Below are 144,179 nucleotides of genomic sequence, written 5' to 3'. Positions count from 1 at the left end.
TAGATTCTGTTTAGGAAAGTCTTGTTAAAACATGTTTAGTATGAGTTTTGTGGACTTATATCAGTGACTTAAAATTTTAGCTTTTTAAAAAAACACGCATAAACCTTTTTCTCTCAAAAATACAAACATGTACATACATGTAGCTCATATAATATTTTAGCCCAGTTTGTGCTGAACACAGTGGTATGAGACACTTGCCATTATTATGTTTTAAAGCAACTGAAAAAAGACCAAATGTAAGAGCATGTCAGAACCTCTGACAGTGTCCCAAAATGGTCGGACCCCAGAGGGTTAACAAAATAGTTTTTTCATATAAACATAAACATCTAGAGCAGTGTTTCTCTACTCCATTTCTGGTGGACCACTGCTCTGCACATTTTGAATGTTTCTCTCATCTGACATAATCAGTTTAGTTCATAGAGATCTCTACTATTGTGCTAATTATTTGAAGCAGGTGTGTTGAGAACCACTGATCTAGAGAACTTTTACTTCACACACATTTGTCAGAAAGATGAACCTGAAAGTAGATTTTATATGCAAATAACAATTACGTCAGACCAATACTTATATATCATATACATATGCTATAGACATTGTTCATTGTTCTCATGTTATAGCACCACCTAGTGGACAATCTCTGCCATTTTTTGCAGTTGCTATGAATATAAATGGCATCGACTTTACCATATATGGTGGCAGACAAGGCACAGTACGTTGCTAATTGTTTAGCCCTCTTTTTGGGCATCCTAAGTTGTTGTAGCCCTGATACAACCAGCATGTGTATATGGCCTAAAACACACACACACACACACACACACACACACACACACACACATTTATAAAAGCAAGCAGAAATCGCAATGTTGGACAATAAGACTTAATACTCACATACAACAATATACAAAGGAATAACATTGAGAACCACTGATCTAGGGGACAGTTAACGTAACACCCGTTGTTCTAGATGCAAATATTTCCGGAATGATGAGCCAAAAATCCTCACAGACACTTGAGAACATAAGACAAACAGGCCCATCAGTTTAGTTGTAATCACACACCATTACACTGGACTCGTACATGGTTAATGCTGGCTGGCTGTTGGTCTCATGTTTTCTAAGATATGTAATTATCCTAATAGACCCTTATAAGAATCTGAAAGCAGATGTTAAGTGCAAAATAACAAGTAGGTCAGACAAATATTTATGTGTCGTATACATATGCTATAGTCATCGTTCTTTGTTCTTAGGTTATAGCGCCACCTAGTGGACAACCTCTGTTGATATCTGATTCTTATCATAAATGATAGCCATTTAAGTATTTGTTGCACCGCCTGTTCGTACTTTTAACCGTGGTGTTGCGACGAAAAGTGCAAAGTTCAACTTTTTTTTGATAATTATTGATATTCAGTGTCTAAGGAATATTCCAGCACTGGATTGGTTCAGATTGGTCAAAAAACCTAGGACTAGTTCGCAAAAGTAGGTTTAAAAGAAAATGATGAATATCTAACAAACGATTCGACTGAGACAAATGCTTCTTGAGGGAAAGTTGTTCATTATAAGTACCTCTATTAAATGATATGAAGATCTTGTTGATATCTGAAACACTGCATAATACACAATCACTTAAACACTGAAAAAACGCGATAGCGCCTCCCGGAGGCCGAATTTTTTCTTACTCTGCACAGACCTTCATGGCCAAGAGACAAACAGGCCCAACGCGTTTCGTTTTGATCGGCCTCTGTTAACCCTGTCTAATAGCTGCTTTTTCTTGATTGGCCGATGGCGGCCATGTTCTTTTAGCTACGCGAAATTCCTTTTAGATATAGATAGTACCCTAGACCAGGAGCACCGGTGCCAAATCTTAAGCTGATCGGTTCCATATTTCTCTGGTTACAGCCCTTCAAAGTTGAGGTGGTGTTATAGCGCCAACTAGTGGTCAAGCGATGCAATTTTTTTCACGTGACCCCAGAATAGTCCGCTGTATATGTGTACCAAATTTGGTTTCGATACCTCTTTCCAGTCCCAAGTTATAGTCATTTAAGTCCAAGAAGCTCCGCCCATTGGGGGCGTTTGGGCGTGGCTTGACGACGACGAGTATAAAGTTAAACTTTTTTTGATAACTTTTTATATTCACACTCCAAGGAATATTACAGCACTAGAACGGTTCCGATCGGACAAAAAACCTAGGACTAGTTCATTTTTATTTTTTTCGACAAAGTCGAAAATAGCGGAAAATTTTTAATGACGGAAATGAAATCGGAGATATACATTTTGTCCGTCTTGACGCAAGGAATCCAGGGATATAAGACACTTGACATTAGGACAAGAATTGTGGAAGTTATGAGCATCAACGCGTTTGCCATCGCTATAGCGCCCCCCATAGGCCGATTGGGGTGACACTCTGTCAACTTCGCGCACGAATGAGACCTACCATTTGGCTAAGTCTCAAGTCTCTAGGCCTTACGGTTTGGTCTGCACGTTCCGTTTTACGGCAGAAGAAAAATAATAAATAGAATAATAAATATAGCTGCAAGCAGCGATTACCGGGGTTCAAGCAATTTGGGAACTTAAGACCTGTAAGGGCATACATGTGTATATTTGCTGCATTGTACAAAATAAATAAGGAAAAATAAGCTACCTGACACACGTGTTCAAAGTTATCAGCAAAAGAGGTGTTATCATTCAGTGAAATGTCTCCCTCTCTTCTCACGGAACATTGACAAATAAAACACTGAAGGAAATGTTTTTGGTGCTTGCAGTGGCAAAACTCAGCTCACAAAATATTAAAATAGGGTTAATGAGTCAAAAGAGCCGAACCCCACGTTTCTACGATGTTCTGATTCAGAGATACAGCTCTTGCTAAATGGTTGCTAGGGTATTCTCATTGGTTGCTAGGGAGTGAATTGCAATCCACCAAGGATTATACTCAAAGCCATGAAAGGCATAATCCATGATGACTCATGATTTTAGATGTAAGGTTGCAGTATTTTTATGTGAAAATAAAAAACCACTAGGTGGCGCTATGACAAACTCGTGCATGCAACCATAAATCATGACAGTTTTACATTTAGCTAGTATCATGGCTATATACTTTAGTTTAGTGAAAAAACAGTTGTATGACCATTGGGCTAGCTCAATGTCAAAGGTTTTGTTCAATTATGAGGCCAACTAGTGGTGCGTTCATACAATTTTTTTTGTATTGCCTCAGACTTTGCTCAGACATCAGTGTATCAAATCTGGTGTAAAAATGTAATTTCGTTGCAGAGTTATAACCATTTCTGTGTAAAAAACACAAAATTTGGAGGTAGTTTTTCGTTTTTTGCAATTTTCGGTCATTTCTGATGGAAATTTTAACATAACGCCAATAGAACTTTTTGTTCAGAAGGTAAGGTTAGTTTCTTCCTATGGTCGTTTCGAGTCGATCGGAATAACCCTTGCGGAGTTATTTGCGCATGTTTTTTAAGCGCTATTTTGCTGCACAGGGCTAACCAAAAGACAAAACCTGGCATGTTTGGTATCGTTGGACTCGGCAACAATTCAGGACTCCAAGGAAAAAAGTTGCATGAAAATACGTCAAACTCAGCCTAAGTTATAAGCATTTAAATGATTCGTCTGACCACTAGGTGGCGCTGTAACGAGACGAGGCACGCAACCTCAGGCCATGACTCTCATCACAAGTACCAAGTATCGTGTTGATACTTCATTTCTGTCCCCAGTTATAGCCAATAAAGTCCAAGTGGCTGAGCACACTTCAGACGTTTGGGCGTGGCATGCCGACCGTGAGTCGAAAGTTCGACTTTTTTTCAATAATTATTGATATTCAAACTCCAAGGAACATTTTAGAACTGGAACGATTCCGATCGAGCGAAAAACCTAGGACTAGTTCGTTTTTATTTTTTTCGACAAAATCGAAAATAGCGGAAAATTTTTAATGACGGAAATGAAATCGGAGATATACATTTTGTTCGCCTTGACGCAAGGAATCCAGGGATATAAGATACTTGACATTTGGACAAGAATTCTGGAAGTTATGAGCATCAACGCGTTTGCCATCGCTGTAGCGCCCCCCATAGGCCGATTGGGGTGACACTCTGTCAACTTCGCGCACGAATGAGACCTACCATTTGGCCAAGTCTCAAGTCTCTAGGCATTACGGTTTGGTCTGCACGATCCGTTTTACGGCAGAAGAAAAATAATAAATAGAATAATAATAATAATTAAAGCTGCAAGCAGCATTTACCGGGTTTCGACCATTAAAGCACGTCAAATACGTTAGACATCGTCGACCAGGCTGATCCAGCATCCACAAAAACAAAAGAGGTGGTCAGAAATGGTTCATACAGACTATGTATGCTTAAACACACGTGCACCTATAGGACAAACATGTCACGTCCTTAATGTGAAGTCATTCGCAGCTACCAGACACACGTGTTCTAAGTTGTCATCAAAAAAGGTGTTATCATTCAGTGAAAGTGGTGCTTGCAGTGGCAAAACTTGGGTCACAAAATGTTAAAATAGTGTTAATGAGTCAAAAGAGCCGAACCCCATGTCTCTACGATGTTCTGATACAGAGATACAGTTCTTGTAAATGGTTGCTAGGGTATTCTCATCGGTTGCTAGGGAGTGAATTGCAATCCACCAATGATTATACTCAAAGCCATGAAAGACATAATCCATGATGACTCATGATTTTAGATGTAATTTTGCAGTATTTTTAAGTGAAAAAAACAAATAACCACTAGGTGGCGCTATGACAGACTCGTGCATGCAACCTCAGGTCATGATTGTGTTACTTGTAGCTAGAATCACGGCTATTCACTTTAGTTTAGTACAGTTGTCACCAGTCAACAGTTGTATGACCATTGGGCTTACTCAATGTTAAAGGTTTTGTTCAATTATGAGGCCAACTAGGGGTGCAGGCATACCATTTTTTTTGTATTGTCTCAGACTCTGCTCAGACATCAGCGTATCAAATTTGGTGAAAAAATGTCATTTCGTTGCAGAGTTATAAGCATTTATATCTAAAAAACACAAAAAATGAATGTAATTTTTCGTTTTTTGCAATTTTCGGCCATTTCTGATGGAAATTTTAACATAACACCAATAGAACTTTTTGTTCAGAAGGTAAAGTAAATTTCTTCCTATGGTTGTTTCGAGTCGATCAGAATAACCCTCGCGGAGTTATTCGCGCATGTTTTTTAAGCGCTATTTTGCTGCGCAGGGCTAAGCGAAAGGCGAAACCTGGCATGTTTGGTATCGTTGGACTCGGCAACAATTCAAAACTCTTAGTAAAAAAGTCCCATGAAAATACGTCAAACTCAGCCTAAGTTATAAGCATTTAAATGATTCGTCTGACCACTAGGTGGCGCGGTGACGAAACGAGGCACGCAACCTCAGGCCATGACTCTCATCACAAATACCAAGTGTCGTGTTGATACTTCATTTCTGTCCCCAGTTATAGCAAAAAAAGTCCAATTAGCTGCGCACACCTCAGACGTTTGGGTGTGGCATGTCGACCGTGAGTCGAAAGTTCAACTTTTTTTTAATAATTATTGATATTCGAACTCCAAGGAACATTTTAGAACTGGAATGATTCCGATCGAGCGAAAAACCTAGGACTAGTTCGTTTTTATTTTTTTCGACAAAATCGGAAATAGCGGAAAATTTTTAATGACGGAAATGAAATCGGAGATATACATTTTTTAAGTTTGGAGCCAGGGATTACAATGATACCAAACACTTGAGTGTCTGATGTCCGGTTTAGGAGTTATGAGGCCCAACGCGTCGGGCATTGCTATAGCGCCACCTATGGGCCGATTTGGCTGATTCACTGTATCTGAGTAGCCTGCTAATATACAACCAGTTGACCAAGTGGCAAGTTTCTACGACTTACGGTTTGGGCTGGGCGACGCGTTTTAAGGCGGAAAAATAATAATAATTAAAGCTGCAAGCAGCATTTACCGGGTTTCGAGCATTAAAGCACGTCAAAGACGTCAGACATCGCCGACCAGGCTGATCCAGCATCCACAAAAACAAAAGAGGTGGTAAGAAACGGTTCACACAGACTATGTATGCTTAAACACACGTGCGCCTATAAGACAAACATGTCACGTCCTTAATGTGAAGTCATTCGCAGCTACCAGACACACGTGTTCAAAGTTGTCAGCAAAAAAGGTGTTATCATTCAGTGAAATGTCTCCCTCTCTTCTCACGGAACATTGACAAACAGAACACTGAAGGTAATGTTTGTGATGCTTGCAGTGGCAAAACTTGGGTCACAAAATGTTAAAATAGTGTTAATGAGTCAAAAGAGCCGAACCCCATGTCTCTATAATGTTCTGATACAGAGATACAGCTCTTGTTAAATGGTTGCTAGGGTATTCTCATTGGTTGCTAGGGAGTGAATTGCAATCCACCAATGATTATACTCAAAGCCATGAAAGACATAATCCATGATGACTCATGATTTTAGATGTATGGTTGCAGAATTTTTTAATGAAAAAACAAATAACCACTAGGTGGCGCTATGACAGACTCGTGCATGCAACCTCAGGTCATGACTGTGTTACATCTAGCTAGTATCATGGCTATTCACTTTAGTTTAGTACAGTTGTCAACAGTCAACAGTTGTATGACCATTGGGCTTACTCAATGTCAAAAGTTTTGTTCAATTATGAGGCCAACTAGTGGTGCAGGCATACAATTTTTTTTGTATTGCCTCAGACTCTGCTCAGACATCAGCGTATCAAATTTGGTGAAAAAATGTCATTTCGTTGCAGAGTTATAAGCATTTATATTTAAAAAACACAAAAAATGAATGTAATTTTTCGTTTTTTGCAATTTTCGGCCATTTCTGATGGAAATTTTAACATAACACAAATAGAACTTTTTGTTCAGAAGGTAAAGTTAATTTCTTCCTATGGTTGTTTCGAGTCGATCAGAATAACCCTCGCGGAGTTATTCGCGCATGTTTTTTAAGCGCTATTTTGCTGCGCAGGGCTAACCGTAAGGCGAAACCTGGCATGTTTGGTATCGTTGGACTCGGCAACAATTCAAAACTCTTAGTAAAAAAGTCCCATGAAAATACGTCAAACTTAGCCTAAGTTATAAGCATTTAAATGATTCGTCTGACCACTAGGTGGCGCTGTGACGCAACGAGGCATGCAACCTCAGGCCATGACTCTCATCACAAATACCAAGTGTCGTGTTGATACTTCATTTCTGTCCCCAGTTATAGCCAATAAAGTCCAAGTGGCTGCGCACACTTCATACGTTTGTGTGTGGCATGTCGACCGTGAGTCGAAAGTTCAACTTTTTTTTAATAATTATTGATATTCGAACTCCAAGGAACATTTAAGCACTGGAACGATTCCGATCGAGCGAAAAACCTAGGACTAGTTCGTTTTTATTTTTTTAGACAAAATCGGAAATAGCGGGAAATTTTTAATGACGCAAATGAAATCGGAGATATACATTTTTTAAGTTTGAAGCCAGGGATTACAATGATACCAAACACTTGAGTGTCCGATGTCCGGTTTAGGAGTTATGAGGCCCAACGCGTCGGGCATTGCTATAGCGCCACCTATGGGCCGATTTGGCTGATTCACTGTATCTGAGTAGCCTGCTAATATACAACCAGTTGACCAAGTGGCAAGTTTCTACGACTTACGCTTTGGGCTGGGCGACGCGTTTTAAGGCGGAATAATAATAATAATAATAAAACAGACAAATACAATAGGTTTTCAGCACTTCGTGCTCGAAACCCTAATAATAAAACAGACAAATACAATAGGTTTTCAGCACTTCGTGCTCGAAACCCTAAAAATCCATACAAATACAATAGGGTTTCAGCCCTTCGGGCTTGAACCCCTAATTAAAGCTGCAAGCAGCATTTACCGGGTTTCGAGCATTAAAGCACGTCAAATACGTCAGACATCGTCGACCAGGCTGATCCAGCATCCACAAAAACAAAAGAGGTGGTCAGAAACGGTTCATACAAACTATGTATGCTTAAACACACGTGCACCTATAGGACAAACATGTCACGTCCTTAATGTGAAGTCATTCGCAGCTACCAGACACACGTGTTCTAAGTTGTCAGCAAAAAAGGTGTTATCATTCAGTGAAAGTGGTGCTTGCAGTGGCAAAACTTGGGTCACAAAATGTTAAAATAGTGTTAATGAGTCAAAAGAGCCGAACCCCATGTCTCTACGATGTTCTGATACAGAGATACAGCTCTTGTAAATGGTTGCTAGGGTATTCTCATCGGTTGCTAGGGAGTGAATTGCAATCCACCAATGATTATACTCAAAGCCATGAAAGACATAATCCATGATGACTCATGATTTTAGATGTAATTTTGCAGTATTTTTAAGTGAAAAAAACAAATAACCACTAGGTGGCGCTATGACAGACTCGTGCATGCAACCTCAGGTCGTGATTGTGTTACTTGTAGCTAGAATCACGGCTATTCACTTTAGTTTAGTACAGTTGTCACCAGTCAACAGTTGTATGACCATTGGGCTTCCTCAATGTTAAAGGTTTTGTTCAATTATGAGGCCAACTAGTGGTGCAGGCATACCATTTTTTTTGTATTGTCTCAGACTCTGCTCAGACATCAGCGTATCAACTTTGGTGAAAAAATGTCATTTCGTTGCAGAGTTATAAGCATTCATATCTAAAAAACACAAAAAATGAATGTAATTTTTCGTTTTTTGCAATTTTCGGCTATTTCTGATGGAAATTTTAACATATCACCAATAGAACTTTTTGTTCAGAAGGTAAAGTTAATTTCTTCCTATGGTTGTTTCGTGTCGATCAGAATAACCCTCGCGGAGTTATTCGCGCATGTTTTTTAAGTGCTATTTTGCTGTGCAGGGCTAACCGTAATGCGAAACCTGGCATGTTTGGTATCGTTGGACTCGGCAACAATTCAAAACTCTTAGTAAAAAAGTCCCAAGAAAATACGTCAAACTCAGCCTAAGTTATAAGCATTTAAATGATTCGTCTGACCACTAGGTGGCGCGGTGACGAAACGAGGCACGCAACCTCAGGCCATGACTCTCATCACAAATACCAAGTGTCGTGTTGATACTTCATTTCTGTCCCCAGTTATAGCAAAAAAAGTCCAATTAGCTGCGCACACCTCAGACGTTTGGGCGTGGCATGTCGACCGTGAGTCGAAAGTTCAACTTTTTTTTAATAATTATTGATATTCGAACTCCAAGGAACATTTTAGAACTGGAATGATTCCGATCAAGCGAAAAACCTAGGACTAGTTCGTTTTTATTTTTTTCGACAAAATCGGAAATAGCGGAAAATTTTTAATGACGGAAATGAAATCGGAGATATACATTTTTTAAGTTTGGAGCCAGGGATTACAATGATACCAAACACTTGAGAGTCTGATGTCCGGTTTAGGAGTTATGAGGCCCAACGCGTCGGGCATTGCTATAGCGCCACCTATGGGCCGATTTGGCTGATTCACTGTATCTGAGTAGCCTGCTAATATACAACCAGTTGACCAAATGGCAAGTTTCTACGACTTACGGTTTGGGCTGGGCGACGCGTTTTAAGGCGGAAAAATAATAATAATAATAAAACAGACAAATACAATAGGTTTTCAGCACTTCGTGCTCGAAACCCTAATAATAAAAATCCATACAAATACAATAGGGTTTCAGCCCTACGGGCTTGAACCCCTAATAATAATAAAAATCCATACAAATACATTAGGGTTTCAGCCCTACGGGCTTGAACCCCTAAATATAGCTGCAAGCAGCGATTAGCGGGGTTCAAGCTATTTGGGATCACAAGACGTTTAAGGACATGGCCATATAGATATTCTGCATTGTATATTGTACACACACACATTTACCTGAGAAAGGAGAAACAAGACAGTTAAAGAACAAGACTTAATATTGACATGGTTACACACTCATTTGGTATGTAGTTTTTTTAAATAAAAAAAGTCTTACTGCAAATGTCGTGTAAGTGCCTCCAAAATTATGTTCACGTTTCACAGCTATCATAAAGTGACATGAGTGTTAAAACTTATAATATTAAAATTACATTTAGTGAAAGACTACCACTTCAATTGTTCTGAGTTATCACAGTAAAATCATGAAGTTAAAGGTGCAGTGTGTAAATTTTAGCGGCATCTAGTGGTGAGGTCACGAAATGCAACCAATGGCTTATTACACTGCTCACCCCTTGCTTTTGAAACACATAGAGAAGCTACGGAGCCGCCATCAGACAAACATTTCATCTTCGGAGACAACTTAGTAAAAAAATAGTCCGTTAAGGGCTTCTGTAGAAAAATGGCGGAACAAAATGGTGACTTCCATGTAAGGGGACCCTAGGTGTATGTAGATAAAAAGGTCTCGTTCTATGGTAATAAACACATACCGGTTCATTATGAAAGGTCTTTATACACCCCTGAAATATATAGTTTTGTATATCATTTTGCATTTCTGTCAAGAGATCCTTCTAAAATTTGAACAGATTTAAATGTGTACAGAGTTCTATTAATAGTAGACTTAGTTAAAGAGTAATCATCTTCTGTGTTTTCTGTGAGTGCAAATGTCAGCCAGTGATTGATCCTCTTCTGCCATCTAATGGACATAACGGAAAATTGCACCTAAAAACCACAATAAGGAATTTGAGTATAGTCATGTTCATGTCCTTTAATCGAGTACCATGAAGGCTTTCTGTTTTAATTAGGTAAATAAAGTGAGGTATGCAAGTAATTAATCCGTATATATTTTTATGGACAAAAGGAGCATATACACAAACATGCTCTGCACATTTTGTATGTTTCTCTCATCTGAAACAGTCATTTTAGTTCATAAAGATCTATTCTGTAGGTCTTACCAAATGGTTGCTTGTTAAAATCTTTTAGACTATTTTTTTTTAACAAAAGTATATGTTCTTATAGAACATATATATTCTTTGAAATACATATTATGTGCAAACATATAAGTATTTCAGATGACAGCCTCTGTCATATTATAGTAGGCCTAAAAATAGTACTAAAGCTCTACATTTTTTTTAATATTTAACAACTGGCTATTCCCATACATAACTGATCAAAATGTGTTGTTTATATCAAATTGAGTTAATAACAAATTATGTCATTAAGCAAATGTCAGTCAGATTTGCTATTAAGCACTTATTTGTGTTCACACATGTGCTGTGCTAAAGTAAGTTTTCAGTAAATCATTTACATTTAAAACAACGAATTGTATCAGAATACTAAAGCTACTGATAACCAAATATATATTCTCTTTATGTTTGATTATTAGTTATTATTTCTAATGTTGGCCTATAATTGCTGTAAATATGTGGATCCTTAAAGAACAATCTTTTTCATACCGTCAGGATTTTAAGAATTCTAAGACAACATTTGAAGCTTTATAACTTTATTGGGTTGTTTCCCACAGGTTTAAATTGATGCATGACTAGCCATTAGTTATGTAAAAACATTTAGGTACTTTTTACAAACAAACCTTATAAAAACATTACTGGTGTACATCTTAAGACAAAACTATGGCCCTGATATATTTAAAGGTAGGCCAGTGTAAGCTATTTTCAAGTAAGACAACTAAAACTGAAGCCTAAATTTTAGTCTGGAGCTACACTTAAACCAATGGTCATTAACATTAATCTCTAAGACTAGTATTCAAAGTTAGTAATACATTTTTACCTTTTTGATTGAAAATCACTGTTTTAATTATCATGTGAAAAAATATTTAAATTATTTAAATTATATTTAAATCCAAATAGTAAGACTGATTAGCCCTAACTAACTACTAGTTATTCAGACTAGTCCTTAAAGTCTTAGTTATATTTTTTATATTATATAGTTTTTTAAATAACATTACTAAAATATTATGTATCATTTTTTATTACGAGTTGAATTTGAATCCTGAGCAGTTTTAACCTTACGGACATGTTACTATAACAACAACTCTAGGATGACCTTCGAAGAACCAAATAATTCAACATGAAGCTAAATTGTCAACAATGAAATCCAGCTAACCGAGTAATCTACGTATGAACAACGGACCCAGCAGTGAAAGCTTTTAACAACTATAGTGTATACAGCTCTTGCTTTAGAAGTCCCACAATCAGTTATAAAAGAGGTGGATATTATTTTGTTTAATTTCATATGGAAGAACAGACTGCACTACATTAAAAAGTCAATTCTATGCAATCTAGTTGAGGAAGGAGTTTAAAATGTACTAGATTTTAATACTGCTAACTGTGTTTTTTTTTAAATAAGTGGATAAAAAGTTACTGAAGTTGCAAAGGTAGTATATGGAACATCATACCAGAAATGATTTTTCAGAAATTGGGTGGTTTGGAATTTTTATACAATACAATTTTGATATAAACTTTTCTCCACATAGATCTGTTATTTGGAATAACAAGAATATTATATACAAAAACAAATCCTTATTTTATAGAAATTGGTATGATAATAAAATAATATTAGTGAGGCAGTTATTTAAAGATGATGGTCACCTCTTTAATTATTGTGAATTCCTCAATCACTATAAGATTCCAGTAACTGCTAAGAAATTTGCAGTTGTATTTGATGTCATACCTAGTGGACTTATTCAACTATTTCAAGGTTATACATCTTATGATTGTAACTCCTTACATAATACTCAGTTATGTATCAATGGAGTAAATATTCTAGAAAAAAAGTATAACTTTTTTATAAGAACACTATGTAGAAATTAATATTTGCCTAGATGTAAACCATACTGGAACTCCTTATATAGTCAACGTGTATGGAAAGAGGTTTGTAGTTTATCACATAAATACTGTCTCATGAATAAGGTTAAAGAAATAACTTATAAATTGATTCATTTAATTTATCCAGTGAAACAAGTAGTCTTCAGATTCTAAAGAGATATAGAATTTACTTGTATTTTTTGCAATTTGGAAGTAGAATCCATAAAATATTTATTTTATCCATGTATAATTACTTAATCTTTTTGGATTGATGTGGAATACTTGATATTTAAACTCACAAAATATAAATTCAGTTATCTGGTAAGGATATATTTTTTTATTATAAAAGTAACTGTGTGGAGAAAGACTTGTTAATCAACTTAATGATTATATATGGAAAATTTCACATCCATAAACAAAAATGGGCAAATAATAAACCCAATAGCATTTTATTTAGAACGGAATTAAGAAATTATTTTGAAACTATTAAAAGTCTAAAAAATAAAAAAGCAAAGCAAATATATAACATTTTTTAAACCTTTTCTTTTATTGAATTATTGTAGAATATCCCCATGTTGTTGTTAATTTATTTATTATTTGTTTTATTTTATTTGATCCATTGTTATGTTGAATGTTAAATAAGCACATTGTAAACCTTTTGTATGTATGCAATGTTTTTGATCTTGAAATGAATAATAAAAAAAGCTTTTAACAACTACCCAATTATTAATCCTCTACTGCCATCTAGTGGATAAAATGTCAAAGTTTGGATTTTAATGTTGGTCTAACTCTAATCTGCAGTTCAACCTTTAAACAAGTTTTAATTTAAACTATTTGATTTTAATATTATGGTAGTGAGTTTGTAAAATTTATATATATATAAAAATTATTCATATTTTAATTTGATAACAGAAGTGGAGATAATTAGATTTTATTTCAAGTTAATAGACACATTTGTCATTTAATACTATTGTTGTTTTTTAAAAACAGTTTTAATACATTTTGATGATTTGATTATAAAATAAAATAAATATAAGATAGGTTATAAAAGTAAGATAGATGATAAAACATGTAAAGTCAGTCTAGAGTAAGATTTCTACTTCTTAGTTTTCATATTTCTTTTCAGAAAGAAACCACCCTGCTGAAAAAAAAAACAATAAAACCATTACAGAAAATTTTAATTGTTTCCATTAAAATACCAATAGGAACCATTAGCTTTTACCATTAAAACCACTACACTATAGTGTATTTTGGGCCATATTCTATTAGAAACAATACATAGAACCAACAAAACCAATACATAGAACCAATAAAACCAATACATACCATTAGAGACCAACAAAGACAAAACAAGGTTTTTTAGCAGGGCAAAGGTCAATTCCTACACAAGCATTATGTCACATCACCTTAATTACATAAAATTGTTTGCTTGTTTAAATCTTTTACACTATTTTTTAACAAAAGTAATTGTTCTTATAGAACATATATATTCTTTGACATAGATATTGTGTGCAAACGTACAAGTATTTCAGATGACAGACTCTGTCATATTATAGTAGGCCTAAAATTAGTATTAAAGTACATATTTTTATATTTAACCACTGGATATGCACATACATAACTGATCCAGATGTGTTGTTTATATCAAATGGAGTTAATAACAAATATGGTGTCATTAAGCAAATGTCAGTCAGATTTGCTATCAAGCATTAATTTGTGTTCACACATGTGCTGTGCTAGAGTAAGTTTTCAGTAAATCATTTACATTTAAAACAACCACTTGTATCATAACATTACAATTTCATTGCAATAATTATATAAACAATTATTAAAAACTTTATAAGACACATCATGACATGTTTATGTCATGGAAAATAGATTAGAATACTAAAGCTACTGATAACCAAATATATATTCTCTTTATGTATGATTATTAGTTATTATTTCTAATGTTGGCCTGTTCTTTAAGGATCCACATATTTACAGCAATCTTTTTCATACCTTTAGGATTTGAAGAATTCTAAGACAACATTTGAAGCTTTATAACTTTATTGGGTTGTTTTCCACAGGTTTAAATTGTAAGACTGATTAGCCCTAACTAACTACTAGTTCTTCAGACTAGTCCTTAAAACACAGTCTTAACTGAATGGCTACTTTATGTTTATTCAACCAGCCCTAGTCTTGGAAAGACATATATTGTCTGATCTTAATAAAACTATTAATATTTTGTCATAAGCTTCACATTACTAGTTAATTAGTTAGATATACTTAGTCTGGTCCATTTTGAAAATGTCACATTTCAAAATGCTTGAATTTATTAACTCAAGTCTTTGAGGTAAATGACTGCAAATCATTGAATCTTATAATAAATTTCATGCAGATGCAAACCCATGGACAAAAGGAACATAACAGCAGCTACAAATGAAATAACGAATACAGGTTACAAATGGTGCCCACATCACTATGTGACATCACATCAAATCTAGGAATACAACGGCAAAAGTTTATTTTATGTTTCATATTGATATTTGCCCAGATAGTACAGCAAATTCACAAAATTGTTTTTCATACAAACATAAACATCTAGAGCAGTACTTTCAACTCAGCGAAACGCAGTGGTTTCTCGAGACCCAATGCTCGGCACATTTTGTATGATTATCTCATCTGACACAATCAGTTCAGTTCATACAAATCTCTACTAATGATTAAAGTAGATTTGTTTAAAATAGAAGACTTTTGTTTATGTGCAGAGCAGTGGGCCTCCAGGAATAATTTTGAGAATCACTGATCTAGGGGACAGTTAACGTAACACCCGTTGTTCTAGATACAAATATTTCCGGAATAATGAGCCAAAAATCCTCACAGACCCTTGAGAACATAAGACAAACAGGCCCCTCAGTTTAGTTGTAATCGCACACCATTACGCTGGACTCGTACATGGTTAATGCTAGCTGACTGTTGGTCGGCATGTTTTCTAAGATATGTAATTATCATAATAGACCCTTATAAGAATCTGAAATCAGATGTTATGTGCTTAAAAAACAAGTAGGTCAGACAAATATTTATATGTCGTATACATATGCCATAGTCATTGTTTTTGTTCTTAGGTTATAGCGCCACCTAGTGGACAATCTCTGCAATTTTTTGCATGTGACTTCGGCCTAGGTCTATACATAGGTGTACCAAGTTTCGTGTTGATATCTCATTCCTATCATAAATGATAGCCATTAAAGTATTTGTGGCCCCGCCTCTTTGTACTTTTGACCGTGGTGTTGCGACCACAAGTGCAAAGTTCAACTTTTTTTTGATAATTATTGGTATTCAGTGTCTAAGGAATGTTCTAGCACTTGATTGGTTCAGATTGCTCAAAAAACCTAGGACTAGTTCGCAAAAGTAGGTTTCAAAGAAAATGATGAATATCTAATAAACGATTCGACTGAGACAAGTGCTTCTTGAGGGAAAGTTATTCAATGTAAGTACCTCTATTAAATGATATAAAGATCTTGTTGATATCTGAAACACTGCATAATACACAATCACTTAAACACCGCAAAAACGTTATAGCGCCTCCCGGAGGCCGAATTTTTTCTTACTCTGCACAGACCTTCATGGCCAAGAGACAAACAGGCCCACCGCGTTTTGTTTCGATCGGGCTTCGTTAACCCTGTCTAATAGCTGCTTTTTCTTGATTGGCCGATGGCGGCCATGTACGCGAAATTCATTTTAGACACTGATAGTACCCTCGACCAGGAGGACCGATGCCAAATGTCAAATTGATCGGTCCCATATTTCTGAAGTTACAGACCTTTAAAGTTGAGGTGGTGTTATAGCGCCAACTAGTGGTCAAGCGGCGCAATTTTTTACACGTGACCCCAGAATAGTCCCCTGTATATGTGTACCAAATTTGGTGTCAATACCTCTTTCCAATCCCAAGTTATAGCCATTTAAGTCCAAGAGGCTCCGCCCATTGGGGGCGTTTGGGCGTGGCTTTACGACGGTGAGTCGAAAGTTCAAAATTTTTTTGATAACTTTTGATATTCACACTCCAAGGAATATTAAAGCACTGGAACGGTTCCGATCGGATAAAAAACCTAGGACTAGTTCGTTTTTATTTTTTTCGACAAAATTGAAAATAGCGGAAAATTTGTTCATGACGGAAATGAAATCGGAGATATACATTTTGTTCGTCTTGCCGCAAGGAATCCAGGGATATAAGACACTTGACATTTGGACAAGAATTCTGGAAGTTATGAGCATCAACGCGTTTGCCATCGCTGTAGCGCCCCCCATAGGCCGATTGGGGTGACACTCTGTCAACTTCGCGTACGAATGAGACCTACCATTTGGCCAAGTCTCAAGTCTCTAGGCCTTACGGTTTGGTCTGCACGATCTGTTTTACGGCAGAAGAAAAATAATAAATAGAATTAAAGCTGCAAGCAGCATTTTCCGGGTTTCGAGCATTAAAGCACGTCAAAGACGTCAGACATTGTCGACCAGGCTGATCCAGCATCCACAAAAACAAAAGAGGTGGTCAGAAACGGTTCATACAGACTATGTATGCTTAAACACGCGTGCACCTATAGGACAAACATGTCACGTCCTTAATGTGAAGTCATTCGCAGCTACCAGACACACGTGTTCTAAGTTGTCAGCAAAAAAAGGTGTTATCATTCAGTGAAATGTCTCCCTCTCTTCTCACGGAACATTGACAAACAGAACACTGAAGGAAATGTTTGTGGTGCTTGCAGTGGTAAAACTTGGGTCACAAAATGTTAAAATAGTGTTAATGAGTCAAAAGAGCCGAACCCCATGTCTCTACGATGTTCTGATACAGAGATACAGCTCTTGTTAAATGGTTGCTAGGGTATTCTCATTGGTTGCTAGTGACTGAATTGCAATCCACCAATGATTATACTCAAAGCCATGAAAGACATTATCCATGATGACTCATGATTTTAGATGTAAGGTTGCAGTATTTTTAAGTGAAAAAAACAAATAACCACTAGGTGGCGCTATGACAGACTCATGCATGCAACCTCAGGTCATGACTGTGTTACTTGTAGCTAGAATCACGGCTATTCACTTTAGTTTAGTAAAGAAACAGTTGTATGACCATTGGGCTTACTCAATGTCAAAGGTTTTGTTCAATTGTGAGGCCAACTAGTGGTGCAGGCATACCTTTTTTTGTATTGCCTCAGACTCTGCTCAGACATCAGCGTATCAAATTTGATGAAAAAATGTCATTTCGTTGCAGAGTTATAAGCATTTATATCTAAAAAACACAAAAAATGAATGTAATTTTTTGTTTTTTGCAATTTTCGGCCATTTCTGATGGAAATTTTAACATAACACCAATAGAACTTTTTGTTCAGAAGTTCAAGTTAATTTCTTCCTATGGTTATTTCGAGTCGATCGGAATAACCCTCGCGGAGTTATTCGCGCATGTTTTTTAAGCGCTATTTTGCTGTGCAGGGCTAACCGTAAGGCGAAACCTGGCATGTTTGGTATCGTTGGACTCGGCAACAATTCAAAACTCTTAGTAAAAAAGTCCCATGAAAATACGTCAAACTCAGCCTAAGTTATAAGCATTTACTTGATTTGTCTGGCCACTAGGTGGCGCTGTGACGAAACGAGGCACGCAACCTCAAGCCATGACTGTCATCACAAATACCAAGTGTCGTGTTGATACTTCATTTCTGTCCCCAGTTATAGCCAAAAAAAGTCCAGTTGGCTGCACACACTACAGACGTTTGGGCTTGGCATATCGACCGTGAGTCGAAAGTTCAATTTTTTTTTAATAATTATTGATATTCGAACTCCAAGGAACATTTTAGCACTGGAACGATTCTGATCGAGCGAAAAACCTAGGACTAGTTCGTTTTTATTTTTTTCGACAAAATCGAAAATACAGAAAAATTTTTATGACGGAAAAAAAACGGAGATATACATTTTTTAAGTTTGGAACCAGGGATTACAATGATATCAAACACTTGACTGTCTGATGTCCAGTTAAGGAGTTATGAGCACCAACGCGTCAGGCATTGCTATAGCGCCACCTATGGGCCGATTTGGCTGATTCACTGTATCTGAGTAGCCTGCTAATATACAACCAGTTGACCAAGTGGCAAGTTTCTACGACTTACGGTTTGGGCTGGGCAACGCGTTTTACCGTGGAAAAATAATAATAATAAAACAGACAAATACAATAGGTTTTCAGCACTTCGTGCTCGAAACCCTAAATATAGCTGCAAGCAGCGATTAGCGGGGTTCAAGCGATCTGGGACCTTAAAGGGGTCATAGCGTGAAAATCTGACTTTTTCCATGTGTAAGTGCTATAATTGGATCCCCAGTGCTTATATCAACCTAGAAAACATGAAAAAGATAAAAAATAAAATAATCGAGAGCACAATTGAGTATCATTCAACAAACTACCATCATTGTGATCAGTGTTTGAATTTCATCTACTCATTTGCATTTTAAAGGACACACCCAAACCGCACACTGTTGCTCAGGCCTACAAAGTGTCAATTTTAATATGCTATAATAAATTAGCTGTGGAGTATTTTCAGCTAACACTTCACATACACACTCTGGGGACACCAACGATTCATTTTACATCTAAAAAAAACTCATAATATGACCCTTTAAGACCTTTAAGGGCATGCCTGTTTAGATTTGCTGCATTGTTATCAAATATACTTAGAATATGAAATACTAACATGTTACCAATTAGGTAAATTAGGTTAAAGAGAAAATGATGTGGTGCATGCCGTTGCAAGATTTGCCACACAAAATGTTTCAAAAATTGTTAACATGAGACAAAACAGCCCACCACAATTTCTCTATGATGTTCTAATATAGAGATATAAGTCTCACAGGGCTAACCTATAACACAGCAATGATTTAGAATAAGCTAACACACCTACATGCATTTACACACAGAAGCAGAAATATCAGAGTTAGGAAATAAGACTTTGAAATAAATGAACAATCTCCATATGCTTGATGTCCTTCAAGAGTTCATCAACCTATTTAAATGTTTCGCCTTTGTCAGAATGTCGCTTGACTGTAAAAACAGATACACTCAGAATGATTGATAAAATGTTTATTTAACATAATAATAAATGACTTCATAAAGTTAAATCATGTATCCATTGATAAAACGTGAACACAATTTCATTGGGTATACATTTTTGAATAATAAATAATAATTTTACAATTAATTTTACATAAAATTAGTAGTGAATATTGTAAAGGAAAAAAGATAGACACATTTTTAATTCAAATCCTAATAAGCATGCTCTTAAGTATGTTAATGAGGGTCTGTGTTTCACACAGAGAGTATATAAGAGAATACTGATTTTTGGATTTGGAAACAATAAAGCAATGTTACACATTTTAATAGAAACATTTTTAGGCTGTCATGTTAAATTGTCAAATAGTGGTATAGCTCTGCAATCATTGGCATGTGATTTTAGGGTGGGCCAATAAATAACTTATCCAGATATGTTTTCAATATCAAATTGTGTCAATAACAAGTGTCATGTCATTTAGAAGATTTGCAGCATATTTGCTGGTGAGCATTTGACTGTGTTCACTTTCATAAAGTGCAACTATTTAGTTGGGTTCTAGCAGGTCATGTATGTGAATAATAACCAATTGCATTATTACATGAAGTTTTGGGTGCAATATTTTAAAAAGAACGTATAAAAATGTAACTATATTATACATCATGTCAGGACACGTTTATGTCATGGAAGGTAGAATAGAATACTAATGCTACTGATGTAAATACAGCCAGACATATATCCTCTTGATAGCAGCAATTCATTTCTGATGATGCTCAGAGTTTTGGGTAAAATGGAAAACTTTAATCCATATCTTAATGATTTCCTATAAACATGCGTGCTGCAATTCAGTCGTACAAATGACACCTACACCACTGTGTGACATCACATGAAATCTTTGCATACAACAGCAGGTATTCAAATTCATTACATTTTGTATTTGATATATCTTTACACACAAAGGACAGAAAAAATGTACTATACTGATTTTATTGTTGTTGACTGAAAACCCTAGGAGTAATTTTGAAAAGTTGTTTTTGTAATTCAAACTTAAACAACTAAAGGAATAAGACTTACAATTGGTGATCACAATTTGGCATTTATATTGTCTCAAAGACTACAGGAAATTGTACTGCATTGTCTTTACTGTTGTTGAGTGAAAAACCAAGTATTAGTTAACAAAATAGTTTTTTCATATAAACATAAACATCTAGAGCAGTGTTTCTCTACTCCATTTCTGGTGGACCACTGCTCTGCACATTTTGAATGTTTCTCTCATCTGACATAATCAGTTTAGTTCATAGAGATCTCTACTATTGTGCTAATTATTTGAAGCAGGTGTGTTGAGAACCACTGATCTAGAGAACTTTTACTTCACACACATTTTTTCAGAAAGATGAACCTGAAAGTAGATTTTATATGCAAATAACAATTACGTCAGACCAATACTTATATATCATATACATATGCTATAGACATTGTTTATTGTTCTCATGTTATAGCACCACCTAGTGGACAATCTCTCCCATTTTTGCAGTTGCTATTAATATAAATGGCATCGACTTTACCATATATGGTGGCAGACAAGGCACAGTATGTTGCTAATTGTTTAGCCCTCTTTTGGGGCATCCTAAGTTGTTGTAGCCCTGATACAACCAGCATGTGTATATGGCCTAAAACACACACACACACACACACACACACACACACACACACACACACACACACACACACATTTATAAAAGCAAGCAGAAATCGCAATGTTGGACAATAAGACTTAATACTCACATACAACAATATACAAAGGAATAACATTGAGAACCACTGATCTAGGGGACAGTTAACGTAACACCCGTTGTTCTAGATGCAAATATTTCCGGAATGATGAGCCAAAAATCCTCACAGACACTTGAGAACATAAGACAAACAGGCCCATCAGTTTAGTTGTAATCACACACCATTACACTGGACTCGTACATGGTTAATGCTGGCTGGCTGTTGGTCTCATGTTTTCTAAGATATGTAATTATCCTAATAGACCCTTATAAGAATCTGAAAGCAGATGTTAAATGCAAAATAACAAGTAGGTCAGACAAATATTTATGTGTCGTATACATATGCTATAGTCATCGTTCTTTGTTCTTAGGTTATAGCGCCACCTAGTGGACAATCTCTGCAATTTTTTTGCATGTGACCTCGGCCTTGGTCTATACATATGTGTACCAAGTTTCGTGTTGATATCTGATTCTTATCATAAATGATAGCCATTTAAGTATTTGTTGCACCGCCTGTTCGTACTTTTAACCGTGGTGTTGCGACGAAAAGTGCAAAGTTCAACTTTTTTTTTGATAATTATTGATATTCAGTGTCTAAGGAATATTCCAGCACTGGATTGGTTCAGATTGGTCAAAAAACCTAGGACTAGTTCGCAAAAGTAGGTTTAAAAGAAAATGATGAATATCTAACAAACGATTCGACTGAGACAAATGCTTCTTGAGGAAAAGTTGTTCATTATAAGTACCTCTATTAAATGATATGAAGATCTTGTTGATATCTGAAACACTGCATAATACACAATCACTTAAACACTGAAAAAACGCGATAGCGCCTCCCGGAGGCCGAATTTTTTCTTACTCTGCACAGACCTTCATGGCCAAGAGACAAACAGGCCCAACGCGTTTCGTTTTGATCGGCCTCTGTTAACCCTGTCTAATAGCTGCTTTTTCTTGATTGGCCGATGGCGGCCATGTTCTTTTAGCTACGCGAAATTCCTTTTAGAAATAGATAGTACCCTAGACCAGAAGCACCGGTGCCAAATCTTAAGTTGATCGGTTCCATATTTCTCTGGTTACAGCCCTTCAAAGTTGAAGTGGTGTTATAGCGCCAACTAGTGGTCAAGCGATGCAATTTTTTCACGTGACCCCAGAATAGTCCGCTGTATATGTGTACCAAATTTGGTTTCGATACCTCTTTCCAGTCCCAAGTTATAGTCATTTAAGTCCAAGAAGCTCCGCCCATTGGGGGCGTTTGGGCGTGGCTTGACGACGACGAGTATAAAGTTCAACTTTTTTTTTGATAACTTTTTATATTCACACTCCAAGGAATATTACAGCACTGGAACGGTTCCGATCGGACAAAAAACCTAGGACTAGTTCATTTTTATTTTTTTCGACAAAATCGAAAATAGCGGAAAATTTTTAATGACGGAAATGAAATCGGAGATATACATTTTGTTCGTCTTGACGCAAGGAATCCAAGGATATAAGACACTTGACATTAGGACAAGAATTGTGGAAGTTATGAGCATCAACGCGTTTGCCATCGCTATAGCGCCCCCCATAGGCCGATTGGGGTGACACTCTGTCAACTTCGCGCACGAATGAGACCTACCATTTGGCCAAGTCTCAAGTCTCTAGGCCTTACGGTTTGGTCTGCACGTTCCGTTTTACGGCAGAAGAAAAATAATAAATAGAATAATAATAAAAATCCATACAAATACAATAGGGTTTCAGCCCTACGGGCTTGAACCCCTAATAAAAATCCATACAAATACAATAGGGTTTCAGCCCTACGGGCTTGAACCCCTAAATATAGCTGCAAGCAGCGATTAGCGGGGTTCAAGCGATCTGGGACCTTAAAGGGGTCATAGCGTGAAAATCTGACTTTTTCCATGTGTAAGTGCTATAATTGGATCCCCAGTGCTTATATCAACCTAGAAAACATGAAAAAGATAAAAAATAAAATAATCGAGAGCACAATTGAGTTTCAATTACACAAAACCACCATCATTGTGATCAGTGTTTGCATTTCATCCGCTCATTTGCATTTTAAATGAAACACCCAAAAACGGCACACTTTTGCTCAGGCCTACAAAGTGTCAATTTTAACATGCTATAATAAATTAGCTGTGGAGTATTTTCAGCTAACACTTCACATACACACTCTGGGGACACCAACGATTCATTTTACATCTTAAAAAAACTCATAATATGACCCTTTAAGACCTTTAAGGGCATGCCTGTTTAGATTTGCTGCATTGTTATCAAATATACTTAGAATATGAAATACTAACATGTTACCAATTAGGTAAATTAGGTAAAAGAGAAAATGATGTGGTGCATGCCGTTGCAAGATTTGCCACACAAAATGTTTCAAAAATTGTTAACATGAGACAAAACAGCCCACCACAATTTCTCTATGATGTTCTAATATAGAGATATAAGTCTCACAGGGCTAACCTATAACACAGCAATGATTTAGAATAAGCTAACACACATACATGCATTTACACACAGAAGCAGAAATGGCAGAGTTAGGAAATAAGACTTTGAAATAAATGAACAATCTCCATATGCTTGATGTCCTTCAAGAGTTCATCAACCTATTTAAATGTTTCGCCTTTGTCAGAATGTCGCTTGACTGTAAAAACAGATACCGTCAGAATGATTGATAAAATGTTTATTTAAAGCTCACGTAACACACGCTGTTTCTGCATTTTTGATATCAATCTGGAGTACCTATAGAGTAGTATGACATCCTTTATATCTCTGAAGAGTCTTTAGTTTAATCAGATTTATAAAAGAAAGATTAGCTTTACCGAATCTTTCCGATAACGTAAGAAAAAATGAAGAAGGAGGAGTTATAACACGGGAGGAGCGAGTACGAGTCATACAACACTATACAACACTGTTTTAACTTATGATTCACTACATGTTCGTGTCATTTATATAATATACACACGCCTATTTCCAACATAAGACAGAAGTCTTGCTTACCACGTGTAGCTCGTCATGACCCGGTTCTGAAAATCCACCGCATCAAACACACACGCAAAACTCCGCTGCTAATCCGGATAATAAACTATATCCATTGTTTCCATAAGGCTGGATGTCTTCTCCTTACATCCAAAAACACACTTCTTGTTGTGCCATTGTTGACTTTTGAAATTAAACAAAGCTGAGTGGCGTGATAAGCTGTTAGCAAGCTCTAGCGTCTCCCGCTGACTGACGGCTGGGCGGGGTTTTCCGGGGGAAGTTTTCCGGCGGAAGCCCATATAAAGAAGTGATACGTATCGAAAACCCCTGAAACGTCAGTTAGAACCATAATCGAAAAAAATTTGCCGAAACTTGTACGAACCATGGCGAAGTGCATTCGGCACAGAAATACTCTGAAACACGCCCAACTGCATTTTTGACACTTTGCCTACGTTTAGCATGAGGAAACAACTCTATAACTGTGTTAATAAGTCAGAATGCTTGAAATACCATTAAACCCCCCCTTTATTTAACATAATAATAAATGACTTCATAAAGTTAAATCATGTATCCATTGATGAAACGTGAACACAATTTCATTGGGTATACATTTTTTAATAATAAATAATAATTTTACAATTAATTTAACATAAAATTAGTAGTGAATATTGTAAAGGAAAAAAGATAGACACATTTTTAATTCAAATCCTAATAAGCATGCTCTTAAGTATGTTAATGAGGGTCTGTGTTTCACACAGAGAGTATATAAGAGAATACTGATTTTTGGATTTGGAAACAATAAAGCAATGTTACATATTTTAATAGAAACATTTTTAGGCTGTCATGTTAAATTGTCAAATAGTGGTATAGCTCTGCAATCATTGGCATGTGATTTTAGGGTGGGCCAATACATAACTTATCCAGATATGTTTTCAATATCAAATTGTGTCAATAACAAATGTCATGTCATTTAGAAGATTTGCAGCATATTTGCTGGTGAGCATTTGACTGTGTTCACTTTCATAAAGTGCAACTATTTAGTTGGGTTCTAGCAGGTCATGTATGTGAATAATAACCAATTGCATAATTACATGAAGTTTTGGGTGCAATATTTTAAAAAGAACGTATAAAAATGTAACTATATTATACATCATGTCAGGACACGTTTATGTCATGGAAGGTAGAATAGAATACTAATGCTACTGATGTAAATACAGCCAGACATATATCCTCTTGATAGCAGCAATTCATTTCTGATGATGCTCAGAGTTTTGGGTAAAATGGAAAACTTTAATCCATATCTTTATGATTTCCTATAAACATGCGTGCTGCAATTCAGTCGTACAAATGACACCTACACCACTGTGTGACATCACATGAAATCTTTGCATACAACAGCAGGTATTCAAATTCATTACATTTTGTATTTGATATATCTTTACACACAAAGGACAGAAAAAATGTACTATACTGATTTTATTGTTGTTGACTGAAAACCCTAGGAGTAATTTTGAAAAGTTGTTTTTGTAATTCAAACTTAAACAACTAAAGGAATAAGACTTACAATTGGTGATCACAATTTGGCATTTATATTGTCTCACAGACTACAGGAAATTGTACTGCATTGTCTTTACTGTTGTTGAGTGAAAAACCAAGTATTAGTTAACAAAATAGTTTTTTCATATAAACATAAACATCTAGAGCAGTGTTTCTCTACTCCATTTCTGGTGGACCACTGCTCTGCACATTTTGAATGTTTCTCTCATCTGACATAATCAGTTTAGTTCATAGAGATCTCTACTATTGTGCTAATTATTTGAAGCAGGTGTGTTGAGAACCACTGATCTAGAGAACTTTTGCTTCACACACATTTTTTCAGAAAGATGAACCTGAAAGTAGATTTTATATGCAAATAACAATTACGTCAGACCAATACTTATATATCATATACATATGCTATAGACATTGTTCATTGTTCTCATGTTATAGCACCACCTATTGGACAATCTCTGCCATTTTTTGCAGTTGCTATGAATATAAATGGCATCGACTTTACCATATATGGTGGCAGACAAGGCACAGTATGTTGCTAATTGTTTAGCCCTCTTTTGGGGCATCCTAAGTTGTTGTAGCCCTGATACAACCAGCATGTGTATATGGCCTAAAACACACACACACACACACACACACACACACACACACACACACACACACACACACACACACACACACACACACACACACACATTTATAAAAGCAAGCAGAAATCGCAATGTTGGACAATAAGACTTAATACTCACATACAACAATATACAAAGGAATAACATTGAGAACCACTGATCTAGGGGACTGACTTTTTCCATGTGTAAGTGCTATAATTGGATCCCCAGTGCTTATATCAACCTAGAAAACATGAAAAAGATAAAAAATAAAATAATCGAGAGCACAATTGAGTTTCAATTACACAAAACCACCATCATTGTGATCAGTGTTTGCATTTCATCCGCTCATTTGCATTTTAAATGAAACACCCAAAAACGGCACACTTTTGCTCAGGCCTACAAAGTGTCAATTTTAACATGCTATAATAAATTAGCTGTGGAGTATTTTCAGCTAACACTTCACATACACACTCTGGGGACACCAACGATTCATTTTACATCTTAAAAAAACTCATAATATGACCCTTTAAGACCTTTAAGGGCATGCCTGTTTAGATTTGCTGCATTGTTATCAAATATACTTAGAATATGAAATACTAACATGTTACCAATTAGGTAAATTAGGTAAAAGAGAAAATGATGTGGTGCATGCCGTTGCAAGATTTGCCACACAAAATGTTTCAAAAATTGTTAACATGAGACAAAACAGCCCACCACAATTTCTCTATGATGTTCTAATATAGAGATATAAGTCTCACAGGGCTAACCTATAACACAGCAATGATTTAGAATAAGCTAACACACATACATGCATTTACACACAGAAGCAGAAATGGCAGAGTTAGGAAATAAGACTTTGAAATAAATGAACAATCTCCATATGCTTGATGTCCTTCAAGAGTTCATCAACCTATTTAAATGTTTCGCCTTTGTCAGAATGTCGCTTGACTGTAAAAACAGATACCGTCAGAATGATTGATAAAATGTTTATTTAACATAATAATAAATGACTTCATAAAGTTAAATCATGTATCCATTGATGAAACGTGAACACAATTTCATTGGGTATACATTTTTTAATAATAAATAATAATTTTACAATTAATTTAACATAAAATTAGTAGTGAATATTGTAAAGGAAAAAAGATAGACACATTTTTAATTCAAATCCTAATAAGCATGCTCTTAAGTATGTTAATGAGGGTCTGTGTTTCACACAGAGAGTATATAAGAGAATACTGATTTTTGGATTTGGAAACAATAAAGCAATGTTACATATTTTAATAGAAACATTTTTAGGCTGTCATGTTAAATTGTCAAATAGTGGTATAGCTCTGCAATCATTGGCATGTGATTTTAGGGTGGGCCAATACATAACTTATCCAGATATGTTTTCAATATCAAATTGTGTCAATAACAAATGTCATGTCATTTAGAAGATTTGCAGCATATTTGCTGGTGAGCATTTGACTGTGTTCACTTTCATAAAGTGCAACTATTTAGTTGGGTTCTAGCAGGTCATGTATGTGAATAATAACCAATTGCATAATTACATGAAGTTTTGGGTGCAATATTTTAAAAAGAACGTATAAAAATGTAACTATATTATACATCATGTCAGGACACGTTTATGTCATGGAAGGTAGAATAGAATACTAATGCTACTGATGTAAATACAGCCAGACATATATCCTCTTGATAGCAGCAATTCATTTCTGATGATGCTCAGAGTTTTGGGTAAAATGGAAAACTTTAATCCATATCTTTATGATTTCCTATAAACATGCGTGCTGCAATTCAGTCGTACAAATGACACCTACACCACTGTGTGACATCACATGAAATCTTTGCATACAACAGCAGGTATTCAAATTCATTACATTTTGTATTTGATATATCTTTACACACAAAGGACAGAAAAAATGTACTATACTGATTTTATTGTTGTTGACTGAAAACCCTAGGAGTAATTTTGAAAAGTTGTTTTTGTAATTCAAACTTAAACAACTAAAGGAATAAGACTTACAATTGGTGATCACAATTTGGCATTTATATTGTCTCACAGACTACAGGAAATTGTACTGCATTGTCTTTACTGTTGTTGAGTGAAAAACCAAGTATTAGTTAACAAAATAGTTTTTTCATATAAACATAAACATCTAGAGCAGTGTTTCTCTACTCCATTTCTGGTGGACCACTGCTCTGCACATTTTGAATGTTTCTCTCATCTGACATAATCAGTTTAGTTCCTAGAGATCTCTACTATTGTGCTAATTATTTGAAGCAGGTGTGTTGAGAACCACTGATCTAGAGAACTTTTGCTTCACACACATTTTTTCAGAAAGATGAACCTGAAAGTAGATTTTATATGCAAATAACAATTACGTCAGACCAATACTTATATATCATATACATATGCTATAGACATTGTTCATTGTTCTCATGTTATAGCACCACCTATTGGACAATCTCTGCCATTTTTTGCAGTTGCTATGAATATAAATGGCATCGACTTTACCATATATGGTGGCAGACAAGGCACAGTATGTTGCTAATTGTTTAGCCCTCTTTTGGGGCATCCTAAGTTGTTGTAGCCCTGATACAACCAGCATGTGTATATGGCCTAAAACACACACACACACACACACACACACACACACACACACACACACACACACACACACACATTTATAAAAGCAAGCAGAAATCGCAATGTTGGACAATAAGACTTAATACTCACATACAACAATATACAAAGGAATAACATTGAGAACCACTGATCTAGGGGACAGTTAACGTAACACCCGTTGTTCTAGATGCAAATATTTCCGGAATGATGAGCCAAAAATCCTCACAGACACTTGAGAACATAAGACAAACAGGCCCATCAGTTTAGTTGTAATCACACACCATTACACTGGACTCGTACATGGTTAATGCTGGCTGGCTGTTGGTCTCATGTTTTCTAAGATATGTAATTATCCTAATAGACCCTTATAAGAATCTGAAAGCAGATGATAAGTGCAAAATAACAAGTAGGTCAGACAAATATTTATGTGTCGTATACATATGCTATAGTCATCGTTCTTTGTTCTTAGGTTATAGCGCCACCTAGTGGACAATCTCTGCAATTTTTTGCATGTGACCTCGGCCTAGGTCTATACATATGTGTACCAAGTTTCGTGTTGATATCTGATTCTTATCATAAATGATAGCCATTTAAGTATTTGTTGCACCGCCTGTTCGTACTTTTAACCGTGGTGTTGCGACGAAAAGTGCAAAGTTCAACTTTTTTTTGATAATTATTGATATTCAGTGTCTAAGGAATATTCCAGCACTGGATTGGTTCAGATTGGTCAAAAAACCTAGGACTAGTTCGCAAAAGTAGGTTTAAAAGAAAATGATGAATATCTAACAAACGATTCGACTGAGACAAATGCTTCTTGAGGGAAAGTTGTTCATTATAAGTACCTCTATTAAATGATATGAAGATCTTGTTGATATCTGAAACACTGCATAATACACAATCACTTAAACACTGAAAAAACGCGATAGCGCCTCCCGGAGGCCAAATTTTTTCTTACTCTGCACAGACCTTCATGGCCAAGAGACAAACAGGCCCAACGCGTTTCGTTTTGATCGGCCTCTGTTAACCCTGTCTAATAGCTGCTTTTTCTTGATTGGCCGATGGCGGCCATGGTCTTCTAGCTACGCGAAATTCCTTTTAGACATAGATAGTACCCTAGACCAGGAGCACCGGTGCCAAATCTTAAGTTGATCGGTTCCATATTTCTCTGGTTACAGCCCTTCAAAATTGAGGTGGTGTTATAGCGCCAACTAGTGGTCAAGCGATGCAATTTTTTTCACGTGACCCCAGAATAGTCCGCTGTATATGTGTACCAAATTTGGTTTCGATACCTCTTTCCAGTCCCAAGTTATAGTCATTTAAATCCAAGAAGCTCCGCCCATTGGGGGCGTTTGGGCGTGGCTTGACGACGACGAGTATAAAGTTCAACTTTTTTTTGATAACTTTTTATATTCACACTCCAAGGAATATTACAGCACTGGAACGGTTCCAATCGGACAAAAAACCTAGGACTAGTTCATTTTTATTTTTTTCGACAAAATCGAAAATAGCGGAAAATTTTTAATGACGGAAATGAAATCGGAGATATACATTTTGTTCGTCTTGACGCAAGGAATCCAGGGATATAAGACACTTGACATTAGGACAAGAATTGTGGAAGTTATGAGCATCAACGCGTTTGCCATCGCTATAGCGCCCCCCATAGGCCGATTGGGGTGACACTCTGTCAACTTCGCGCACGAATGAGACCTACCATTTGGCCAAGTCTCAAGTCTCTAGGCCTTACGGTTTGGTCTGCACGTTCCGTTTTACGGCAGAAGAAAAATAATAAATAGAATTAAAGCTGCAAGCAGCATTTGCCGGGTTTCGAGCATTTAGGCACATCAAAGATGTCAGACGTCGTCGACCAGGCTGATCCAGCATCCACAAAAACGAAAGAGATGGTCAGAAACAGTTCATACAGACTGTGTATGCTTAAACACACGTGCACCTATAGGACAAACATGTCACGTGCTTAATGTGAAGTCATTCGCTTGGGTTCAAGCGATTTGGTATCTTATGAGCTTTAAGGGCATGCCTGAGTAGATTTGCTGCATTGTACAAAATAAATGATGAAAAGTAAGCTACCAGACACACTTGTTCATAGTTGTCGTCATAGCCGAACCCCATGTCTCTAAGATGTTCTGATACTGAGATACAGCTCTTGCTAAATGGTTGCTAGGGTATTCTCATTGGTTGCTAGGGAGTGAACTGCAATCCACCAATGATTATACTCAAAGCCATGAAAGGCACAATCTATGATGACTCATGATTTTAGATGTAAGGTTGCAGTATTTTTAAGTGAAAATAACAAATAACCACTAGGTGGCGCTATGTCAAACTCGTGCATGCAACCTCGGGTCATGACTGTGTTACATGTAGCTAGTATCACGGCTATTCACTTTAGTTTAGTGAAGAAACAATTGTATGACCATTAGGCTTACTCAATGTCAAAGGTTTTGTTCAATTATGAGGCCAACTACTGGTGTAGGCAAACAATTTTTTTGTATTGCCTCATACTCTGCTCAGACATCAGCATATCAAATCTGGTAGAAAAATGTCATTTCATAGCGGAGTTATAACCATTTATGTGTAGAAACACAAAAAATGAATGTAATTTTTTGTTTTTTGCAATTTTCGGCCATTTCTGATGGAAATTTTAACATAACGCCAATAGAGTTTTTTGTTCAGAAGGTAAAGTTAATTTCTTCCTATGGTGTTTTCGAGTCGATCGGAATAACCCTCGCGGAGTTATTCACGCATGTTTTGTAAGCACAGTTTTTGCAGTGCAGAACTAACTGTAAGGCAAAACCTGGTATGTTTGGTATCGTAGGACTTGGAAACAATTCAGGATGATAAAAAAAACAACTCCCATGAAAATCTCTTGACCACAGATAAAATTATAGGCGTGAAAGTTGTAACCATTGCATAATCACAGTATTTAGTGCCATTTTCCCCGTTATAGCGCCATCTAGTGTCCGATCGGCGAGCTTTTTATATCACAGCCTTAGACCGATGGCCTACAAATATGATTCAAGCCCCGTGATGATATCTCAAACGACTCTCGAGTTATGGCCGTTTTAATGTTTTAAGCTCCGCCCAGTTTGGTTTTTGGCCACTCCTTGCGTGATTGAATGTAAATTTCAATTTTTTTTGATAATTATTTATAGTCACACTCCACAGAATCAATCAGCCTTGGTTAGGTTCAGATCGGGCGAAAAACCACGGACTAGTTCGCAAAAGTAGGTTTGAACGTTATCGCCAATAACTCACAAACCGTTTGATTGACAGCAACGCTTCCAGAGGCAAAGTTTTTCGTCATGAGCCGATCTATCATATGATGTCATGTTTGTTTGTGTACGTCAAACGTCACGTGAAACAGGCACCGAAATACGGTATTACGCCCCCTAGTGGCCAAATGACACCAAAATTCTTACAGGCCTTCAGGAGCAGTACACGAAGAAGCACAGTGCGTTTCGTTCCGATAGACCTTTGTTAACCCTGTCAAATCAGTCCTCAACCTTCATTGGCCGACGACGGCCATGTTTTTGAAGATACGCCAATGTCCTTCTAGACCATCATGGTACATTGCACAAAGACATACAATACAAAATATTAAGTGTATCGGGCTAACGGTTGTGTAGTAATAGCCATTCCCGATCTCAAGCCTGTTACAGCGCCACCTAGTGGTCAAAATCCGCATCTTTTTTACTGTGATCCCGGAGTGAGCTGGTACATATGTGTACCAAACCTCGTTAAGATATCTCAAACCGTTCACGAGTTATAGCCATTTCAGTGACGATAGGCTACTTCCTGTATTAAGTCTTGGCGCCCCCTAGTGACCCTGAAGCGGAATTTCAAATTCTGTTCGATAATTATTTACCTACTCACTCCACAGATTTCTCCTGCATTGGAACGATTCCGATCGGGCGAAAAACCTAGGACTAGTTCATTTTGGCTTGAAATGCATATTATGCAAATGAGCGAAAAAATTTGCATACCGGAAATGAAATCTGAGATATACATTTTTTAAGTTTTGAGCCAGGGATTACAATGATACCAAACACTTGAGAGTCTGATGTCCGGTTTAGGAGTTATGATGCCCAACGCGTCGGGCATTGCTATAGCGCCACCTATGGGCCGATTTGGCTGATTCACTGTATCTGAGTAGCCTGCTAATATACAACTAGTTGACCAAGTGGCAAGTTTCTACGACTTACGGTTTGGGCTGGGCGATGCGTTTTAAGGCGGAAAAATAATAATAATAAAACAGACAAATACAATAGGTTTTCAGCACTTCGTGCTCGAAACCCTAATAATAATAAAAATCCATACAAATACAATAGGGTTTCAGCCCTACGGGCTTGAACCCCTAAATATAGCTGCAAGCAGCGATTAGCGGGGTTCAAGCTATTTGGGATCACAAGACGTTTAAGGACATGGCCATATAGATATTCTGCATTGTATATTGTACACACACGTTTACCTGAGAAAGGAGAAACAAGACTGTTAAAGAACAAGACTTAATATTGACATGGTTACACACTCATTTTGTATGGCTTTACTGTTGTTGAGTGTAAGAACTGAAACAATTTAATAAAACAACCAGATACGTTATCAGAATGGTGGATGGTGTTATTAAATCCTGTCAATAACAAATATCATTTCATTTAGCAGATTCATGTTCATGTCCTTTAATCGAGTACCATGAAGGCTTTCTGTTTTAATTAGGTAAATAAAGTGAGGTATGCAAGTTATTAAACCGTATATATTTTTATGGACAAAAGGAACATATACACAAACATGCTCTGCACATTTTGTATGTTTCTCTCATCTGAAACAGTCATTTTAGTTCATAGAGATCTATTCTGTAGGTCTTACTAAATGTTTGCTTGTTTAAATCTTTTAGACATTTTTTTAACAAAAGTAATTGTTCTTATAGAACATATATATTCTTTGACATAGATATTATGTGCAAACATACAAGTATTTCAGATAACAGCCTCTGTCATATTATAGTAGGCCTAAAAGTAGTACTAAAGCTCTACATTTTTTTATATTTAACCACTGGCTATGTCCATACATAACTGATACAGATGTGTTGTTTATATCAAATGGAGTTAATAACAAATGATGTCATTAAGCAAATGTCAGTCAGATTTACTTTTAAGCACTTATTAGTGTTCACACATGTGCTGTGCTAGAGTAAGTTTTCAGCAAATCATTTACATTTAAAATAACCAATTGTATCATAACATTACAATTTCATTGCAATAATTCTATAAACAATTATTAAAAACTTTATAAGATACATCATGACATGTTTATGTTCTGGAAAGTAGATTAGAATACTAAAGCTTCTGATAACCATCATGAATTTGAATCCCGAGCAGTTTTAACCTTACGGACATGTTACTATAACAACAACTCTAGGATGACCTTCGAAGAAACAAATAATTCAACATGAAGCTAAATCGTCAACAATGAAATCCAGCTAACTGAGTAATCCACGTATGAACGACAGACCCAGCAGTGAAGCACTACATTAAAAAGTCAATTCTATGCAATCCAGTTGAGAAAGGAGGATACTTTTTTTTACTAGATTTTAATACTGCTAACTGTGTTTTTAAAAATAAGTGGATAAAAAGTTACTGAAGCTGCAAAGGTAGTCTATGGAACATCATACCAGAAATGATTTTTAAGAAATTGGGTGGTTTGGAATTTTTGTTTGCGATACAATTTTGATATAAACAAGTTTCCCATAAAACTGTCAGGTTTCCATAAACAGGTTTGTTTTCTTGGATGCTCATATAAAAACATAACTTTTCTCCACATAGATCTGTTATTTGGAATAACAAGAATATTCTGTACAAGAAACAGATCCTTATTTTATAGAAATTGGTATGATAATAATATAATATTAGTGAGGCAGTTATTTAAAGATGATGGTCACCTTTTTTAATTATTGTGAATTCCTCAATCACTATAAGATTCCAGTAACTGCTAAGGAATTTGCAGTTGTATTTGATGCCATACCTAGTGGACTTATTCAACTCTTTCAATGTTATACATCTTATGATTGTAACTCCTTACATAATACTCAGTTATGTATTAATAGAGTAAATATTCTAGAAAAAAAATTAATAACTTTTTTATAAGAACAGAAATGAATGTAGAAGTGAATATTTGCCTAGATGTAAACCATACTAATCTGCAGTTCAACCTTTAAACAAGTTTTAATTTAAATTATTTGATTGTAATATTATAGTAATGAGTTTCTAAAATTAATATATATATATAAATTGTTCATATTTTAATTTGAAAACAGAAGTGGAGATAATTAGATTTTAATTAGTTTTAATACATTTTGATGATTTGATTATAAAATAAAATAGATATAGTACAGTAAATTCACAAAATAGTTTTTCATATAAACATAAACATCTAGAGAAGTACTTTCAACTCACTGAAACGCAGTGGTTTCTCGAGACCCAATGCTCGGCACATTTTGTATGATTCTCTCATCTGACACAATCAGTTCAGTTCATACAAATCTCTACTGATGATTAAAGTAGATTTGTTTAAAATAGAAGACTTTTGTATATGTGCAGAGCAGTGGGCCTCCAGGAATAATTTTGAGAACCACTGATCTAGGGGACAGTTAACGTAACACCCGTTGTTCTAGCAGCAAATATTTCCGGAATGATGAGCCAAAAATCCTCACAGACACTTGAGAACATAAGACAAACAGGCCCATCAGTTTAGTTGTAATCGCACACCATTACACTGGACTGGTACATGGTTAATGCTGGCGGCTGTTGGTCTCATGTTTTCTAAGATATGTAATTATCCTAATAGACCCTTATAAGAATCTGAAAGCAGATGTTAAGTGCAAAATAACAAGTAGGTCAGACAAATATTTATGTGTCGTATACATATGCTATACCCATCGTTCTTTGTTCTTAGGTTATAGCGCCACCTAGTGGACATCTCTGCAATTTTTAGCATGTGACCTCGGCCTAGGTCTATACATATGTGTACCAAATTTCGTGTTGATATCTGATTCCTATCATAAATGATAGCCATTTAAGTATTTGTTGCACCGCCTGTTCGTACTTTTAACCGTGGTGTTGCGACGAAAAGTGCAAAGTTCAACTTTTTTTTGATAATTATTGATATTCAGTGTCTAAGGAATATTCCAGCACTGGATTGGTTCAGATTGGTCAAAAAACCTAGGACTAGTTCGCAAAAGTAGGTTTAAAAGAAAATGATGAATATCTAACAAACGATTCGACTGAGACAAATGCTTCTTGAGGGAAAGTTGTTCATTATAAGTACCTCTATTAAATGATATGAAGATTTTGTTGATATCTGAAACACTGCATAATACACAATCACTTAAACACTGAAAAAACGCGATAGCGCCTCCCGGAGGCCGAATTTTTTCTTACTCTGCACAGACCTTCATGGCCAAGAGACAAACAGGCCCAACGCGTTTCGTTTCGATCGGCCTCCGTTAACCCTGTCTATTAGCTGCTTTTTCTTGATTGGCCGATGGCGGCCATGTTCTTTTAGCTACGCAAAATTCCTTTTAGACATACATAGTACCCTAGACCAGGAGCATCGGTGCCAAATCTCAAGTTGATCGGTCGCATATTTCTATAGTTACAGACCTTCAAAGTTGAGGTGGTGTTATAGCGCCAACTAGTGGTCAAGCGGCGCAATTTTTTGCACGTGACCCCAGAATAGTCCCTTGTATATGTGTACCAAATTTGGTGTCGATACCTCTTTCCAATCCCAAGTTATAGCCATTTAAGTCCAAGAGGCTCCGCCCATTGGGGGCGTTTGGGCGTGGCTTTACGACGGTGAGTCGAAAGTTCAAATTTTTTTTGATAACTTTTGATATTCACACTCCAAGGAATATAACAGCACTGGAACGGTTCCGATCGGACAAAAAACCTAGGACTAGTTCGTTTTTATTTTTTTCAACAAAATCGAAAATAGCGAAAAAAATTCATGACGGAAATGAAATCGGAGATATACGTTTTGTTCGTCTTGACGCAAGGATTCCAGTGATATAAGACACTTGACATTTGGACAAGATTTGTGGAAGTTATGAGCATCAACGCGTTTGTTATCGCTATAGCGCCACCTATAGGCCAATCGGGTTGATACTCTATCAACCTCTCCCCAAATTGGGTCCTACATTTTGGCCAAGTCTCAAGTGTCTAGGCCTTACGGTTTGGTCTGCACGATCCGTTTTACGGCAGAAGAAAAATAATAACTAGAATAATAATAATTAAAGCTGCAAGCAGCATTTGCCGGGTTTCGAGCATTTAGGCACATCAAAGATGTCAGACGTCGTCGACCAGGCTGATCCAGCATCCACAAAAACGAAAGAGATGGTCAGAAACAGTTCATACAGACTATGTATGCTTAAACACACGTGCACCTATAGGACAAACATGTCACGTGCTTAATGTGAAGTCATTCGCTTGGGTTCAAGCGATTTGGTATCTTATGACCTTTAAGGGCATGCCTGAGTAGATTTGCTGCATTGTACAAAATAAATGATGAAAAGTAAGCTACCAGACACACTTGTTCATAGTTGTCGTCATAGCCGAACCCCATGTCTCTAAGATGTTCTGATACTGAGATACAGCTCTTGCTAAATGGTTGCTAGGGTATTCTCATTGGTTGCTAGGGAGTGAACTGCAATCCACCAATGATTATACTCAAAGCCATGAAAGGCACAATCTATGATGACTCATGATTTTAGATGTAAGGTTGCAGTATTTTTAAGTGAAAATAACAAATAACCACTAGGTGGCGCTATGTCAAACTCGTGCATGCAACCTCGGGTCATGACTGTGTTACATGTAGCTAGTATCACGGCTATTCACTTTAGTTTAGTGAAGAAACAATTGTATGACCATTAGGCTTACTCAATGTCAAAGGTTTTGTTCAATTATGAGGCCAACTACTGGTGTAGGCAAACAATTTTTTTGTATTGCCTCATACTCTGCTCAGACATCAGCATATCAAATCTGGTAGAAAAATGTCATTTCATAGCGGAGTTATAACCATTTATGTGTAGAAACACAAAAAATGAATGTAATTTTTCGTTTTTTGCAATTTTCGGCCATTTCTGATGGAAATTTTAACATAACGCCAATAAAGTTTTTTGTTCAGAAGGTAAAGTTAATTTCTTCCTATGGTGTTTTCGAGTCGATCGGAATAACCCTCGCGGAGTTATTCACGCATGTTTTGTAAGCACAGTTTTTGCAGTGCAGAACTAACCGTAAGGCAAAACCTGGTATGTTTGGTATCGTAGGACTTGGAAACAAATCAGGATGATAAAAAAAACAACTCCCATGAAAATCTCTTGACCACAGATAAAATTATAGGCGTGAAAGTTGTAACCATTGCATAATCACAGTATTTAGTGCCATTTTCCCCGTTATAGCGCCATCTAGTGTCCGATCGGCGAGCTTTTTATATCACGGCCTTAGACCGATGGCCTACAAATATGATTCAAGCCCCGTGATGATATCTCAAACGACTCTCGAGTTATGGCCGTTTTAATGTTTTAAGCTCCGCCCAGTTTGGTTTTTGGCCACTCCTTGCGTGATTGAATGTAAATTTCAATTTTTTTTTGATAATTATTTATAGTCACACTCCACAGAATCAATCAGCCTTGGTTAGGTTCAGATCGGGCGAAAAACCACGGACTAGTTCGCAAAAGTAGGTTTGAACGTTATCGCCAATAACTCACAAACCGTTTGATTGACAGCAACACTTCCAGAGGCAAAGTTTTTCGTCATGAGCCGATCTATCATATGATGTCATGTTTGTTTGTGTACGTCAAACGTCACGTGAAACAGGCACCGAAATACGGTATTACGCCCCCTAGTGGCCAAATGACACCAAAATTCTTACAGGCCTTCAGGAGCAGTACACGAAGAAGCACAGTGCGTTTCGTTCCGATAGACCTTTGTTAACCCTGTCAAATCAGTCCTCAACCATCATTGGCCGACGACGGCCATGTTTTTGAAGATACGCCAATGTCCTTCTAGACCATCATGGTACATTGCACAAAGACATAGAATACAAAATATTAAGTGTATCGGGCTAACGGTTGTGTAGTAATAGCCATTCCCGATCTCAAGCCTGTTACAGCGCCACCTAGTGGTCAAAATCCGCATCTTTTTTACTGTGATCCCGGAGTGAGCTGGTACATATGTGTACCAAACCTCGTTAAGATATCTCAAACCGTTCACGAGTTATAGCCATTTCAGTGACGATAGGCTACTTCCTGTATTAAGTCTTGGCGCCCCCTAGTGACCCTAAAGCGGAATTTCAAATTCTGTTCGATAATTATTTACCTACTCACTCCACAGATTTCTCCTGCATTGGAACGATTCCGATCGGGCGAAAAACCTAGGACTAGTTCATTTTGGCTTGAAATGCATATTATGCAAATTAGCGAAAAAATTTGCATACCGGAAATGAAATCTGAGATATACATTTTTTAAGTTTGGAGCCAGGAATTAGAATGATATAAAACACTTGAGCGTATGATGTCCGGTTTAGGAGTTATGAGCCCCAACGCGTCGGGCATTGGTATAGCGCCACCTATGGGCCGATTTGGCTGGTTCAATGTATCTGAGTAGCCTGCCCAGATACAACCAGTTGACCAAGTGGCAAGTTTCTACGACTTACGGTTTGGGCTGGGCAACGCGTTTTAAGGCGGAAAAATAATAAATAATAATAATAATAAAACAGACAAATACAATAGGTTTTCAGCACTTCGTGCTCGAAACCCTAAAAATCCATACAAATACAATAGGGTTTCAGCCCTACGGGCTTGAACCCCTAAATATAGCTGCAAGCAGCGATTACCGGGGTTCAAGCTATTTGGGATCACAAGATGTTTAAGGACATAGCCATATAGATATTCTGCATTGTACTAAGTACATGATTAAAAACAAGCTACCTACACACACACACACACACACGTTTACACAAGAAAGGAGAAACAACACAGTTAAATAATAAGGTCTAATGTTGACATGCTTCTTACACACTCATTTGGTATGTCGTTTTGTTTTTATAAAAAACAAAAAATATGATTCTTACTGCAAGTGTCGTGTAAGTGCCTCCAAAATTATGTTCACGTTTCACAGCTATCATGAAGTGACATGAGTGTTAAAACTGATAACTCAGAACAATTGAAGTGGTAGTCTTTTACTAAATGTAATTTTAAAATTATAACAGTAAAATCATAAATGTATGAGTTCTATTAATAGTAGACTTAGTTAAAGAGTAATCATCTTATGTGTTTTCTGTGAGTGCAAATGTCAGTCAGTGATTGATCCTCCTCTGCCATCTAGTGGACATAACGGAAAATTGCACCTAAGAACCACAATAAGGATTTGAATATATTTCCTGATCTCAATAATACTTTGTATGCTTTATGATGAGCATACAAATTCTCTACATTATACAGTGTAGATAAAATTGTATTGGACTGGCTTTACTGTTGTTGAGTGTAAGAACTGAAACAATTTAATTAAACAAGCCAGATACGTTATCTGAATGGTAAATCGTGTCAATAACAAATATCATTTCATTTAGCAGATTCATGTTTATGTCTTTTAACCCTTGTGTGGTGTTCGGGTCTGTGGGACCCGTTTTTAATGTTTACTAAAATAAAAATTATGCAATTAATTATGTTTCAACCTCAGATTCATTGGCCTTGGCTCATTTTCTATAAAGAACATAAAACTAAACAAATTTATAATAACTGTACACTGTACACCCCCCCTACACATTTATATTACATATGTGGTGTTCGGGTCCACTGGACCCGGAGGTAATAAGAGAGTGAAAATTGAATGTGCTATATAACTTCACTTTGTTTTTCTCTTATCTGGGACTCCTGTGAGTGCATGAGTGTGTTTGTATATATTTCTGTACATATGTGATGGATGCATGTCTGAGTTTTGTCCTTCTGCATTTGCTGTAACAGCGCAAAGATACAACATGTTATATATATCATGCATGAACACTTCCCCCCACTGTCCCAAACACTTTACCTTTTGTCCAACAGGAACCATTCTACATTTTACCATCATATTCCTTACAAAAAAATAACCATGATTGTATTATAGTAAAAGTGTAGTAATCATGGTAAACTGGTGTATTGATAACTATTTGTAAAACCATGAGTTACCACAAAACCTTTGGTGTGTGTGTGTGTGTGTGTGTGTGTGTGTGTGTGTGTGTTTGTGTGTGTATGAGTGTGTGAGAGAGAGTGAAAACATTCATATTTAAGCATTTTCATCATTTTAGGTTGTAGCCAAAAGCAACACATTGTACTGCAGTGTGTGTGTGGACATAACATGGACAGGAAGACACAGTATACGTCTATAAAATGGAAGAAATGCATATGCAACACAGCTACACAGTAAAAATCTGCTTCTTATGTGTTGTGTAGGCTGACATGACAGGTTATGTGTTCAGTGTGGATAATGTGTTATTATACCACATCTTTTCAGATGGGGCTTGTGCTGTGTAAACGGACACAAATGTGTACAATTTCAAACTAAACTATTCAAAGAATTAAACATCAAAGTGATGAAAAACTTATTTGAGATGAAAAAGTGATGAAAATACTTATTTTAGATAAACATCTGTGGGAGAATAGAATTTTTTTCTCTTATTTCATATTATCACAAAATCGAATAGCACTTTAATCTATATATAGTCCTCTACCAGTGGTAATTGACAAATATTAACCATAAATTCTGTCTATATTACTTGCAATGAGGCTAAAGTAATCATCTGTAAACAGTTATACATTAATTTGTATGACTGCATTGGTTTAAGATACAAATAATACAGTGGGTCCACTAGACCAGTGGTTCCCAACCTTTTTAGCCCTAAGTACCCCCACAGCCCTATCAGTAAGGCTCAAGTACCCCTTCATCGATCGAAACTAAACCAAAGTTGTGTTTTAAAGACAAATAATTAGTAATTTTAATTAATTGATTAATTTTAAATATTAAAGTAAAAAGCACTGACTTATGAAGCATGTTTATTTCAACAAACCACTATCATTGCGATCAGTGTTTGCATTTTATCAGCTCATTTGCATTTTAAAAGACACACCCAAAAACAGCACATTTTGCTCAGGCCTACAAAATGGCAATTTTGACATGCTATAATTAATTATCTGTAGGGTGTTTTGAGATAAAACTTCACATATGGACTCTAGGAACGCCAAAGACTTATTTTACAAATTAAAAAAAAATCATCATATGACCCCTTTAACGGCCAGATTTACTAACAGCTTGCGCAAACCATCATTTTGGCGTTAAAAAACGACTGAACTTACTAAAGACAGGCAATAGATATTTAGCTCTGAAAAGGTGTTATTTTTGCGACCTTATTGCATATGCATTTGTGGAAGTTTTCCTACATTAACATTAATGCGAGGAGAGTATTACATTTTGCCAGAGGAACATACTTTAAAATAAATGTATAGTTTGCCAAGCCATGCTATGTTTAATTTGCTGGAGAAAAGAGGAGGAGAAGTCACGAGGAGAAGTAAAATCAGGTATTTCAAAACTTATTTTACCCTTCACCTTTCATCCTCCGGTTTATAGTGTACTTTTACTTAGCTGGAATTTCACACTCCGCAGTCCGCATGTTCATTGCGATGTTATGCCGAGGTCTCTTATTTGCGACCCTGTACTAATTTGCGCTGCTCTTAGTAGATTGTAGTGGTCATTAGAGAAATGTGCTTATGTCATTATTGTACCTGTGTATTTTATTTGCGCCTTTGTAGTAAATCACACGCAAGTTTTCAACTCCGGCGCTTATTTGGAATTGAGCTCTCACATCCTTTTTAATAAATGCCCTAAATTTACTAAAATCTCAATTTAAGTTACTATAATTAAAGTGTGCAAATAAGTTAAATTATTCTGTTCAAATATAAAGAGAAACAAAATGTCTTAAGGCATTCTTTATAAATAGCCTACAAAAGACATCATACGGGACAAAATGTGTTAGCCAAAAACAATGCAAACGTTTTTTTTTTTTTTTTTGCATAATTTGACAATGCAACGGCAGCAGGAATGAATATTATAACATTATTTAAACATTAATTATAGTTAATAAACTTTGTGTCTTTAGAAACTATTCAGGTTCATTAAAAATAGTCAGATCGTTCTTGAGTTGGACATCGCTATTGCGTTTTGGATCATGCTGCGCATTACTCTTGACGGCTAATTATATTAATGATAAGATTAAAATTACAAAGTTGTCCTTTTTACAATGCTTTCCTCACAAAAATCAATCGTAGGTCAACGACTGGACAAACAAAATACATTTTTATTAAAAGTAAATGAGATCAAAATGTAAATCTTTTCGCGTACCCCCTGGAAACTCTTCACGTACCCCCTGGGGTACGCGTACCCCCGGTTGGGAATCACTGCACTAGACCCACAAACATTGTCTAAGTAACAGAAATATGAACACCACACAAGGGTTAATCGAGTACCATGAAGGCTTTCTGTTTTAATTAGGTAAATAAAGTGAGGTATGCAAGTTATTAAACCTTATATATATTTTTTATGGACAATAGGAACCTGACAGCAGCTACAAATGAAATAACATTATAATTAGCTTACATAACCATTTAAACATATAAACACAAACATGCTCTGCACATTTTATTCATGTATTTGATACATATTTTGTTAAACAGGGTCCAGAAAAGTGTACTGCACTGGCTTGACAGTTGTTGAGTGTAAGAACTAGGACAATTTAATAAAACATAACTAAATAAAGATTTAAAATGTAAATATCTAAAGACTAGTTTTACTTGACACATGTGGTTCTGGAGAAGATGTTGCTTAAAGAGCGGGACTCAAAATCTAAAAATTTGCATCAAGTCAGATTTATTTCAGTTAAGTGAGAATTATACTTGCAATAAACTAAGAATAATACTCAACATTATAATTGTTACTATTATAAAATAAGAAAGTGTGTATGATTTCAGCAAATTGTATGTGACTTCCGAAGGATGCAAACTACAGTTTGAAAAACGTACATCTGTTTCATTTATACTTTGAGACAGATCTGCTGAAAAAGACAATAAAACCATAACAGAAATTCTATTGGTTTCCATTAGAATACCAATAGGAACCATTCGCTTTTACTATTAAAACCACTACAAAATTATTTTCTGTAGTGTGTTTTTGGACATATTCCATTAGGATTTAATGGCTCCACCAATAGAACTCAACAAATACTAGCAGAGACCAACAGAGACACAAAGAGACCATTATTGTTTCTAATACAACAAATACAATTCCCATTAAAACCATTATATCCAATAGACTTTCTGTCATGGTTTCTATTTTTTTAACACTAAAGTAAATTCAGTTTCAAATGTATGAGACTTAGAATCATCACAATGGTAATTTTGGCTTTTCATGAAACTCCTAAGTGAAGTGTCTGCTTTAAAACGAGAACAAGCTGTATTCGTTAAACTATTGGTTTGGCTTTGATTGTTTTGTTTTTAAATAGCATAGGTGATGTAACACGATAATGAATAATGAAGAGGATTTTTCTCAGTAGCCATTAAAACTTTTAACGTGCATGAATTTAAAAACAAGTATGAGTATAGTAATTATGAGAAAGTAAAACTAAAGAAATGTCACTGTATAGCAGTAACCCATTGTGGTGTTGTTGCTCTGTTTGTTGCTGTGCTGTACAACGTAATACTAAACTTTGCTGGTGGAGTTAAAAGGAATTTTAAGATTAGTAATTGCTAAATTGGATGTGTTCGACTTTGTGGCAATGTAAGAATTGACAGGCAAATGATGTCAAGTAAGTACATAGGGAGGGATTTGATATATTAGACTGACGTGTAATTTTTTTATTTGTTCTTGCGGTACTTTGATGTCATCTGTCTGTCAGTTATTTTAGCCCCGCATAAGTCGAACAAGCCTATTGCTAATTAAATGTTGATAAATTGAGCAGTTATAGTAAGCAAAGTCTGAGCCATATGCAAGAGAAAGATTTAAATTATTTCAAACATTAAGAGAAATGGAAATGGAAGTCTTTTTATTGAACCATTATTAGATAATGTCCCAAAGTAATTTAAAATATAAAGTAGTTTTTTATAAGATATCATTTATTTGACAAGGTTTATGTCACTATTACTATAAACTTATTCACACTCCAATCCAGTAGGTGGCGGGAATGCACCATTTAGGTTTGCTTTGCAAACCACTATTAAAATTTATTTCTGCATTTAATTAATTACTTATTTATTCCTGAATTTATTTATTTCTACATGTATTTATTTATTTATATATGCATTTAAGTATTGATTCATGTATTTATTTATATACACTTAAGTCATTTGTTGCCTCCAAACATTTCCATATCAATTATGTACATTCATAAATAACCTCCTCACTCTTTCCCTTACTACTAGATAATATGAGATGAATTTCAAATTATAATAAATATGTCTGCAAATACATTGTCATTATTGAGCCAGAAATCTTAACATATATTACTAAAGTGACAATGAAGCAAGGTTACAGTAAATAGGTATAAGATGTTACTCCTGCCTGCAATATCTAATAGTCATGTGCATTCAACCTGACCCACAGAATAACACAGGTAAAGCTCAGGCATGATTTAACACTGACCCACAGAATGACACAGGTGAAGCACAGGCATGATTTAAAACTGAGCCACAGAATAACATAGGTGAAACACAGGCATGATTTAACCTGACCCACAGAGTGACACAGGTGAAGCACAGACTTCATTTGGTGACACCCATTGAAACACAGACATGGCAGAGTGGTCAGAGATTTCCTATTATCAGTTTGAACCAGGTACATATTGAAATATAATTATAAATATATATTTCATAGTATAATTTTTATTTCTTAAACATGCACTTCATCCATCGTCTTCACCATATATGATGGCTACCTATAATGGTTAACAAGGCACAGTATTTTGTTACACAGGACAGGAATAACATTGAGAGCCACTGATCTAGGGAAAGGTTTATAGGACACTTGTTGTTCTAGATGCAAATATTTCCCGAATGATGAGCTAAAAATCCTCACAGACACTTGGGAACATGAGACAAACAGGCCCATCAGTTTAGTTGTAATCGCACACTATTATGCTTGACTCGTACATGGTTAATACTAGTTAGCTGTTGGTTGGCATGTTTTCTAAGATATGTAATTATTCTAAAAGACCATTATAAGCATCTAAAAGTAGATATTATATGCAAAATAACAATTAGGTCAGACTTATACTTATATACCATATACATATGCTATAGGCATCATTCGTTGTTCTCATGTTATAGCGCCACCTAGTGGACAATCTCTGCAATTTTTTGCATGTGACCTAGGCCTGGGTCTATACATATGTGTACCAAGTTTTGTGTTGATATCTCATTCCTATCATAAATGATAGCCATTTAAGTATTTGTGGCCCCGCCTCTTCGTACTTTTGACCGTGGTGTTGCGACGACGAGTGCAAAGTTCAACTTTTTTTTGATAATTATTGATATTCAGTGTCTAAGGAATATTCTAGCACTGGATTGGTTCAGATCGATCAAAAAACCTAGGAATAGTTCGCAAAAGTATGTTTAATAGAAAATGCTGAATATCTAACAAACGATTCGACTTAGACAAGTGCTTCTTGAGGCAATGTTGTTCATTGTAAGTACCTCTATTAAATGATATGAGGATCTTGTTGATATCTGAAACACTGCATAATACACAATCACTTAAACACTGAAAAAACGTGATAGCGCCCCCCGGAGGCCGAATTTTTGTCATACTCTGCACAGACCTTCATGGCCAAGAGACAAACAGGCCCACCGCGTTTCGTTTCGAACGGCCTTCGTTAACCCTGTCTAATAGCTGCTTTTCCTTGATTGGTTGATGGCGGCCATGTTTTTTGACCTACGCGAAATTTCTTTTAGACATTGATAGAACCCTAGACCAAGAGCAACCATGCCAAATTTCAAGTTGATCGGTCCGATATTTTTGTAGTTACAGCCCTTCAAAGTTGAGGTGGTGTTATAGCGCCAACTAGTGGTCAAGCGGCGCAATTTTTTGCACGTGTCCCCAGAATAGTCCCCTGTATATGTGTACCAAATTTGGTTTTGATACCTCTTTTCATTCCCAAGTTATAGCCATGTAAGTCCAAGAGGCTCCGCCAATTGGGGTCGTTTGGGCGTGGCTTGACGACGGCGAGTCTAAAGTTCAACTTTTTTTTGATAACTTTTTATATTCACACTCCAAGGAATATTACAGCACTGGAACGGTTCCGATCGAACGAAAAACCTAGGACTAGTTCGTTTTTATTTTTTTCGACAAAATCGAAAATAGCGAAAAAATTTTAATGACGGAAATGAAATCGGAGATAGACACTTGATATTTGGACCAGAATTGTGGGAGTTATGAGCATCAACGCATTTGACATCACTGTAGCGCCCCCCATAGGCCGATTGGGATGACACTCTGTCAACTTCGCGCACGAATGAGACCTACCATTTGGCCAAGTCTCAAGTCTCTAGGCCTTACGGTTTGGTCTGCACGATCCGTTTTACGGCAGAAGAAAAATAATAAAAATAGTTAATAATAATAATAAAAATCCATACAAATACAATAGGGTTTCAGCCCTACGGGCTTGAACCCCTAATAATAGGAAAACTAACAAATACAATAGGGGTCTTCGCCCCTTCGGGGCTTGACCCCTAAATATAGCTGCAAGCAGCGATACCGGGGTCAAGCCAAACAAGGCAAAAAATGATTCATACGTGATGACTGTCATGATTTAAGATCTAAGTTTGCATTAGTTTTATGAAAAAAAGCAATTTTTTCGTATCTTGAGACCACTAGGTGGCACTGTGCCGAAAGAATAGATGGTGCCTCAGGTCATGACTGTGATGACACATACCAAATTTAGTGTAAATACAATAAAGCAATACGGAGATATAGCCTTAAATGACTTGACCACTAGGGGGCACTGACCAAAAAATAAATTGTGACTCAGGTCTTGATTGTGATGACACCCACCAAATTTGGTGTAAATACAATAAAGAGATGCAGAGATATAGCCTTAAATGACTTGACCACTAGGGGGCACTGACCAAAAAATAAATTGTGACTCAGGTCTTGATTGTGATGACACCCACCAAATTTGGTGTAAATACGATAAAGAGATGAAGAGATATAGCTTCAAATCTCTTGACCACTAGGGGGCATCGGAAAGTTTACAAGTCCTCCCAGAACATGTTGCTGATGAACCATACCAAGTTTCATAACAATACGCAATTGCGTTTCTGAAATACTTGAACTTAAAGAAAAATTCTAAATGGCCGACACACAAAATGGCCGACCAAAAACCATTTGGTATCGTTTGACTCGGCATGCCTCACGAACTCTAACAAGACCAGTCTCATAATTTTACATTCAAGTTTGCAGTAGTTATAAGCAAAAATAGACATTTTTTATATCTCGTGACCAGTAGGGGGCAGTGTGACGAAATGGTGCATGCACCCTCAGGTCATCACTGTTATGACATATACCAAGTCTCATATTAATACACAAAAGTTTTGCGAAGATACAGGCTCAAACACATTTTGGCGTGCTCGCCCTCGCATTCTTTGATGCGTGATACGACAACGGATAGGTCTACCTTCATGATTTTAGACTCAAGTTTGAAGTAGTTATAAGCGAAAATAGGCATTTTTCGAATCTCGTGACCACTAGGTGGCGCTGTGACGAAACGTTGCAGGCACCCTCAGGTCATGACTGTAATGACATATACCAAGTTTCGTGTCTATACAATAAAGTTTTGTGAAGATACAGCCTCACGTCCGTTTTGGCGTGCTCGCCGCCATATATGTTGTCAATTTATATGAGAACGCATTGGTCTATCAAAAAGCTTTTGATAACTTTTTGTCTGGGGTGTCTCTAGATGCTACATACCAAAGGACATGCAAATCGGACAAATGGTCTAGGAGGAGTTCGAAAAAGTAGGTTGTACGGAAAATTCAAAATGGCGGAAAGATGTGCATGACACAAATGACATCAATGTGTGCATTTGAATCAACATGAGCCAAGGATTCAGAGGAAACAAGAATTTAGTTTCTAGGACTCACGGGTCAGAAGTTGTGAGCATGAACATAAGTGGATTTTTGGACTGTTGGTGGCGCTAGAGGGTTTGAGTCAGACACACCAATGTTGCTATAGTAACTTCTGAGACTGTCCTCTACATGTGTGCCAAATTTCATAACTTTCCTATGTACGGTTCTATGGGCTGCCATTGACTTTCGGCGGAAGAACGAGGAAGAAAAATAATAATAAATATAGCTGCAAGCAGCGATACCGGGGTCAAGCCAAACATGGCAAAAATAATTCATACGTGATGACTGTCATGATTTAAGATCTAAGTTTGCATTAGTTTTAGGAAAAAATAGCAATTTTTTGTATCTTGTGACCACTAGAAGGCACTGTGCCGAAACAAGAGATGGTGCCTCAGGTAATGACTGTGATGACACATACCAAATTTAGTGTAAATACGATAAAGCGATACGGAGATATAGCCTAAAATGACTTGACCACTAGGGGGCACTGACCAAAACAATAGATGGTGACTCAGGTCATGATTGTGATGACACCCACCAAATTTGGTGTAAATGCGATAAAGAGATGCAGAGATATAGCTTCAAATCTCTTGACCACTAGGGGGCGCCGAAAAGTTTACAAGCCCTCTCAGAACATGTTGCTGATGAACCATACCAAGTTTCATAACAATACGCAATTGCGTTTTTGAAATACTTGAACTTAAAGAAAATATTCAAAATGGCCGAAACACAAAATGGCCGACTGAAAACCATTTGGTATCGTTTGACTCGGCATGCCTCACATAATCTAACAAGACTAATCTCATAATTTTACATTCAATTTTGAAGTAGTTATAAGCAAAAATAGACATTTTTTATATCTCATGACCAGTAGGGGGCAGTGTGACGAAACGGTGCATGCACCCTAAGGGCATCACTGTTATGACATATACCAAGTCTCATATCAATACGCAAAAGTTTTGCGAAGATACAGTCTCAAACACATTTTGGCGTGCTCGCCCTCGCATTCTTTGATGCGTTATACGACAACGGATAGGTCTACCGAAAAGCTTTTGATAACTTTTTGTCTGGAGTGTCTCTAGATGATGCATACCAAAAATCAAGCCAATCACACGAGCGCTCTAGGAGGAGTTCGAAAAAGTAGGTGTTCAATATAATTCAAAATGGCCGACAGGAAGTAGGTTTGACTCAGACATATTTGGTACAGTCGGACTCGGCACGTGCCAAGGAATCAAAGGATTGAAGTCTCATTTCAGTGTGGCAAATGAATCAAATGCTATAAAGATTTTAAACAATTTATTTACATATCCTGACCACTAGGTGGCGCTGTCCTAAAGATTTATAGGTGCGCTCAGAACATGTCACAGATGAACCATGTCAAATTTCATAGCGATACGCCATTCTGTTTGTGAAATACTGAACTTAATGAGAAAATTCAAAATGGCCGACACCCAAAATGGCCGACCGAAAACTGTTTGGTATCGTTTGACTCGGCATGCCTCAAGGAATCTAACAAGACTACCTTCATGATTTTAGACTCAAGTTTGAAGTAGTTATAAGCAAAAATAGGCATTTTTCGAATCTCGTGACCACTAGGTGGCGCTGTGACGAAACGTTGCAGGCACCCTCAGGTCATGACTGTAATGACATATACCAAGTTTCGTGTCGATACACCAAAGTGTTGCGAAGATACGGCCTCACGTCCGTTTTGGCGTGCTAGCCACCGTATATGTTGTCAATTTATACGAGAACGCATTGGTCTATCAAAAAGCTTTTGATAACTTTTTGTCTGGGGTGTCTCTAGATGCTACATACCAAAGGGCATGCAAATCGGACAAACGGCCTAGGAGGAGTTCGAAAAAGTAGGTTTTACGGAAAATTCAAAATGGCGGAAAGATGTGCATGACACAAATGACATCAATGTGTGCAATTGAATCATCATGAGCAAAGGATTCAGAGGAAACAAGAATTTAGTTTCTAGGACTCACGGGTCAAAAGTTATGAGCATGAACATAAGTGGATTTTTGGACTGTTGGTGGCGCTAGAGGGTTTGAGTCAGACACACCAATGTTGCTATAGTAACTTCTGAGACTGTCCTGTACATGTGTGCCAAATTTCATAACTTTCCTATGTACGGTTCTATGGGCTGCCATTGACTTTTGGGTGGAAGAACGAGGAACAAGAATAATAATAAGAAAACTAACAATAACAATAGGTGTCTACGCCACTTCGTGGCTTGACCCCTAAATATAGCTGCAAGCAGCGATACCGGGGTCAAGCCAAACATGGCAAAAAATTATTCATACGTGATGACTGTCATGATTTAAGATCTAAGTTTGCATTAGTTTTATGAAAAAAATAGCAATTTTTTGTATCTTGAGACCACTAGGTGGCGCGGTGCAGAAACAATAGATGGTGCCACAGGTCATGACTGTGATGACACATACCAAATTTAGTGTAAATACGATAAAGCAAAACAGAGATATAGCCTTAAATGACTTGACCACTAGGGGGCACTAACCAAACAATAAATTGTGACTCAGGTCTTGATTGTGATGACACCCACCAAATTTGGTGTAAATACAATAAAGAGATGAAGAGATATAGCCTTAAATGACTTGACCACTAGGGGGCACTAACCAAACAATAAATTGTGACTCAGGTCTTGATTGTGATGACACCCACCAAATTTGATGTAAATACAATAAAGAGATGCAGAGATATAGCCTTAAATGACTTGACCACTAGGGGGCACTGACCAAAAAATAAATTGTGACTCAGGTCTTGATTGTGATGACACCCACCAAATTTGGTGTAAATATGATAAAGAGATGCAGAGATATAGCTTCAAATCTCTTGACCACTAGGGGGCACCGAAAAGTTTACAAGTCCTCCCAGAACATGTAGGTAATGAACCATACCAAGTTTCATAACAATACACAGTTGCGTTTCTGAAATACTTGAACTTAAAGAAAAATTCAAAATGGCCGACACACAAAATGGCCGACCAAAAACCATTTGGTATCGTTTGACTCGCCATGCCTCACGAAATCTAACAAGACCAGTCTCATAATTTTACATTCAAGTTTGCAGTAGTTATAAGCAAAAATAGACATTTTTTATATCTCGTGACCAGTAGGGGGCAGTGTGACGAAATGGTGCATGCACCCTCAGGTCATCACTGTTATGACATATACCAAGTCTCATATCAATACGCAAAAGTTTTGCGAAGATACAGGCTCAAACACATTTTGGCGTGCTCGCCCTCGCATTCTTTGATGCGTTATACGACAACGGATAGGTCTACCGAAAATCTTTTGATAACTTTTTGTCTAGAGTGTCTCTAGATGATGCATACCAAAAATCAAGCCAATCACACGAGCGCTCTAGGAGGAGTTCGAAAAAGTAGGTGTTCAATATAATTCAAAATGGCCGACAGGAAGTAGGTTTGACTCAGACATATTTGATACCGTCAGACTCAGCATGAGCCAAGGAATCAATAGAGTGAAGTCTTATGTCATAGTGGCAATTTAATCAAATGATATAAAGATTTTAAACAATTTATTTACATATCCTGACCACTAGGTGGCGCCGTCCTAAAGATTTATAGGTGCGCTCAGAACATGTCACCGATGAACCATGCCAAATTTCGTAGCGATACGCCATTCGTTTGTGAAATACTGAACTTAATGAGAAAATTCAAAATGGCCGACACCCAAAATGGCCGACCAAAAACGGTTTGGTATCGTTTGACTCGGCATGCCTCAAGGAATCTAACAAGACCTCCTTCATGATTTTAGACTCAAGTTTGAAGTAGTTATAAGCGAAAATAGGCATTTTTCGAATCTCGTGACCACTAGGTGGCGCTGTGACGAAACGTTGCAGGCACCCTCAGGTCATGACTGTTATGACATATACCAAGTTTTGTGTCGATACACAAAAGTTTTGCGAAGATACGGCCTCACGTCTGTTTTGGCGTGCTCGCCGCCATATATGTTGTCAATTTATATGAGAACGCATTGGTCTATCAAAAAGCTTTTGATAACTTTTTGTCTTGGGTGTCTCTAGATTCTACATACCAAAGGACATGCAAATCGGACAAACGGTCTAGGAGGAGTTCGAAAAAGTAGGTTTTACGAAAAATTCAAAATGGCGGAAAGATGTGCATGACACAAATGACATCAATGTGTGCAATTGAATCATCATGAGCCAAGGATTCAGAGGAAACAAGAATTTAGTTTCTAGGTCTCACGGATCAGAAGTTGTGAGCATGAACATTAGTGGATTTTTGGACTGTTGGTGGCGCTAGAGGGTTTGAGTCAGACACACCAATGTTGCTATAGTAACTTCTGAGACTGTCCTCTACATGTGTGCCAAATTTCATAACTTTCCTATGTACGGTTCTATGGGCTGCCATTGAATTTCGGCGGAAGAACGAGGAAGAAAAATAATAATAATAAGAAAACTAACAATAACAATAGGGTTCTACGCCCCTTCGGGGCTTGACCCCTAAATATAGCTGCAAGCAGCGATACCGGGGTCAAGCCAAACATGGCAAAAAATGATTAATACGTGATGACTGTCATGATTTAAGATCTAAGTCTGTATTATTTTTAGTAAAAAAATAGCAATTTTTTGTATCTTGAGACCACTAGGTGGCGTTGTGCCGAAACAATAGATGGTGCCTCAGGTAATGACTGTGATGACACATACCAAATTTGGTGTAAATACGATCAAGCGATACAGAGATATAGCCTTAAATTATTTGACCACTAGGGGGCACTGACCAAAACAATAGATGGTGATTCAGGTCTTGATTGTGATGACACCCACCAAATTTGGTGTAAATACGATAAAGAGATGCAGAGATATAGCTTCAAATCTCTTGACCACTAGAGGGCACCGAAAAGTTTACAAGTCCTCCCAGAACATGTTGCTGATGAACCATACCAAGTTTCATAACAATACGCAATTGCGTTTCTGAAATACTTGAACTTAAAGAAAAAATTCAAAATGGCCGACACACAAAATGGCCGACCAAAAACCATTTGGTATCGTTTGACTCGGCATGCCTCAAGAAATCTAACAAGACCAGTCTCATAATTTTACATTCAAGTTTGCAGTAGTTATAAGCAAAAATAGACATTTTTTATATCTCGTGACCAGTAGGGGGCAGTGTGACGAAATGTTGCATGCACCCTCAGGTCATCACTGTTATGACATATACCAAGTCTCATATTAATACGCAAAAGTTTTGCGAAGATACAGGCTCAAACACATTTTGGCGTGCTCGCCCTCGCATTCTTTGATGCGTTATACGACAACGGATAGGTCTACCGAAAAGCTTTTGATAACTTTTTGTCTAGAGTGTCTCTAGATGATGCATACCAAAAATCAAGCCAATCACACGAGCGCTCTAGGAGGAGTTCGAAAAAGTAGGTGTTCAATATAATTCAAAATGGCCGACAGGAAGTAGGTTTGACTCAGACATATTTGGTACAGTCGGACTCAGCATGAGCCAAGGAATCAATAGAGTGAAGTCTTATGTCATAGTGGCAATTTAATCAAATGATATAAAGATTTTAAACAATTTATTTACATATCCTGACCACTAGGTGGCGCCGTCCTAAAGATTTATAGGTGCGCTCAGAACATGTCACTGATGAACCATGCCAAATTTCGTAGCGATACGCCATTCTGTTTGTGAAATACTGAACTTAATGAGAAAATTCAAAATGGCCGACACCCAAAATGGCCGACCGAAAACCGTTTGGTATCGTTTGACTCGGCATGCCTCAAGGAATCTAACAAGACCACCTTCATGATTTTAGACTCAAGTTTGAAGTAGTTATAAGCGAAAATAGGCATTTTTCGAATCTCGTGACCACTAGGTGGCGCTGTGACGAAACGTTGCAGGCACCCTCAGGTCATGACTGTAATGACATATACCAAGTTTCGTGTCGATACAATAAAGTTTTGCGAAGATACGGCCTCACGTCCGTTTTGGCGTGCTCGCCGCCATATATGTTGTCAATTTATACGAGAACGCATTGGTCTATCAAAAAGCTTTTGATAACTTTTTGTCTGGGGTGTCTCTAGATGCTACATACCAAAGGACATGCAAATCGGACGGACGGTCTAGGAGGAGTTCGAAAAAGTAGGTTTTATGGAAAATTCAAAATGGCGGAAAGATGTGCATGACACAAATGACATCAATGTGTGCAATTGAATCATCATGAGCCAAGGATTCAGAGGAAACAAGAATTTATTTTCTAGGACTCACGGGTCAGAAGTTGTGAGCATGAACATAAGTGGATTTTTGGACTGTTGGTGGCGCTAGAGGGTTTGAGTCAGACACACCAATGTTGCTATAGTAACTTCTGAGACTGTCCTCTACATGTGTGCCAAATTTCATAACTTTCCTACGTACGGTTCTATGGGCTGCCATTGACTTTTGGGTGGAAGAACGAGGAACAAGAATAACAATAATAAATATAGCTGCAAGCAGCAATTACCGGGGTCAAGCCAAAAAGGGCACAGAATGAAGTAAAGTTGAGTTTGGATAAGCAGACTAAAGAACCTATGTAAACCTAATGATTTCAGATGAAAAAACGCAAAAGTAATCAACAAAAATAATCTATGTTCTTGTCTACTGCAATCGTCCTTCTGTTATTGACAATCATGGAACATTAGATCACTGAAAAACATGTGAGTGGTGTTTGCAGTGACAAAACGTGTCACAACATGTTACAACAACTTAAATGAGTGAAAAGAGACCATCGCCATGTCTCTCTGATGTTCTGATGCAGAGAAAAAGCTTTTGCAAAAATGGTTAATAAGGTATTCTCATTGGTTGCTAGAGAGTAAATGGACATTCACCAGTGATTATAGTCAAAGCCATGAAAGGAATAATCCATGAAGACTCATGGTTTTAGATGTGTTGTTGCAGTAGTTTTAGGCAAAAATACCATATTCTATGTCAAAACCAGTAGGTGGCGCAATGAAAAAATTGTGCATGCAACATCAGGTCATGATTGTGTTACATCTAGCTAGTTTTATGACAATACACTTTAGTTTAGTTAAGAAACAGTTGTATGACCATAAGGCTGGCTTGTTATCAAAGGTTTTGTTCAATTATAAGGCCATCTAGTGGTGCAAGCACACAATTTTTTTTTGTGTAGCCTCAGAATGGGCTCATGCATCAGCGTATCAAATCTGGTGAAAAAATATGTTTTCGTTACGAAGTTACAACCATTTATGTCTAAAAAACACAAAATTTGAAGGTAATTTTTCGTTTTTTGCAATTTTCGGCCATTTCTGATGAAAATTTTAATATAACGCCAATAGAACTTTTTGTTCAGAAGGTAAGGTTAGTTTCTTCCTATGGTATTTTCGAGTCGATCGGAAAAACGCTCGCGGAGATATTCACGCGTGTTTTTTAAGCGCTATTTTGCTGCGCAGGGTTAACCGTAAGGCGAATTCTGGCATGTTTGGTATCTTTGGACTCGGCAACTATTCAGAACTCCAAAGAAACAAGTCCCGTGAAAATACGTCAATCGGAGCCAAAGTTATAGGCATGTAAAGCATATGTCTGACCACTAGGTGGCGCTGTGACGAAACTCTGCATGCACCCTTAGTTCCTGACTGGCATCAGAAGTACCAAGTGTCATGTCAATAGGCCTAAGTTTCACGAAAATACAGCCTAAAATCTGTTTTTTTGCGCTCTACGTAAAATTCGTTAAGGCGGTATACAAGAACGGATTGATGTATCGAAATTCTTTTGATAACTTTTTGCCATGAGTGTCTCTAGATGATACATACCAATTTTTGTGGCAATCGGACAAAAGCCCTAGGACGAGTTCGAAAAAGTAGAGTTTACGAATAATTCAAAATGGCGGAAAATTTTCATGACGGAAAATGACGCCATAGGGTCCAATCAAATCGGCTTGAGCCAATGAATAAGCGAAAGCAAGAATTTTGTTTCTAGGACTTACGGATCAGAAGTTATAAGCAAAAACATAAGTGCAACTTTGGACTGTTGGTGGCGCTAGCGGGTTAGAGATAGAGACTCCAAATTTGCTGTGGGGACACATTGGACTGTCCTTTATCAGTGTGCCAAATTTCATAACTTTCCTACGTACGGTTCTATGGGCTGCCATAGACCGCAATGGCGGAAGAAGAATAACTAATAATAAATATAGCTGCAAGCAGCAATGCCGGGGTCAAGCCGAAAAGGGCACAGAAGGATGTAAAGTTGCGTTTGGATAAGCAGACTAAAGAAACTAGGGAAACCTTATGATTTCAGATGAAAAAAACGCAAAAGTAATCAACAAAAATAATCTATGTTCTTGTCTACTGCAATCGTCCTTCTGTTATTGACAATCATGGAACATTAGAGCACTGAAAGACATGTATGTGATGTTTGCAGTGGCAAAACATGGGTCACAACATGTTACAGCAAGTTAAATGAGTCAAAAGAGACCATCCCCATGTCTCTACGCTGTTCTGATGCAGAGAAAAAGCTGTTGCAAAAACAGTTGATAAGGTATTCTCATTGGTTGCTAGACAGTAAATTGACATCCACCAGTGATTATAATCCAAGCCATGAAATGAATAATCCATGATGATTTATGGTTTTAGATGTGTTTGTTGCAGTAGTTTTAGGCAAAAATTACAATTTTCTATCTCAAAACCACTAGGTGGCGCTGTGACAAAATTGTGCATGCAACTTCAGGTCATGATTACGTTACATTGAGCTAGTTTTATGTCTATACACTTTAGTTTAGTGAAGAAACAGTTGTATGACCATAGGGCTGGCTTGATATCACAGGTTTTGTTCAATTATAACGCCAACTAGTGGTGCAAGCAAGCAATTTTTTTTGTGTAGCCTCAGACTGTGGTCGTACATCAGCGTATCAAATCTGGTGAAAAAATCTCTTTTCGTTGCGAAGTTATAACCATTTATGTGTAAAAAATACCAAATTTAAAGGTAATTTTTCGTTTTTTGCATTTTTCGGCCATTTCTGATGAAAATTTTAATATAACGCCAATAGAACTTTTTGTTCAGAAGGTAAGGTTAGTTTCTTCCTATGGTGTTTTTGAGTCGATCAGAATTACGCTCGCGGAGATATTCGCGCATGTTTTTTAAGCGCTATTTTGCTGCGCAGGGTTAACCGTAAGGCGAATTCTGGCAAGTTTGGTATCGTTGGACTCGGCAACTATTCAAAACTCCAAGAAACAAGTCCCGTGACAATACATTGACCGCAGCCAAAGTTATAGGCGTGTAATACATTAATCTGACCACTAGGTGGCGCTGCGACGAAACTGTGCATGCACCCTCAGTTCCTGACTGGCATCACAAGTACCAAGTGTCATGTCAATAGGCCTAAGTTTGACGAAGATACAGCCTAAAATCAGTTTTTTTGCACTCTACGTAAAATTTGTTAAGGCGGTATACGACAACGGATTGATGTATTGAAATTCTTTTGATAACTTTTTGCCATGAGTGTCTCTAGATGCTACGTGCCGATTTTCGTGGCAATCGGACAAAAGCTCTAGGACAAGTTCGAAAAAGTAGGTTTTACGAATAATTCAAAATAGTGGAAAAATTTTCATGACAGAAAATGACGTCATAGGGTCCTTTCGAATCGCCTTGAGCCAAGGAATCAGAGGAAACAAAGATTGTGTTTCTAGGACATACGGACCAGAAGTTATAAGCAAAAACATAAGTGCAACTTTGGACTGTTGGTGGCGCTAGCGGGTTAGACATAGAGACTCCAAATTTGCTGGGGGGACACACTGGAGTGTCCTTTATCAGTGTGCCAAATTTCATAACTTTCCTACATACGGTTCTATGGGCTGCCATAGACCGCAATGGCGGAAGAAGAATAACTAATAATAATTGTAAAAAGAAAACTAACAAATACAATAGGGGTCTTCGCCCCTTCGGGGCTTGACCCCTAAATATAGCTGCAAGCAGCGATACCGGGGTCAAGCCAAACATGGCAAAAAATGATTCATACGTGATGACTGTCATGATTTAAGATCTAAGTTTGCATTAGTTTTATGAAAAAATAGCAATTTTTTCGTATCTTGAGACCACTAGGTGGTGCTGTGCCGAAACAATAGATGGTGCCTCAGGACATGACTGTGATGACACATACCAAATTTTGTGTAAATACAATAAAGCAATACGGAGATATAGCCTTAAATGACTTGACCACTAGGAGGCACTGACCAAAACAATAGATAGTGACTCAGGTCTTGATTGTGATGACACCCACCAAATTTGGTGTAAATACGATAAAGAGATGCAGAGATATAGCTTCAAATCTCTTGACCACTAGGGGGTGCCGAAAAGTTTACAAGCCCTCTCAGAACATGTTGCTGATGAACCATACCAAGTTTCATAACAATACGCAATTGCGTTTCCGAAATACTTGAACTTAAAGAAAAACTCAAAATGGCCGACACACAAAATGGCCGACCAAAAACCATTTGGTATCGTTTGACTCGCCATGCCTCACGAAATCTAACAAGACCAGTCTCATAATTTTACATTCAAATTTGCAGTAGTTATAAGCAAAAATAGACATTTTTTATATCTCGTGACCAGTAGGGGGCAGTGTGACGAAATGGTGCATGCACCCTCAGGTCATCACTGTTATGACATATACCAAGTCTCATATTAATACGCAAAAGTTTTGCGAAGATACAGGCTCAAACACATTTTGGCGTGCTCGCCCTCGCATTCTTTGATGCGTTATACGACAACGGATAGGTCTACCGAAAAGCTTTTGATAACTTTTTGTCTGGAGTGTCTCTAGATGATGCGTACCAAAAATCAAGCCAGTCAAACAAGCGCTCTAGGAGGAGTTCGAAAAAGTAAGTGTTCAATATAATTCAAAATGGCCGACAGGAAGTAGGTTTGACTCAGACATATTTGGTACAGTCGGACTCGGCACGAGCCAAGAAATCAATAGAGTGAAGTCTCATGTCAGTGTGGCAAATAAATCAAATGATATAAAGATTTTAAACAATTTCTTTACATATCCTGACCACTAGGTGGCGCCGTCCTAAAGATTTATAGGTGCGCTCAGAACATGTCACTGATGAACCATGGCAAATTTCGTAGCGATACGCCATTCTGTTTGTGAAATACTGAACTAAATGAGAAAATTCAAAATGGCCGACACCCAAAATGGCCGACCGAAAACCGTTTGGTATCGTTTGACTCGACATGCCTCAAGGAATCTAACAAGACCACCTTCGTGATTTTAGACTCAAGTTTGAAGTAGTTATAAGCGAAAATAAGCATTTTTCGAATCTCGTGACCACTAGGTGGCGCTGTGACGAAACGTTGCAGGCACCCTCAGGTCAAGACTGTAATGACATATACCAAGTTTCGTGTCGATACACCAAAGTGTTGCGAAGATACGGCCTCACGTCTGTTTTGGCGTGCTCGCCGCCGTATATGTTGTCACGGTATACGAGAACGCATTGGTCTATCAAAAAGCTTTTGATAACTTTTTGTCAGGGGTGTCTCTGGATGCTAGATACCAAAGGACATGCAAATCGGACAAACGCTCTAGGAGGAGTTCAAAAAAGTAGGTTTTACGGAAAATTCAAAATGGCGGAAAGATGTGCATGACACAAATGACATCAATGTGTGCATTTGAATCATCATGAGCCAAGGATTCAGAGGAAACAAGAATTTAGTTTCTAGGACTGATGGGTCAGAAGTTATGACCATGAAAATAAGTGAATTTTTGGACTGTTGGTGGCGCTAGAGGGTTTGAGTCAGACACACCAAAGTTGCTATATTAACTTCTGAGACTGTCCTCTACATGTGTGCCAAATTTCATAACTTTCCTATGTACGGTTCTATGGGCTGCCATTGACTTTCGGCGGAAGAACGAGGAAGAAAAATAATAATAATAATAATAAATATAGCTGCAAGCAGCGATACCGGGGTCAAGCCGAACATGGCAAAAAATGATTCATACGTGATGACTGCCATGATTTAACATCTAAGTTTGCATTAGTTTTATGAAAAAAAAGCATTTTTTCCTATCTTGAGACCACTAGGTGGCACTGTGCCAAAAGAATAGATGGTGCCTCAGGTCATAACTGTGATGACACATACCAAATTTAGTGTAAATACAATAAGGCGATACGGAGATATAGCCTTAAATGACTTGACCACTAGGGGGCACTGACCAAAAATTAAATTGTGACTCGGGTCTTGATTGTGATGACACCCACCAAATTTGGTGTAAATACAATAAAGAGATGCAGAGATATAGCCTTAAATGACTTGACCACTAGGGGGCACTAACCAAACAATAAATTGTGACTCAGGTCTTGATTGTGATGACACCCACCAAATTTGGTGTAAATACAATAAAGAGATGCAGAGATATAGCCTTAAATGACTTGACCACTAGGGGGCACTGACCAAAAAATAAATTGTGACTCAGGTCTTGATTGTGATGACACCCACCAAATTTGGTGTAAATACGATAAAGAGATGCAGAGATATAGCTTCAAATCTCTTGACCACTAGGGGGCACCGGAAAGTTTACAAGTCCTCCCAGAACATGTTGCTGATGAACCATACCAAGTTTCATAACAATACGCAATTGTGTTTCTGAAATACTTGAACTTAAAGAAAAATTCAAAATGGCCGACACACAAAATGGCCGACCAAAAACCATTTGGTATCGTTTGACTCGCCATGCCTCACGAAATCTAACAAGACCAGTCTCATAATTTTACATTCAAATTTGCAGTAGTTATAAGCAAAAATAGACATTTTTTATATCTCGTGACCAGTAGGGGGCAGTGTGACGAAATGGTGCATGCACCCTCAGGTCATCACTGTTATGACATATACCAAGTCTCATATTAATACGCAAAAGTTTTGCGAAGATACAGGCTCAAACACATTTTGGCGTGCTCGCCCTCGCATTCTTTGATGCGTTATACGACAACGGATAGGTCTACCGAAAATCTTTTGATAACTTTTTGTCTAGAGTGTCTCTAGATGATGCATACCAAAAATCAAGCCAATCACACGAGCGCTCTAGGAGGAGTTCGAAAAAGTAGGTGTTCAATATAATTCAAAATGGCCGACAGGAAGTAGGTTTGACTCAGACATATTTGATACCATCGGACTCATCATAAGCCAAGGAATCAATAGAGTGAAGTCTTATGTCATAGTGGCAATTTAATCAAATGATATAAAGATTTTAAACAATTTATTTACATATCCTGACCACTAGGTGGCGCCGTCCTAAAGATTTATAGGTGCGCTCAGAACATGTCACTGATGAACCATGCCAAATTTCGTAGCGATACGCCATTCTGTTTGTGAAATACTGAACTTAATGGGAAAATTCAAAATGGCCGACACCCAAAATGGCCGACCGAAAACCGTTTGGTATCGTTTGACTCGGCATGCCTCAAGGAATCTAACAAGACCACCTTTATGATTTTAGACTCAAGTTTGAAGTAGTTATAAGCGAAAATAAGCATTTATCGAATCTCGTGACCACTAGGTGGCGCTGTGACGAAACGTTGCAGGCACCCTCAGGTCAAGACTGTAATGACATATACCAAGTTTCGTGTCGATACACCAAAGTGTTGCGAAGATACAGCCTCACGTTTGTTTTGGCGTGCTCGCCGCCGTATATGTTGTCACGGTATACGAGAACGCATTGGTCTATCAAAAAGCTTTTGATAACTTTTTGTCAGGGGTGTCTCTAGATGCTAGATACCAAAGGACATGCAAATCGGACAAACGCTCTAGGAGGAGTTCGAAAAAGTAGGTTTTACGGAAAATTCAAAATGGCGGAAAGATGTGCATGACACAAATGACATCAATATGTGCATTTGAATCATCGAGAGCAAAGGATTCAGAGGAAACAGGAATTTAGTTTCTAGGACTCACGGGTCAGAAGTTATGAGCATGAACATAAGTGGACTTTTGGACTGTTGGTGGCGCTAGAGAGTTTGAGTTAGACACACCAAATTTGCTATAGTAACTTCTAAGACTGTCCTGTACATGTGTGCCAAATTTCATAACTTTCCTATGTACGGTTCTATGGGCTGCCATTGACTTCAATGGCGGAAGAGGAAGAATAATAATAATAAATATAGCTGCAAGCAGCAATGCCGGGGTCAAGCCGAAAAGGGTACAAAAGGATGTAAAATTGAGATTGGATAAGCAGATTGAAGAACCTAAGTAAACCTAATAATTTTAGATGAAAACACAAAAAAGTTATCAACAAAAATAATCTAAGTTCTTGTCTACTACAATCGTCCTTCTGTTATTGACAGTCATGAAACATTAGAGCACTGAAGGACATGTGAGTGGTGTTTGCAGTGGCAAAACATGGGTCACATCATGTTACAACAAGTTTAATAACTCAAAAGAGACCATCCCCGTGTCTCTACGATGTTTTGATGCTGAGATATAGCTTTTGCAAAAACGGTCGATAAGGTATTCTCAATGGTTGCTAGGGAGTAACTTGGCAACCACCAGTGATTATAGTCAAAGCCATGAAAGGAATAATCCATGATGACTCATGGTTTTAGATGTGTTGTTGCAGTAGTTTTAGGCAAAAATACTATATTCTATCTCAAAACCAGTAGGTGGCGCAATGAAAAAATTGTGCATGCAACATCAGGTCATGATTGTGTTACATCTAGCTAGTTTTATGACAATACACTTTAGTTTAGTTAAGAAACAGTTGTATGACCATAAGGCTGGCTTGTTATCAAAGGTTTTGTTCAATTATAAGGCCATCTAGTGGTGCAAGCACACAATTTTTTTTGTGTTGCCTCAGAATGTGCTCATGCATCAGCGTAGCAAATCTGGTGAAAAAATATATTTTCGTTACGAAGTTACAACCATTTATGTGTAAAAAACACAAAATTTGAATGTAATTTTTCGTTTTTTGCAATTTTCGGCAATTTCTGATGAAAATTTTAATATAACGCCAATAGAACTTTTTGTTCAGAAGGTAAGGTTAGTTTCTTCCTATGGTGTTTTCGAGACGATCGGAATAACGCTCGCGGAGATATTCACGCGTGTTTTTTAAGCGCTATTTTGCTGCCCAGGGTTAACCGTAAGGCGAAATCTGGCATGTTTGGTATCGTTGGACTCGGCAACTATTCAGAACTCCAAAGAAACAAGTCCTGTGAAAATACGTCAATCGGAGCCAAAGTTATAGGTGTATAAAACATTTCTCTGGCCACTAGGTGGCGCTGCAACGAAACTGTGCATGCACCCTCGGTTCCTGACTGGCATCAGAAGTACCAAGTGTCGTGTCAATAGGCCTAAGTTTGACGAAGATACAGCCTAAAATCAGTTTTTTTGCGCTCTACGTAAAATTTGTTAAGGCGGTATACGACAACGGATTGCTGTATCGAAATTCTTTTGATAACTTTTTGCCATGAGTGTCTCAAGATGATACATACCAATTTTCGTGGCAATCGGAGAAAAGCCCTAGGACGAGTTCGAAAAAGTAGGTTTTACGAATAATTCAAAATGGCGGAACAATTTTTATGACGGAAAATAACGACATAGGGTCCAATCGAATCGTCTTGAGCCAAGGAATCAGAGGAAGTAAGAATTTTGTTTCTAGGGCTTACGGATCAGAAGTTATAAGCAAAAACATAAGTGCAACTTTGGACTGTTGGTGGCGCTAGTGGGTTAGACATAGAGACTCCAAATTTGCTGTGGGGACACATTGGACTGTCCTTTATCAGTGTGCCAAATTTCATAACTTTCCTACGTACGGTTCTATGGGCTGCCATAGACCGCAATGGCGGAAGAAGAATAACTAATAATAATAATAAATATAGCTGCAAGCAGCAATGCCGGGGTCAAGCCGAAAAGGGCACAAAAGGATGTAAAATTGAGATTGGATAAGCAGATTGAAGAACCTAGGTAAACCTAATAATTTTAGATGAAAAAACAAAAAAGTAATCAACAAAAATAATTTAAGTTCTTGACTACTGCAATCGTCCTTCTGTTATTGACAATCATGGAACATTAGAGCACTGAAGGGCATGTGCGTGGTGTTTGCAGTTGCAAAACATGGGTCACATCATGTTACAACAAGTTTAATTAATCAAACGAGACCATCCCCGTGTCTCTACGATGTTCTGATGCAGAGATATAGCTTTTGCAAAAACGGTTGATAAGGTATTCTCAATGGTTGCTGGGGAGTGAATTGGCAAACACCAGTGATTATAGTCAAAGCCATGAAAGGAATAATCCATGATGACTCGTGGTTTTAGATGTGTTATTGCAGTAGTTTTAGGCAAAAATACCATATTCTATCTCAAAACCAGTAGGTCGCGCAATGACAAAATTGTGCATGCAACATCAGGTCATGATTGTTTTACATCTAGCTAGTTTTATGTCTATACACTTTAGTTTAGTGAAGAAACAGTTGTATGACCATAGGGCTGGCTTGTTATCAAAGGTTTTGTTCAATTATAAGGCCATCTAGTGGTGCAAGCATACAATTTTTTTTGTGTAGCCTCAGAATGTGCTCATGCATCAGCGTATCAAATCTGGTGAAAAAATCTCTTTTCGTTACGAAGTCACAACCATTTATGTGTAAAAAACACAAAATTTGAAGGTAATTTTTCGTTTTTTGCAATTTTCGGCCATTTCTGATGAAAATTTTAATATAACACCAATAGAACTTTTTGTTCAGAAGGTAAGGTTAGTTTCTTCCTATGGTGTTTTCGAGTCGATCGGAAAAACGTTCGCGGAGATATTCACGCGTGTTTTTTAAGCGCTATTTTGCTGCGCAGGGTTAATCGTAAGGCGAATTCTGGCATGTTTGGTATCGTTTGACTCGGCAACTATTCAGAACTCCAAAGAAGCAAGTCCCATGAAAATACGTCAATCGGAGCCAAAGTTATAGGTGTATAAAACATTTCTCTGGCCACTAGGTGGCGCTGCAACGAAACTATGCATGCACCCTCGGTTCCTGACTGGCATCTCAAGTACCAAGTGTCGTGTCAATAGGCCTAAGTTTGACGAAGATACAGCCTAAAATCTGTTTTTTTGCGCTCTACGTAAAATTCGTTAAGGCGGTATACGACAACGGATTGGTGTATCGAAATTCTTTTGATAACTTTTTGCCTTAAGTGTCTCAAGATGATACATACCAATTTTCGTGGCAATTGGACAAAAGCTCTAGGACGAGTTCGAAAAAGTAGGTTTTACGAATAATTCAAAATGGCGGAAAATTTTCATGTCGAAAAAAGACGCCATAGGGTCCAATCGAATCGTCTTGAGCCAATGAATAAGAGAAAGCAATAATTTTGTTTCTAGGGCTTACGGATCAGAAGTTATAAGCAAAAACATAAGTGCAACTTTGGACTGTTGGTGGCGCTAGCGGGTTAGACATAGAGACTCCAAATTTGCTGTGGGGACACATTGGACTGTCCTCTATCAGTGTGCCAAATTTCATAACTTTCCTACGTACGGTTCTATGGGCTGCCATAGACCGCAATGGCGGAAGAAGAAGAAGAAGAATAACTAATAATAATAATAAGAAAACTAACAAATACAATAGGGTTCTACGCCCCTTCGGGGCTTGACCCCTAATTATTATAAAAAGAAAACTAACAAATACAATAGGGTTCTACGCCCCTTCGGGGCTTGACCCCTAAATATAGCTGCAAGCAGCGATACCGGGGTCAAGCCAAACATGGCAAAAAATGATTCATACGTGATGACTGTCATGATTTAAGATCTAAGTTTGCATTAGTTTTATGAAAAAAAAAAACAATTTTTTCGTATCTTGAGACCACTAGGTGGCACTGTGCCGAAAGAATAGATGGTGCCTCAGGTCATGACTGTGATGACACATACCAAATTTAGTGTAAATACAATAAAGCGATACGGAGATATAGCCTTAAATGACTTGACCACTAGGGGGCACTGACCAAAAAATAAATTGTGACTCAGGTCTTGATTGTGATGACACCCACCAAATTTGGTGTAAATACAATAAAGAGATGCAGAGATATAGCCTTAAATGACTTGACCACTAGGGGGCACTGACCAAAAAATAAATTGTGACTCAGGTCTTGATTGTGATGACACCCACCAAATTTGGTGTAAATACAATAAAGTGATGCAGAGATATAGCTTCAAATCTCTTGACCACTAGGGGGCACCGAAAAGTTTACAAGTCCTCCCAGAACATGTTGCTGATGAATCATACCAAGTTTCATAACAATACGCAATTGCGTTTCTGAAATACTTGAACTTAAAGAAAAATTCAAAATGGCCGACACACAAAATGGCCGACCAAAAACCATTTGGTATCGTTTGACTCGGCATGCCTCACGAAATCTAACAAGACCAGTCTCATAATTTTACATTCAAATTTGCAGTAGTTATAAGCAAAAATAGACATTTTTTATATCTCGTGACCAGTAGGGGGCAGTGTGACGAAATGGTGCATGCACCCTCAGGTCATCACTGTTATGACATATACCAAGTCTCATATTAATACGCAAAAGTTTTGCGAAGATACAGGCTCAAACACATTTTGGCGTGCTCACCCTCGCATTCTTTGATGCGTTATACGACAACGGATAGGTCTACCGAAAAGCTTTTGATAACTTTTTGTCTAGAGTGTATCTAGATGATGCATACCAAAAATCAAGCCAATCACACGAGCGCTCTAGGAGGAGTTCGAAAAAGTAGGTGTTCAATATAATTCAAAATGGCCGACAGGAAGTAGGTTTGACTCAGACATATTTGGTACAGTCGGACTCAGCATGAGCCAAGGAACCAATAGAGTGAAGTCTTATGTCATAGTGGCAATTTAATCAAATTATATAAAGATTTTAAACAATTTATTTATATATCCTGACCACTAGGTGGCGCCGTCCTAAAGATTTATAGGTGCGCTCAGAACATGTCACTGATGAACCATGCCAAATTTTGTAGCGATACGCCATTCTGTTTGTGAAATACTGAACTTAATGAGAAAATTCAAAATGGCCGACACCCAAAATGGCCGACCGAAAACCGTTTGGTATCGTTTGACTCGGCATGCCTCAAGGAATCTAACAAGACCACCTTCATGATTTTAGACTCAAGTTTGAAGTAGTTATAAGCGAAAATAGGCATTTTTCGAATCTCGTGACCACTAGGTGGCGCTGTGACGAAACGTTGCAGGAACCCTTAGGTCATGACTGTAATGACATAAACCAAGTTTCGTGTCGATACAATAAAGTTTTGCGAAGATACAGCCTCACGTCCGTTTTGGCGTGCTCGCCGCCGTATATGTTGTCAATTTATACGAGAACGCATTGGTCTATCAAAAAGCTTTTGATAACTTTTTGTCTGGGGTGTCTCTAGATGCTACATACCAAAGGACATGCAAATCGGACGAACGCTCTAGGAGGAGTTCGAAAAAGTAGGTTTTACGGAAAATTCAAAATGGCGGAAAGATTTGCATGACACAAATGAAATCAATGTGTGCAATTGAATCATCATGAGCCAAGGATTCAGAGGAAACAAGAATTTAGTTTCTAGGTCTCACGGGTCAGAAGTTATAAGCATGAACATAAGTGGATTTTTGGACTGTTGGTGGCGCTAGAGGGTTTGAGTCAGACACACCAATGTTGCTATAGTAACTTCTGAGACTATCCTCTACATGTGTGCCAAATTTCATAACTTTCCTACGTACGGTTCTATGGGCTGCCATTGACTTTTGGGCGGAAGAACGAGGAAGAAGAATAATAATAATAATAAGAAAACTAACAATAATAACAATAGGGTTCTACGCCCCTTCGGGGCTTGACCCCTAATAATAATAAGAAAACTAACAATAACAATAGGGTTCTACGCCCCTTCGGGGCTTGACCCCTAATAAGAAAACTAACAATAACAATAGGGTTCTACGCCCCTTCGGGGCTTGACCCCTAAATATAGCTGCAAGCAGCAATGCCGGGGTCAAGCCGAAAAGGGCACAAAAGGATGTAAAATTGAGATTGGATAAGCAGATTGAAGAACCTAAGTAAACCTAATAATTTTAGATGAAAAAACAAAAAAAGTTATCCACAAAAATAATCTAAGTTCATGTCTACTGCAATCGTCCTTCTGTTATTGACAATCAGGGAACATTAGAGGACTGAAGGACATGTGAGTGGTGTTTGCAGTGGCAAAACATGGGTCACATCATGTTATAACAAGTTTAATTAGTCAAAAGAGACCATCCCCGTGTCTCTACAATGTTCTGATGCAGAGATATAGCTTTTGCAAAAACGGTTAGTAAGGTATTCTCAATGGTTGCTAGGGAGTGAATTGGCAACCACCAGTGATCATAGTCAAAGCCATGAAAGGAATAATCCATGATGACTCATGGTTTTAGATGTGTTATTGCAGTAGTTTTAGGCAAAAATACCATATTTCTATCTCAAAACCAGTAGGTGGCGCAATGACAAAATTGTGCATGCAACACCAGGTCATGATTGTGTTACATCTTGCTAGTTTTATGTCCATACACTTTAGTTTAGTGAAGACACAGTTGTATGACCATAGGGCTGGCTTGTTATCAAAGGTTTTGTTCAATTATAAGGCCATCTAGTGGTGCAAGCATACAATTTTTTTTGTGTAGCCTCAGAATGTGCTCATGCATGAGCGTATCAAATCTGGTGAAAAAATATGTTTTCGTTACGAAGTTACAACCATTTATGTGTAAAAAACACAAAATTTGAAGGTAATTTTTCGTTTTTTGCAATTTTCGGCCATTTCTGATGAAAATTTTAATATAACGCCAATAGAACTTTTTATTCAGAAGGTAAGGTTAGTTTCTTCCTATGGTGTTTTCGAGTCGATCGGAAAAAAGCTCGCGGAGATATTCACGCGTGTTTTTTAAGCGCTATTTTGCTGCGCAGGGTTAACCGTAAGGCGAATTCTGGCATGTTTGGTACCGTTGGACTCGGCAACTATTCAGAACTCCAAGGAAACAAGTCCCGTGAAAATACGTCAATCGGAGCCAAAGTTATAGGCGTGTAAAACATATGTCTGACCACTAGGTGGCGCTGTGACGAAACTCTGCATGCACCCTTAGTTCCTGACTGGCATCACAAATACAAAGTATCGTGTCAATAGGCGTAAGTTTGGCAAAGATACAGCCTAAAATCCGTTTTTTTGCGCTCTACGTAAAATTCGTTGATGCGCTATATGACAACGGATTGGTTTATCCAAATTCTTTTAATAACTTTTTGCCTTGAGTGTCTCTAGATGGTGCATACCGATTTTCAAGGCAATCCGGCAAAAGCTCTAGGACGAGGTCGCAAAAGTAGGTTTTATGAATATTTAAAAATGGCGGGAAAATTTTCATGACGGAAAATGACGTCATAGGGTCCATTCAAATCGTCTTGAGCCAAGGAATCAGAGGAAACAAGAATTTAATTTCTAGGACTTCCGGGTCAGAAGTTATAAGCAAAAATGTAAGTGCAACTTTGGACTGTTGGTGGCGCTAGCGGGTTTGAGATAGAGACTCCAAATTTGCTGTGGATATTATTTGGACTGTCCTCTATCAGTGTGCCAAATTTCATAACTTTCCTACGTACGGTTCTATGGGCTGCCATAGACCGCAAGGTGACAGGAAGAATAATAAATAAGAATAAATAATAATCAGAAAACTAACAGATACAATAGGGGTCTTCGCCCATTCTGGGCTTGACCCCTAATAATTATTATAAAAAGAAAACTAACAAATACAATAGGGTTCTACGCCCCTTCGGGGCTTGACCCCTAATAAGAAAACTAACAATAACAATAGGGTTCTACGCCCCTTCGGGGCTTGACCCCTAATAATAATAATAAGAAGAAGAAAACTAACAATAACAATAGGGTTCTACGCCCCTTCGGGGCTTGACCCCTAATAATAAGAAAACTAACAATAACAATAGGGTTCTACGCCCCTTCGGGGCTTGACCCCTAATAATAAAAAGAAAACTAACAATAACAATAGGGTTCTACGCCCCTTCGGGGCTTGACCCCTAAATATAGCTGCAAGCAGCAATGCCGGGGTCAAGCCGAAAAGGGCACAAAAGGATGTAAAATTGAGATTGGATAAGCAGATTGAAGAACCTAGGTAAACCTAATAATTTTAGATGAAAAAACAAAAAAGTAATCAATAAAAATAATTTAAGTTCTTGACTACTGCAATCGTCCTTCTGTTATTGACAATCATGGAACATTAGAGCACTGAAGGGCATGTGCGTGGTGTTTGCAGTTGCAAAACATGGGTCACATCATGTTACAACAAGTTTAATTAATCAAACGAGACCATCCCCGTGTCTCTACGATGTTCTGATGCAGAGATATAGCTTTTGCAAAAACGGTTGATAAGGTATTCTCAATGGTTGCTGGGGAGTGAATTGGCAAACACCAGTGATTATAGTCAAAGCCATGAAAGGAATAATCCATGATGACTCGTGGTTTTAGATGTGTTGTTGCAATAGTTTTAGGCAAAAATACCATATTCTATCTCAAAACCAGTAGGTCGCGCAATGACAAAATTGTGCATGCAACATCAGGTCATGATTGTTTTACATCTAGCTAGTTTTATGTCTATACACTTTAGTTTAGTGAAGAAACAGTTGTATGACCATAGGGCTGGCTTGTTATCAAAGGTTTTGTTCAATTATAAGGCCATCTAGTGGTGCAAGCATAAAAAATTTTTTGTGTAGCCTCAGAATGTGCTCATGCATCAGCGTATCAAATCTTGTGAAAAAATCTCTTTTCGTTACGAAGTTACAACCATTTATGTGTAAAAAACACAAAATTTGAAGGTAATTTTTCGTTTTTTCCAATTTTCGGCCATTTCTGATGAAAATTTTAATATAACACCAATAGAACTTTTTGTTCAGAAGGTAAGGTTAGTTTCTTCCTATGGTGTTTTCGAGTCGATCGGAAAAACGTTCGCGGAGATATTCACGCGTGTTTTTTAAGCGCTATTTTGCTGCGCAGGGTTAATCGTAAGGCGAATTCTGGCATGTTTGGTATCGTTTGACTCGGCAACTATTCAGAACTCCAAAGAAGCAAGTCCCATGAAAATACGTCAATCGGAGCCAAAGTTATAGGTGTATAAAACATTTCTCTGGCCACTAGGTGGCGCTGCAACGAAACTATGCATGCACCCTCGGTTCCTGACTGGCATCTCAAGTACCAAGTGTCGTGTCAATAGGCCTACGTTTGACGAAGATACAGCCTAAAATCTGTTTTTTTGCGCTCTACGTAAAATTCGTTAAGGCGGTATACGACAACGGATTGGTGTATCGAAATTCTTTTGATAACTTTTTGCCTTAAGTGTCTCAAGATGATACATACCAATTTTCGTGGCAATTGGACAAAAGCTCTAGGACGAGTTCGAAAAAGTAGGTTTTACGAATAATTCAAAATGGCGGAAAATTTTCATGTTGAAAAAAGACGCCATAGGGTCCAATCGAATCTTATTGAGCCAAGGAATCAGAGGAAGCAATAATTTTGTTTCTAGGGCTTACGGATCAGAAGTTATAAGCAAAAACATAAGTGCAACTTTGGACTGTTGGTGGCGCTAGTGGGTTAGACATAGAGACTCCAAATTTGCTGTGGGGACACATTGGACTGTCCTTTATCAGTGTGCCAAATTTCATAACTTTCCTACGTACGGTTCTATGGGCTGCCATAGACCGCAATGGCGGAAGAAGAAGAATAACTAATAATAAATATAGCTGCAAGCAGCGATACCGGGGTCAAGCCGAACATGGCCAAAATCGATTCATACGTGATGACTGTCATAATTTAAGATCTAAGTTTGCATTAGTTTTATGAAAAAATAGCAATTTTTTGTATCTTGAGACCACTAGGTGGCGCTTTGCCGAAACAATAGATGGTGCCTCAGGTCATGACTGTGATGACACATACCAAATTTAGTGTAAATACAATAAAGCGATACGGAGATATAGCCTTAAATGACTTGACCACTAGGGGGCACTGACCAAACAATAAATTGTGACTCGGGTCTTGATTGTGATGACACCCACCAAATATGGTGTAAATACAATAAAGCGATACGGAGATATAGCCTTAAATGACTTGACCACTAGGGGGCACTGACCAAATAATAAATTGTGACTCAGGTCTTGATTGTGATGACACCCACCAAATTTGGTGTAAATACAATAAAGAGATGCAGAGATATAGCCTTAAATGACTTGACCACTAGGGGGCACTGACCAAAAAATAAATTGTGACTCAGGTCTTGATTGTGATGACACCCACCAAATTTGGTGTAAATACAATAAAGAGATGCAGAGATATAGCCTTAAATGACTTGACCACTAGGGGGCACTGACCAAAAAATAAATTGTGACTCAGGTCTTGATTGTGATGACACCCACCAAATTTGGTGTAAATACAATAAAGAGATGCAGAGATATAGCCTTAAATAACTTGACCACTAGGGGGCACTGACCAAAAAATAAATTGTGACTCAGGTCTTGATTGTGATGACACCCACCAAATTTGGTGTAAATACGATAAAGAGATGCAGAGATATAGCTTCAAATCTCTTGACCACTAGGGGGCACCGGAAAGTTTACAAGTCCTCCCAGAACATGTTGCTGATGAACCATACCAAGTTTCATAACAATACGTAATTGCGTTTCTGAAATACTTGAACTTAAAGAAAAATTCAAAATGGCCGACACACAAAATGGCCGACCAAAAACCATTTGGTATCGTTTGACTCGGCATGCCTCACGAAATCTAACAAGACCACTATCATAATTTTACATTCAAGTTTGCAGTAGTTATAAGCAAAAATAGACATTTTTTATATCTCGTGACCAGTAGGGGGCAGTGTGACGAAATGGTGCATGCACCCTCAGGTCATCACTGTTATGACATATACCAAGTCTCATATTAATACACAAAAGTTTTGCGAAGATACAGGCTCAAACACATTTTGGCGTGCTCGCCCTCACATTCTTTGATGCGTTATAAGACAACAAATAGGTCTACCGAAAAGCTTTTGATAACTTTTTGTCTAGAGTGTCTCTAGATGATGCATACCAAAAATCTAGCCAATCACACGAGCGCTCTAGGAGGAGTTCGAAAAAGTAGGTGTTCAATATAATTCAAAATGGCCGACAGGAAGTAGGTTTGACTCAGACATATTTGGTACAGTCGGACTCAGCATGAGCCAAGGAATCAATAGAGTGAAGTCTTATGTCATAGTGGCAATTTAATCAAATGATATAAAGATTTTAAACAATTTATTTACATATCCTGACCACTAGGTGGCGCCGTCCTAAAGATTTATAGGTGCGCTCAGAACATGTCACTGATGAACCATGCCAAATTTCGTAGCGATACGCCATTCTGTTTGTGAAATACTGAACTTAATGAGAAAATTCAAAATGGCCGACACCCAAAATGGCCGACCGAAAACCGTTTGGTATCGTTTGACTCGGCATGCCTCAAGGAATCTAACAAGACCAACTTCATGATTTTAGACTCAACTTTGAAGTAGTTATTGGCGAAAATAGGCATATTTCGAATCTTGTGACCACTAGGTGGCGCTGTGACGAAACGTTGCAGGCACCCTCAGGTCATGACTGTAATGACATATACCAAGTTTCGTGTCGATACAATAAAGTTTTGCGAAGATACGGCCTCACGTCCGTTTTGGCGTGCTCGCCGCCATATATGTTGGCAATTTGTACGAGAACGCATTGGTCTATCAAAAAGCTTTTGATAACTTTTTGTCTGGGGTGCCTCTAGATGCTACATACCAAAGGACATGAAAATCGGACAAACGGTCTAGGAGGAGTTCGAAAAAGTAGGTTTTACGGAAAATTCAAAATGGCGGAAAGATGTGCATGACACTAATGACATCAACATGTGCAATTGAATCATCATGAGCAAAGGATTCAGAGGAAACAAGAATTTAGTTTCTAGGACTCACGGGTCAGAAGTTATGAGCATGAACATAAGTGGATTTTTGGACTGTTGGTGGCGCTAGAGGGTTTGAGTCAGACACACCAATGTTGCTATAGTAACTTCTGAGACTGTCCTTTACATGTGTGCCAAATTTCATAACTTTCCTATGTACGGTTCTATGGGCTGCCATTGACTTTTGGGTGGAAGAACGAGGTAGAATAATAATAATAATAATAATAATAAGAAGAAGAAAACTAACAATAACAATAGGGTTCTACGCCCCTTCGGGGCTTGACCCCTAATAATAATTATTATAAAAAGAAAACTAACAATAACAATAGGGTTCTACGCCCCTTCGGGGCTTGACCCCTAATAATAAGAATATAGCTGCAAGCAGCAATGCCGGGGTCAAGCCGAAAAGGGCACAAAAGGATGTAAAATAGAGATTGGATAAGTAGATTGAAGAACCTAGGTAAACCTAATCATTTTAGATGAAAAACAAAAAAGTTATCAACAAAAATAATCTAAGTTCTTGTCTACTGCAATCGTCCTTCTGTTATTGACAATCATGGAACATTAGAGCACTGAAGGACATGTGAGTGGTGTTTGCAGTGGCAAAACATGGATCACATCATGTTATAACAAGTTTAATTAGTCAAAAGAGACCATCCCAATGTCTCTCCGATTTGCTGATGCAGAGATATAGCTTTTGCAAAAACGGTTAAAAAGGTATTCTCAATGGTTGCTAGGGAGTAAATTGACATCCACCAGTGATTATAATCCAAGCCATGAAATGAATAATCCATGATGATTTATGGTTTTAGATGTGTTTGTTGCAGTAGTTTTAGGCAAAAATTACCATTTTCTATCTCAAAACCACTAGGTGGCGCTGTGACAAAATTGTGCATGCAATTTCAGGTCATGATTACGTTACATCGAGCTAGTTTTATGACTATACACTTTAGTTTAGTGAAGAAACAGTTGTATGACCATAGGGCTGGCTTGATATCACAGGTTTTGTTCAATTATAACACCAACTAGTGGTGCAAGCAAGCAATTTTTTTTGTGTAGCCTCAGAATGTGCTCATGCATCAGCGTATCAAATCTGGTGAAAAAATCTCTTTTTGTTACGAAGTTACAACCATTTATGTGTAAAAAACACAAAATTTGAAGGTAATTTTTCGTTTTTTGCAATTTTCTGACATTTCTGATGAAAATTTTAATATAATGCCAATAGAACTTTTTGTTCAGAAGGTAAGGTTAGTTTCTTCCTATGGTGTTTTCGAGTCGATCGGAAAAACGCCCGCGGAGGTATTCACGCGTGTTTTTTAAGTGCTGTTTTGCCGCAAATGGTTAACCGTAAGGCGAAATCTGGCATGTTTGGTATCGTTGGACTCGGCAACTATTCAGAGCTCCAAAGAAACAAGTCCCGTGAAAAAACATCGATCAGAGCCAAAGTTATAGGCATGTAAAGCATAAGTCTGGCCACTAGGTGGCGCTGCGACGAAACTGTGCATGCACCCTCAGTTCCTGACTGGCATCACAAGTACCAAGTGTCGTGTCAATAGGCCTAAGTTTGACGAAGATACAGCCTAAAATCTGTTTTTTGCGCTCTACGTAAACTTCGTTAAGGTGGTATACGACAACGGATTGCTGTATCGAAATTCTTTTGATAACTTTTTGCCATGACTGTCTCAAGATGATACATACCAATTTTCGTGGCAATCGGGCAAAAGCTCTAGGACGAGTTCGCAAAAGTAGGTTTCACGAATAATTCAAAATGGCGGAAATTTTTTCATGACGGAAAATGACGACATAGGGTCCATTCGAATCGTCTTGAGCCAAGGAATCAGAGTAAACAAGAATTTCGATTCTAGGACTTACGGGTCAGAAGTTATAAGCAAAAACATAAGTGCAACTTTGGACTGTTGGTGGCGCTAGCGGGTTAGACATAGAGACTCCAAATTTGCTGTGGGGACACATTGTACTGTCCTTTATCAGTGTGCAAAATTTCATAACTTTCCTACGTACGGTTCTATGGGCTGCCATAGACCGCAATGGCGGAAGAAGAATAACTAATAATAAATATAGCTGCAAGCAGCGATACCGGGGTCAAGCCAAAAAGGGCACAGAATGAAGTAAAGTTGAGTTTGGATAAGCAGATTGAAGAACCTAGGTAAACCTAATAATTTTAGATGAAAAAACAAAAAAGTTATCAACAAAAATAATCTAAGTTCTTGTCTACTGCAATCGTCCTTCTGTTATTGACAATCATGGAACATTAGAGCACTGAAGGACATGTGAGTGGTGTTTGCAGTGACAAAACGTGTCACAACATGTTACAACAACTTAAATGAGTGAAAAGAGACCATCCCCATCTCTCTACGATGTTCTGATGCAGAGATATAGCTTTTGCAAAAATGGTTAATAAGGTATTCTCAATGGTTGCTAGGGAGTGAATTGGCAACCACCAGTGATTATAGTTCAATCCTTGAAAGGAATAATCCATGATGACTCATGGTTTTAGATGTGTTGTTGCAGTAGTTTTAGGCAAAAATACCATATTCCATCTCAAAACCAGTAGGTGGCGCAATGACAAAATTGTGCATGCAACATCAGGTCATGATTGTGTTACATCTAGCTAGTTTTATGACTATACACTTTAGTTTAGTTAAGAAACAGTTGTATGACCATAGGGCTGGCTTGTTATCAAAGGTTTTGTTCAATTATAAGGCCATCTAGTGGTGCAAGCATACAATATTTTTTGTGTGGCCTCAGAATGTGCTCATGCATCAGCGTATCAAATCTGGTGAAAAAATATATTTTCGTTACAAAGTTACAACCATTTATGTGTAAAAAACACAAAATTTGAAGGTAATTTTTCGTTTTTTGCAATTTTCGGCCATTTCTGATGAAAATTTTAATATAACGCCAATAGAACTTTTTGTTCAGAAGGTAAGGTTAGTTTCTTCCTATGGTGTTTTCGAGTCGATCGGAAAAACGCTCGCGGAGATATTTGCGTGTGTTTTTTAAGTGCTGTTTTTGCTGCGCAGGGTTAACCGTAAAGCAAAATCTGGCATGTTTGGTATCGTTGGACTCGGCAACTATTCAGGACTTCAAGGAAACAAGTCCCGTGAAAATACAACGATCACAGCTAAAGTTATAGGCGTATAAAACATTCGTCTGGCCACTAGGTGGCGCTGCGACGAAACTGTGCATGCACCCCCCGTTCCTGACTGGCATCTCAAGTACCAAGTTTCGTGTCTATAGTTCTAAGATTGGCGAAGATACAGCCTAAAATCTGTTTTTTTGCGCTCTACGTAAAATTCGTTGACGCGCTATACGACAACGGATTGGTTTATCACAATTCTTTTAATAACTTTTTGCCTTGAGTGTCTCTAGATGCTGCATACCAATTTTCGTGGCAATCGGACAAAAGCTCTAGGACGAGTTCGAAAAAGTAGGTTTTACGAATAATTCAAAATAGTGGAAAAATTTTCATAACGGAAAATGACGTCATAGGGTCCTTTCGAATCGTCTTGAGCCAAGGAATCAGAGGAAACGAGAATTGTCTTTCTAGGACATACGGACCAGAAGTTATAAGCAAAAACATAAGTGCAACTTTGGACTGTTGGTGGCGCTAGCGGGTTAGACATAGAGACTCCAAATTTGCTGTGGGGACACACTGGAGTGTCCTTTATCAGTGTGCCAAATTTCATAACTTTCCTACGTACGGTTCTATGGGCTGCCATAGACCGCAATGGCGGAAGAAGAATAACTAATAATAATTGTAAAAAGAAAACTAACAAATACAATAGGGGTCTTCGCCCCTTCGGGGCTTGACCCCTAAAAAGAAAACTAACAAATACAATAGGGGTCTTCGCCCCTTCGGGGCTTGACCCCTAAAAACTAACAAATACAATAGGGTTCTACGCCCCTTCGGGGCTTGACCCCTAAATATAGCTGCAAGCAGCGATACCGGGGTCAAGCCAAACATGGCAAAAAATTATTCAAACGTGATGACTGTCATAATTTAAGATCTAAGTTTGCATTAGTTTTAGGGAAAAAAGTGCAATTTTTTTGTATCTTGAGACCACTAGGTGGCGCTGTGCCGAAACAATAGATGATGCCTCAGGTCATGACTGTGATGACACATACCAAATTTAGTGTAAATACAATAAAGCGATACGGAGATATAGCCTTAAATGACTTGACCACTAGGGGGCACTGTCCAAAACAATAGATTGTGACTCAGGTCTTGATTTTGATGACACCCACCAAATTTGGTTTAAATACGATAAAGAGACACAGAGATATAGCTTCAAATCTCTTGACCACTAGGGGGCGCCGAAAAGTTTACAAGTCCTCCCAGAACATGTTGCTGATGAACCATACCAAGTTTCATAACAATACGCAATTGCGTTTCTGAAATACTTGAACTTAAAGAAAAAATCAAAATGGCCGACACACAAAATGGCCGACCAAAAACCAGTTGGTGTCGTTTGACTCGGCATGCCTCACGAAATCTAAGAAGACCAGTCTCATAATTTTACATTCAAATTTGCAGTAGTTATAAGCAAAAATAGAATTTTTTTATATCTCGTGACCAGTAGGGGGCAGTGTGACGAAATGGTGCATGCACCCTCAGGTCATCACTGTTATGACATATACCAAGTCTCATATTAATACGCAAAAGTTTTGCGAAGATACAGGCTCAAACACATTTTGGCGTGCTCGCCCTCGCATTCTTTGATGCGTTATACGACAACGGATAGGTCTACCGAAAATCTTTTGATAACTTTTTGTCTAGAGTGTCTCTAGATGATGCATACCAAAAATCAAGCCAATCACACGAGCGCTCTAGGAGGAGTTCGAAAAAGTAGGTGTTCAATATAATTCAAAATGGCCGACAGGAAGTAGGTTTGACTCAGACATATTTGATACCGTCGGACTCAGCATGAGCCAAGGAATCAATAGAGTGAAGTCTTATGTCATAGTGGCAATTTAATCAAATGATATAAAGATTTTAAACAATTTATTTACATATCCTGACCACTAGGTGGCGCCGTCCTAAAGATTTATAGGTGCGCTCAGAACATGTCACCGATGAACCATGCCAAATTTCGTAGCGATACGCCATTCGTTTGTGAAATACTGAACTTAATGAGAAAATTCAAAATGGCCGACACCCAAAATGGCCGACCGAAAACGGTTTGGTATCGTTTGACTCGGCATGCCTCAAGGAATCTAACAAGACCTCCTTCATGATTTTAGACTCAAGTTTGAAGTAGTTGTAAGCGAAAATAGGCATTTTTCGAATCTCGTGACCACTAGGTGGCGCTGTGACGAAACGTTGCAGGCACCCTCAGGTCATGACTGTTATGACATATACCAAGTTTTGTGTCGATACACAAAAGTTTTGCGAAGATACGGCCTCACGTCTGTTTTGGCGTGCTCGCCGCCATATATGTTGTCAATTTATATGAGAACGCATTGGTCTATCAAAAAGCTTTTGATAACTTTTTGTCTTGGGTGTCTCTAGATGCTACATACCAAAGGACATGCAAATCGGACAAACGGTCTAGGAGGAGTTGGAAAAAGTAGGTTTTACGAAAAATTCAAAATGGCGGAAAGATGTGCATGACACAAATGACATCAATGTGTGCAATTGAATCATCATGAGCCAAGGATTCAGAGGAAACAAGAATTTAGTTTCTAGGTCTCACGGGTCAGAAGTTGTGAGCATGAACATTAGTGGATTTTTGGACTGTTGGTGGCGCTAGAGGGTTTGAGTCAGACACACCAATGTTGCTATAGTAACTTCTGAGACTGTCCTCTACATGTGTGCCAAATTTCATAACTTTCCTATGTACGGTTCTATGGGCTGCCATTGAATTTCGGCGGAAGAACGAGGAAGAAAAATAATAATAATAAGAAAACTAACAATAACAATAGGGTTCTACGCCCCTTCGGGGCTTGACCCCTAATAATAAATATAGCTGCAAGCAGCAATGCCGGGGTCAAGCCGAAAAGGGCACAAAAGGATGCAAAATTGAGATTGGATAAGCAGATTGAAGAACCTAGGTAAACCTAATAATTTTAGATGAAAAAACAAAAAGTTATCAACAAAAATGATCTATGTTCTTGTCTACTGCAATCGTCCTTCTGTTATTGACAATCATGGAACATTAGAGCACTGAAGGACATGTTGTGACATGATGTGACCCATGTTTTGCCACTGCAAACACCACTCACAAGTTAAATTAGTCAAAAGAGACCATCCCCGTGTCTCTACGATGTTCTGATGCAGAGATATAGCTTTTGCAAAAACGGTTGATAAGATATTCTCAATGGTTGCTAAGGAGTGAATTGGCAACCACCAGTGATTATAGTCAAAGCCATGAAAGGAATAATCCATAATGACTCATGGTTTTAGATGTGTTGTTGCAGTAGTTTTAGGCAAAAATACCATATTTCTATCTCAAAACCAGTAGGTGGCACAATGACAAAATTGTGCATGCAACATCAGGTCATGATTGTGTTATATCTAGCTAGTTTTATGTCTATACACTTTAGTTTAGTGAAGAAACAGTTGTATGACCATAGTGCTGGCTTGTTATTAAAGGTTTTGTTCAATTATAAGGCCATCTAGTGGTGCAAGCATACATTTTTTTTTGTAGCCTCAGAATGTGCTCATGCATCAGCATATCAAATCTGGTGAAAAAATATATTTTCGTTACAAAGTTACAACCATTTATGTGTAAAAAACACAAAATTGTAAGGTAATTTTTAGTTTTTTGCAATTTTCGGCCATTTCTGATGAAATTTTTAATATAACGCCAATATAACTTTTTGTTCAGAAGGTAAGGTCTGTTTCTTCCTATGGTGTTTTCGAGTCGATCGGAAAAACGCTCGCGGAGATATTCACGCGTGTTTTTTAAGCGCTATTTTGCTGCACAGGGTTAACCGTAAGGCGAATTCTGGCATGTTTGGTATCGTTGGACTCGGCAACTATTCAGAACTCCAAAGAAACAAGTCCCGTGAAAATACGTCGGAGCCAAAGTTATACGTCGGAGCCAAAGTTATAGGTGTATAAAACATTTCTCTGGCCACTAGGTGGCGCTGCAACGAAACTGTGCATGTACCCTCAGTTCCTGACTGGCATCACAAGTACCAAGTGTCGTGTCAATAGTCCTAAGTTTGACGAAGATACAGCCTAAAACCTGTTTTTTTGAGCTCTGCGTAAAATTCGTTATGGTGCTATACGACAACGGATTGCTGTATCAAAATTCTTTTGATAACTTTTTGCCATGAGTGTCTCTAGATGATACATACAAATTTTCGTGGCAATCGGACAAAAGCTCTAGGAGGAGTTCGAAAAAGTAGGTTTTACGAATAATTCAAAATGGCGGACAAATTTTCATGACGGAAAATAACGACATAGGGTCCAATGGAATCGTCTTGAGCCAAGGAATCAGAGGAAGTAAGAATTTTGTTTCTGGGACTTACGGATCAGAAGTTATAAGCAAAAACATACGTTCAACTTTGGACTGTTGGTGGCGCTAGCGGGTTAGAGATAGAGACTCCAAATTTGCTGTGGGGACACATTGGACTGTCCTTTATCAGTGTGCCAAATTTCATAACTTTCCTATGTACGGTTCTATGGGCTGCCATAGACCGCAATGGCGGAAGAAGAATAACTAATAAATATAGCTGCAAGCAGCGATACCGGGGTCAAGCCGAACATGGCAAAAAATGATTCATACGTGATGACTGCCATGATTTAACATCTAAGTTTGCATTAGTTTTATGAAAAAAAGCTTTTTTTTTCCTATCTTGAGACCACTAGGTGGCACTGTGCCAAAAGAATAGATGGTGCCTCAGATCATAACTGTGATGACACATACCAAATTTAGTGTAAATACAATAAGGCGAAACTGAGATATAGCCTTAAATGACTTGACCACTAGGGGGCACTGACCAAAAAATAAATTGTGACTCAGGTCTTGATTGTGATGACACCCACCAAATTTGGTGTAAATACAATAAAGAGATGCAGAGATATAGCCTTAAATAACTTGACCACTAGGGGGCACTGACCAAAAAATTAATTGTGACTCAGGTCTTGATTGTGATGACACCCACCAAATTTGGTGTAAATACAATAAAGAGATGCAGAGATATAGCCTTAAATGACTTGACCACTAGGGGGCACTGACCAAAAAATAAATTGTGACTCAGGTCTTGATTGTGATGACACCCACCAAATTTGGTGTAAATACGATAAAGAGATGCAGAGATATAGCTTCAAATCTCTTGACCACTAGGGGGCACCGGAAAGTTTACAAGTCCTCCCAGAACATGTTGCTGATGAACCATACCAAGTTTCATAACAATACGCAATTGCGTTTCTGAAATACTTAAACTTAAAGAAAAATTCAAAATGGCCGACACACAAAATGGCCGACCAAAAACCATTTGGTATCGTTTGACTCGGCATGCCTCACGAAATCTAACAAGACCAGTCTCATAATTTTACATTCAAGTTTGCAGTAGTTATAAGCAAAAATAGACATTTTTTATATTTCGTGACCAGTAGGGGGCAGTGTGACGAAACGGTGCATGCACCCTCAGGACATCACTGTTATGACATATACCAAGTCTCATATTAATACGCAAAAGTTTTGCGAAGATACAGGCTCAAACACATTTTGGCGTTGTCGCCCTCGCATTCTTTGATGCGTTATACGACAACGGATAGGTCTACCGAAAAGCTTTTGATAACTTTTTGTCTGGAGTGTCTCTAGATGATGCGTACCAAAAATCAAGCCAATCACTCGAGCGCTCTAGGAGGAGTTCAAAAAAGTAGGTGTTCAATATAATTCAAAATGGCTGACAGGAAGTAGGTTTGACTCAGACATATTTGGTACAGTCGGACTCAACATGAGCCAAGGAATCAATAGAGTGAAGTCTTATGTCATAGTGGCAATTTAATCAAATGATATAAAGATTTTAAACAATTTATTTACATATCCTGACCACTAGGTGGCGCCGTCCTAAAGATTTATAGGTGCGCTCAGAACATGTCACCGATGAACCATGCCAAATTTCGTAGCAATATGCCATTCTGTTTGTGAAATATTGAACTTCATGAGAAAATTCAAAATGGCCGACACCCAAAATGGCCGACCGAAAACCGTTTGGTATCGTTTGACTCGGCATGCCTCAAGGAATCAAACAAGACCCCCTTCAAGATTTTAGACTCAAGTTTGAAGTAGTTATAAGCAAAAATAGGCATTTTTCGAATCTCGTGACCACTAGGTGGCGCTGTGACGAAACGTTGCAGGCACCCTCAGGCCATGACTGTAATGACATATACCAAGTTTCGTGTCGATACACCAAAGTTTTGCGAAGATACAGCCTCACGTCCGTTTTGGCGTCCTCGCCGGCATATATGTTGTCAGTTTATATGAGAACGCATTGGTCTATCAAAAAGCTTTTGATAACTTTTTGTGTGGGGTGTCTCCAGATGCTACATACCAAAGGACATGCAAATCGGACAAACGGTCTAGGAGGAGTTCGCAAAAGTAGGTTTTATGGAAAATTCAAAATGGCGGAAAGATTTGCATGACACAAATGGCATCAATGTGTGCATTTGAATCATCATGAGCAAAGGATTCAGACGAAACAAGAATTTAGTTTCTAGGACTCACGGGTTGCAAGCAGCAATGCCGGGGTCAAGCCGAAAAGGGCACAAAAGGATGTAAAATTGAGATTGGATAAGCAGATTGAAGAACCTAGGTAGACTTAATAATTTTAGATGAAAAAAAAAAGTTATCAACAAAAATAATCTAAGTTCTTGTCTACTGCAATCGTCCTTCTGTTATTGACAATCATGGAACATTAGAGCACTGAAGGACATGTGCGTGGTGTTTGCAGTGGCAAAACATGGGTCACATCATGTTATAACAAGTTTAATTAGTCAAAAGAGACCATGCCCGTGTCTCTACGATGTTCTGATGCAGAGATATAGCTTTTGCAAAAACGGTTAATAAGGTATTCTCAATGTTTGCTAGGGAGTGAATTGGCAACCACCAGTGATCATAGTCAAAGCCATGAAAGGAAAAATCCATGATGACTCATGGTTTTAGATGTGTTGTTGCAGTAGTTTTAGGCAAAAATAAAAATGTTCTCTCTCAAAACCAGTAGGTGGCGCAATGACAAAATTGTGCATGCAACATCAGGTCATGATTGTGTTACATCTAGCTAGTTTTATGTCTATACACTTTAGTTTAGTGAAGAAACAGTTGTATGACCATAGGGCTGGCTTGTTATCAAAGGTTTTGTTCAATTATAAGGCCATCTAGTGGTGCAAGCATACAATTTTTTTTTGTGTAGCCTCAGAATGTGCTCATGCATCAGCGTATCAAATCTGGTGAAAAAATATGTTTTTGTTACGAAGTTACAACCATTTATGTGTAAAAAACACAAAATTTGAAGGAAATTTTTCGTTTTTTGCAATTTTCTGACATTTCTGATGAAAATTTTAATATAATGCCAATAGAACTTTTTGTTCAGAAGGTAAGGTTAGTTTCTTCCTATGGTGTTTTCGAGTCGATCGGAAAAATGTTCGCGGAGATATTCACGCGTGTTTCTTAAGCGCTATTTTGCTGCGCAGGGTTAACCGTAAGGCGAATTTTGGCATGTTTGGTATCGTTGGACTCGGCAACTTTTCAGAACTCCAAAGAAATAAGTACCGTGAAAATACGTCAATGGGAGCCAAAGTTATAGGCGTGTAAAACATAAGTCTGACCACTAGGTGGCGCTGTGACGAAACTCTGCATGCACCCGTAGTTCCTGACTGGCATCACAAGTACCAAGTATCGTGTCAATAGGCTTAGGTTTGCCGAAGATACATCCTCAAATCCGTTTTTTTGCGCTCTACATAAAATTCGTTGACGCAGTTTATGGAAACGGATTGACGAATTGAAATGAATTCCATAACTTTTTGCCGTGAGGGTCTGTAGATGCTACATACCGATTTTCGTGGAAATCGGGCAAAAGCTCTAGAACGAGTTCGCAAAAGTAGGTTTTACGAATAATTCAAAATGGCGGAAAAATTTTCATGACGGAAAATAACGTCATAGGGTCCAGTCGAATCGTCTTGAGCCAAGGAATCAGAGGAAGCAAGAATTTTGTTTCTAGGACTTACGGATCAGAAGTTATAAGCAAGAACATAAGTGCAAATTTGGACTGTTGGTGGCGCTAGCGGGTTAGACATAGAGACTCCAAATTTGCTATGGGGACACATTGGACTGTCCTCTATCAGTGTGCCAAATTTCATAACTTTCCTACGTACGGTTCTATGGGCTGCCATAGACCGCAATGGCGGAGGAATAATAATAATTATTATTATAAAAAGAAAACTAACGGATACAATAGGGGTCTTCGCCCATTCTGGGCTTGACCCCTAATAATAATTATAAAAAGAAAACTAACGGATACAATAGGGGTCTTCGCCCATTCTGGGCTTGACCCCTAATAATAATTATAAAAAGAAAACTAACAGATACAATAGGGGTCTTCGCCCATTCTGGGCTTGACCCCTAAAAAGAAAAAAAAGAAAACTAACAGATACAATAGGGGTCTTCGCCCATTCTGGGCTTGACCCCTAAATATAGCTGCAAGCAGCAATGCCGGGGTCAAGCCAAAAAGGGCACAGAAGAAAGTAAAGTTGAATTCGAATGAGCAGTTTAAAGAACCTAGGAAAATCTCTTGATTTCAGACTAAATAACATAACAGTTATCAGCAAAAAAGCTGTGTTTTCATTCAGTGTAATCTCTCCCTCTCTTCTCGAGGAGCATTGACAACTAGAACACTGAAGAAAATGTGAGTGGTGCTTGCAGTGGCAATTCTCAGCTCACAAAATGTTACAGTGGTGTTAATGAGTCAAAAGAGACCACCCCCATGTCTCTACGATGTTCTGATGCAGAGATATAGCTCTTGTAAAAAGGGTTGATTAGGTATCCTAATTGGTTGCAAAGGAGTTAATTGGCATGCACCAAAGATTATACTCCAAGCCATGAAAGGAATAATACATGATGACCGAAGATTTTAGATGTACTGTTGGAGTAGTTTTAGGCAAAAGTACCATTTTCTATCTTAAAACCACTAGGTGGCACAATGACAGAATTTTGCATGCGACCTCAGGTCATGACTGTGTTACATCTAGCTAGTTTTATGACTATACACTTTAGTTTAGCAAAGATATAGTTGTATGACCATAGGGCTTGCTTGATATGAAAGGTTTTGTTCGATTATAAGGCCAACTAGTGGTGCATACAATTTTTGTGTAGCCTCAGACTGTGGTCGTATCAGCGTATCAAATCTGGTGAAAAAATCTCTTTGCTTTACGAAGTTATAACCATTTATGTGTAAAAAACACAAAATGTAAAGGTAATTTTTCGTTTTTTGCAATTTTCCGCCATTTCTGATGAAAATTTAAATATAACGCCAATAGAACTTTTTGTTCAGATGGTAATGTAATGTTCTTCCTATGGTGTTTTTGAGTCGATCAGAATTACGCTCGCGGATATATTCGCGCGTGTTTTTTAAGTGCTGTTTTTCTGCGCAGGGCTAACCGTAAGGCAAAATCTGGCATGTTTGGTATCGTTGGACTCGGCAACTATTCAGGACTTCAGTGAAACAAATCCCGTGAAAAAACACCGATCAGAGCAAAAGTTAGAGGCATGTAAAGCATAAGTATGACCACTAGGTGGCGCTGCGATGAAACTGTGCATGCACCCTCAGTTCCTGACTGGCATCACAACTACCAAGTGTCGTGTCAATAGGCATAAGATTGCCGAAGATACAGACTAAAACCTGTTTTTTTGCGCTCTACATAAAATTTGTTGATGTGCTATACGACAAAGGATTGGTTTATCGAAATTCTTTTAATAACTTTTTGCTTTGAGTGTCTCTAGATGCCGCATAGCGATTTTCGTGGCAATCGGGCAAAAGCTCTAGGACAAGTTCGTAAAAGTAGGTTTTACGAATAATTCAAAATGGCGGAAAATTTTTCATGACGGAAAATGACGTCATATAGTCTAATCGAATTGTCTTGAGCCAAGGAATCAGAGGAAGCAATAATTTTGTTTATAGGACTTATGGATCAGAAGTTATAAGCAAAAACGTAAGAGCAACTTTGGAATGTTGGTGGCGCTAGCGGGTTTGAGATAGAGACTCCAAAATTGCTATGGATATTATCTGGACTGTCCTCTGTCAGTGTGCCAAATTTCATAACTTTCGTACGTACGGTTCTATGGGCTGCCATAGACCGCAATGGAACGGGAAGAAGAATAATATATAAGAAAAAGAAAAAGAAGAAATCTAACAGATACAATAGTGGTCTTCGCCCATTCTGGGCTTGACCCCTAATTATTATAATAATAATAAAAAGAAAACTAACGGAATGGGCTTGACCCCTAATAATAAATAATAAGAATAAATAATAAGAAAACTAACAGATACCCCTAAAAAGAAAAAGAAGAAAACTAACAGATACAATAGGGGTCTTCGCCCATTCTGGGCTTGACCCCTAAAAAGAAAAAGAAAACTAACAGATACAATAGGGGTCTTCGCCCATTCTGGGCTTGACCCCTAATAAGAAAACTAACAAATACAATAGGGGTCTTTGCCCCTCTGGGGCTTGACCCCTAATAATAATAATTGTTATAAGAAAACAATTTCCCCCTAAAAATTATTATAAAAAGAAAACTAACGGATACAATAGGGGCTTGACCCCTAACTACAGGAACGAGGTGAGCCTGTGTCTGGATGTGAACAAGATGAAGATGAAGCAGATTTTTGTTGACTTCAGGACAGTGTGTATTCAGGATGGTCCTCTGATCAAGTGACTAGCAAAAATTTACTGGGTGTACACATCACATAGGACCTCTCCTGGACTGACAACACCGCATCACTGGCCAAAAAGCACACCAGTGACTATACTTATTCCACAAAAAGCCAGAGTCCTAAACCCCATCATGCACACCTACAGAGCCACTATTGAGAAAATCATGACCATCTGCATCACTGTGTGGTATGACACCATAGGAGCCTCCAATGCATTAGTGAGAGCAGCTGAAAAGATCATTGATGTTGCTATCCTCTTGCTTCAAGATATTTATAGCACACATCTCGCCTGCAAGCCCTCTGTATTGCAGATGATTCCACCCAGCCCACACACAAGTTCTTCAGTTTACTAACATCCGAGAAGAGAGGTCAGGACTACCAGACTAAAAGACAGCTTTATATATCAAGCTGTCAAAAAGTTGAACTCTCTCACAGCTCTACCCTCCCATCTGCAACTTATTGCATTATACCCTCTCTACACCTGCTGTTGCCCCTTTGATAGTTCACTAATCCACAATTTACATGTTGACTTGCACTAGCTACTTTGTGCATCATTGGACTGCTCATCACCTTATTGCAACATTGGACTGAAAACTCATTACACAGTTTGACTAAATTAGCTCTCTGTCACTTAACTGCAGAGCCGGACAGTAACGGAGTACATTTACTTGAGTACAGTACTTAAGTACAATTTTGAAGGATCTGTACTTTACTCGAGTATCATTTTTTTTGAGTACTCATGACTTTACTCAAGTACATTTGAGAGGCAAATATTTTACTCTTTACTCCACTACATTTCTATCCATAACCGTAAGTACCCGTTACTTTTTCTTAAAAAAAAATCTCAGAAACCCTCAATTTGTTGTTTCCCTCTCTTAAACGTGATTGGATTGTGCAGGGGCAACTGATTGGGACAGCCTATCAGCAATCACCTTCAGCTTTCCGCCAAAATCACCATGGTCAGATTTAGATAAGAGACGAAACCACTGACGAAACAGTGGATGAAGACACAGCAGGTCCATGCTGGGAATGTGTCAACTATTTAAATTTTCTGAACAATGATAAGTTTCTTTTCAAGTGTTTGCTGTGTTTACCAAAACAAAACTTCAGCGGCAGGAATCACTGGTGAGCCCGGATTATTGTTGTTCAAAATGAATTACTCGTCATCACACTCTTACTTGATCTGGACAAACTCAGCATCACAAGACAGGTTTAAGACTCCAGCTTCAACATTTGACCACTGTTTATGATTAAACTGGTTTGCAGTAACATTAATTTCTTAATTTATGTCAGGAGTCCAAAATAATGTATCTGTAACGCTCGTTATTTTGAATAGAAATCATCTTCCGTAAAACATTTATTCTCTTCTTCTCCTCCGGTTTATTTGTGTCCAAATAGATAAAATATACAGATTCAGTCATGGCTATTAGTACAATGGTGAGCATATTTGGGGAAATAATAATTAATTATCACATGTTAGTAAAATATTTAGTCTTACAGAATAAGATTTCTATTCATTTTCCACTGAATTATGCGATCTGAAGGGCTCAAACAGTGAACGGAGCGATTTGTGTCTCCTCTTCCTTATTTGCATCAATTCAATTCAATTCAATTCAATTTTATTTATATAGCGCTTTTCACAAGTGTTAATTGTTGCAAAGCAGCTTTACATGAGAAGATGTAGAGGAGAACACAGATAATCAATAGATAATATAAGAAGTAGAGAAAGCGGTTAAGCCGTACAAGCGAGCATATTAATAATGTAACGTATACAGTAAAGTGCTAAGTTAAGCCAAAGTTGGCTGACTCTCCCTGGGACTAAAAAACCCTCTAGGAAAAAAAACCCAATGGGAAAAAGTCCTAGAAGGACAAAAACCCTAGGGAGGAATTTATATATATTTATATATATATTTATAGAAATGGTAGGGATAGGAGGCGGGTAAGCGAATTAAACTGGTTTAGCCGGTGGTCGTTGGTCGGGCATCGGCTGGTCATCACGTTGAAGGACAGCCAGTGGATCAGTGATGCAATGATCTTCACAGCAACCGGAACTGGGTCTGTTTGTCTCATGGTCCTCGTGGTCGAGGACGAGACAGGGAGAGAAAAACAGAATTCTATTAGCGTAGGGGCCGTTCGCATGCAATGCAAGTGTCAAACATTATAGTGGTTCAAGTCGGCTCGGTTCCAGACAGGCTAACTATCATCAGATTTGACCTCAGAGCTCTATCATTTGCTGTACAGCTGTCAATCATCTTACGTGGTTCAATGTGCACTGTGGCAGTATAGTAATGCAACATTTAGAAAATGTACTCTTGTACTCTTGATACTCAAGTACTTTTAAAAACAAGTACTTTTGTACTGTTACTTAAGTAGACATCTGACTATAGTACTTTTACTTTTACTTGAGTAAAATTTAGCAAGGGGTATTTGTACTTTTACTCAAGTACTGAAGCTGTGTACTCTGTCCGCCTCTGCTTAACTGTCATGGGCTTGCCAGACCTTTGTACTAAATTCAGGTCTGAGTACATTTGGCAAGACCATGACAGTACTATGTTCTGTGTGGGGACACGTGGAGTCATATTGTGTTTGTGGCTTCCACGTGTTCCCAGTGTCTTGTTGCTGTCATGGTCTTGCCAGACCTTTGTGTAAGATTCAGGTCTGATTTCAGAGGGCAAGATCATGGCAGCATTGTGTTTTGTGTGGGGACACGTGTAGTCACATCATGTGTTGGTGTCACGTGTTCCCAGTGTCTTGTCACTTTTACCCTACTCCCTTATGTACTCTTGTCTTGAGTAATTAATTATGTTCACCTGTTCCCCATTTGTGTGGTGTCTTTATAATGCCCTCTCGTTCTCTGTCTTGTGCTCGTTCGTTCGTCAAGATTCAGTGTGTGAGTTCATGTCCTTCGTGTTCACTGAATCTTAGCTTCTGAGTCTGTTATTTTTGTATCTAGTGTTTGTTTCCTGGTTTTGTGTTCCCATCATTGTTTATCATCTGTTTTACCCCCACGTGCAGAGCCGGATTAAATAATTGGACTACACTAGGCAGGCTGCATTTTTGCCCCCCCCCCATCGAGGTTATTTATGAATTGAAATCTGAAACTTACCAAAGTTACTAATAAAAGTTAATTCACATTTTACATAGCCTAGTCTTTGGTTACAAATTGGTTGTTTGTATGCCAAATTAAGTCATGTGTTGTATATTAACCAGTCTATCAGACTATTTTTTGCTAAATGTATTATTTATACGTCATTACACGGCTCTATTAAATGCGATTAAATTATCCTCACCTTATCCATTGGGAGTGTCATTGTTAAGGCAGTAGTACCAGTAAATAACCAATAGGTGTCAGTAATCCGCGGGAGAGCTTCGCTGCATATTTCTCTTCAAGATTGAGAATCGCAACGAAATCCTCGTCGAGCAACACGTCCACTGAGGTAAAGTTCCTCAAAACACTGGTTATTTATGTTTCAGTTATATGAATTATATAATAACAGTTTTTATACAGTTTTTATACAGTTTTATCTCGAAGTAATGGTAGTATTAAAGTCTAATGTATTGTTTCTGAGGCTGCTAGATTTTTCTTTACGCTATTCACGTTTGTGAAGTGAATTTAAAGCACATATTGCTTGCATTTGACTTAGCTAGCCACTATCCATTGGTTTTGTTATCATGTTTGGTATCTAACGTGATTTCGTGGGGCTTAAAGAAAAAAAATCTTGACCCCGCTAATTCTGCCATTGCAGTCATGAATTATGATGCAAGGAACTGTTTTTTTTTTTTGCCTCGTTATTATACGTAAACATGCCTTATATAACGTAGGGAAATTATCGTTTGTCCTTTATTTATTTATTTTTTGCAGCAACCATGTCTGTGTCCTTAAAGGAACTCTGTCAGGTACAGAGTGGAACGATGAACTTGAAAATCAACCATTCTGATGACTGGCGTCCCCATCCGAGTCACCACCTCAGACAACACCAGTCATAAACTCACAAACACAAATACACTCAGTAATGCGCTTAATAAAGAAAGACTTAACTATGATTTTATCTGTGTTAACCTGTGATATCAGTTATTGATGTATTTTAAATATTTACGTAGCATAGGCTTATCATACATGCATTGAAGTTTTAAAATGTATCTAATATAATACTTTAATTAAATTGAATGTTTTGGATACCACCATTAAATTATTTTGTGCATGTAAAACACAAGTAGCAATGTTTTTATTGAATTCAATTTTGAATTAAATTGAATGTTTTGCATACCACCATTAAAATTATTTTGTGAATGTTAAACACAAGTAAATGTTTTATTTATTGGAGATAAAATGGCTGTTTAATTTATATAATACTTCTGTTTGTTAGGCACTAACAAGTGAAAATAGTTAGGTTTAAGTACATTTATTAAAACTCGATAGCTGTAATGCTTCTGTGCAGAAGGAAGCCCGTGAGCCACGAAGGTAAGTTTGCGAGCAGATTCATTTCCACTTATTAGACAGCAGTCCGCTCATCGTGTTTTGTATTGCATCACTTATAGATCGTAAACCTTTAAAATCGAGTTTAGTAAGATGTATACTACAGTCAGCTTTGGTTAACTATTGAAGCATCGTCTTTAAGGCTCAATGTGACCGCAGTATTTGTTGAACACTGCTGGCAGCGGCGACGTCTGTGTCCGTACCATTTTTATCAATGAGAGCATAAGCTCGTATCTCTCTGCTCCCGAGTCATAAAGCTCGTCGACGAAACAATGTTTAATAACTTAAAAAATATGGCGTTTTTTTAATTTCCTGAAAAATAATGGTTTTGGAGATACGGGGATTCCGCCCGACAGCGGCGAAATTGTAGATGGGACATTTGTAAAAAAAAACATTCCCCCTCTGTCTGGGCCCCATCCCGCCAATCGGGCCCTAGGCACGTGCCTAGTTTGCCTTTGCGTTAATCCGGCTCTGCCCACGTGGGTTTTTGTGTTTGTTAATTAAATAAACCTTCAGTTATTTTTTACGTCTTGTCTGCGTTTGGGTTCTCTATGTGTAACGTACCGTAACATTAACAATGTTTTAAATTAGTCTCTTTGCACCATATCAATTATATTTGAACTGTTACTTATTTCATTGGTTTTTAAATTCTATCTGCACGTGCATTGTGTTCTTAAATTATACTTTATTTGTTTTTTCTGTATATATTGACTGTATTTATTTGTAATTTGTTAAAAAAATTCTCCCTTTAGTTTTTAATGTTTCATGGGCAGGGATTAGACTAATTGTAGACTAAAATAAATATAGGATCAGTCCAAACTGAAAATAACTTGCACTGACATATCTTAAAATACATCAGTGCCCTTTGTTTTGCCTCAAAATGCTCACAAATAATGTTTTAGTAAGGTATGTTTGTTAAAACTAGTTATATAGTTAAAACTAGAGATGAGCCGGATACTCGGCTGAAACGAGTATTCGGTACGGATTAAGCACTTCTGCCAAGTACGAGTATTATACGAGTAATACGAGTCAATATCTGTGCTCGGATTAAATGAAAATCATCATTGGGTAGCTGATTGTGTCAGCGTTCTGTGATAGGCTAGTAGTAAAAGCGCCCCTCCCCTACACACATACAGATGTATTGTGTTGCTGTGTCCCGCTCTGCTCACTCACACACAGAACAGCTCACTGTCTCTCTTCCTCAGTCACTCGGGTTTGCGGTTGTTTTCCATTAACGTTTAGGGCAGTGGTCTCAAACTCCCGGCCCGCGGGCCCGCCCTCTCTCTGCAGCCCGCGTCACCTTTTAAAAATATAACATCAAATCAAATCAAATCAATGTTTATTTATATAGCACTTTTTAAAAACAGCAAGTGTCTCACAAAGTGCTGTACAGACAAAGCCAAACAATTGAACAAAAAAAAAAAATATATATGTTATAAAATAAACAATAAGTAAAATTTTAAAAAATAATAAAACACACAACATTAAACTCAATAAAATAACAGTACAGTCCTCTTAGAACACAAGAAACATAAAAAGAACAGCTCTGAAACTGAATTAAAAGCAAGACTATAAAAATATGTTTTGAGATTGGATTTAAAAAGGGTAATAGTTTGTACCTGTCTTAAATCTTGTGGCAGACTGTTCCACAGCTTTGGCGCCGCTACCGCAAAAGCTCGATCCCCCTTACTTTTTTTTTGTTCTAGGGACACTCAGGAGGATGTGGTCAGCTGACCTAAGAGCTCTAAGTGGAGTGTGAGGTTTTAATAAATCCGAGAGGTAATGAGGTGCTAACCCATGTATTGCTTTAAAAACTAATACCAGGATCTTAAAATCAATTCTAAAACATATAGGAAGCCAGTGTAAAGATGCAAGAATAGGTGTGATGTGATCACGCTTACGAATACCAGTCAAGAGTCGAGCAGCAGCATTCTGTACCATCTGTAAACGTGATAGATAAATTTGACTAATGCCCACATAGAGGCCATTACAGTAATCAAGGCGGGTAGAAATAAAAGCATGAATTACTCTTTCAAAATCACTAAACGAAAGGAATGGCTTCACTTTGGTTAGTTGTCTCAACTGGAAAAAAACTAGACTTAACTACTAGATTAATCTGTTTGTTCAGTTTAAATTCACTGTCTAATATAACGCCCAAGTTCTTAACAGAAGGCTTAACAAATAAACCTAAAACATCCAAATCTAAATCTGGTGACTCACAAGCACTGCCGGGCCTAAATAATATAACCTCAGTTTTCCCCTCATTAAATGATAAAAAAATTTAACGCCATCCAAGTTTTAACATCATCAAGACACTCAAGCAGAGGTTTAATAGAATATGAGTCTTTTCTCTTTAAAGGCAGGTAAAGCTGTGTATCATCTGCAAAACAATGAAACAAAATTTCATGTTTTCTGAAAATCAAACCTAATGGAAGTAAGTATAATGTAAAGAGTATAGGAACATAATCTGGCCCGCAGAAAGATTTTTATTCACTTTGTTTTATATTCGTTTGATTTTTGATTTAAACGTTCATGTGTTCGTTCACATGTCGCGTCTAACAACGCGTTAAAACGAGTCAAAGCATTACTTTCCAAAGTGCTCGGGAGCGGAAGTTGCGCTCCGTGTCATGGGTCGCGTCACCCGTTGCTACGCAGCCATTAACCGCGTGCTCCGTAAGGTCGAGGATAACGAAATGCGTGATCGGATTTTAATTCCTCAACTGAACCTTGCGTCAATCATATCATTGTAACCATGCGATCAGTTAATCTGGTCGGGACTTTGTAGTGTTTGTCCAGAGAAGATTTGTTACTTCCGGGTGGATACTCAGCTTTTACTCAGAGAAGATTGAGCTACGGTGGGGTTAGTTCACATCAAGTTACAGCATCTCATGGAGACACCGCTTATGGAGGTAGTAATGCAACACAATTTAAACTACAGATAAGAAAAGAGCCATTAAAGTGCCCAGGTTAAGAAAAGAGAAAAGGTGAGGAGAAATGTACAGAGGATAAAAGTATGTATACTGCTATAATGAAGTATATAATGAAGTATAATATTATGTAGCTTGCTATACAATTACACATAGGGCAGTATTATTATTTTTTTCTGCCCAACTAGCTTATGTAAAATTGACTACCCATTCAAAAGTTATGGGATCACTTTCACTTATTAATATTTTCCCACATATAATAGAAAATTCATTAAAACTGAAATAACAAAGAACATAATGAAGTCAATACTATGACTGAAAACAATCCAAAATAAATAAAAAAAGAAACACTTAACTTTAGTGGTAATTTTTTATAATAGTTTATAAATGTAAAAAGGGATGAAATTTGTTAGTTTAGTGCAAGGTTATAATAAGTCTTAGTCAAGATAAGGTTAAGAAAAGATTTACTTAGGCTACTTTTATAAAATAATGTATATTAAAAAGATAAAACCACTGCTTATATATTTTCAAGTATTATTTATACATTAAATAATAGAAATTAAACATGACATTTACAGAAATATTGTACTTTTTTGAACATTAAAATAGCTCTGCGGCCCCCCGATGAAATGTCAGTCACAGAAATGGGCCCAAGCCAGTTTGAGTTTGAGACCCCTGGTTTAGGGTTTCTTCAGCTTTTTACTTCGGGTTGTAACGTTAATAATACGTACTTACAAACCAGCAGAGTTTTGGTAAACGTGGGATCATTCACACGCATTGCGTCTCTGCCTGTCAGAGAATTTTTTTCTTTTTTAAACCTTCAGCTGTCTCTAACCAGTAACCAGACACTGAGTGTCTGACACGTTTTTGCTGTATTTCATAAAAAAATAAAGGTATTAAGCTAGTGTTATAAATATTACAAATTAATTATTAAGCTACACACACACACACACACACACACACACACACACTCACCTGGTGTGGAAAAAAAAATAATAACACTGATCATAAAAAAAAAAGAAAGTTATGTTGTTCATTACATTTTACTTCATAATTGCATACTGCAGCACTGCATTGTTTTGATTTCGTTGTTGCAAAACTTGTTCTGTAATATAGTTCGTTTGCTATCGTGATCAAAACCATTGATCTGAAGCTCAATCCGGATGCTGTCCTGTAAATATTTTTCTAATCCGCAATAAATATAACAATTTCTGATCAACCCATATATTAATTGCATGCTTAAAATAAAATACTGGTTAAAGCCCCGCTATGATGACACATTGTGTTTTAATGTAAATGCAAAATATGTTTAATGTGATTTTTCTAATTATTGTATGATTTTTACACACAAACCTTACATTACACTTACAAGTAAACAAATTGTTTAATCTGAATTCATACTTGTGATTCACACTATTTGGTGACTTGTCCCATTGGTGTGGTTTTGCTTATCAACTAAACTACAGTGGAAAGGTCATTATTTAATTATAAGATTATGTTGAATATAGCATGAACCATCAACATATGTATATTGTTTAAGTATATATAATATTACATGATAATATTTTAAGCATTAGTTCTTTGTAATTCTAGCAAGTTAAATTAACTTTCTTTTGTTAATAATTAATAAGGAGATGCCACTTGTTACAGCTTTGCACATTTATCCACCCATTTAATTAAACAGTGTTTCGGTAGTAAAATGGTAACATTTAAAAAGTGTAAATTGTCTGTCGGAATTAAATAATTATAATGATTATAATGTATTTTTTGTTTATGTTATGGCGTGTGCATATTATTTCTGCACACGGGGAGGGGGGCGGTTTTGGGTTCCTACTTTTTTGTCCATGGCCAATCACATGCCTGGTTTAGTGTGTACGTTTAAGTGTGTTGCCCTCTACCTCTTTATAAAGATGTATATATTTTAATAAAATAGCTTGTGGGATCTAACATCCCTATTCAGCACATTTATCACATATAAGATTATAAACCGTGTTTGGTAGCTCTGGATCTGTAGTACATAGCATTGTTGTTTACCTTGACTTTCAAAACTGAGTAGATTTTTACTTAGTTTCAGCTGTAAAAATTAACAAATATGACTGAATACCATGGCCACTGGAAGTTATTGGCGAGAGGGAGATTTTTTTTAAGTAAAAATATTTTGCACAATTTATATATTCCTTTTATTTTGAACATGTAGGCTATTACGTGTATTTCAATTTTATTACTGTTTGTTCCTTCCCATCTCCGTGGCCTCATCCGAGCGCACTTTCTCTGCCTTGCGTCTTTTGAAGACATGGGGCCCTATCATACACCTGGCGCAATGCGCAATGCAAGTATCTTGCTGGTTTCAACTCGGCGCAATTATCATTGTCATGCTTAGCGATACGTTGTTTAAATAGCAAATGCCTTTGCGCCCAATTCTGAAAACGAGGTGTGTCCAGGCGCATTGTTGGCGCGTTGCTATTTTGAGGCAACTAAAATAGACTATGCCATTGACCAACTAAAACCTGGTCTAAAGTCTATAGCGCAATAGTGTTTTTGTTATTTAATGAGGGCGTTAGAAATATGTGCCTAAACGTTATGACAACACGGATGCGCAGCAGCACAAAAAAGCTTTTTAATATGGAAAATTAAAGCATTCAAATGTTAAAGATTATTATTGAGTGTCTTGAACATAAATGAGATCGATTATGAGACGTTAGAAGGCGTAAAGAGCAGCTTCACCTGCAGCCTGGTAAGGAAAAAAATGCTTTGCTTTAAACAAATGCATCTGTTTTTAAAGTGCCCATCTTATGACTGCTTTTCCACAAGTTATATAGGTGTATGAGTTCCATAAAGCATGTTTCAAAAGTTGTTTGCTCGAAATAGCTTGTAGGAAAAGATTGTTACCCATCTCTAGGAGCCTCTGTTTCAGGGCAGTTCAGATTGTGCCGTTTTGAGCTAGTCATTACATATTTATGAGCTGCTGCTCCTTTGATCACGCCCCACTACTAACGTCATGTGTCCGTGCGCGTACTCAGTGGTATCGTGAGCAGTACAGACCATACTGTGTTATTATTTTATATATTATTATTATTAACGGTTTATGTTGCCAACAGACAAATCATGCAGAAAAGTATCACTAATAAGTACACTACAGTAGAAGAAACTCATGACACACAAGGATTCCAGAGTAAATTGTGATGTTACGTTAGCAGTCACAATAATAAACTCGTTTTCCCTGGACAATGCTAACATATTCCTGTTATAAAACATTTTTAAACGCATTATTTTCGCAAATTACACAAATTAAGACCCGGACGGGGGATATATACTGCTTGTGGACCGCGTGCTAATTGCTAGAAGCTAGCGGGAGCTCCGGACCAAAGTTATTAGAGGCTCGGCGGTTAGCCACGTCAGAAAAGCCGGGGCGGTAAGGCCCGGTCTCAGTGTGTCAAACTCATCATGACCCACAAAGATTCCAGCGTAAATTGTGATGAGCAGTCTCAACAATACACTCGTTTTCCCTGGACAATACTGACATATTCCCCTTATAAACATTTTCAAACGCATTATTTTCGCAAATTACAGAAATTAAGACCCGGTGGGGGATGTATACTGCTTGTGGACCGCGTGCTAATTGCTAGAAGCTAGCGGGAGCTCCGGACCGTACAGTTATTAGAGGTTTTTTTTTTTTTAAAGTACGCGGGAGTATAATCCATAATATCCAAATAGCGCTGTTATTTCCGTGAGATATGATAACAGCATAGAGGGTATCAGCGAAGTGACTGCTCTGTGCTCTCTAGCTCCCTGGTGGGTGGAGACCTGCGAGTGGGGTGGTGGGCGGGAAAATTCAAACTGAATGTGACGAAACGTTTTGTGACGTCACAACGGAGCTGAGTTTGAACTCGCGCAATCTGAGACTCAAGGCAGAGGACATTCAGAAACGTGTATCTCACTCAAAACAGCATGGATGGATTTTTTTCCAAGTTTGAATGCGTGTGGGAACATCAGAGACACAAAATAACACCCCAAAACCCAGAAAAAGTGAATTTTTCATAATATGGGCACTTTAAATGTTTTTTTAAATGCTACCCCACTGATTAATTGTATGTGATGTCTCTGTACCTGTGGATAGTACCTTTTTTAAGTAGTTTTTTAAAAAATCCATGGCGCTGTCTGAGTGCTGAAACGGCTCTCCGTTTGTAAATTCTTTATCTCTTGTTTGTATTTTTAGAGTACCAACCTTTTCTTACATATTTGTAAATTATTTTATGAGATTAAAATGATTATGTAGTATATCAATACATTTACAGCAATTAAAAGCCTGCTATTTTTACATCAATAACTGAAAGAAAACAGCTTTTAAAGGTTTTAATAAAAAAAATTTTTTTTAATAAAAATCAAAACAACTCAATTTTTTTTACAGTATTTTTAAACTGGTGGTCTTCCTTCTCCGCTTAGTTTTTCAGTTTACAAATTCCGCTTTCTAAATAGGGATTGACTATAGGCATGGCACCAGGCCCAACTGGCCTTTAAAGGGGATAAGAGCTGAGACTCTCATTGGTTTATTGCAGGTTACACCCAAAACACACCTATTACTCATTATGGGAATATGAACAACCATGCGCTTGTCACATAAACCATTTTTCCCGTCGTTAAATTAGCAAAAGTCGAATTGGACACGCCTGTTTAGACCGTGCGCTTTAGACAATGCACTTAGATCGTTAAAATAGGGCCCTTCATCTCCACGACCTCTGAGCGCAAATCAACATTTGGACACCTGTAACCAGGGCACCACACCCTCAAAGTAAGAGGTGTCGCCGCGCTTAGCATTTATTTTTAGACAACAAGGGGGATCAGCTTTGACTACCCAAGCAAGTAAACTAATGGATCTGGATAACTGTTAAATAACGTTTAAATTGTTGGAGATTAAAAAGGTTGGAGATTGAGACAGAAAGTGTTATTTTGTGCGCGTGTTCTTTTATTTTTTTTCACACCAAACTTTAAAATGATGAAAATACATTAACAATGCTAAATTGTAAACGGATATTAAATATCTTGGTAACACTTTACAGTAAGGGTTTGGTTCTGATATTTGTATACTATTAATCCCTCACTATAGTCCGTTAGTGAGGGATTAATGTAATGTCCAAAAAGGAAACACTAAAAGTTTCATATATTCTAAAAATGTAATTATACACCATTTCTTTATAAAAGTATAAAATATCAGAACTAAACCCATTTTATTATTTTGTTCAATTTATGATTTATTTATAAGTTATAAACAGACAGTAATTGTACTATTTAGTAAAACAAGTTCTATATAAAAATATATTAGGTATGTTACTGTGAGAATATTTACCACCTATTATTCGACGTGTGATCGCTAACTTAACTAAAGTATAATGTACACAGTAAATAGATAAGTCATTTATAATAATAACAATGACAATCTAATTGTGAAAAAGGAGAGATCTCTATTTGTAACAGATGCCAGCATTCTAGCCTGGCACCACTGTACCCAGTGAGAGAAAAAGCCCATTTAATTAATCCTGCTGGTTTCATGTCATGTGATTAAATTAAAGAAGCCCCCAATGGGCTAAGCCTGCTACAAACATTTCCAATAATTGGCTGCTTTGTTTTCCTATTTAAGCCTGTTTCAGCTCTCTGATGAGGAGATAATTATGCCACAGTCTCACCTGCGCTTCCCTTACATCCAATGTTCATTAAAAAAAGAGGTTGTAGGTTAAAGACTCATTTAATTGCATTTATGTTAATGACATTATGAATAACCACAAAGGCAAAGACTCTAATTCTTTCCAATATTTGGTTCTAATGGCCGCCCCCCTAGAGGACTGCTTATTTCTTTAGCTTTACAGATGCAACGCTCTGTATAAGAGGGTTCTTTTACAAAGATAGAATTAATGTTCATACCACTTTAGCATCCATGACTAACACATTTTTTTCTGCACAGAGTGGAATTATCATGAGAGCTGTGCAGAAAATTTAAAGCTGTAAAATATGCACAAAACACACAAAGGCTTAAAGAAATAATGTAATTTTAATTAGATGCATTTTAATTCACAGAATTCTTACAAATTATGTTGTCTCCAAAACACTTGTGTCCTTTTATGTCACATCCATAACACATGCATAATTCCCACACCTATAACAGAAAACACATACATAGACTGATATTTTTCTGACTTCTGGACTCTATCATTAGAGGTTTATGAAAACATAAACAGATTTATAAATTCTATTTTAATTTTTGCCAAAAATCCTCTTATCCATAACACTGGAATTGTTCATATGCCATATTAGTTTAATTAAGAATGTTCAAAATGATGGAGCCTATTTGGCTTGTTTGAAAAACATACTACCAACATAACTGCAACAAATTCCAGCAAGCTGCTATATTTTATTGTAAAATTCTGTCATTCTTATCTGTTTAAAATGTAGGTTATAAATCTTGCTTCAATGGATGAAAGCATGCATAAATGATATTGTGTGCATATAAAGATAATATATATGTAATGTAAATGCAATGTGACATAAAGCAGGAAGCATAATGAAGGTAAGCCAAAAGCGTGTGTAAGTTGTTAGTTTACATCCATATCTACTCAGAAACCAGGCCAAGGGGTGGTGATGAACGAGAGACCATCTCCCGAAGCAAAATAATGACCTGAATTCCCTTCCTCCTCCTTGCATTTCCTCACTCTGCTGCCAAGTGGGCCAACATATTTCAACGACTTGCTTTTATACAAAGACAGGCCCTCCTTATGAAAGCCCTGACCCAAAGTGACCCCTTCTCCTCCTTGTTGTGTCTTCTTTGCTTTCTGTGAAGGACAGTAATCCTTTTTGGCAGGTCCTTAGTAACTTGATCAAATACCATGTGCCATTCCATACCACTTATTGGCCAATTAAGTCAAGTTCTCATGCAGGGGGTCTTGCTGCTCGTGTGTTATCTGTGGATGAATTGATTGTAGCCATTTGGCAATTGCTGAACCACGTTTTAATGATCTAGATGATAATACTTGTAATTCTTCTCAGTCAGGGCACTTGCAGACACAGCTGTTGACACAGTAATCCCTGTCCTGATACACTGAAGTACCAGAGAGGCACTAATCTGTCTCTCTGATTCCCTGCTAGCATTTTTTCCTGCTCCTCTATATATATGATTATGTTATGTTAAAGGTAGGCCACACACACCCACACACCCACACACACACACACACACACACACACACACACACACACACACACACACACACACACACACACACACACACACAGTTTGGTTTGGTTTGGTTAACATCAGAGATTGGGAATTTAACAGAAAATAATTTAAAAAGGGAGGGAGTCAGCATGAGTCACATTGTAGGAAAAAATGTAGCAAATGATTTTCGATCTGTGTATATTATAAAGGCCACACTGTGCACAATGAGCTAATCACCTCTGCTGTGAAATAAGTGTTTATGAAAAAAGTAAACTTATTTCAAGACAATTTTTCTTATTCCATTGGTAGATTTTTTGCTTGTTTTAAGAACTAATTTACATAGTTGCAGGCATGAAAATCCCTCACCTTTCGGCAAAATTCGCCGTTTTGAAGCCAAAAAAGGTGAACCACGGGAATCGTGTAGATTCGATGAGAAAAAAATCTTCACAACATCCAACATGAATCCCAGACATTCGATTTGTTTGAGTTCATGCTGCGCTGCAAAAACCGACAGGCATGTGACATCAAAGTATCACGAGAGTGAATCGAGAAGTCATAAGGAAGTCTGCTTTCGAGCGGCTCTCGCGCTACTGTGATGTCATCCGTTTTTCTGTGTTCTTCGTCATACATGCTTGTTGAAGATGCATAGAGCGAATGCCAACACAAAACGCTGTAAAACTATAACTGAATTCTAAGGTGTCTAGGGGCGGCAGTGGCCTAGTGGTTCATGTAGGTTGTCTACAAACCGGAAGGTTGGTGGTTCAATCCCCGGCTCCACTGGACCAAGTGTCGAGGTGTCCTTGAGCAAGACACCTAGCCCCAGCTGCTCTCGACGAGCTGGCTGGCGCCTTGCATGGCTGACACCGCTGTCGGTGTATGAATGTGTGAGTGAATGGGTGAATACGGTGAAACGGCATAATGGTCAGGGGGGCCAATTCCGAAAAGGGCTTCCGTTAAGACTTTTGCAGAAATGTTTTGGTACAAGCTGTCACCCTATTTTTTTTGTTAGAAGACACCCATAGGTAAGATATTAGGGTGGTTGTCAAGCTGAATTATTATTTTTTTACTTGTACAAGCGATTTCATGACAATTTTTTTGGTTTCCAGCTCAACTCGACATGCCAACAATAAATGTTGAATATCTCCACAACCACAAGGACCATATACATAAAACTGGTATCAAATGAAAGCACACTCATGGGATGTCTGCTGAAGTGTCAGAATGAACATTTATTGTACAATGTAAGAGACAACAGAACTAGAACATGAAAAAAACTATGTCCGCCTAAATAGAACCAGTTTTCAAAGTGAATATCAGCTTGGAAACATAACATAGTATCCCCAAAGCTCTATCTATCAGTACCCCTATCTATGGGAATGAGTCAAGCCAAGTTTAAAGCTTGTAGAGACAGTGCAATGCTGCACAAGTTATAATACTTTAATGTCAAAGCCGACATGTAGAACTGTAGATGGTGGACTATGGTGCTATTTGACTTCATTAATGTACCAGGTTGTAACACATACTATATTTAATTGACATATCACTATAGTTATTAATTCCATCCTAACATAACTGCTCTCTCACCTCTTTGAGGTTAGGGGTTAGTAACTAGTTAGTAGTAATAACTATGTAATAGTCATATGGCAAAGGTATGTTTTTATCTCCATCAAAGCAGTGGCACTCAGGTAGGCAGCCAACAGAAGGCACCCAGGGACCATGTCCATGTGCTCAGTCTGAGTCCTGGTCCAAGGGCATAATAAAAATCTAATCTACAAAACATAAAAAACAATATCATGCCAAATAATCTAAAACAATATATTTGCATAAAATGTGGCAAAACTCAATGATAATGATGTGAGTACCTGAGTATTTTTGCACCAAGCTGCACAGGCACACCCACATGCCCCACTGCAAAATATTCCACTTTTTCGCAATCTACACTGCCTGGTACTGCACTGACTTCCACTTTCCTTGCATCCACATATTGTCAGCTTCAGGCACATGGCCTGTAAAGGTTCTTTGGTTAAAAGCTGGGGGACAAGCATTCCATCCTTCATGTGCCAGCCACAACTGGTTGTTGAGGGCAACTGTGGATGGGTAACTAGTGACTGTTTCCAAACCTTCGTTTGATAGTGGGCCCTCATGAGGTGCAGATACAAGGCATTCTGAGTTGGTGGTAAAGTATCCAAATTGGCTTTTACTTTCCGAAACAGTGCACAGCGAACATCATGGGTTGAAGTGCTGGTCGTTTTTGGATCATACAGTTTGCAGCAAGGCTTTGAACCGTTTCACGGAACGAAAACCAGAAACTTTTGATGTTTTGCAAGGAACAGAAACGAAACCAGAAACGTATATGTTCCGGAACAGAATCGTTTGTTTAAAATAATGGTAACCAGTTAATACCGTTATTTTTTTCATTCTTTGACAAGATTTGCATGCGATTCACTGATTAATGCGCAAATTTCGATAGCATTTAGCTTAGCCCCATTCATTCAATGGTACCATTTAGAGATAAAGTTAGAAGTGACCAAACACATCAACGTTTTTCCTATTTAAGACAAGTAGTTATACGAGCAAGTTTGTTGGTACAAAATAAAACGTAGAGCTTTTCTAAGCGGATTTAAAAGAGGAACTATATTTTATGGCGTAATAGCACTTTTGGGAGTACTTCCACTCGGCGCAGTAACACCTGAAAAGTCCGCTCCCCTTCTCACTCTCATAATGGGAGAGGGAGGGTGAGTCGAAGTACTCCCAAAAGTGCTATTACGCCACAATATTTCTCTTGTCTTTCTTTATACCACATTAATCTCTTTAAAATCTCGCTACTTTTAGATATCGTTTGTTTGCATTGTTTGTATATGCACATTTATACTTTATTTGCATCAATTACCCATAATAACATTTTCTACGTTTTTCTTTCAATAAAGATAAACATATTTATTATTGCATTAACTTAAAACTTTGTTTTTAATTTATAAATTAGATTTTATATAAATAAGTTTTTAAAAGTGTTGAATGCAAACGTCTGAGATAATATATCTGTCATGACTCGGGAAGTGAGACAGGACGCAAAAGCAAGGTTCCAAATAAATAACATTTAATAATAAAAACACGAGGGCTGACATGGTGAACACAGGAAAACAGGAACATCAACACAGGAAACAGACAGGGTATCAATGACAATAATCCGGCCACCGGTGTGACAGAACAAAGGCATATAAATACAAAGACAATTAAACAAATGACAGGTGTGGTGTATTGGCGTAATGAGTCAATGAAAGTCCAGGTGAGACGGATCAGTGCAATACACAAAACATGTCACGGACTAGCCGTGACAATATCTGGAAGGAGATGCGGCGTGTTTGTCTATACAGCCACATGTTATTAAATTGATTATTTTACACACACATTTCACAAAGTACATATTGTAAGAGTAAATATTCATAAGCTTCGGAGGTGTTTTTCGTCCGATAAAAGCGCAGTTTCTCTGTTCGCTATTTTATTAAATGTAGTCAGACCTGCAAACTCCTCAGAGAAAAAAAGGTGACAGTGTCACGCGCGCGGGGGGGGGGGGGGTGGGTAGGTTTACTTTTGGGGCGGTTACCCCAGCTCTATTTTTTGTGTGATTTTAATATGATTCTGGACGTGACTTAACAAAAATCACCATACTTTAATCAAAAATCAATGTTAAAACATCCTTGAAGCTTAAGGAGAATGACACATTTAATATTTTAGAAATGTTTTTAATTACAACTCACGGAAACGCCTGGAAGTGTTGTGAAGCATGACACATAACAAAAGACAGACAGAAATAAATATATATATATATATATATATTTTGCCGATGTTCGTGCGACAGAGCCACTTTGTCCTCAGCCGGCATCTGTGCAAGGTTGACGATGACGGGCCATTGTGAATGGCAGTGAGTGCTCCACCAAAGTGCCCAGAACCATTGCCTGAAAGTAAATTAAAATCATTAAAATATAACCTTGCAAACTATCATACATAGGACTAATATGATAAAACAACGTGTCTCAATACTGTATGGCTGATATGCAGTGAATATCAACATACATTTCTGTTCAATAATTATAATAATAATGCATTTTATATGTAGGGCTTCTTACATTGAATAAACAATCTCAAAGTGCTAGTGTTCATAATGTAAATTCAACTTACAACACAATGTAAAGATTTCATTGACAGACTTTGATGCAAAATGTAGCCCTTTATTATACAGATATTTGCTGTTGGTGTAGTAGCCTAGGACGACACGCTCGCCAGATTGTTTTGTCTTAACAGCCCTATGTTGTTAAAAATGACTGTTTACCAGGTATACAGCCACCAGGAATGAATGGGGCTAGGCTAAATCACATTCACAACGCGATGTACAAAGATTAAGTGAATGCATTTAAAAAAGATAGGTATGTATGAATTAGTTTAAGTTGAGGTAAGAACATAGTAAAATATTGAAAAACGGTGGGTTTTCCTTTAACATTACTCTCGCATCAGCTATTGTGTAAACATTTACCCACATCACGAATGACTGCCTGGCCTGCGCTAGCGCGCACCACAGCCACCGTAATGAAGTTACTCAGGGTAACGTTAGCTCAGAATTCGAGTAGGGGAGAGTGGGGTAAAGTGAGACATTTTTTTAAATTTGCTCCCCTCTAAGCGAGCTAAAATGATATATCAGTCAAATTTACACATTTCCCATTAATTCAGGATGTTTCCTAGCTATGGAAATTACTTGAATGTATTCAGGACAAAGAGCAGTGAAAATATGATTGTTTTAAAAAAAGTGGTCTTGTGTCTCACTTTACCCCAGCTTAGGGGTAAACTGAGACAGACCAGAAAAATCAAGGGGGTAAAGTGAACCAGCTCGGGGTAAACTGATCCACTTACTTTTTCCACTCTGAAACTACCATAACAGCACATATTGTAACAGATAAAATCCTGACAGCTAGCTTGACAACCACACATTCCAGAACTAATGTTGGACTAGTAACAGAATCAAGGGGATTGGTCAATTAAGAACGTTATTTTTCTAAACACTTGAAAGTACAGTAACTCTGAACAAAAATCAAATACAACATAATATAATTCAAAAGTCATTTTTTTTGGCCAGTTTTTGCCTTTATTTCACATTGAGTTTTGGAGAGGACAGGAAAGTACAGGGAGGAGAGAAGGGTATTGGATCGGCAAATGACCACGAGCCGTGAATCGAACTCGGGTCGCAGAAAGTGTGAAAGCACCACATGTCGGAGCACTGCCCACTACACCATTGTCTTCGACAATTCAAAATGTTTTAATTAACATTCAAATGGCAGATAGAACCAGTTAGATTAGAACGCAGTCTGGGGGTCAGAACAAAGGACCCTTAGAGCCAGCTAGTGTCTGGGGGTCAGCGCAAAAGACAATCAGAACCATCTATCAATATTTCTATCCCTTGCAGCTGCTCTTACTGTGGGTTCACACCAGACGCGAGTTCAACGATTTGTGCAAGTGGATTGCATCCAGGGTTAGTGCAGGGACGCGATCAGATGCAGCCTCGCCTGGGGCGATGCGAATGACGCCATATGAGCGGAGCATTTGCCGTGAAAACACGCGCTATTCGCCTCAAACATGTCTTCGCCCAAGTTGAAAATATTTATCTCGAGGGAAAAATTTGCGTGACACAATGTTAAATCCCTTGAGTAATCTAGAGGGAGTAATGCTACGTACACACCAAATGCGGGGCATCGCGTTACTCACTCTAGATTACTCGCAGGATTTAACATTGTGTAATGCGAATTTTTCGCTCAAGTTGAATTTTTCAAACTGGGCGAAGACGCGTTTGAGGCGAATAGCGCGTGTTTTCGTGGTAAATGCGCCACCCATTTCACGTCATTCGCATCGCCACACGCGAGGACGTGTCTGATCACGTCTTTGCATTGACTTTTTATGTGGTCTACTTGCGCAAATTGTTGGGCTTGTGTCTGGTGTGAACCCACAGTACCATGATGCCTCGCGTTTGGTGTGTATACGTAGCATTAGAGACTTCTTTCATTCCTTGACCTAAGCGGCTGCCCTCTCCATCTCCTCAAGGGGTGTTTTTTCCCCAGAATGTCTTCCTGGTGTATTGACTAGGCATAATGGTTTTTCTGCAATGTTTATAACATTAAAAATAAAACATATGTAATGTAATTTACATTAAAATATGTTTTAGACTAAACTGAACTTGTGCCTCGTGTCTCACTTTACCCCACAGCATTTGTCTCACTTTACCCCACCGCCACCTTTTAGAAAAAAACTATCTCTCTTGGAAATTCAGACTAATCTTCAGCTAGCATCATCACAAGGTTTTATATGTTGGTAGTTCATAAACATGTGTGATATAAGTTTTTCTACCTGAATCAATTTGCTTTGGCACAACAGTTGATTAAGTTGACAGCAAGAAAATTTACTTTTACAAGCAAAAAATATAATTTTGTGAAAAAAACATGCTAACCACAGCAGCATGAGGTCCTGTCCTTCATGGCCAAGGGGAAATTTTAGGGGCTTAAAAACATAATGGTCACAGGACCACAAATGTGTTCCGTTGCCTAGATACAGGGGGTGTCTCACTTTACCCGATGTCTGACTTTACCCCACTCTCCCCTAGTAGCCGTATATCTCGGACTCAGGGCAGAGCACCCGGGTAACGATAAGCCTAGCTAACAATCGTCCTGCTAAGTTAGCTAACATTAGTCATTTTGCTCGAAGCATAGGAAAACTTTATGCAAGGTCTACGTTTGTGCATTACTCGGCGTAGACTCGTTCCTAAAAATACAATATAAGCGGTAGCTAACGCTAATTTAAATCAAGCAAACAAATAGTTGTTGTTTTTGGTCCAAAAAAGTTGACTTACCTTGAATAAGATGGTTCCTTCACGTTAAAAGTGTCCATCAGACTCGCGTGGTGGTGGCCAGGTGTGTCTCTCATCCAAAGGACCGCGCTCGCGCGCTGTCTTCAAGATTCTGAAGGAAGTGCCAAGATTCCGATTGGCCCAGAGAAAAGCAAATGCCAAGATTCCGATTGGCCCAGAGAAGTGTCAATTATAAGAATTATCCAATAATGTTTGGCAATTCTAGCCCGCATGGCATTCAGATAAAGGGCAGCCTCCCGACCCCCACCACCTAAAAAAAAAAAAACTCTCCGGTTCTACGCGATTCACGTGAATGACCCAATTGACCAAGAAAACGGCGATTGTCGCCGAAAAGCGACAAGTTTGCAGGTCTGTGTAGCATACGCCTATAATATCTGTACATTTTAAATAAAAATATTTGTTCTAAATCTAGTCATTTATTTTAATCAATATTACTTAAACAATTATTTTAGTGATATTTTCAAAGCCACTGAATATTTTTTACAGTTATGAATTACGGCTGAAAGGATTAAAACAGTCATAACACTGCTGCCTATATATGAGCAAGAAAGGTATTATAAAAAAGTATTATAAATATAAATATGTAAAACTAAATAAAGATATCATATGCCTACTGTACAGTATGTATATGCTTTCTTGTTCGGTTGGGTTTAAACGCCGTTTTTCTAAAGAATAATTTTTAAACTTTATTGGTTGTGGTTGAGAAGAATTCCTCTTTCCATATGTAAAGCATTTTAGCGCAATATAAATGTATCATATTATTATTCTTAATACTAATATATTTTTACAACATTTTTATACCACATTAATCTCTTTAAAATATTGATACTTTTAGAAAAACGAACATAATTATAAATATTATGAACAAACAATGAAACGGTATCAAAATTATAATTAAGATATTAATTGTAAATAGAGTCACGTGTATTAGGCTCACACTAAATTCCCCTCACAAATGGTTTTACTACAATAAAAAAAAACATGGTTACTGTAGTAAAACTAGGGATGGCCCGATCAGTCCGATCATTTGATTTTGAGTATCTGCCGATACCGAGTCCCGATCCGATACTTCTATAATACATAATAAAGAATAAAGAAGAGCGAAAAAACAGAACCAGGATGTTCCTTATGTCATGCCACACGCGTTGCTGTTTCTGTGTGGAGTCAAAAGAGTCTAACTCTGTGCCAGCGCATAACTATTGATGTGTTAAAAAATAATGAGAATATATATGGTAAATGTACAGGGGTTAAATTGGGATTTGTTTTGTGGGGAGGCTCTGTTGGGAGGGAGGGTTCGAGGGGTAACATGTTTAATCCTGATGACAGCAAAGCCACTGGTGTGTTTCAGTGACATTTTGTACCTCTGATAGGATTTTATAAGTTTCAGTTTTAAAGCTGTGCCCCAGGTTGACACACACTTTAAAACCTGAACTTTAAATTATTCTATGAGTCTGACATCCTATATGCATTTGTTGCACATGTCATTATGCACAATTGATCAAACTTTGAAGGAAGTTATAAGACTCAACCTCCTTGACTAATTCTAGGCATAAGATAGGCTACCCAAAAAGTCAATTAACAAGAAAAACAACATACTGATTCAGCAATATGTCTTATAAAATAACCATAGAGATTCCCTAAGCTGGTCAGCAGTTAGTTAAACAATCACTGTTAGGTCATAATTGATTTGTATAATCAAAATACATTATTTTATTAAACTATACAATAAGTTGTATCCAGTTATCTAGTTAACATATTGTAATGAGATGAGTGACATGGCTATACATACTTTAATACTTTGTTTCTAGACTTCCAATAAGTTTTTTTCGACATGGGCACCATTCTTACCTCTCCCTCTATATCTCATCTCTACAGTAATGTCAAATGATCCTGCGCGAATGCGCGTTCTTGAGGTTCTGAGTGAGACACGGAGCTGCGTCTGAGCACATGGTGACAAAAACGATCAACGCGTCGTTTAAATGAGCGGGAAAAACGAGAGGCATCCAGCTGCAGCCCCGCAGACTCACTTCTTGCTAGACACCAGTGGCTGGACACCAGTGGATGGACAGCTGACGTCATTTCCGTATCGGCATTCACTTTTCAAATTTGACGCGCCAATGCAGATGTCAGCGGTAAGAAAAAAATAATAAACTGTCAATGATTTATAGGTCATGTCAGAATTCAAATGCACAAACGAGCTAGCCAGTTTTAGGGGGCAGGAATGAGGTGTGGTGTGCAATAGTTTATTTGGAACTGTTTATGTTTTATTTTCTCTTGAGGGACTTGACACAACCTTACGGGCCTGACTGTTGCATCTTCATTCTGATGGTCAGATTTGTCTAATTTTACTAAGATGTGTGTAATTTCCAATAAATATTGCAAATCATTAAGTGTTCATTTGATCTGGATTGTCTGGTAAATTGTCTGATCATGTGAATTTTAAAAACAGAAGTGGTTACATTTACAAAAAAAACTGTCAATTAACACGTACAAGTCTGTTGTAGTCAATCTATATAAAGCTCTTATCGTTGGTGATTTTAATATTCATGTGGATAACCCAAAAGATGCATTAGGACGTGCGTTTATGGATGTTCTAAATTCTCTCAATATTAGACAAAACGTGACAGGGCCAACGCATACTCGTAAGCACACATTAGACTTAATTCTGTCACTCGGACTCAATATTAATGACATCAAAATATCACCTCAGAGTGATGCAGTTTCTGACCATTACCTTGTGTCATACACTGTACCTCTAGATAGGATCACTCAATCCACAACATGCTACAGATTAGCCAGAACAATAATTTCCACCACTAAAGTGTAGTATATGCAGCGAATGGTACCGCCCAGCGCACCTTATACAGTTTGCGTAGTTGGTTTAACCCAGGATGTTTTGGGGTATGTTGTAAAAACTTCATACGCAGAGTTCGGTGCATGCTAGTAAAGAAGCTCAACGCTAACTCCTATGTGTATGTGTCTTAATGTTAATTAAAGTTTTACAAAGACTACAACATGGTGTCAGAAGTCACAGCATCCACTGAATAACACGCGCATATTAAGTTGTGACGGAAGGTCACCGCGGCGCGGGTGAACAGTGAAAACAGCAACACAAGCCCTCTGTTCTAACGAGACCGAGACGATGGAAATGCTTCATCCGCCGACACCTTTGTCCCTGACGGGGAACTTGGCTGAAAATTGGCGTAAGTGGGAACAAAGATTTAATTTGTATCTTACTGCCTCAGCTCTAGTAGATAAATCTGAGACGAGACAGATCGCTGTACTACTGCATTGCATAGGAGAAGAGGCGCTAGACATTTATAACTCGCTTGAGATTGAATATGAGGATCCACAACATAAAAAGTTATCAGAGGTCCTCGCGGCACTGCGGAAATACTGTGCTCCGCGAAAGAATACTGTCTTTGAACGACATCAGTTCTGGGCCCACACGTTCTCTGAGCAAGCAGGCATAGACAAATTTGTCACTGAGCTAAGAAATAAAGCACACACATGCGAATTCGGAGAAACAGAAGATCTCATGATACGAGACAAAATAGTATTCAGCATAACTGACTCTGGGCTTCGTGAACGATTGCTGTCGATATCTGATTTGACACTTTCAAAAGCTATTGACATGTGCAGAGCTAAAGAAGTAACGAGGGCACAAGTTACAGCCATGGCAGCAACATCTGAAACACAATTTGTGCATGCTATTACAAAAAAAGGACAGCAGCCTAAATGGAGATCAAACAAACCAGCCGTGCACAAACAATTTACAACGTCAACTAGAGGACATTCAAAAAATTGCGGCAAATGCGGACGCATTCACATGCCAAGACAGTGCCCAACCTATAACGAAGTGTGTAAAAAATGTGGCAAAAAGAACCACTTTGCTCTCGTGTGCAAATCAAAAGCCAACATGGACGCGCTCGACATAGACACTGAGATATCTGGGATAGACACACTGTTTGTCGGTACTGTTGTTCATTCCGACACATCAGAGACAGGCTGGCACACAAATCTGCGTATGGCAGGCACGATAGTCAACTTCAAGCTCGACACGGGCGCCGAAGCAAACGTCATTCCAATGAAAATCATTGATCAGCTTCAGGTTCCTGTGAACATCCAAAAAACCAGCACAGTGCTTGTGTCATATGGAGGCACCCGTATCAAACCAGAAGGTGTTGTTAAACTCCATGTGCAGGCTAAAAATAAAACAACTGACATGATGTTTTTTGTGACTACAGCTTCAGATATAGCCCTCCTTGGAAGACAGGCATGTGTGCAGTTGGACCTCATAAGAAAAGTAGACGTCCTTACACCATCATCACCCACCACAAGATCTGAGCTCCTCAGCCGCTATCCATCAGTATTTCAAGGTTTGGGCCAGTTTCCAGGATTGCACCATATTCATACTGACCCGTCCATTCTTCCAGTAATACACGGCTGCAGGAAGATACCGTATGCAGTCCATGACAGACTCAGAGAGACACTGGATGATTTGGAGCAACGGGGTGTCATAAGCAAAGTCTCCAAGCCTACTGCATGGGTTAGCAGTCTCTGCATCACAGAAAAGAAAAATGGCGCACTGAGAGTCTGCCTGGACCCCAGAGACCTAAACAAGGCCATACTCCGCCAGCACTACAATATTCCTACCCTGGAGGACATACGGAGTAAGTTAGCTGGCAAAAGACTGTTCACCATCTTAGACGAGAAGGATGGCTATTGGCAGATTCAACTAGACGAAGAGTCAGCAGATCTCTGTGCTTTCAACACGCCGTGGGGCAGGTATCGTTTTCACCGTATGCCTTTTGGCATTAAATCAGCGAGTGAGGTATTTCAACGCCTAAACTCAGAGAGCTTTGGGGACATTGAAGGTGTTTTCATGGTGGCTGATGACATGATAATAGCGGCGTCCACCAAAGCAGAACATGATGCCATCCTGGAAAAAGTGATGAACAGGGCGATGAATCTAAATGTGAAATTCAACAGAGACAAGTTGCAATACATGGTCAATGAGGTGACTTACCTTGGCCACGTTATCTCCGCAGAGGGAGTAAAGCCTGATGAGTCCAAGGTTGCAGCAATATTGCAATTTCCCCCGCCTAATGACAAAAAAACTCTTCAACGTCTGCTAGGTATGACACGCTACCTGTCGCAATATATTCCCAACAGAGCCACTCTCACTGCACCGCTCCGCCTGTTGCTAAGGAAAGATATAGACTGGCAATGGCATCCTGAACAGCAGTCAGCACTTGAAAATCTCAAAAAAGCCATAGCAGCTGCACCTGTTCTAGGACATTTTGACCCAAAGGAGCCGATAGAAGTGCAGGCTGATGCCTCAAAAGATGGCTTGGGGGCCGCTTTAATGCAGAAACAGCAACCAATTGCATATCGCCTGCTGAAAAGAACTATGCCCAGATAGAAAAAGAACTACTAGCCATAGTGTTCGCTCTGAGAAAGTTCCACCAGCATGTCTACGGTGTGCCCATTAGAGTTCAGTCAGATCACAAACCGCTAGAGGCGATATTCTCCAAACCCATAGGCGCCGCAACTGCACGCCTTCAAAGAATGCTGCTCCAGCTACAAAGGTATGACATTCACATTGTTTACACTCCTGGAAGCCAGATGCTCATTGCAGACACGCTGTCCAGAGCGTACATTCAGTCTGATGCAACGGAGAGTCTAGACCTAAGTGAAGAGAAGGTCATCTACGCAGTGAATGGAGAATCACTCAGTGGTAACATCATGCACATGATCCAACAGGCCACACAGTCAGATCCTGAACTTCACCTGATACGGCAGCTACATGAGCAAGGCTGGCCAGACAGAAAGAAAAATGTCCCACTGGCTGCTCAAGCTTACTGGCAAGTCAGACACACTATTAGCATAGATGATGAGCTACTCATGAAAGATGATCGTATTATCATCCCGCGTGCACTACGACAGGAAGTGCTGAATCGACTTCATACGGCACACCAGGGTATTCAGCGGTCTCTAGCTCACGCCAGATCATGCTTCTACTGGCCAGGACTCACTGAAGCCATACATCACATGGTGGAAGCCTGTAGATGCTGTCAAGAGAGTCATCCTGAAAATCAAAAGGAGCCACTTATCTCACATCCAGTCCCAAATGGACCCTGGCAGAAAATAGCTGCTGACATTTTTGACTTTCAAGGACGTTCATTTCTTCTGATTGTGGACTACTTCTCTAAATATCCAGAAGTCCTACAGCTGTCAGACAAAACGTCAGGTTCACTGATAACAAAATTCAAGGCAGTGTTTGCAAGACACGGTGTCCCTGAGATCCTTATTGCAGATCATGTACCCTTTGCCAGTGCTGAAATGGCTCGGTTTGCTCGTGACTGGGGTTTTAACATCACGCACTCCAGTCCAAACTTCCCTCAGTCCAACGGCATGGCAGAGCGAGCCGTAAAGACTGTTAAGTCTATGCTGAAAGCTGCTGCTCAGTCTGGCACTGACCCTCACCTGGCTTTATTGACTCTCCGTAACACTCCTGTCACTGGTCTCAAGTACTCTCCAGCCCAGATCCTTATGGGACGAGTCTTACGTTCTACTTTACCACCCAGCAAAGCTGTTCTGCAACCTTCTACGCCTATACACATCCAGGAAGCGCTGCAGCATATTCAATCACAGCAAAAGAGATGGTATGATAGAACAGCAGCTCTTCTTCCAGCATTAAAGGGGGGACAGAGAGTATATATGAGAATAAAAAACACATGGAAACCAGCTACAGTTGTCAGTATCCGAGAGGAGCCCCGCTCATATGATGTTGTCACATCATCGGGCACTATCTACCGCAGGAACAGACGTCATCTCAGACCTGACAGGTCATTCAAACAGAACTTACAACCTGACTGTTCCATGTACAATGACTTGTGCAATGACTCTGTTCAAAAACCTGCTTCAATTGACCCACCTCAAGACGTGGAAAAGAGTGTGCAACAACCGCAATGCACACATAAATGTGCTTACATAAGTATGCTAGTCTAATGTTGCTTGTTCATAGCAAATGTTTACTTTATATACACTGGTGATATTTTCAGCATACTGTCCTTGCTTTACCTCTGATTGATACCTTGTTTAAAGCTTAAGAAGGGGGATGTAGTATATGCAGCGAATGGTACCGCCCAGCGCACCCCATACAGTTTGTGTAGTTGGTTTAACCCAGGATGTTTTGGGGTATGTTGTAAAAACTTCATACGCAGAGTTCGGTGCATGCTAGTAAAGAAGCTCAACGCTAACTCCTATGTGTATGTGTCTTAATGTTAATTAAAGTTTAACAAAGACTACAACATAAAGATAGCTTTATTAGCACTCTTCCAGACCTGTCCCAAATTAAACATGTAGCAGATAACTGTGACGATCTAGATATTGTAATAGAAAACCTAAACAATGTCTGTTCTAACACACTGGATGCGATTGCTCCCATTCGAAAAAAGAGAATCAAAGAAAAACCGCCAGCTCCATGGTATGACCATCACACCGCAGCCCTCAAAAAGGCAACTAGGAAAATGGAAAGAAATTATAGAAGCACAAAGTTAGAGGTATGTTGTGCAGCATGGAAAGAGAGCGTTAAACACTACAGACAGGCTATTAAAACCGCCAGATCTACCTATCTTAGCAAGCTTATAAACGAGAATCATAATAACCCTCGTTTCCTCTTTAGCACAGTTGCAAAACTGACTAGAAACAAAGAACAAACAGAAACCAATAGTAAACTTCAACACAAAAGTAACGACTTCATGAACTTCTTTTCTAACAAAATTACGGCTATAAGTGAAAACATCGTAGCTACCCAGGCAGCCACCACTCTACCCATTAGTTCACTTAACACTAGACTACCATACGAACATCTTGATTCATTTAAACCTACTACAATAGATGAGCTCTCTAGACTAGTTACATCATCCAAATCAGCGTCCTGTATATTAGACCCCGTTCCCACAAAACTACTTAAAGAGGTATTCCTTGTAGTGTCAACCCCGGTTCTAAATATCTTTAACTCATCACTAGAAATAGGATACGTTCCAACAGCTTTCAAACTAGCAGTTATTAAACCGCTGATTAAAAAAACACAGCTTGATCAGGGAGAGCTTAATAACTTTAGACCAATCTCAAATCTCCCTTTTCTTTCGAAAATATTAGAAAAGGTAGTGGCAAGCCAGTTACGCACATTCTTGACAAATAATAGTACATATGAAAAGTTCCAATCAGGATTCAGGCCCCACCATAGCACAGAGACAGCGTTGCTTAGAGTTACAAATGACCTCCTATTAACATCCGATCGTGGTGAAATCTCAATTCTTATATTACTAGACCTTAGTGCAGCCTTTGACACAATAGATCACACAATCTTACTAAATAGAGTACAAACTATGTTGGTATCAGTGGTCAGGCGCTAGCCTGGTTTAGGTCGTATCTAACCAATCGCTATCACTTTGTTTATGTAAACGAGGAAGAGTCATATCACTCCCTGGTTAAATACGGTGTACCGCAGGGATCGGTTTTAGGTCCTATCCTGTTCTCGTTATACATGTTACCCCTAGGAGACATTATCAGGAAACATAACATAAGTTTTCACTGCTATGCGGATGATACCCAGCTTTACATCTCCACACATCCCAGCGAAACCCACACGTTTTCTAAGCTAACAGACTGCATTACCGATGTTAGTGACTGGATGACACATAACTTTCTTAAGCTCAACTCCAATAAGACAGAGATACTTATTATTGAACCGAATCGCTACAAACATAATATGTCAGATTACAAGTTGCACATAGATGGCTGCACTGTGGTTAGGAACTTAAGTGTGATGTTCGACAGGCAAACTTATCCTTCGATAGTCTTATCGCCAACGTCTGCCGCACAGCATTCTTCCATCTTAGAAATATCTCGAAAATACGCCATATACTGTCTACATCTGACGCAGAGAAGCTTATCCATGCTTTTATGACCTCTAAAATAGACTATTGTAACTCGCTACTCGGGGGATGCCATGCAAATCAAGTAAACAAGCTTCAGCTAGTTCAAAACGCTTCTGCAAGGGTACTTACTCGATCTAAAAAGTATGACCACATAAGCCCAATTCTGGCATCTTTACACTTGCTACCAGTTAAATATTGCATACAATTTAAAATATCACTAATCACCTACAAAGCTTTAAATGGCCTAGCACCCTCATATCTTAAAGAATTACGATCAGAATACAATCCATCACGCACACTACGGTCGCAAAATTCTGGTCTCTTGATTATCCCTAGACTATCAAAAGTGTCTAAAAGTGGAAGATCCTTTTCCTACTTAGCCCCTAAGCTCTGGAATGATTTACCTACCGATGTCCGAGAATCAGACACAGTCGATCATTTTAAATCTAGACTTAAAACTTTTCTCTTCAACAAAGCATTCGTATAATTTGTTTAGTAAAGGTACTTAACTCGAAATAGTTATTTGTACGGAACAAAGCACTCGCGGTCATAACACAGACCAACCAAATAAATAAATAAAAACCTTATCTTATCGTATGGTCGGGTTGCGATTTTGGAACTTTCGTGTGTCTTGTGAATAGGATGCCATACAGACCCGTTTGCCACTGAACCTGCATTAACGACGACAGTGGGGCCTCCAGCCTTAGTCAAACGGGTTGGCATGTATGGTTGGGTTGGGATATTGGCGTTTTCGTGTGTCTTGTAAATAGTATGCCATACAGACCCGTTTGCCACTGAACCTGCATTAACGACAACAGTGGGGCCTCCAGCCTTAGTCAAACGGGTTGGCACATATGGTTGGGTTGTGATTTTGTCGCTTTCTTTGTCTTGCGAATAGTATGCCATACAGACCCGTTTGCCACTGAACCTGCATTAACGACAACAGTGGGGCTTCCGGCCTTAGTCAAACGGGTTGGCACGTATGGTCGGGTTGCGATTTTGGTGCTTTCGTGTGTCTTGTGAATAGTATGCCATACAGACCCGTTTGCCGCTGAACCTGCATTAACGACGACAGTGGGGCCTCCAGCCTTAGTCAAACGGGTTGGCACGTATGGTCGGGTTGCGATTTGGCGCTTTCATGTGTCTTGTGAATAGTATTTCATACAGACCCGTTTGCCACTGAACCTGCATTAACGACGACAGTGGGGCCTCCAGCCTTAGTCAAACGGGTTGACACGTATGGTCAGGTTGCGATGTTGGGGTTTTCTTGTGGTCTTGTAAATAGTATGCAATATAGACCCGTTTGCCACTGAACCTGCATTAACGACGACAGTGGGGTTACAGGCCTTAGTCAAACGGGTCGACAGGTTTCATTTTCTCTTAAAGACCGGAAGGTGACCCTTAGTTACCATATATGCTGTCGCAGTGGGCCCCCAATTTGCAAAATCCTCAACTATGGATAATATAATTATGCCGCAATAGTTAGTCTGTCTGAAACTAAGCTGATTAAACCACATCACTGTGTGACACTTGCATTACATGTGAACGGCCCCTCACTCATATGATTTTGTTTTTCTCTCCCTGTCTCGTCCTCGACCCCGAGGACAATGGGACAAACAGACCCAGTTCCGGTAGATGTGAAAGTCGGCACACCTCTGATCTACTGGTCGTCCTTCAACGTGATGCCCAGCTGATGCCTGACCAACGATCACCGACAGAACCAGCTTAATCTCCTTATCCGTTTATATGTGTGTATTAGGGATGCCACAATTCTCAATACATTATTGAACCGTTCGGTTCGACCCCCACGGTCCAATACGCGCAGGTGAATTGTGGTTTTTCGGTTTATCCATCAAAATCTGTCAGTTTTATATTCCCTGCACTTTTGTTAATGTGCGCATGCGCGTGATCTGCACGCTTATAAACGCCACAGCGAGTTGATATCCAGTCACTGTGCGCTAGCTGCGTTAAACTCTGCTTGAACTCTGCTTGCAATGCTGGTGTCAGATTTCATTCGCATGCACACACACCCAACAGAAGTACGACAACAAAAAGCAGCAGCACGACTGTCTTTTAAATCTGAGGTGTGGATTAATTATTTGTGCGTGTAGATTACATACAACATCAATGTAAAGATGCAAATTCGCGTGCGGCAATGCGAATGACGCAAATTGGGCTTGTTATTGATGCAAACGCACGTTATTTGCCTCAAACACATCTTCTGAGCAAGTTGAAAAAGTTTAACTCAAGAAGAGAATGCGCATGATGCTAAAATAAATCCCACCAGTAATGTTGTTTGAGGAACGCATTTTTGGTTTCTACACAGACAGCATGATGTTGGACTTAACAGTAGTGCAGTAAGGTATAGCCTTTATTTACAATGTAAAGTTTAATTTACTAAGTACAGGTATATAAAATGGCCAATTTATGTAATGTAATGAATTCACATGTTCCCCAGTTTTAATAGGATATGATTTTTATATGTCTTTATTTAACTATATCTTATATTGTTGTATCAGTACACTAGAAATATGTAAGATGATTTTTGCATTTACATAAAATAAAGAGAACTGCAATTAAAACCAGTATTTTTGCTTCTTAACATCTCAATGTTCCTGTTACCTAAGCATAGAATAATTAAAAACAGTTTAATAGGCCATGGCATCAGAACCGAAACCGAACCGTAAACCGTGAACAAGAACCGAAATATGTATTGAACCATGAACTAAGTGTATTGTTGCATCACTAGTGTGTATATACATATATATCTCCTAAGGGTTTTTCCCTCCTAGGACTTTTTTTTTATTTCCTCGGCTAAACAGCCCAGGGTTTTTTTTTATCCTAGGGGTTTTTTTACCCCGGGGAGGCAGCCTTCTTGGGCTTAACTTAGCTTCCTCTTCTAGACGTTACATTAGTAATACGCTCGCTTATATGTCGAGTCATAGCCATAGCAAATTTGACTGCTTATGCTATCGTGTATTATGTTATGCTATCTGTCGTTTTTCTGTTGCTTTGAAACAATTAAGTATTGTGAAAAGCGCTATATAAATAAAATTGAATTGAACTGAAAATTTTTGTCAGATTTTGAAATGGTGAGGCACTGGGACACTGATTTTGGCATAAGGTGTGTGGTTGTTTCTGTGTTGGGGGCATTTTGACTCAGTTCTTTGATTTCGTCACTACTGTTTTCAATTTGTTCATCTTTTGCCTCATCAAAAAGCTGTTGAAGCGACTTCCGGTTATGGCTGCGCTAGAGTGAGACGTGAGGTACGGAGCTCCCGAGTAAGTTAACTTAAACAATCTGCCTTAAAGAATTCTAAATCGACGACAGTACTTTTTTAAAAATAATAATCCTGTTGCACTTAGAGCAATCCAATAAATATGCCTAATCCAAAGAAAGCGGACAATAAGAAAGAAGATGCTCAAGATATGAAACCATCATCTGACACTCCACCATGGTTTCATGCAGAAATGGAGAAGGGATTTCTTAGAATCCAGGATTTAATCGATGGACGTCTCAGTAAAGTCACAGAATCTCTTGGAAAAATTAGTAGCGAAATAAAATAAATCAATCTGAGAATGGTGGAGGTAGAAACAAAACAGACTGAACTCGATGACGCGGTAACGGCCCTTCACAAAGATGTCGCGGATGTCAAATCAGCGGTGGACGATGAAGTTAAACAGTTAAAAGACAAACTGGATGAGCTGGAAAACCAATCTCGTCGTCAGAATCTATCTTGTTGGTTTCCCTGAGGGAGTGGAAGGTAGGAATCCGATCGATTTTCTTAAGGAATGGCTACCCAAAATTCTTGGAACAGAGGACGATACCTACGAAATTGAAAGAGCTCATCGCACTCTGCAAAGATGACCGGCGGAAAATGGTAAGCCACGGGCTGTTTTGGTCCGTCTACTTCGGTATGGAGATACACTTAAGATCCTCAATGCTGCCAGAGTAAGGGAAAGCTTACATATGGCAACTCAACTATCATGGAATTTCGTGATATGTCATCGACCCTCTTCAGAAAGCGCCAAGAATTTAGCACACTTAAAAGACATCTATGCAGTAACGATGTCACTTATGCTATGCTTCACCCTGCAACGCTGAGGATCCAGCTACCTGAGGGACAACGATCTTTTAATTCCAAAACCTCAGCGGAGACTTATCTTAGTCAACATCATCTACACCCAGGGTGTCTGCGGGGTTTTAAAAAGTATTAAAAAGTGATAAATCAAAATTTTCAAATTTAAGGCCATTAAAAGTGTTAAATTTGGTCTCAGAGGTATTATTTTTTTCCAAATTAGGTATTATTTTTTCAGACTATCAGGTGTCATATTCTGATTGAAATTCTATCTGCGTTCACGTTATTTCGTTTAAATAATGGTTTTAGCATATCTGGGCACATAATCAAAGATCTTTTGTCTCTGGGATGTGGTCAAAGCCTGGAGTGGAGCCAAATCACGTTCCTCTCTCCACTGTAAGCGTTCTGTAATCACTACGCACCGGATCCACTCCGGGTTTTCTGACTATCACCTTAAGCTGAGGTAAAACTTTATTTCAACTAGCATGGTCAAACTTATAATGCAGGAAGGCTTCGATGTTTTGAAGATCGATAAAAGACCAATGGAGATTGACTTTGCTTAGCGAAATGATGAAGATTGGCAAGCCTTTCAGTTCGTGGGCTAAGAAAATCAAACAGCCAGGTAACTTGCGTGTCTTTGCATAGTATGACTAACTTTAGGGGTCCTGTATTTTAGGGGTAAATGATTTCTCACGCACGTGATCATCCGCGTCACGTTTTTTTATGCTATGCTGATCTCAGTGTTGTAGTCGAGTCACCAAATGTCGAGTCCGAGTCGAGTCTCGATTCCCAATTTTCGAGTCCGAGTCCAAGTCCGAGTCACCAAAGAAGAGTCCGAGTCAAGTCCAAGTCGAGTCACCATTACCAGAGTTCGAGTCCGAGTCGAGTCTCAAGTCCCCAGTGTTCGAGTCGAGTCTCGAGTCCCGTATTCGAGTCTGAGAGTGCCTAGTACATGTCTTCACTCTGGGACCTTCAAAAAACTGATAAAATGTATTAAAGAGGTTCTACATTAAACAAAAATGACACCACTGTCAAGATTGCAAAGGGAGTTTATTTACTGATTTGACATATTTGCAACACACTTTGCAACTTGCCGACGCCATCAAAAGCATGTGTTTACTTCCATTGTTGTGAACTTGTGATTGAGAACTAGCGTAGAAAATTTACAAATTGCATGTTTAATCATGCTGCATTTTGTTTTTTTGAGGAAACAAGAACAAACAACTGAGTTGGCATTGGAGTCCATTAAAGGAATAGTCTACTCATTTTCAATATTAAAATATGTTATTACCTTAACCCCTTTGTGCCCAAATTTTTCTGAATGGTTTCATGCATATAATTGTGTTAATAGTGTCTTCTGTAAACATGTTCTGCATTTATTTTCCCCATTTTTATTTTTATTTTTTTGAAAATCGTATTTGAATGTGCGGCAACTATAGTTGCCGGTGGGCAAAAAGGTTGTATGCACCCCTTTAATGTCAAATTTTAATACATTTGGCATCTTACTCAAAATAACGGCTTTCAAAAGATCAACCTTTATTCCTAAACACATTTATTATGTATAACATCAAAGAACATTCGATGCGAACCCCCCCCCAATAAAAATGCATCTAGCTTATAATCTCTTGTTCAATTCAATTCAATTTTATTTATATAACGCTTTTCACAATTGTTAATTGTTGCAAAGCAGCTTTACATGAGTAGATGTAGAGGAGAACACAGAAAATCAATAGATAATATAAGAAGTAGAATATAGCAGCTAAGGATTAACCGTACAAGCGAGCGTATTAATAATATAACATATACAGTAAAGTGCTAAGTTAAGCGAACGTTGGCTGACTCTCCCGAGGACGAAAACCCCCCTAGGAGAAAACCCTGTGGGAAAAACTCCTAGCAGGACAAAAACCCTTGGGAGAAATTAATATATATATTTATATATATATAAACAGGGTAGGGATAGGAGGCGGGTAAGCGGATTAATCTGGTTCAGCCGGTGGTCGTTGGTCGCGCATCGGCTGGGCATCACGTTGAAGGACAGCCAGTAGATCAGTGGTGTGATGATGACCTTCACAGCAACAGGAAATGGGTCTGTTTGTCCTATTGTCCTCGGGGTCGAGGACGAGACAGGGAGAGAGAAACAGAATTCTATTAGCGTAGGGGCCGGTTGCATGTAACGCAAGTGTCATGCAGTATTGTGGTTCCAGACAGGCTACCTATTGCAGCAATAGTATATTACCCATATGAGGTATGTGAGTGCTTTGTTCTAGACAAAATAACTATTGGGGGACAAGTACAATTACTGGACATTTTATGTGAATGCTTTGTTAAAGAAGAATGTCTTAAGTTTAGATTTACAAATGCGTGCTTAGTGATATAAACTGTGACTTGTTGAGGTTCTTGTATTATTATTTTTATTTATTTATTTTCTCTGTTGCATTCAGTGCTTTCTTCCAGAAACAACGGACCATATGTCAGCTCCAAATCAGTTCATATCACTTAGTTCATATCACTTAGCACATCGTTCGTGCCTCGACTTGTTGAGTCTGATTTTCAAGATGTCTGCTGTCTGAATACGCGTAATGTGCTGTCTTTTTAAAGTAGCTTCTTATTAAACTGTTTGTACACTTACAAAGTTCTCAATGCTTCAGTTTGCATGTAAGGACCCTCATTATGCTACTGTGGTAGTGTGAGGCTATTTTGAGCCTTGTTAGTGGTATTAACTAGCAATTTACTTGTACTTACTCGTTGCCCCATATACTAGCGCTATACGCTAATCTGTTTTTATTGATAAAAAACTCTTTACATTCGATTATCATGAAAACGCATCCCAGAGAACGATCTACTCGGTAACCATGTGTTAATTACCCCTAGGTTCATTTTTCACCGGAGTTGTCCTTTAATGAAAATAATATGAAAATCAATCAATAAAATGGGCGACCAATCTCTGTCTCCCTCTTTCAATGACCTGTATGAATGGATTTTATTCCCTATCAAATTAAGGTCTAATGGACAGTAGAGATGTTAGTTAAAGTGTTTTAGGTATGATATTATGAAAGAAAAAAGCACTAAAAAAGACCAATAACCTTGATTATTAACCTATTGACACAGTATACACCATTTCCCCATGATATATCTACTTACACGGCATTTGCCCACCGGCAACTATAGTTGCCGCTTGGACTTTTGACTAAGTATATAAAAAACTATAGATCTCTTGTAAGATTTGTTTTGTTTGGATGACTCTAGAGACCTTCATGATTATGTAGATACATAAATGTCAACCAGTAAAATGAAAATTACCTTTCTTTGGGAGGGTTTGTCTTCGCCATGTTTCTTGGAAGAAGAGGTAAGAAGTTGACAGCCTCATGTGACAGGAAGGAGATAAATACCTTTTCTTTCTTTTTTAAATCCTTTATTTGGTTGTTAGCTTGCATGTCATTGAGAAATAAAACATGTATAACATCTAAAAAATTCTTAAAAAAGGAAAATGACAACTATGCACTGTGGCAACTATAGTTGCCCGTGGGCTGAAATGGGTTAACTAAGAATTGTTAATACATCCCTCTATCATCTGTGTGCGTGCACGTAAGCGCTGGAGCGCGCTGCGACGCTTCGATAGCATTTAGCTTAGCCCCATTCATTCAATTGTACCATTTAGAGAGAAAGTTAGAAGTGACCAAACACATCAACGTTTTTCCTATTTAAGACGAGTAGTTATACGAGCAAGTTTGGTGGTACAAAATAAAACGTAGCGCTTTTCTAAGCGGATTTAAAAGAGGAACTATATTTTATGGCGTAATAGCACTTTTGGGAGTACTTCGACTCGGCGCAGTAACACCCTCCCTCTCCCATTATGAGAGTGAGAAGGGGAGCGGACTTTTCAGGCGAGTCGAAGTACTCCCAAAAGTGCTATTACGCCATAAAATATAGTTCCTCTTTTAAATCCGCTTAGAAAAGCGCTACGTTTTATTTTGTACCACCAAACTTGCTCGTATAACTACTCGTCTTAAATAGGAAAAACGTTGATGTGTTTGGTCACTTCTAACTTTATCTCTAAATGGTACCATTGAATGAATGGGGCTAAGCTAAATGCTATCGAAGCGTCGCAGCGCGCTCCAGCGCTTACGTGCACGCACACAGATGATAGAGGGATGTATCAACAATTCTTAGTTAAGGTAATAACATATTTTAATATTGAAAATGAGTAGACTATTCCTTTAAGAAAACATCCTGAAATGATTTTCTTTAAAAAACAATTTATTTTCCACTGAAGAAAAAAAGATCCTGGATGGCAGTGGGAGGAGTACATGATTAGGAAATTTCCATTTTTGTGTGAACTAATCCTTTAACACTGTATTACAGAAATACACTCAGCGAAAAAAAGAAACCTGCATTTTACAGGACACTGTATTTTAAAGATACTTAAAACGTAAAAATCAATACGATATGCAGAGAGAGAGAGAGAGAGAGAGAGAGAGATTGTGTGGGTGACCTTGGCACAGTGACTAGTAACGTCTGTTGATAACTTGAAGCGTAACTATACCCCTGGTCAGAGCCTGACTCCACCCACTGGCAATATTTGAAAAATGCAAGAAAAGTGGGCAGATCCCAACGGAGATAGAGGGGACGAACTAAGCTTGTACCAAGTGTGGTGAGATCGTAACAAGGGCGTGGTAAGGCAAGGCAATTTTATTTATATAGCACATTTCAGCAGTGGTGCGATTCAAGGTGCTTTACAATGTGCAAACATAAAATATAAAAGCAACATTTAAAAGCTTGAACCTGCTTATGTTACGAGTCATTTTTTGGACCCAACATGCAATAGAAAAATTCAACTGCAGTAGCCACCGTTCAACCTGAAGAGGGCTGCACTCAGACGTTTTTACACCATATATTGTAGTTTTGAAACACTATATATCCAAATGTCAAAAAACGTATATCAAAATCAACTAGATATTAAAGTTTGAGGACAAACTTTATGTTGGCTTAAAAAAGTGTAGCCGGAACGTTTAAAACGGTTTGACAGAAGTTTAGTTTAGTAGGGTATCCGGCTGTTAGTATGTTTAAGTATGATGTTAGCATGATTAGCATGAAGCTAGCATGATGTAAGCATGATAAGCATGAAGCTAGCATGATGCTAGCATGATTAGCATGAAGCTAGCATGATTAGCACAAAGCTAGCATAAAGCTAACATGATTAGCATGAAGCTAACATTTATTCTGTTGCTAGGGTACTAAGTTTGGTTGCTAGGGAGAAAATTGGCATCCCATAATGATCACACTTCAAGCCACAAGTAAAAAGGTCCAACCCCCGTGTCTCTATGATAGTCTGTTGTGGAGATATAAGGCTTTGTTTATTCCGTTGCTAGGGTACTAAGTTTGGTTGCTAGGGAGAAAATTGGCATCCCATAATGATCACATTTCAAGCCACAAGTAAAACGGTCCAACCCCCGTGTCTCTATGATGTTCTGTTGTGGAGATATAAGGCTTTGTTTGTTCAGTTGCTAGGGTACTAAGTTTGGTTGCTAGGGAGAAAATTGGCATCCCATAATCATCACACTTCAAGCCACAAGTAAAACGGTCCAACCCCCGTGTCTCTATGATGTTCTGATGCGGAGATATAAGGCTTTGTTTATTACGTTGCTAGGGTACTAAGTTTGGTTGCTAGGGAGAAAATTGGCATCCCATAATGATCAACCTTCAAGCCACAAGTAAAACCGTACAATCCCCGTGTCTCTAAGATGTTCTGAAGGGGAGATATAAGGCTTTGTTTATTCCGTTGCTAGGGTACTAACTTTGGTTGCTAGGGAGAAAATTGGCATCCCATAATGATAACACTTCAAGCCACAAGTAAAACGGTCCAACCCCCGTGTCTCTACGATGTTCTGATACAGAGATATAAGGCTTTGTTTATTCCGTTGCTAGGGTACTAAGTTTGGTTGCTAGGCAGAAAATTGGCATCCCATAATGATAACACTTCAACCCACAAGTAAAACGGTCCAACCCCCGTGTCTCTACGATGTTCTGATGCCGAGATATAAGGCTTTGTTTATTCCGTTGCTAGGGTACTACGTTTGGTTGCTAGGCAGAAAATTGGCATCCCATAATGATAACACTTCAAGCCACAAGTAAAACGGTCCAACCCCCGTGTCTCTACGATGTTCTGATGCCGAGATATAAGGCTTTGTTTATTCCGTTGCTAGGGTACTAAGTTTGGTTGCTAGGCAGAAAATTGGCATCCCATAATGATCACTCTTCAAGCCACAAGTAAAACGGTCCACCCCCATGTCTCTACGATGTTCTGATGCCGAGATATAAGGCTTTGTTTGTTGTGTTGCTAGGGTGCTCATATTTGGTTGCTAGGGGCGTGGCTTAATAACTCTGTAAGGATCCTGAGAGTCTGATTGGATGCCTGAGTAATATGATCCCACCCCCATGTCTCTATGACAGTGTGATGCAAAGATATCTATCTGTGCATTTTATAATGGCAGTCTATGGGAGATGTTGCTAGGGTACCCAAAATTGTTGCTAGGGGCGTGGCTTAATAGCTTTGGAGAGATACTGGAAGACTGATTGGATGCCTGAGTAAAATGAGCCCACCCCCATGTCTCTACGCCACTCTAGAATGAAGATATTCCATCTGGGACGTTTTTATTCCCTTATATGGGCGTGCTTCCTGCCCCATTATAAGTCAATGGGAAATTTTGGGGGCCTCTTACACCCCAGGGGTACAGCTTACACCCCAATGTGATGTATGTTCTTACAGAGCCTGCCAGCCTCTTCAACTGTGATAAGCCACAAGTTTCTACAAATTTTTCGTTCGCAGCTATGACCCGTCAAAGTTGGTCGTAATGTTAAGTCAATGGAAATTTTGGGGTGTTTGAGCCCCCCGTTTAGGAATTCGGTAGGTCCCATCAGTTAGAAAAGTCATAGCATAAATCTACGGGCCAGTCTTAAAAGTTTTGTAAAGTTTTGTGGGTGTAGCTTGAAAGCTCTAGGAGGAGTTACAGTCAGAAAAAGTGGGGATCAGAAGAAGAATAATAACTAGATAGGTACATTTCCTGAAGAAAATGTGAGTGGTGCTTGCCGTGGCAAAATTCTGGGGACAGTATATGATTATACTTCCAGTCACGAGTAAAACGATCCAAACCCCGTGTCTCTACGATGTTCTGATGCGCAGATATAAGGCTTTGTTTATTCGGTTGCTAGGGTACTGTATTTGGTTGCTAGGGAAAAAATTGGCATCCCATAGTGATTACACGCCGAGTCACAAGTCAAACGGTCCAACCCCCGTGTCTCTACGATGTTCTGATGCGGAGATATAAGGCTTTGTTTACTCTGTTGCTAAGGTATTGTATTTGGTTGCTAGGGAAAAAATTGGCATCCCATAATGATTACACTCCGAGTCACGAGTCAAACGGTCCAACCCCCGTGTCTCTACGATGTTCTGATGCGGAGATATAAGGCTTTGTTTACTCTGTTGCTAGGGTACTGTATTTGGTTGCTAGGGAAAAAATTGGCATCCCATAATGATTACACTCCGAGTCACGAGTCAAACGGTCCAACCCCCGTGTCTCTACGATGTTCTGATGCGCAGATATAAGGCTTTGTTTATTCGGTTGCTAGGGTACTGTATTTGGTTGCTAGGGAAAAAATTGGCATCCCATAGTGATTACACGCCGAGTCACAAGTCAAACGGTCCAACCCCCGTGTCTCTACGATGTTCTGATGCGGAGATATAAGGCTTTGTTTACTCTGTTGCTAGGGTACTGTATTTGGTTGCTAGGGAAAAAATTGGCATCCCATAATGATTACACTCCGAGTCACGAGTCAAACGGTCCAACCCCCGTGTCTCTACGATGTTCTGATGCGGAGATATAAGGCTTTGTTTACTCTGTTGCTAAGGTATTGTATTTGGTTGCTAGGGAAAAAATTGGCATCCCATAATGATTACACTCCGAGTCACGAGTCAAACGGTCCAACCCCCGTGTCTCTACGATGTTCTGATGCGGAGATATAAGGCTTTGTTTACTCTGTTGCTAGGGTACTGTATTTGGTTGCTAGGGAAAAAATTGGCATCCCATAATGATTACACTCCGAGTCACGAGTCAAACGGTCCAACCCCCGTGTCTCTACGATGTTCTGATGCGCAGATATAAGGCTTTGTTTATTCGGTTGCTAGGGTACTGTATTTGGTTGCTAGGGAAAAAATTGGCATCCCATAGTGATTACACGCCGAGTCACAAGTCAAACGGTCCAACCCCCGTGTCTCTACGATGTTCTGATGCGGAGATATAAGGCTTTGTTTACTCTGTTGCTAGGGTACTGTATTTGGTTGCTAGGGAAAAAATTGGCATCCCATATTGATTACACTCCGAGTCACGAGTCAAACGGTCCAACCCCCGTGTCTCTACGATGTTCTGATGCGGAGATATAAGGCTTTGTTTACTCTGTTGCTAGGGTACTGTATTTGGTTGCTAGGGAAAAAATTGGCATCCCATAATGATTACACTCTGAGTCACGAGTAAAACGGTCCAACCCCCATGTCTCTACGATGTTCGGATGCTGAGATATAACTGTTTGAATTTTATGTTGCTAGGGTGCTGAAAAGTGGTTGCTAGGGGCGTGGCTTAGTAAGTCTTTAAGGATCCTGAGAGACTGATTGGATGCCTGAGTAAAATGAGCCCACCCCCATGTCTCTATGACAGTGTGATGCAAAGATATCCATCTGGGCATTTTATAATGGCAGTCTATGGAAGATGTTGCTAGGGTGCCCAAAATTGTTGCTAGGGGCGTGGCTTAATAGTTCTGGGATGATCCTGAGAGACTGATTGGATGCCCGAGTGAAATGAGCCCACCCACTTATCTTTACGACACTGTAAAGCAAAGATATCCCATCTGGAACTGTTATATTCCCTTATATGGGCATGTTTCCTGCCCCATTATAAGTCAATGGGAATTTTTGGGTGCCTCTTACACCCCAGGGGTACAACTTACACCCCATTGTGATCCATGTTCATACAGAGCCTACCACCCTCTTCAAATGTTGTAACCCACATGTTTCTATAAAATCCTCGAGCGGAGCTATGACCTGTCAAAGTTGGGCGCAATGTTAAGTCAATGGGTTTTTTTCGGTGATTTTTCGCCCCCCTTTCGGAAACCCTGCACCCGATTGCTTATAAAAGTCATAGCACGCCTCTCCTCAATAATCCGGTCGATTTGAGCCCTCTTTCATGGGTCTATGACAAATCGTGCGGGACGAGTTACGCGCCGAAATTTTGTCCAGATATAAAAATAATAATAATAACTAGATAGGTACATTTCCTGAAGAAAATGTGAGTGGTGCTTGCCGTGGCAAATTTCTGGGGACAGTATATGATTATACTTCCAGTCACGAGTAAAACGATCCAAACCCCGTGTCTCTACGATGTTCTGATGCGCAGATATAAGGCTTTGTTTATTCGGTTGCTAGGGTACTGTATTTGGTTGCTAGGGAAAAAATTGGCATCCCATAGTGATTACACGCCGAGTCACAAGTCAAACGGTCCAACCCCCGTGTCTCTACGATGTTCTGATGCGGAGATATAAGGCTTTGTTTACTCTGTTGCTAAGGTATTGTATTTGGTTGCTAGGGAAAAAATTGGCATCCCATAATGATTACACTCCGAGTCACGAGTCAAACGGTCCAACCCCCGTGTCTCTACGATGTTCTGATGCGGAGATATAAGGCTTTGTTTACTCTGTTGCTAGGGTACTGTATTTGGTTGCTAGGGAAAAAATTGGCATCCCATAATGATTACACTCCGAGTCACGAGTCAAACGGTCCAACCCCCGTGTCTCTACGATGTTCTGATGCGCAGATATAAGGCTTTGTTTATTCGGTTGCTAGGGTACTGTATTTGGTTGCTAGGGAAAAAATTGGCATCCCATAGTGATTACACGCCGAGTCACAAGTCAAACGGTCCAACCCCCGTGTCTCTACGATGTTCTGATGCGGAGATATAAGGCTTTGTTTACTCTGTTGCTAGGGTACTGTATTTGGTTGCTAGGGAAAAAATTGGCATCCCATAATGATTACACTCCGAGTCACGAGTCAAACGGTCCAACCCCCGTGTCTCTACGATGTTCTGATGCGGAGATATAAGGCTTTGTTTACTCTGTTGCTAAGGTATTGTATTTGGTTGCTAGGGAAAAAATTGGCATCCCATAATGATTACACTCCGAGTCACGAGTCAAACGGTCCAACCCCCGTGTCTCTACGATGTTCTGATGCGGAGATATAAGGCTTTGTTTACTCTGTTGCTAGGGTACTGTATTTGGTTGCTAGGGAAAAAATTGGCATCCCATAATGATTACACTCCGAGTCACGAGTCAAACGGTCCAACCCCCGTGTCTCTACGATGTTCTGATGCGCAGATATAAGGCTTTGTTTATTCGGTTGCTAGGGTACTGTATTTGGTTGCTAGGGAAAAAATTGGCATCCCATAGTGATTACACGCCGAGTCACAAGTCAAACGGTCCAACCCCCGTGTCTCTACGATGTTCTGATGCGGAGATATAAGGCTTTGTTTACTCTGTTGCTAGGGTACTGTATTTGGTTGCTAGGGAAAAAATTGGCATCCCATATTGATTACACTCCGAGTCACGAGTCAAACGGTCCAACCCCCGTGTCTCTACGATGTTCTGATGCGGAGATATAAGGCTTTGTTTACTCTGTTGCTAGGGTACTGTATTTGGTTGCTAGGGAAAAAATTGGCATCCCATAATGATTACACTCTGAGTCACGAGTAAAACGGTCCAACCCCCATGTCTCTACGATGTTCGGATGCTGAGATATAACTGTTTGAATTTTATGTTGCTAGGGTGCTGAAAAGTGGTTGCTAGGGGCGTGGCTTAGTAAGTCTTTAAGGATCCTGAGAGACTGATTGGATGCCTGAGTAAAATGAGCCCACCCCCATGTCTCTATGACAGTGTGATGCAAAGATATCCATCTGGGCATTTTATAATGGCAGTCTATGGAAGATGTTGCTAGGGTGCCCAAAATTGTTGCTAGGGGCGTGGCTTAATAGTTCTGGGATGATCCTGAGAGACTGATTGGATGCCCGAGTGAAATGAGCCCACCCACTTATCTTTACGACACTGTAAAGCAAAGATATCCCATCTGGAACTGTTATATTCCCTTATATGGGCATGTTTCCTGCCCCATTATAAGTCAATGGGAATTTTTGGGTGCCTCTTACACCCCAGGGGTACAACTTACACCCCATTGTGATCCATGTTCATACAGAGCCTACCACCCTCTTCAAATGTTGTAACCCACATGTTTCTATAAAATCCTCGAGCGGAGCTATGACCTGTCAAAGTTGGGCGCAATGTTAAGTCAATGGGTTTTTTTCGGTGATTTTTCGCCCCCCTTTCGGAAACCCTGCACCCGATTGCTTATAAAAGTCATAGCACGCCTCTCCTCAATAATCCGGTCGATTTGAGCCCTCTTTCATGGGTCTATGACAAATCGTGCGGGACGAGTTACGCGCCGAAATTTTGTCCAGATATAAAAATAATAATAATAATAACTAGATAGGTACATTTCCTGAAGAAAATGTGAAGTGGTGCTTGCCGTGGCAAATTTCTGGGGACAGTATATGATTATACTTCCAGTCACGAGTAAAACGATCCAAAGCCAGTGTCTCTACGATGTTCTGATGCGGAGATATAAGGTTTTGTTTACTCTGTTGCTAGGGTACTGTTTTTGGTTGCTAGGGAAAAAATGGCATCCCATAGTGATTACACGCCGAGTCACAAGTAAAACGGTCCAACCCCCGTGTCTCTACGATGTTCTGATGCGGAGATATAAGTCTCTGTTTACTCTGTTGCTAAGGTACTGTATTTGGTTGAGATGGAACAAATTGGCATCCCATAGTGATTACACACTGACTTACGAGTCAAACGGTCCAACCCCCATGTCTCTACGATGTTCTGATGCTGAGATATAAGGCTTTGTTTACTCTGTTGCTAGGGTACTGTATTTGGTTGCTAGGGGAAAAATTGGCATCCCATAGTGATTACATTCTGAGTCACGAGTCAAACGGTCCAACCCCCGTGTCTCTACGATGTTCTGATGCGGAGATATAAGGCTTTGTTTACTCTGTTGCTAGGGTACTGTATTTGGTTGCTAGGGAAAAATTTGGCATACCATAGTGATTACACACTGAGTCACGAGTCAAACGGTCCAACCCCCGTGTCTCTACGATGTTCTGATGCGGAGATATAAGGCTTTGTTTACTCTGTTGCTAGGGTACTGTATTTGGTTGCTAGGGAAAAATTTGGCATCCCATAGTGATTACACTCTGAGTCACGAGTCAAACGGTCCAACCCCCGTGACTCTACGATGTTCTGATGCGGAGATATAAGGCTTTGTTTACTCTGTTGCTAGGGTACTGTATTTGGTTGCTAGGGAAAAATTTGGCATCCCATAGTGATTACACTCTGAGTCACGAGTCAAACGGTCCAACCCCCGTGCCTCTACGATGTTCTGATGCGGAGATATAAGGCTTTGTTTACTCTGTTGCTAGGGTACTGTATTTGGTTGCTAGGGAAAAATTTGGCATCCCATAGTGATTACACTCTGAGTCACTAGTCAAACGGTCCAACCCCCGTGTCTCTACGATGTTCTGATGCGGAGATATAAGGCTTTGTTTACTCTGTTGCTAGGGTACTGTATTTGGTTGCTAGGGAAAAATTTGGCATCCCATAGTGATTACACTCTGAGTCACGAGTCAAACGGTCCAACCCCCGTGCCTCTACGATGTTCTGATGCGGAGATATAAGGCTTTGTTTACTCTGTTGCTAGGGTACTGTATTTGGTTGCTAGGGAAAAATTTGGCATCCCATAGTGATTACACTCTGAGTCACGAGTCAAACGGTCCAACCCCCGTGCCTCTACGATGTTCTGATGCGGAGATATAAGGCTTTGTTTACTCTGTTGCTAGGGTACTGTATTTGGTTGCTAGGGAAAAATTTGGCATCCCATAATGATTACACTCTGAGTCACGAGTCAAGCTGGTGAGCTGGTTTGAGCTGGTCTCAAAACTTGGTTTTAGCAGGTATTGCTGGTGTAGTAAGCTGGTCTAGCTGTGTTTTGGTCACTTTTTAAGCTGGTCTAGCTGGACTTAGCTACTGCCACCTTAAACCAGCTAAAACCAGCTACCAGCTTATGCTGGTCTTTGCTGGATTTTTCAGTAGGATTGAGCAGCTACAGGCTACAATCATTCTGAAATCATTTTAATACTGAGGTAACTGCTTTAACAATTTTTCACATGTTTACATTTTGACATAACAATCATAACTTACTGTAAACACACTTTTTTGGCTAGGATAGGTTAGTTCGTTTTTTCTGTATTTTTTATCTTAGTGCTTGCCTCTTAATATCAGGAACTAAGAAGCTAGCACTGCTGGCTAATGTGGTGTCTAACTATGAAAACAATCTCCTCAGCAAGACCTAAAAAAAGACTGCCCCTACTGAAAAATCCAGCAAAGACCAGCATAAGCTGGTAGCTGGTTATAGCTGGTTTAAGGTGGCAGTAGCTGGTGTAAGCTGGTCCAACCAGCCTGGCAAAGCTGGTCAAGCTGGTGGGTCAGCTGATCTTCCAGCATGACCAGATAAGTCCAGCTAGACCAACTTAAAACGTGACCAAAACACAGCTAGACCAGCTTAAAAAGTGACCGAAACACAGCTAGACCAGCTTAAAAAATGACCAAAACACAGCTAGACCAGCTTAAAAAGTGCCCAAAACACAGCTAGACCAGCTTTAAAAGTGACCAAAACACAGCTAGACCAGCTTAAAAAGTGACCAAAACACAGCTAGACCAGCTTTAAAAGTGACCAAAACACAGCTAGACCAGCTTAAAAAGTGACCAAAACACAGCTAGACCAATCAATCAATCAAGCACTTTATTGTCACATGGTACAAGTACCAGTGAAATTATCCATCAACCTGTCCATACATACAATACATGAACTGACAAGGGGTAGACAGAACAGGTTGACAGGGCATTAGGAAGAAATACAGCATTACATGAGGGAGGGTAGGTTAAAAAAATACAAACCCCCAGACTATGCTCCAAAGGGAGTACAGTCTGGGAACAGGGAAAAAAAACACCTCAGCAACATAAGCACATAGTACACCTTACAACATGAACAACACACAAAACTTGCAACACGTTAGGTAAGGAATGGGGGTAGAGATAGCCCAGCAAGGCCAGCAGCCATCCGGTCCTGCAGCCATGTTAGGCGCTGGTCACAGACCCGTCTGTCCCGCTGAGGGGTACGAAGCTGCGAAGGCGAGGGATCTGGGTACTGGGTGGTGATTGCATATATATATATATATGTGTGTAAGAGTTCGTGTGTGTGTGTAGGCCTTGAGAGAGTCGCTTTGCCCGGCATCCCAAATCTCGGTGCCTCAGTCCGCAGGTTGTTAAAGCGTTAACACAGCAATTGCCATGGAGACAACCTTGATTAGGTCCAAACAGAGTCAACAATCATCAGGTGTCTGTGGGAGAGGGGGTAGGTAATGCAAGAGATGTCTCGCTGCAGTGCTCTTCCGAGGGAGTTGTTGTTCCAGCAGCGGCCTTGGCCGAGGCCAGTGCTGGATAAGGGGGCCGAAAGCAGATAAGATTGCAATTATTTGGTCTTGGGGCGAGTAGCCGCATTCCTTTACACAACTACTCTCTTAGTCCATTCTGGTCCATCAGTTTTCTCAAATCCATTAACATCTCCTTGATGTTTTTCAAATCCGTTTGCATCTCCTTGATTGTATCCATATTGCGGGTCATTTCCAAGTTGTTATCCAAAATGCGGTTAATAGTCCCAGCCTGAGCGCTGACCGCTCTGCCCACCGCTTCAATCATCCCGGGCAGCTTTTTTGGACTTTTGGCAGCTGTCACCGTTTTCTTAATTTCTCGATAAACCAGGGCAAAGCATAATCCAGTCAGCAAACCCCAGGTTATCATGGTTCCGAATAGATAGATATCTTCAACGTCCTCCACGGAAAGAGCCGCCAGACACACGACCCGCCACTTCTCCCATGCGTCCATCGTGTAGCCAGCAGCGAACGTTCCGGCAGGGCAGACAGGTTCCCCCGAACCCAAGCTTCTCGTCGAGAATATGGTGTCAATTGCGTTGAGAGACCAGTTGATCAAATCCATGATTTTTAGTTTTCAAGAGCAGTGCGGAGAGAGTCTCTCAAAGTTAAGACACAAAAACTATACAACACGATAGGAGCAAAGCAGGGAAGGTACGGGGAGGAGAGGAGATAAAATGCGACCGCCTTCGCTGAGAGCCAAACGAGAAAGACCAGCTTAAAAAGTGCCCAAAACACAGCTAGACCAGCTTTAAAAGTGACCAAAACACAGCTAGACCAGCTTAAAAAGTGACCAAAACACAGCTAGACCAGCTTTAAAAGTGACCAAAACACAGCTAGACCAGCTTAAAAAGTAACCAAAACACAGCTAGACCAGCTTTAAAAGTGACAAAAACACAGCTAGACCAGCTTAAAAAGTGACCAAAACACAGCTAGACCAGCTTTAAAAGTGACCAAAACACAGCTAGACCAGCTTAAAAAGTAACCAAAACACAGCTAGACCAGCTTAAAAAAATGACCAAAACACAGCTAGACCAGCTTAAAAAGTAACCAAAACACAGCTAGACCAGCTTAAAAAAATGACCAAAACACAGCTAGACCAGCTTAAAAAGTAACCAAAACACAGCTAGACCAGCTTAAAAAATGACCAAAACACAGCTGGACCAGCTTGGAAAGTGACCAAAACACAGCTAGACCAGCTTAAAAAATGACCAAAACACAGCTGGACCAGCTTAAAGGGTGACCAAAACACAGCTAGACCAGCTTGCTATACCAGCAAAAACCAAGCTGGGAGACCAGCTAAAACCATCTCACCAGCTTAAGCTGGATTTTACAGTAGGGTGAACTTCCCTAAAATTCGGCTGTCGATCTTAAGGTTTCTTAAAAACTTTGCGTTGGGTGCCATAATCCTCACAGATATTGTGTGTCTGTGATTTTTCCTGTCGTCAAGGACAAAGCCGGCAACACCACATATAGGGACAGTTTCACAGACAGGGATTAGACTAGTCCTAAACTAAAATAAATGTAAGAGCTGTCCAAACTGAAAACAACTTGCACTGACATATCTTAAAATACATCAGTGCCCTTTAGCCTCAAAATGCACACAAGTAATACTTTTAGTAAGACATGTTTGTTAAATATTTTCTAATGAAACTAAGTTCTAGTTCTGGCTTAAACTAATCTCTGTCTGAGAAACCACCCCATAAAGTTGATCCTGATTGGTCCCCTTCTGTGCATTCGAAGTGCTGATTAGCTCACGCAGATAGAACCTTATAAAGCCAACTTAGAGTTCGATTTTGTAGATAGAACCTTTTTGTTTTTTTAATAAAACGTCCCAAAATGTACAAAACTTAAAATAAAACATCACATAATGTAAATAAGTTGTCACAGAGTAAGAATATGTGAATAACTCAATTTTGACAAAAATGTTAGATAGAACCTTATAATTCCAAGGGGACGATACATTAACCCTAGCTTCTTCTGTTTGTTATATATGCATTATTCAGTAATATATTTTTGAAAAAAGCTAATGTTAGGCAATAGAAAGCATTTTACTTACTTTTCTGGGTGCATCCGTGACCGGTGTCTGTTAAAGTTTGAGGTTGTCCCAGTCTTTTCCTCAATTGTGCGATTACACACACACAACATTTAGCGCTGCTCTTTCCAGCATTAGAAGCAAAATTTTACAAATGTGAACATTTAGCCCGCGAATCATGCATCATGCATTGCGCGAGCATAAAAGTGAGTGACGTCAGTGAGTGTGTTGTCAAGCAAAGAGAGCGAGAGGTAGCAGTGTCTGTGAAGGGAGATCGCGACCGTTCTTTGGCACGAAACAGGAAAAGTGTAACACCTTATATAATTTTTTTATAACATATTTAGTCAAAAACAAAGTGATGAATGCTCAAGTCCGATTGTATATATCCTCGAGTCTGAGTCCAAGTACGAGTCATCAATCCGCGAGTCCAAGTCGAGTCACAAGTCCAGAAAATGGATTCTCGAGTCGGACTCGAGTCCAAAGAATAGTGACTCCAGTCGGACTCGAGTCCGAGTCCAGGACTCGAGTACTCCATCACTGGCTGATCTAACATGTGGCTGATACAACGGGTTTACTTAAGGATTGCTGTATATACCCTGACACCTGACTGTTCATTGAGACACCAACAAATGGCATAGTAAAGAGTCCCGAGAATCCACATAAAACTTTGACCAAAATAATCACCCAAAAACTATGCAAAAATAACGGTACCAAACTAATAGGGGTGAGTGTTTTTTTGTTTGTTTGCTTTTTTGTTTTATTTATTTTTTAAATGGACATCAACGATATAATTTTGTCAAGGGTAAACTATATATTTATAATTATAATTATATATTTTTAAGACAAATTAAAAAAAAAAAGATTTTATTTAATATATTTTGGATTTTGACTAACGCTCAGCCTTGACTGTAAAATTGTCTGCTAAAATGTGTGAACTTCGGGATTGACACAAGGATTGTTCGATGTAAATATCTTTGCCTGAAAGTACGTAATAGCCTATATAAGTCATATATTTGAGGGGCTTAGTACCTGGGAGTTACTTCGGTTGGACAAAGAAGAAGTCAAGTTTGACTGCATGTTGCGGTGCACAAACAGTCATCGGGGTTTAAAATTTCACACTTCGTTTGGGGAAGTGGTGGGAGGGTTAGGGGAGGATAGACAGAACACGTGTTTTAATTATTTGATTTTTGGGATGCTTAGAGATAACTGTATAAGTTGCATCTGTATGCAAATACTCATTGTTAGTCAATGTCAAGTATTCTGAAATATAAATATGTAACTTGGAATGTCAATGGGTTAAATCAAAGACTTAAAAGGAAAATGGTAATTCTATATCTTAGAAAACATAATATTGGAATCGCTTTGCTGCAAGAAACGCATTTGACTGACTCTGAACATCAAAATCTTAAAAGACAGTGGCCTGGACAGGTGTTTTTTTCTTCATTTACATCACAATCTAGAGGAGTGGTAATACTTATTGACAAAAATATCCCCTTTCAAATGGAATCTATGGATAAAGACAAATCCGGGAGATATATTATTTTAAGAGGCACAATTGCTATGCAAAGAATTACTTTGATAAACATAAATGTATACCGTCCCGAAATGGAGGGAGCTGAATTTATCCACAATTTATTTTTTAAACTTGCCTCTCCTATCACAGAATTAATAATTGGAAGGGACTTTAATGTAGTTTTGGACCCAATACTAGACAGATCATCTTCCAAAGGGTTAGCGCTAAGTCAAGTTGCCAAGGCTTTAAAATACGAACTCTTGTGTTTTAATTTGATAGATATATGGAGATTTAAAAATACAACAAATATAAGAATATTCCTTTTACTCACATAGACATAATAGTCATTCCAGAATTGACAATTTTTTTGTTCCGAAAGCAAATGACTATTTGATTGAATTATGTGACTATCTACCAAGAATACTGTCAGATCATGCCCCTTTACTGATATCAGTGCAATATTCTCCGGAGTCGCCGAACTATAAGCTTTGGCGATTTAGCAACCATTTATTGAACAGTCCTGAGGCGTTGAACTTTATAAATAATAATATAGACAACTTTATGATTACGAACAGAAACTCAGCTTCTTCGGGTATAGTTTGGGAGGCTATGAAAGCATTCTTACGGGGACAAAAAAATATTAAACACCCTAAATTAATTAACCAGGAATTCCTAATTTTTTATAAATTGCTGTTTAAATCTCAAGTAGTAAATGAAGCTTTTTGCCTTAGCTGGAGGTAAAACACCAGGTTTGGACGGGTTTGTAAGGTTTTGTTCTGTGTTTACTTGTGTTCTGTGTATTTTTGTATTTTGGACTTTTATTTTGATACCCTGCTCTGTTCTGACTTTTATTTTGATATTCATCATGCCATGTTTCAGTTCTTACTTCCTGTCTGTTTTGTATATAAGTCACTTCCTGTTCACCTGTTCCCTGCTGATTATTACATCGCCACATCCTGTTTGTATCTCCCTGTATTCTGAATCTGTTTATCTGTTAACCTGTTACCTGTTCCTGTGTTTTGACCTGCGCCTGTATTTGGATTTTGATTGTTATTCTGCCTGCCCTGAACCTTAGCCTGTATTTGGATTTATGCTTTGGATTTGCCCTACTGGATTTGTTTGCTGGCCCTTATTGGGATTTTACTAATAAACACCTTTAGCACATGGATTCTCCTCTTCATTGCTTTCTTTAAAGCACCATGTTACAGAATAATCAGCCATAACCCGGAATCCAGCGAAAGTCAGTAACTTCCCACCAGCAACATGAAGCCTGTTTTTTCCCTACTTGCACTCCGTCAGAACCACCGGCCCATTGAGGATTATGTAAGTGACTTTTTGGATTTGTCAAATCAGGTACATTTTGATGAGGACACTCTGAAACCTATTTTTTATAATGCTCTTGATGAGTGGTTGCGTTTGTGTATGCCACACGATATGTCTGCCTGGTCCCTGGAACGCTATATTGACTTTGCTCTGTTGTTGTGTGGCTCTCCCTTCACTGTGGGTGTTGTGGATAGCGAACCAGAGGCTATTCACAACACATCAAGCCATGTCATGCCTGTTCTGCCCAAACCTGTACAAGTTATGCCTGATCAGAAAATGGCCGCCACCATGCCTGTTCACAAAATGGCCGCCATCCTGCCTGTCCCTAAAATGGCCGTCACCCTGCCTGTTCACAAATTGGCCGCCATCCTGCCTGTCTCTGCACCTGCACCTGTTTATGAGAGAGCTACAACCATCCCTGCACCTGAACTTCAGAGAGCCATCGTCACCTCCACACCTGCACTGATGAGGGCTATTGTTCACCCTGCACCTGAAGTCAAGATGGCCGCCCTGCCTGAACCGACGACCACAGAGGTATGTTTCATTGACTCAATACTGCCTGAATTTGCAATAGCCCTGTGGTGCGTCTGGTCTGCCTTCTGCTTTGTTGTTCCAGAGGTTCCTCAAGGCCCTGCATCTGAACCATCCGACTCATCTGATCTGCC

The sequence above is a fragment of the Misgurnus anguillicaudatus genome, chromosome 8, assembly GCF_027580225.2.
Source record: "Misgurnus anguillicaudatus chromosome 8, ASM2758022v2, whole genome shotgun sequence".
Classification (NCBI taxonomy): Eukaryota; Metazoa; Chordata; class Actinopteri; order Cypriniformes; family Cobitidae; genus Misgurnus; species Misgurnus anguillicaudatus.
This window is presented reverse-complemented; position numbering follows the sequence as displayed.